General features: G+C 41.3%; 1 protein-coding gene across 1 annotated transcript; it reads left to right on the top strand.

Annotated features, from left to right (window-relative positions):
- Window positions 1-51572: 51572 nt before the first annotated feature.
- On the top strand, window positions 51573-133656 carry LOC124550657 (retinal dehydrogenase 2-like). Its single transcript, XM_047125384.1, has 12 exons — window positions 51573-51686; window positions 66148-66252; window positions 70098-70199; window positions 71547-71712; window positions 88141-88331; window positions 88411-88524; window positions 95644-95746; window positions 120178-120362; window positions 127590-127754; window positions 132867-133024; window positions 133291-133365; window positions 133448-133656. The coding sequence occupies exons 1-12, from the start codon at window positions 51651-51653 to the stop codon at window positions 133515-133517; spliced, it is 1470 nt and encodes a 489-aa protein (XP_046981340.1). The 5' UTR covers window positions 51573-51650; the 3' UTR covers window positions 133518-133656.
- Window positions 133657-144179: the final 10523 nt, after the last annotated feature.

Genomic DNA, 144179 nt, shown 5'->3' with positions numbered 1-144179 from the left:
ATCTTCTTTTATTTCGTCTATCGTCGCAAATCTTCGCCCTTTCAACGGGATTTTCAACTTTGCAAATAAAAAAAATTGTCTGCTTGGGCCAGGCCTGGAGAGTAGGGAGGATGAAACAGCACAGTGATTTCGTTTTTTGTGCAGTAGTCACTCACCAACAGATGGGAATGTGAGGGTGAGTTATCGTGATGCAAGAGCTGCGAATTGTATCGCTACATTTGCGACCGGTTTTTCTCACATTTTCTTGCAGGCGTCGCAACACGTCAAGTTAGTGACATCGATTAACATTTCGTCCCTGTGGCACGGATTAATAATGAGCTAATCCTTCAAAGTAAAAGAAAACTAACAGCATGGCTCTGACGTTTAACATGACCTATCGAGCTTTTTTTGGTCTTGGAGAACCTCTCCCGACACATTGTGAAGATTGAACCTCGGCCTCAACATCATGAGGTATTCCTGACCTTTGTTTAGTTATGGTTGTTCCTCCACATTTTCACTTCACAATCACTACATCAACAGTCGATAAGGGCAGCTTACCAAGAGCTGAAATGTCCCTGATGGAATTGTTACTCAGGTGACTTCCAGTGACTAGTGCACGTTCGGAGTCCCTAAGCTCTCCTCATCGATTCATTCTGTTATTACTCTTCAATGCTGCCAACGCAAAACTACCCACCTCCTTGTATACTGGCGGGCGTGACCCTCGTGACATCTACTGCTCATTTCCGCAATACAAAGCGGCGTCCAGATACTTCTGATCAGACAGTATATACAGGGTGGTCCATTGACAGTCACCGGGCCAAATATCTCACGAAATAAGCATCAAATGAAAAACTACAAAGAACGAAACTCGTATAGCTTGCAGGGGGAAACCAGATGGCGCTATGGTTGGCCCACTAGATGGCGCTACCATAGGTCAAATGGATATCAACTGCGTTTTTTAAAAATAGGAACTCCCATTTTTAATACATATTCGGGTAGTACGTAAAGAAATATGAATGTTTAAGTTGGACCACTTTTTCCGCTTTATGATAGATGGCGCTGTAATAGTCAGAAACGTATAAGTACGTGGTACCACGTAACATTCCGCCAGTGCGGACGGTATTTGCTTCGTGATACATTACCCGTGTTAAAATGGACGGTTTAACAATTGCAGAAAAGGTCACTATCCTGTTGATGCATGGCTATTGTGATCCAAATGCCCAACGGGCGTGTGCTATGTATGCTGCTCGGTAACCTGGACGACATCATCCAAGTGTCCAGACCGTTCGCCGAATAGTTACGTTCTTTAAGAAAACAGGTAGAGTTCAACCACATGTGAAACGTCAACCATGACCTGCAACAAATGATGATGCCCAGGTAGGTGTTTTAGCTGCTGTCCCGGCTAATCCGCACATCAGTAGCAGACAAATTGCGCGAGAATCGGAAATCTCAAAAACGTCGGTGTTGAGAATGCTATATTAACATCAACAGCACCCGTACCTTATTTCTGTGCACCAGGAATTGCATGGCGACGACTTTAAACGTAGTGTACAGTTCTGCCACCGGGATTACGGGACGATGACAGATTTTTTGCACGCGTTCTATTTAGCAACAAGCATCATCCACCAACAGTAGTAACGTAAACCGGCATAACATCTACTATTGGGCAACGGAAAATCCACGATGGCTGCGATAAGTGGAACATCAGCGACCTTGGCGAGTTAATGTATTTTGCGGCATTATGGGAGGAAGGGTAACTGGCCCCCATTTTCTCGATGGCATTCTAAATGGTGCAACGTATGCTGATTTCCTACGTAATGTTCTACCGATGTTACTACAAGATGTTTCACTGCATGACAGAATGGCGATGTACTTCCAACATGATGGATGGCCGGCACATAGTTCGCGTGCGGTTGAAGAGGTATTGAAAAGTATATTTCATGACACATGGATTGGTCTTCGAAGTACCATACCATGAACCGCACGTTCACCGGATCCGACGTCCCCGGATTTCTTTCTGTGGTGAAAGTTGAAGGATATTTCCTATCGTGATCCGCCGACAATGCCTGACAACATGCGTCAGCGCATTTGTCAATGCATGTGCGAACATTACGGAAGGCGAACTACTCGCTGTTGAGAGGAATGTCGTTACACGTATTGCCAAATGCATTGAGGTTGACGGACAAGATTTTGAGTATTTATTACATTAATGTGGTGTTTACAGGTAATCGTGCTGTAACAGCATGCATACTCAGAAATGATAATTTCACAAAGGTACATGTATCACATTGGAACAACCGAAATAAAATATTCAAACGTACCTACGTTCTGTATTTTAATTTAAAAAACCTACCTGCTACCAACTGTTCGTCTAAAATTGTGAGCCATATGTTTGTGACTATTACAGCGCCATCTGTCACAAAAGATAAAAAGTGGTCCATCTAAACCTATGACAGCACCGTCTAGCGGGCCAACCATTGCGCCATCTGGTTTCCCCCTTCAAGCTAGACAAGTATCGTTCCTTGTAGTTTTTTTCGTTTGACGCTTATTTAGTGAGATATTTGGCCCGGTCACGATCAATGGACCACCCTGTATTGCAGATTTGAAAGAGAGTGTCTATTTAGCATTAGTTAAATGCAGGAGCATCCATGGTAAGATCCGAAAATTAGTCTCACTTATTATCATCATAATGCCGACATAAACTATCAACAAACTTTTGCTCAATCTCCGTATGTGCGATAATATGTACGAGTAGATTCCAGGGGAACAGGGAATGAAATGACAAACCTCATGAAAGCAAAAAAGTTTACTTCTACTGCTGATAAACTTTCCGGGGTATAAGGTCGTAGTCCAAGAAACTTCTGTTCCTATCGTTTCGTCCAGAACTGCTCCGGACATCTTCAGAGGCGTTGTTCCGCCGTTGAATTTTGTCGCCTCCCGAAAGATTTATCAGCAGCAATGTCATACGGTCGTGAAAGCCTTCATTCTATCACCAGTTTACTTTTAATTTAAAACAAAATAATTACCAAAATAAACACAGTTTGCTCGAAAACGCACATCTGTGAAGTCAAAATCTACTGTTCGGTAGTATTCAACAGCTTGTGCTCCACCCTGTTTGTTTTAAAATGCTTGGATTCCCATTGATATACTACCCACAAGATGGCTTTGGCAATTGCCCTCTTGGGACGATCAAGAATGTGATGAGGCTTCTTGCTTCGACACATCGCAAGTTTTAGCCGCTCCCAAGCATGTTTAATTAGTTTCATACAAGCAAGTACCACAGGCCATGCCATCTGATTAATTGCTGACTTTGCCGGCCGAAGTGGCCGTGCGGTTAAAGGCGCTGCAGTCTGGAACCGCAAGACCGCTACGGTCGCAGGTTCGAATCCTGCCTTGGTCATGGATGTTTGTGATGTCCTTAGGTTAGTTAGGTTTAACTAGTTCTAAGTTCTAGGGGACTAATGACCTCAGAAGTTGAGTCCCATAGTGCTCAGAGCCATTTGAACCATTTTTGAATTGCTGACTTCTGAGCAAGGTGTTCACTATATATGCACCGTGTGCCCGTGAATTATGGTCTCGAAAGACGAACTCATCGCCTTTATGTTGACTGTAGAGCTGGACAGTATGTTGGTGCATCTGGTACCCACACGGCACAGTCGTCAAATTACCCTCGATCGTGATGAGTGGCGTCTGATATTCGTACATTCTTGACGCCCAAACCATGACTGACTCATCTCCTTTCTGAAAAAAATGGAGCTGCATACCCGAGACGTGGATTGGAATATCTGACAGAAAAAAAATTTGGTGTCATACAGAAATCTAAGTCCGACCATCTGCATCATCTGGCAACATTGTAGAATGTGGAAGTGTCTGGAGGATTGTTGTCCTCCGCGTGAGTTGTTACAGTGCCGTGTCTGCTCGTGGTCTAGTGGTAAACGTCCTACAATGTAAACGCAAACCCCCGAGATCTAGCCCATTTAGTCCTTTATTTTTCAACCGTATTTCAGCTATCTGGTACAGGTACCAGTCTGATCGAACCTCAAAGACAATTCCCTGCACTTTCTAATTCACCAGTAATAGCAAAACCACCTTCGAGAAAGCTCGTGGCTGCGTCAATACTGGGACAGTTTATGCTCGCCCTAGAGCAGCAACCGGTCACCCACCACAGGCCAAGAGAATGTAGCTTGGGCACATTTCTCCTCTAGCATTGGTAAGCATAAAATTGTTTCTTCTTGTAGTTTGATTTTCCACGCGGAATAACGTCAGCAAACCGGGTGAACGCCTTGCAGTTACACAACATGCGTTGTTACTATGACTGTATTTATCAATTGTCGTTTTATAATTTGAAGTTCTAGTACTTGTCTTGCAGTCACGAATACGATTAGGCATATTTGAATGTTATGAACGTTGTTTAAGTATTTTAAAGCAGAGTCTTAAATGGACACTATCTAACATTTGTGCCAAATAGCTTGATTTGGGTTTAACACAAGGGCGAAGGCAGCACAAGCAGCTCGAAATGTTTATGTCGAGTGTGAGGCGAATGCTGTCGGTCAAATAATATGAGAAAAGATTTTGTTCTTTCAAAAAACATTGTTCCGGGAAAAATGATTTTCCCTATTCAGGAAGTCTTGAAAATGGTCATAATCGGTGAACTGTGACCATTTAACCATTGTGTGACATTTGCATCCAATAAGCAAGGTTCAGAAGTCAGGTGTAGAAGTACTGCACGCCTTAATTCAAAGCAACATAATTCAAAGAGGTGATTGTTACTGCATTTTTGTTTGAATGTCATCATTTCACTCATTGGGCATTCCTATGCAATATTGTTAATGGTTGTGCGGACTCCACTAGCGACAGCAGATGCCGCAGAGAGGAAACTTTCTAATTAGCGACAGCAGCCTGGTGTAGAATGTATGAGGAACGATAATTCAGTGTGCCTTATGCCTGCAGGAACTTAGACCTGTACGCACTTTGTCTGTTAAAGAGTGCACTAAGGTGACAAAGGTATGGGATACATCCCAATATCTTGCTGTACCCCCTTTTGCCTGCTGTTGTGCAGCAACTTGACGTGGCATGGACTAAACAAGTCGTCGGAAGTCCCCTGCAGAAACACTGAGCCATGATACCTCCACAGCCGTCTATAATTCCGAAAGTGTTGCCGGTGCAGGATTTTGTGCACGAATTGTCCTCTCGATTAGGTCCCATAAATGTCCGATGGGATTCACGTCGGGTAATCTGCTTGGTCAAATCGTTCACTCACTCAAACTGTCCACAATGTTCTTCTAAGAAGTTGTGAACAGTTGTTGCCCTATGACGTGGTGAATTGCTATCCATAACAATTTCGTCGTTGCTTGGGAAAATGAAGTTCATTAATGATTGCAATGGTCTCTAAGTAACCGAACATAACAATTTCCAGTCAATGGTCGGTTCAGTTGGACCAGAGGACTCAGTCTACACCATGTAAACACAGCCCATTGCTATGGATCCATCACCAGCTTGGTCAGTGCCTTGTTGACAACTTGAGTCTATGGGTTCCTGGGGTCTGCGGCACACTCGAACTCTACCATCAGCTCTTACCACCTGAAATGTGGACTCATCTGGCCAGGCCAGGGTTTTCCACTCGTCCATAGTCCAACTGTTATGTTCATGAGTCCAGGAGAGGCGCTACAGACGATATCGTGCTGTTGACAAAGGCTCTCACTTCGGCTGCCACAGCCCATTAATGTCAAATTTCTCTGTACTGTTCGAACGGATATGTTTGTCGTGCGTTCCACATTGATTTCTGCGGTTATATCATGCAGTATTGCTTCTGTGCTATCACTGACAACTCTACACAAACGCCAATGCATTTGGTCGCTAAGTAAAGGCCGTTGGGCACTGCATTGTCCGAGATGAGAGGTAATGCCTGAAATTTGGTATTCTCGACTCACTCTTGACACCGTGGATCTCGGAATACTGAGTTCCCTAACGAGTTTGGAAATGGAATGTCTAGCTCCAACTATCTTTCAGCGTTCAAAGTCTGTTAATTCCCGTCGTGCGGCCATAATCACATCAGACACATCTTTACATGAATCACCTGAGTACAAATGAGGGCTAGACCAACACACTACCCTTGTAAACCTTATGTACATGATGCTACCACCATAGGTATATGTGCATGTCGGTATCCCATGACTTTTCTCACCTCAGTGGAAAGTGCATGGTATATGTAGCTGTGTCGTTACAACACATTACCATTATCCCATCCAGGGTTGCAATATACATAGGTGGTCCGTGACGACCATGTACAGCTCAGTTCAATGCTTCTATGTTCCCAGCTCAGATACATCACCGTGTCAATGGAGCCACCTTGCAGGTACTGAGCATCGAAATTCCTAAGACAAAACAATTACATTAGTATGGATGTGTTTAGTGCCTTGCTGCGAAATACTTAGCAATTAACGCAGTTCAAGCAGGGAAACAATCACTCTCAGTGCAGTATCACCGGTGTTGACAATGCTATCTACGGTGCAGAACTATGTATCCCTACATACAGTGCATTTGATCATTTCGTTTCAGAATTTACTTTGCATGCATGGCATTCTAACATTATGCACCAGCTTCTTGACATGCAAATTCTCGAATGCTCACTGATCTTGATGTGCCTACTCCACCACATATAACCACGATCAACCTTTTCACACAGCGTCACATCATCCAAGCAGTTGGAAAATTTTCAGACACTGCTACCTAACTCACACCTGCACAGCATATGGGTACTCTCAACACATCTGTAGTGCCTCATGATCGCTTAGTACTTTCTGGCCATCCATGGCCTCTTGGACGACACTGCAAAATTCGTCGCTTTGCTTAAACACCTCGGTGAATATGCTAACACATCCAGAGATATTATTCTGTCTCCCCTGGATAGCAATAAACACGCTGCGAAGTGTACACTACTGCCACCTCTTTCACAAACACCGGAGCAGCAAATAAAACAAATCATTTATGACGAACGTCTGTCAACAGGACACCTTAACAACTTTGGCGCCAATTATATACACTGGTAGACATTAACCTCATCTTAATGGGGAAATGTTGTCGCATGAATGTGAATCAGCAGAAGGGAAATTTATTATTAGCAGACAGGATTTTTTACTGTTTTGCAACACCGACAATGTGTAAACACCACAGATAACAATTCCTCCAACCATGACCCACAACAGCTACACTGTGCTAACCATCTAGGCATGGATGAACCATGTGACACGAACTCCAGCACAGAAGACAATGATCTTCACATGACCACAACAGACATTCACACAATCAGCAGCCACAACTCGTGCACTGACATTGCTCTATGGCGATAGCTCAGCTGTCTCCGTATACAGTTCGATGATTCAGCACACACCGGGTGGCCACTATGTGACTACCCAAAACCAAAGTGTGGTCCACAACAGGCACACTGGATTGTGGCGACACTTCAAGTCACCTCATCTTCTGATATACAGACGAAATGTTTTGCGTGCCACTTCTTCAGCAGACTACAACGAGGCTGTATCTTTGACTAGATACATATAGAACATTTTTTCACAACTCAGTTTCAGATAGGAGAACCCCACCCCAAGGACATTCTCCAGTGATGAGCAACATACCTGCCATCCACCTCAGCATGGCGAATGGCTCCTCTATTGCTGTCTACAAATCAGCATCTTGCACCTTAGATATAGGCTTCAGGGAGTAGTTTTCATCAAAATTTCTTATTGCAGACATCACTGCACAGTAGATCGGGCCCGACTTCCTCCGACACTTTCGTACATCGCCAGATTTAGCATGTGGCACACTATAGCAAGACAGCAGTCGCTCCATTTCTGGTGTCGTTGGTCAAGGGCACCTGTCCCATGGTACCTTCCACTACCTCTCTCTTAGAAGGTATGCAGTATCACAACATAAGTGACGAATGTCAACAATACTGTGTTATATCACTGGCCCAGCTGCAAAGATTCCACCTTCAACACAGGTTACATTCATTACACCTACGGAACGAAACTGAAATGATACGACAAACCATTTGCATGGTGTTGGATGAGATCGCTACCACACAACACCATCTTGCCTCAACTGTGGCGCAATAGTCTCATTTGTCTGCTCCCACAGACTCCAACACAGCATCTTACAAGGAACCCCTTGAGTCGAGGTAGTAATAGTCCAATGATATTTACGGCATTCTACATACTGTCTACCATGCAATCACAATATTGACTGCTAGTGGAAAGAGGGGGCGGGACTGGAGGTGTCCAATGGTGTGCACAGCATGGTGCTATGGAGCGTAGTTGAACTGCCTAACCGACGACTGAATCACAACAGCACTACAGTGTTACTGGTGTTGATACAAAGCGAACATTGTTTTATACATACCACAACAGTTGCCGAAGTTGACTTTTAGTCAGAAAGGAACCCAAGGAAGTTCGCAGAGTGAGAAAGAAGTGTCAGATGAAATATTATCATCTATACAAGATGAGTCAGTGGAATGTGTGGTGTCGTATATGCTCAACTGTACGGACAGTGTACATCGGGAGTGCAATGATGACAATACGTGTTTAACAAATGAAAGTGATACTGAAACAGGTGTCAAGCCAAGTTGTTCATCATACTTGTTGGACAGGGAGCCACAAATCCTATCTCCAGTGAAACGTGGTAAAGAACAATTGTTTTTCGAGGAGTGGGTACTAAACATAATTACATATGTGGAATATCACCCGCAGCACAGTAAAGAAACAATTATGAACATATTTTGAATACGTATGCAGTAATATGACAGTGTAGTGCATAACAAAAACTGCGGATATTCAAGCGAGGACAAGGCACTTGTTACAAAAACTGCATTTCAAAGTTGATCAATGCAATTTACAGGATGTGCATGATAGTGATCCACACTGCAATCAAACTGCCTGCGACTTACATTACAGTGATTTCAAGGGAAGCAGTGGCTGGTTACATAACTACAAACAGTGCTACAGAATTGGAAGACAAAGCATAAATTGACAACGAACAAAAAATTGCGGAATCGGCCGGAAAATTTTTTGATTAGGTAAACAAACTTACCTCATCGTTCAGTGATGAATTGGTTTTCAGCTCTGACCAGTCGAGATATGTAGAAGAAGCGTACATGAAAGGAGTTGTCTCAAGATCAACTAACATCAATGCTTGACGCATCCATCTACAGTATGCCGACTGTTAATCTTCGAGTAGATGGAAAATTGGCCGAAAATTTACTTATTTTGCTGTGGGAAGTTGGAGGCGCTCTGGTTCCTACGATCCTTTCTCACGTGTGCGATCTTGAAAGGCCAAGAGTGGGAAAAGGAACATAAGAGAATTGCAGCCATTATATGAACATTGTTTTGGCCAGTAGCTGGTCAAAATAAGCTTTAGCTTGATTCCTTGTCTGCATTTAAAAATTGTAATCCTTTAGAGCAATCTATCCCCCCTGAAAAGTGTGTGACTTTGCAGTAGTAGTAGGACAAAGAGAGCATCACCACACACTACATTGTTACAAAATTTATTCAAGATGGCGGCCATAGACATGGAAACGTCGCAGTGACGTCATGATGGGAAGTTCAAATTTTGGCGAGAAAATAGGTCAATTGGGCTACCTCCACTAACCTATCCACTCCCCTCGACCACCTCCTCACCCCTCCCTCCTCCTCTCCCACACTCCCCTATGTTGAAATTTACAGGAAAAGGACTCAGTCTGTGGTGAGCTGCCGGCCAGTTCTGATGTAAGTCTTTAATTTGTATGCATTGCTCCCCTCCCCCATCTGGAAAGTGGCAGGAAAAGGAATCAGTCTGTGCTGGGCTGCCAGATAGGATGGACTTAAGTATGCATTGTTTATTTAAATAATTTGAGTTGTCATAGGCCGTAGCCCCATCCAGTGTGTTCACCATGAGATCCAGAGTTCAGCAGCCCTAGTTCACAACACTGCCACCAGACAGCGCTGACGCCCCTCCTGTGACATAATACAAGATTGCGGTCTGGGAAGAAATTGTGGGAAAAAGACCCCGTCTGTGTCTAGCTACTGGACTGTGAGGACAGACATAATTGTGTACTGTGTTCAATGGATGAGATGTCTGTGCTGGAGAAGGAGGAGTATATTACCATCTGAAGGCTGTATCAATAGCATTGATATTTGATGAAGACTAATACGCTTCATGAAATAATGAAGATGGGGCTAAGTTACACTTCACAACTTATGCTGATAAATGCATGTGCTGTAACTGTAAATCATTCGATGAAAGTCCAGTCAAACAGTCTTCCGAAGCACAAGTGGCAAGACGTCCACCCCAGGGTCTCTGCACCTTGCTGGAAGAGAGTCAATGCACCAGCTTATGGCATGGTCGAGGAGCGCGCCGGCCTATGGCACGGTCACATGGTAGCTGCTAAGTACTTTCTCTCGTCTTAGAAATACCTGTGGCCTATCTCCTCCCCATCCCTGGTGCACGGATACCCTTTGTCGTTGAATACGAACTGCTTCAGGAGTTATTACACATGGTTTTCAGAATTTTGTCACTACGTAACTTGAAGATATCACAAGAACTAAATGTACGACTACACATAGAGAGATAGAAAGAGACAGCTTTGCAGATGACACAGCAATATTTAAATAATTACACGTTTTATTCCGTTGAATATCACCACCACCACACTTTAACACAGACTCTAAAAAGATCGCTGCAGACTTGTGAAACCTCCCTGAGACACTTCACGTGCTTTTGTGGGAAACAGTTCCCAAAACCGATACCAGCTGCAATATTTGATTTCACAAACCAAAATTATGATATTTTGAAATTGAAATAAATATATCTGCAACTCTAAACAGGACACTCAACACTTTTCGTGTTTTAGCTGCTTGTTTGAAGGCACTACAGGAGAGAGAGAGAAAAATTTCTAAGTCCTTCAGCTGCTGTGGTGTTCCTCACGTTTCTAAAATGGTGAGCGGGCTTAGTTTTATATTTGCCACTGCTGGAGTCATTGACGTTATTTTTTCATCACTTCTCCAAGCACTGTCTAAGCACAGATGGGAAAATCAGAACAATTACACAAACAGAATTCGAAGCACAGACGAGAAAAAAATGGCTGGAATTTTCGTTGAATTTTCGGTGTCCTACAGCTGCTGGTCTGGAAATGCTCTAAAGCCACAATGGCATATGAGGGACAGCATCCCGCCAGAGGAGGGTGCTTTGCTTGGACACGTCTCTGAAAACTCGAACAAGTCATCACATTACTCTCAGACATCATGGAACATTCAGTAGACACCTTACCCCCAACTTGTTAGAACCTGACTGTAGAGGCTGATATGCCCTGCACAAAGGATGTCCTGTGAATGGAACATTCTGATTGCTTGTTGTTGAAGATACCTGCTGCCAGTGTGGTAGCACTGTCAGCCATTTTCTGTAGATAGGCTTTCAACAGCAAAGCTATTTTGTACAGACCGAAAAAACATACAGGAGTCATATTGAACTGACAGTTAAACCCTGCAAAAATGGTCTACACATCATGAAATACGCAAAGGCACTTCTTCAATTACAGTGCTCTGCTGTAAAACTGATGTCCAATTTGCTGTATCACCACATACCAGATAAATGTGGTAGTAACCACAATTGGTATCCTCTACCATACAAAATAATCAGTTCTGGATCCTGCATATAGTTGACTGACAGAGACCGCCACAGTCGAAGAGGGTCGGCATGTGTAACATGCAGATATCTATCCAGACCATCACACAGGAATTCCAAACTGCATCAGGATCCACTGGAAGTATTACGACAGTTAGGAGGGAGGTGAGAAAACGGATTTCATGGTCGAATGGCTGCTCATAAACCACACATCACGCCGATTAATGCCAAACGACGCATCGCTTCATGTAAGGAGCGTAAACATTGGACGATTGAACAGCGGAAAAACGTTGTGTGGAGTGACAAATCACGGTACACAATGTGGCGATCCGATGGCAGGGTGTGAGTATTGTGAATGCCCGGTGAACGTCATCTGCCAGCACTTGTAGTACCAACAGTAAAATTCAGAGGCCGTGGTTTCATGGTGTTGTCGTGTTTTTCATGGAGGGGGCTTGCATCCCTTGTTGTTTTGCGTGGCACTATCACAGCGCAGGCCTATATTGACGTTTTAAGCACCTTCTTGCTTCCTACTGTTGAAGAGCTATTCGGGGATGGAGACTGCATCTTTCACACGATCGAGCACCTGTTCATAATGCACGGCCTGTGGCGGAGTAGTTAAACGACAACAACAGCCCTGTAATGGACTGGCGTGCACAGAGTCCTGACCTGAAGCCTACAGAACACCTTTGGGATATTTTGGAACGCCGAGATCGTGCCAGGCCTCACCGACCGACATCGATATCTCTCCTCAGTGCAGCACGCCGTGAAAAAAGGGCTGTCATTCGCCAAGAAACCTACCAGCACCTGACTGAACGTATGTTTCCGAGAGTGGAAGCTGTCATTAAGGCTAAGAGTGGGCCAACGCCATATTGAATTCCAGCATACCGATTGAGGGCGCCACAAACTTGTAAGTCTTTTTCAGCCAGGTGTCCAGACACTTTTGATCACATAGTGTATCTTTACCGAGGTGTGTGCAATAATGATTCACTCTGTGTATTATATTTATGACACTGTACGCTATTTTTCATAATTTAATGTGCTGTACACTTTTTGTACACTATTCACAGATCAGATGTCAGTAACCCTGCTTTACCGTAAACGGTCATCGTAAATAACGATTTTATGAAATAACGCGATCCTGATTGAGAAGTTGTCTATCTTCTAGTTGTAGATGGTACTCTTTGTCTCTATGTTAATTACAGTATATAGCTAATGCCAATTTTGCTTAAGGACGACTTATTGTCAACATTATTGTCACCGTTGTGCGTTCCTTATTCTACGTTCTCATGACAACTGCTTCTTGTTTCACGTGAGCACAAGTAGGAATCGATCATGCACTGCACATATCCTCTGGTTCAATTTTCTTCACAGCTTTTGAGCCGCGTTTTCGGTCTTTGAGTGTGGTTTCTTGGTACATCGAACTTTCTTGATTTGTAACTTTACCTTATTCGTAGGTTGCAAAGTCTCTGCAGAATGTACATGTTTTGTAACCAGTGCCCTGTTGTTTCCTGACTTGTGAAACTCTGTTTTGGCGATAGTGGCAATGACAACATTCTCTAGAAAACCATTTTCTACATCCATAATGATCAAGAGACGTGTTCAAAAATGGTTCAAATGGCTCTGAGCACTATGGGATTTAACATCTGAGGTCATCAGTCACCTAGAACTTAGAACTACTTAAACCTCACTAACCTAAGGACATCGCACACATCCATGCCCGAGGCAGGATTCGAACCTGCGACCATAGGGGGAGCGCGGTTCCAGACTGAAGCGCCTAGGACCGCTCGGCCACACCGGCCGGCAAGAGATGTGTTGATTACTCATTACATTTATAGTATAACCACTGGATATGCTCCAAAAATGTGAATCGCATTTGTTTAACGAGCTTTACAGTTTGCAGTACGCTTAAGACCACCACTGGCCTGCCGGTAAGGGGATGGTTTTTCTGGTTCCACAAGCAGTTCGGCGCCACTGCACGGAACCCCCACTACCGTGCGACTACCCAGTCGTGATGTGCAGATTGCAACAAGTGCTCCGGATCGCAAAGGCCATTCAAGTCGCCTCATTTTACATCGCGTCAACGAGGCATCTTCCACACCGTCACCACATGGTAACAGATTCGTCTTCGTCTTGGGGAACTGCGAGGGGCGTTCAATAAGTAATGCAATGCATTTTTTCTCTGCTAGTTTCGGTTGAAAAAATGCAGACTTTGTTGTGGGACATCGTGGAATATTCCCGCTTCAGTCCCTACAGTTTCATGAAGTTCCGATAGGAGGTGGCGCTTTATGTTGCCTTCAGAATGTCGTCGGTAACGGAGGTGCGTTCAGAGCAGGGCGCTGTCACTAATTTTCTTTTGGCGGAAAACAAGAGTATCGCAGATATTCATAGGCGCTTGCAGAATGTCTAGGTAGACCTGGTAGTAAACAAAAGCATGGTGAGTCGTTGGGCGAGGTGTCTGTCATCGTCGCAACAAGGTCGCACAAACTTCAAAGTCCCACTCGCTGGTGGACAACGCACAGCTGTGACTCATGCAATGTTGGAACCTGCGGTCCCTCTCACGGTCTCCTGGGACTTTGAAGTTCTCCCTCGTGGTACAATGATCAACTTTGAAGTGTGTTGTGCCGCCCTCACGAAATTAAAAAAAAAAAAAAAAAAAAAAAAAAAAAAAAAAAAAAAAAAAAAAAAAAAAAAAAAACTTCAGCGCGTTCGTCGGCACACTGCCTCACACAAGTCTGTGCACTTGGGAGGAATTCGCGAATCTTCGTTGGACTGTTCTTCAAAATGTGTGTGAAATCTTATGGGACTTAACTGCTAAGGTCATCAGTCCCTAAGCTTACACACTACTTAACCTAAATTACCCTAAGGACAAACACACACACACACTCATGCCCGAGGGAGGACTCTAACCCCCGCCAGGACCAGCCGCACAGTCCATGACTACGCTTGGCTAATCCCGCGCGGCGGTCTGTTCTTCCTCATCCACTCCACAACCCAGGTCTCGCAGCTTCCGACTTACATCTGTTTGGCTGAATGAAGGGTGCAGTACATGAATGATGGGGAGGTTATTGATCCAACAAGACGTTGGCTCCGGCGTCGACCTGTAGAGTGGTAACATGCGGGCATACGGGTCGTACCAGAAAGACGGCATAAGGCAGTCACATTGAACGGATATTATATTGAGAAACAGGGTTTTGGAGCCAAAAGGGTAGGGAGTAGTGTGGTGTATTGGAATCCTGAATAAAATCAATCTGCTTTCAGAAAAAAAATGTCCTGCATTACTTATTGAACGCCCCACTTGCTGTGTTGCCTGTCTCTTCTTGGAATGTAGGCTCTCGCATTTTTTCTAGTAAAGCCCTCTGTCACGCACAACCTATCTCTTGGTGTTTGATGAACATCTTCATAAACCTCTCGCCCTTATTACTCCTATTTCATTCATGTAAACTACGGGAGATACATAAATCAGACCAACACAGCTAAACAGAGCAATATTTCAGCTACAGACTAACATTTTTCCACACAGTCAGCATTATTTGTTATGCACTTTTGCCAACGATGAAACAGAGCCTGCATGTAGCGCTTGTAAAGATCGGAGGCTAAGCATTTCCTTACAGCTCTGACAACAGCATCCGAATGTTAAAAATGTTTTCTACGTAGTCCATCTTTCAGAGACCCAAGTAGATGGAATCGGGACCATATGGTGGATGCGGTAAGACAGTCCAGCCGAATTTTGCAACGAGTTGCGTGGTCGCAAAACTGGTGTGGGGTCTGGCGACATCGTGTTGCAGTTTAAAGTTGGTCTTCTTCTCTGGCCTTACCCTTGAAATTCGGGCTTTCAGCTTAGCCAGTGTCGTCTTGTAGCATACTGAATTGAAAAATTCTTCAGACTACAGGACATCCAAAAGAACCACGCTCTGGCTGTCCCAGAAGACTGTGCACATCACTTTGCCCGCAGTCAGCTGTATCTCCAGTTTCTTCCTTGAGGAGAATTCGCATGTTGCCATTCCATGGACTGTTTTTTGCATTCCGGCTCGTAGTGCTGACACCGTGTCTCATCTCCGGTGACGATGCTATTCAGAAAACTGTCATCTTCAGCTTCATATCGGTTCAGCAGGTCGCTACAAATTTCCATTCGATGAGTTTTTTGTTCCTCTGTAGGCATCTGTGGGACCCATTTCGTACAGACTTTGTGATAACCAAGATGTTCCAACATTGTTTGCGAGGCATTACAGCCGACATTCAGCTTCGCGCACAATTCTCTGGTCGTTATCCGTCGATCAGCACGGATGAGTTGATGGAGATGCTTTTATTGCGAGGGATAACAGCTGTGCAGGGTCAACCGAGCCGTGGCTTGTCATCCACACCCTTCCCACAATCTTGCATATGCCGTACCCATCGCTTCACATTGCTCATGTCTATTGTACCGTCTCCATACACCTTTAGCAAGCGCCAATGGATTTCAAACGGCGCAATTTCTTCGGCAATGAGGAATTCAGTCACACGTCGCTGGTTTATACGCGTCCATATCAGACTCTGCTGGCGCCAACTACAGTAGAACAACGGAATCATCCGCAAATGAAAGAGAAAGGTTCAAGCATTAGCACTACACCATCAACATCTGACGCGGACATCCAAAGTCACCACACAAAATAGGAGGCGTTACTTTCAGAATGACTCTCGTACATGAACTTAGTCCTCTTACAGTAGCAGTTTATCGAAATTCGGAATCATCCATTGTTGCTTTCATACTAGCACTGCTCTCTTTTGGGTCTTCTCTACCTGCTCAATCGATCCTACCTGATACGAGTTCTGTATTGACAGGCAGCACTCAAGAAACGGCCGATCAAATAAAATAGGGTTCCATTTTCTTAGATCATTTTAACTGTCCTCATCCGCGCGTAAAATTTTCGATGGAAATTGAATAAGATGGCAGTTACCTTTTTGGTTGTTCTAGTACACAAAAAAGAAATTGGTACCTTGGGACATGGCGTATACCATAAACCCGCACATACGGACCGCTATCTTCAGTCTACGAGTTGTCATCCACCACATTAGTGCATGGGAGTTCTACGTTCATTGGTCGAGAGAGCTTATTCCATTTCTGATTCCGAAAATTTGACGCAGGAACTGGATCATCTTAAGACTGTCTTCAAGCTCAACGGATATACCGATCATCAAATTAATCGTGCTTTTCAGTTTGGACCATCAAATGAACCAGCGCCGGACACTAGTAAATGAGTTGCTTTTCTGCCCTTTGCTGGAAGTATTTCTTCAAAAATTTCTAGTATTCTCAGTAAATATGATATTAAAAATGTTCTTTTGCCAAGACTAGAGCCGTGTTTGGATCTTTTAAAGATGATTTGGGATTGAGAAAGCCTGGAGTTTATAAAATTTCGTGTCATTGTGGATAGGCCTATGTTGGACAGACTATTCGCACTGTTCACGATCGATGTGTGAAACATCAGCGTCACATACGTTTGCTCCAGCATGAAAAATCTGCTGTCGCCGAACATTGTCTCATACAAGGGCATAACATGTAGTTTAGAGATACAGGTTTTTCTTTAAGAAAGATATGGAACACTATTTTATCTGATACAAAACAACAACGGTCTGGTTTTCGACCCGCTACACCTTAATTTGCGATTTATCACTTTCGCCAGTTCCTACCGCCGGCGGCGCTTCAATTCTTCCCTTCGCAGGGGGCAGCTCTTCCGCTTCTCGCGCAGGCGCAGTGGCCTGTACCCGGGGTACAAAGCGGACGCCGTTTCTACTGTTAAATCAGTTCCGGCGTGATTGTACACTCAGCGATGGCACCCGAAGACTGCGACCATATGGATCGCCGAAATATCGTGTAGTGAAGACGATCGCAACCAGCAGCATACCCGTGAAGAACGTAAACATGTGAGACGCCGGGAAAATTTACTGAATCACAATAAAGGATCCTTTCTCATATTTCTGAACAGTACATTACATTCACCTATATTGAGTGTCAACTGCCATATTATTGTGTCCCTACTTTTCCATACGCAACAGCGTAGTAAGCGAACAACTTCACGGAGCTTCCTGCGTTATCAACCAGATTATTTATTCGCAGCACCTTCAGGACGTAAATTACACATGTCGTCCAACCGTTGCGCAACAAGAGTGACACATTGCCAAAAAAGAGAACTTGCCTCAGACCTCCAGCGTAGACAGTTCTCCTGCGGTGCAGATAACAGGTGCGCCGCAGTGGGTGAGTGGGATGGCTCGACACCAGAAGCCTGAAGTTCAAGTGCACGGGACAGTACGCTTGTCGTGGGTCAAACGCCTAACAAGGCTCGATGCACACGAGCGAGTAACAGCAGCGCATCAACAGGCATGGCAGTTCAGCGTGTTCGGTCAGAGAGGCGGTGGTCCTCTATAATAAAAAAAACTGAGTAAAGGAATCAACGATCAGCTTGAACGGATGTCTTATGACGTCCGCCCAGACCAAACGCAACGAACAACAACGAACAAAAAAAGCCGGCACGGTAGCTCACGTTGTTCTTCGGTCAGAGGGTTTAGCTACCCTCTGTAATAAAAAACTGAGTGAACGGATCGACGAACAACCTGAACGAGAGTCATCGGAAGTCTGCCACGAACAAAGTCAACGAACAATATAGAAGAAAATGAGATTTTTTTCTTTAAAAAAAAAAAAGGGTCCCGGGTTCGATTCCCGGCTGGGTCGGAGATTTTCTCCGTTCAGGAACTGGGTTTTCTGTTGTCATTATCATCATCATTTCGTCTCCATCGACGCGCAAGTCGCCGAAGTGGCGTCAAATCGAGTTGCACCCGGCGTACGGTTTACCCGACGGGAGGCCCTAGTCACACGAGATTTATTTATCGCAGCGACAATTGCGGAGCAGTACTAGATTGGAAGCCAACCAGTATGCACACAGGCGGAAGGAAGACGGCAGTGTTTGCTTATTTCGTTTATCAGTAGATTGGGAACGCAACATGAGGTTTTGGACTCACCCAGTTGTTAGTACACGGCTACCGAAAGGAGCCCTCCTGACACCGCTTATAGACTTACGAGAAGATGAAAGTAAATCCTTTATTTTCGAATGAATCTACAGTCATTGATGAATTAAGAGTAAAGCAACAGGTGTGATGTCAACTGCTCATCTTTTCCAGATACCTGGTTAGTGGCTGCACTCTAACTGAAATGTATTATCAATTCAGATTCGACATACAACACTGTGTAAAACTGTAATTTTTAAACTTGTGTAGGACGTCTTGCGCAAAGAGTGGATACCCAAATAATCTCAGAAGACAGGTGACTGAAAAATGCCATTGAATTTGAGAATCATGCTTCGTGACCTGCACAATGAAGTTCCACCAACCCAAGGAGGAAGTTCACTTAAGAGTACAAAAGCCGTGGGTTACCTCCCAATATCGTGTCGGGCCTCCTTTTGCCCGGTATAGCGCAGCATCTCGACGTGGCATGGACTCAGCAAGTCGTTGGGAGTCCCCTGCAGAAATATTGAGCTATGCTGCCTCTATACCCGTCCATAATTGCGAAATTGTGGCCAGTGCAGGATTTTGTGCATGAGCTGACCTCTCGATTATGTCTCATAAATGTTCGATGGGATTCATGTCGGGCAATCTGCGTGGCCAAATCATTCGCCTGAATTGTCCAGAATGTTCCTGAAACCAATCTCGAACAACTGTGGCCCGGAGCCATGGCGCATTGTCATCCATAAAGATTTCATCTTTGCTTGGTAACATGAAGTCCATGAATGGCTGAAAATGGTCTCCAGGTAGCCGAACATAACCATTTCCTGTCAATGATGGGTTCAGTTGTACCAGAGGACTCTGTCCATTCCATATAAACACAGGCCACAACCAGTTTCCCATCCGTCTAGGGTCCAGCTGGTATGGTCACCAGCCCAGGAGAGATGTCGCGGGTGTTGTCGTGCTGTTAGTAAAGGCACTCGCGACTGTCGTCTGCTGCCATAGCTCATTAATGCCAAATTTTGCCCCACTGTCCAAACGGATACGTTCGTCGTACGTCCCACATTGATTTCTGCGGTTATTTCACGCAGTTTTGCTCGTCTCTTGGCATTACAACTCTACGCAAACGTCGGTGCTTTATGTCGTTAAGTGAAGTCCGTCGGCCACTGCGTTGTCCATTTCGGAATACTGAATTTCCTAACGATTTCCGAAATGTAATGTCCTATGCTTCTGGCTCTAGCTACCATTCCGCGTTCAAAGTCTATTAATCCCCGTCGTGCGGCCACAATCAGATCAGACGCCTTTACACGTGAATCACCTGAGTACAAATGACAGCTCCGTCCCTTTTATACCTTGTATGCACGGCACGACCGCCATCTGTATATGTGCATATCTCTGTACCATGGCTTATGTCACCTCACTGTATGTCCGTCATGTTATGTAGCGTTCCCCACCCTACTGCCACAGTCGACTTACTGTACACTTTGCTTTGTTGGATGGTTTAACGGAAGAACGTGCATGTACTTCGTGTTTTTGTTATATTTGATTTATGTGAATAGTTCTGCGTAAGTGGGTTTTCATTGTGTTTCATGTGGTTGGATAATGGGGACAAAATAAGGCGTGTCGATGGCCATCACAAATGTGGGATGTAACAGCGTCGTCCCTAGAACTTACAGAAACTACTTATTTATGGAAAGTTTATAAATTGTTAAGGGGAACTTTGATTTTGTCAAAAGATAAGCAGTTGAGTTATTCATTTTCACAGTATTGGTGGAAACGGATCCTTCGTGTAAATGGCTTTGCAATAAATATTTGCGCGAAGCTATCGTTGCAGAGTTAGAGTTACTTATAGTAACAATAACAATGAGCGTATGGCATTGGTGGCCGGGAGATCCCTCGCGGGGCAGTTCGGCCGCCGCCCCACAAGTTCTTTAACTCCACTACGGCGACTTGCGAGTGAATGAGGATGAAATTATGACACACAGAGAAAATCCCTGATCCCGCCGGGAATCGAACCCGGGACCCCTTGCGCGGGAAGCGAGAACGCTACCGTAAGACCACGAGCCGCGGACAGTTACTTGTAGTGATTTGTTTTCAAGTCACTGAGTGTGGTTGTAGATTTGTTCTAATTTTCAACGCCTGTTGAAGCTGATTGAGGTGATTCCCTTTGGAGAAGAGTGAATAAGACTCTCACCATCAGAGAAGTTCACGGACCAATTTTTTTTTGGCACTTCTGCTGGATGTGAGATCTGAAGGCAGATTTTATTAGTAGGAGTTTTTTCTGCCCTGACGCCCTCCCTGCATCTTCCCTGAACACTTTTCCTTCTTCTGCTGAAAACGTTGAACATTTGCCACGTTTAATTAACACCCAGGCCGAGAAACCAAGTCCAAAAAACCACATACGTGGCTCCCTGTGCCTAGGACCACGAGAAGGGTACAAATGTATAGTAAAAGCAGGGAGAAGAGTTCAATAAGTAGAAGAGGGGCTGCGTTAGTGGTATTTTCAATACTAGAAACTGTCCTTGCTTCGGTAGCTGTTTGTACCCCTATCTGCTGCTGCTGCTCCCCTGGCGGCCGTCGAACTTCCCGGTGCCGCCCTGCGCAGCCGCAGCCTCTGACATCTGCGGCGCTGCACGATGCAGCCACTGCCCCAAATCCCATCCCCGCTCCACGCAGTCGCTGCCGTACATGACGACGCAGTTAGCAGCCACATCCGACGATACCGCCGCCACCACGGCGTGTAGCCGAATGCATGCACCAGCAACTACTTACTAATCTGGTGAGCTGCATCCATCTTCAGTGTCAGACATAAACATGACTGAAAAGTGTTAACATAATGTAGTACATGCCACTGTGTGGGAGAAAAGTAGACGTAACAGGGTTAATACAGGGTGACAATTGTTGTCCTGTATGAAATAAAATCGTCATAACTTCTGAACAGTTTGCGTTAGGACGTTAAAACTGCACGTCGGCCGCAGGGCATGTTGGGAATTAGTATGGTTAGTATGGTGTGGTTTAGCGACGAAGCTCGCTTTCATTTGGATGGATTCGTCAATAATCAAAATTGGCGCATTTGGAGGACTGACAATCCGCACTTCGCAATCGAGAAGTCTCTTCACCCTCAATAGGTGTGCTATGTCCAGTCACGGAATAATCAGTGCGATATTCCTTAAGGGCACGATGACTGCTGAACGGTACGCAAAGGCTTTAGAAGATGATTTCATTCCCATTATACAAAGTGACCCTGATTTCCACAAGATGTGGTTCATGCAAGACGGAACTCGACCCTGTCGAAGCAGGAGAGTGTTTGATGTCCTGGAGGAGCACTTTTGGGGCCGCATTCTGGCTCGGAGTACCCAGTGACAGTTGGCATGAGCCTCTATTGGTCGCCATATTCTCTGGATGTGCACATATTCGACTCCTTTTTGTGGGGCTACATTAAAGAAATGGTGTACAGCAATAACCCCAAATCCACTGCTGAGCTGCAAACAGCTATTCAGGAGGCATCGATGTTCCAACCGTTAGCGGATCATGCAGAATTTCGCTATTTGTCTGGGCCACATCATAGCCAAGGGTGGCAGACATACCGAACATGTCATAACCTATCTGTAGTGACGTTTACATGTTGAATAAAGTGTGTGCACGCCGTAGTTTATAAATAATTTACGGTATTTTTCATATAGTTCAATAATCGTCACCTCGTACTAGTATAAACTGAGTTGACAAAAGTTATGGTATACAGATACCGGTAGCATCGCGTACACAGGGTATAACAGGGCGCTGCACTCGCGGGGCTGTCATTTCTACTCAGGCGATTGAACTGAAACAGTTTCCGACGTGATTATCGTCTCATAAATTAACAGACTTTGAAAGCGGAATGGTAGTTGGAGCTAGACGCATGGGGTATTCCATTTCGGAAATCGTTAAAGAATCCAGTGTTGCGAGAGCCACAGTATCAAGAGTGCGCTTATAAAACTAAATTTCAGGTATTGCATGGGGCTTAATTAAATAAATTTGAAAATCATTTAAATTTTTAATTATTAAATTTGAAAATAATTTTTATTCTTTGTAGCTGTATGTCCGATTACGCTATGTCTCGTAAACGGTTGGCCCTGACTAGTATTATTACGCAATCTGACTGCATAGAACAACAACAAAGAATGAAAGAAAATTTTCGTTAACACAAATAATTAATTAAGTCCCCAGCAACTATAAAACCTACAAAACCAAGGCACAAGTATAACTGTTCTGTGTGTGGAAGTATGACTCAACGTACACATCTGGCATGGTTCTTCTTCAATAAGACAAGAAATTTCAAATACCATTTATACTGACGTGATAAAAAAAATTAGAAATACTATAATTGCGCAAGAAACCCAGAATTACCCTCTAATACAAGAACACACGCCAGACGCTTTGTTGACTGAACCTGTAATGACGCATTATTTAGGACACTGAAATAATGAGAGAGGAGAAGAAATTTTTTTTTTTACCTTCGTTTATATTGATGAAAAGCACTCTAAACATTACAATCTCTCCACGCCGACTCGCTACTACCACATCTCAACCAGAACTCTCCAATATCACATCTCAGCAAGCACTGCCTACTAGCACATCTCAACAAACACTTACTACTACGAGTTCTGCCCAAGCACTGACTACTACGAATTCTCCCCCAGCACTCTGCCAGTGGAGGCGGCTGAATAATACTCTTTGGCGCAATCTCTGGCGCTGTGGCTCAGTGTAGCCACCTTTCAGTATCATCTCTCACTATGGAAAACGCAGTGGCCGACAGCCTGAGCTCAACGACCGAGAGCAGCGGCGTTTACGCAGAGTTTTCAGCGCTATCAAACAAACAAGATTGTGTGAAATAACCGCAGAAATCAATGCGGGACATAAGACGAACGTATCCGTTAGGTCAGGGACGCGAAATGTGGCATTAATGGGCTCTGGCAGCAGACTACCGACGGGAATGTCTTTGCTAACAGCACGATATCGCCTGCAGCGCCTCTTCTCCGCTTGTAACCTTGTCGGTAGGACGCTAGACGGCGGGAAAACCTTGGCCTGGTCCGATGAGTACCAATTTCCGTTGGTAAGAGCTAATGGTAGAGTTCGAGTGTGGTGCCGACCCCACGAAGCTATGCAGCCAAGTTGTCAACAAGGCACTGTGCAAGCTGATGGTGACTCCATAATGTTGTGGGCTGCGTTTATATGGACTGCGACCTCTGGTCCAAGTGAACCGATCATTGACTGGAAATCGTTATGTTCGGCTACCTGGAGTCAATCTGCCGTCATTCACGGACTTCACGTTCCCAAGCAACGATGGAATGCTATGAATGACTATGCGCTATACCGTCGGGCCACAATTGTTCGTGATTGGTTTAAAGAACATTCCACACAGTTCGAGGAAATGATTTGGCCACCCTGATGACCCGACATGAACCCCCTAGAGCATTTATGGGACATAATGGAGAGTCTGTTCATGCCCAAAATCCTGCGCCGGCACCATTTCTGCAATTGTGGACGGCTATAGAGGCTGCATTAAATCCTCAAAATCACGAGCTGGTTGGAAGGCCTGGTCCAAAGCGCTCAAAACGTTCTTAGTTGGGGAGAAATCCAGTGATATAGCAGGCCAAGATAGGATTTGGCAAGCACAAAGACAAGCGGTCTGTGGGCGGACATTATTTTACTGAAATGTATGCCCAGGATGGCTTGCCATGAACGGCAACGAAAAGGGGGGTAGAATATGGTCGACGTACCGCTGCGGTGTAAGGATGCGGTAGATGATAGCCTAAGGGGTCTTGCTGTGAACATAAATGGCACCCCAGACCATCTCTCCTGTTGTTTGGCCGTACGGCGGACGAAAGTCAGGTTGGTATCCCTCCGCTGTCCAGGGCGTCTCCAGACACGTCTGAGGCCTGTAATCTTACTGACTGGAGTAGAATTGTCTTCAGTGATGAGTCCCGTTTCGAACTGAGTCCCGATTATCATCGAAGACGTGTCTGGAGACTCCTCAGACAACGGTCGGATACCAACCCGGTTATCGCTCGCTGTACAGCTCGACAATCAATCAGGAGTGATGGAATGGGGTTCTATTTCATTTCATAGCAGGACCCCTTTGGTGTAATCTGGGCGCCCTTACAGCACAGTGGTATGTCGACAATATTCTATGCCCCGTTTTGTTGCCCTTCATTAAAAGCCATCCTGGGTATACACTTCAGCAAGATAATTCTAGTCTTTGTGCTTGCCAAACCGTACCTTGGCCAACTAGGCGACTGGATCTCTCCCCGGCTAAGAACGTTTGGAGTATTATGGGCCAGGCCCTCCAACCTGCTCGGGATTTTGGCGACCTTTCACATTTGCCACAATATCCCACAGGAGGTCACCTGACAACGCTACCACTCAGTGCCAGTCTGAATATCTGTTTGCATATGGACCAGAGGTGGACCGACTCGTTATTTACTCTCCCTCGATTTGTTAAGTTTTTCTCATGAATAATTTCTCCAGTTTTTCTCAAATGATAACACAGGCCAGCAATGGAAAACTTTTTTGCTGAAAATACCTTATTCTTACATTTTTTATGGTGGGAAATCCAAATATGATACTTAAAAAACTGTATCACCCACCATTTCTTCATATTTTACAATTAAATTTATTAAATTAAGCGATTTTTTAAAGAATTTAACAGCTATTATATAGTTAAAATAATTTAAAGAGTAGGTGTAATGAATGTAGATGACTTTGGTAGCACTGCTGAAAACCATTTGCTGGCAAAGAAAGGTCGATTCTATGTTTGTGTTAACAGATAGTGGTTTTTTTTACTGTCAGCCTAACCTCACTTTCCCATTTCCTGTACATGTGCTCAGTGCAATGTACAATTGTGATTGTAAAAACTCTGCTGACAGTTTTTGTTATATTTGTGGTGAACTTGCGATTAAAAAACACCAAAGAAACATTATGGACTTTGTGAAAAAGGTTTATCTGTCATACTTTGGATCTAAGCTTGGTGATCAAGATAAATCTAGGGCACCGCATAAGGTGTGAAAAAGGTTTATCTGTCATACTTCGGATCTAAGCTTGTTGATCAAGATAAATCTAGGGCACCGCGTAAGGTATGTTATGTGTGTGTCGAAGATCTGAGAAAATGGTCCAAAAAGGAGAAAGAAGCCTTTAGATTTGCTGTTCCTATGATATGGAGGGAGCTAAGAGTTCATTCTGATGATTGCTACTTTTGCAGTGTTGATATTACTGGTCATAATTCGAAAAACAAGGAGGTAATAAGATACCCTAACCTTCCATTCGCCATCCGACCAGTAGGGCATGGTGTAGATTTGCCGATTCCTGAACCACCAGACAATTTAGATTCTCTTCCAACAGAAGTATTTTCTGATGTACATGATGGGTGACTACTGTTGGTCACTTCACTGAGAAGTTCAGCGAGCGACTCATCGTGGAAAAAGCTACACAAGAAGCTACAAAGAAAAAAGAGAAAGGAAATACAAACCAATTCCAGCTGATAAGTGAAACCTCAGTTAACACATATCATTGTTTTAAGTAGCTTACTGTAAATACAAACCATGCTTATGTTGTAACAAAGCGTTTCATTAATTTCCCCATTTACTGTATAGCATAGGATTTTTATGCTATATAATAAAAATCATTTTGCTCGAAAATTATGGGTGGTAGAAGAAACTAAGGCTAGATTTGGATTCAGCTCATAAAAATCTATAAAGATCAGCTATCAAAGTAAAAAAATTTTTTCGTTGGCCTGTGTAATCATTTGTTTGTCTCTAGATGTACATGACATTTTATTTTTCTCAGAGTGAATTCCAACAGGAATTGTATGGAGACTGATGCTTGAGTTTACATTACAAGCAACGTAAGGAAACAATATTTCTGTGTGTTTTCGTCTAACCTTCCAAACTACTTTAACGGAAGTGTTTCTAGAGGCTAGGTGATAAAAAAGCGATGGTGCAACATGCGGCCCTATCTGACATGATTTAAGGAGGAAATGAGTGTTTCTCTACAGAAGGAAGCCAGCTCACTGCATTATCAGGTACGTGACACCGGCTGCTGCGGATATGACATAAGGCATGTAAGATGACCGGAGAACAGTACAAAGATCGTATCAACGACGTAGCTGGCAACGTGATTTCCGGTATTTGATTATCGCAGATAATACCAGTCCCACAAAACACCGCTTTAGTGTTACTCTGAGAAAGACTCATTTGAATAATAAATGGATAAATTTGTAGTGCAGTGCTTGAGACGAAACTCCAATATTTGACCGAGAGAAGCAGAACAGTGGTGCATTCACTGAGCTCATGTTCTAGAGGAGTGCTGTTTAAAATTTCATTAAACTGAATGCTATTACAGCTTCTCCATCCTTGTCGTAGGCTAGATAAAGCTCTGTCCACGAGACGTGAAATGCTAGTCTTTCTTTTTTTCGAGCATAAACACTGCAAATGAATTCGCTGGTCAAAACCGTATGGAGATCAGACAAGATGTGCCACAAACTGTCATATAAAATTCATTCTAGTATCATACATGGGAGTACATGTATTCATGAGCAGCTGAGTTAGCAATAGGTCCTTTGCGAGAAATATATCACTCCTGTCATCGCCAGGAATGAAACAGCTCACATTGGTGTTTTGTAAGTGATTTGCTTTACAAATGCACCGTACTGTGCCAGAGGCAATTCATACAACAAAACTAGGTTTTCCATTCACCTTCCCAACTACTGATTTTAAGTGTCAATCACATTTCTTTTCTATTTGCAGTCATCATGATCATCACCTTTGTATCCTTCAAGCGAGCCAGGTAAGGTGTTCGTGAACAGCTTGCCTCCATTTTGCTTTGAGATACTTCTTGTCTCGATTTTGTTTCACAGTTTTTTCCTCCAGTTTTCAAATCTTCTTGAATCTAACGCAGCCGTCTCTTTCTGTGTCGTCCAAATGGTCTTTTCTCCTGAGTGTTTCTGTTCAAGTACTGTTTTGGCAGGCTGTCATCCTTCAGCCTCTTCACACGCCCAAACCGCTTGAGCTGTCCATTACTCCGCCTCTCGATCACTGACAGATCCACCTGTATCTCTCCTCTGATGGCTTCATTCTTAATTTTATCGCGTTTACTCTTCTGCAAGGCTGATCGCAGAAGCTCCATTTCGCATGCTTGTAACTTGCTCAGGTCTGCCTCGTCATTTACGCAGCACTCTTAAGCTGTGTGTCATAATCGACAGGAGATACGTTTTAAACTTGGTCTGTTTGGTTCTCACAGGATATCCTTGGTCCCACATAAAGTTCAGCGCTTGAAAAATTTAGATCCTTTCTTACTCTGTTCCATACTTATAGTTTGCCAGTTCCATTCTTTGATATTGTACTTCCAAGGTAATTGAAAGCTTCCACACATTCAATTTTCTCTCCATCCAGCATCATATTGCCCTGGACTGACGTTCTGCTCATGACTATTGCTACAGTATTTCTCTTGCTTACTGTCAGCTGGTACTCTTTAAACTTGAAGTTCCATTCATCTAATCTTCCCTGTACCTCTAGTTCTATTTCTTCCCAGACAGCTAGCTCATCAGCAAAGACTAAAGCATTCAGATCTTCTTTTCCTGTCTCCTTGGTTTCCTTCATAATCAGATCATAAGAGCGGTAAAATGTAATGGAGAAAGTGCACTGACGTACTGCACTCTTCTCCCCCCCCCCCCCCCCCCTCTCTCTCTCTCTCTCTCTCTCTCTCTCTCTCTCTCTCTGTGATGAAGCAATCCAATATGCCATTACCAACTGAAACTTCTTAATAAAATATTTACTTAAACTGCTGAGTGAAATTAAATACAGGTGACACTTTGCTAGTCTTTATCATTACAACACTGACGTACTGAATTTGCCCTGACAAACAGAACTCAGTTTTTTCCTATTCATTAATTACTCACAATATTCAACGGTAACGCGATCTGACTACTTTCAAATTAACTCAAAAGAATGGCCCTGACTAAGAAGAAATCCTGACAATAACCTATACATTACATAAGTCACTTACCTCACAAAAAATCTTCATTACGGTTCCCGAACTACAGCAATGCCGCAAACACCAATACTGTCAGCGAAATAAAAGATTCTAACTACTGAAGGCTCTGACTACTGACAGGTATGTGGTTAACAAAGGAAAGATTTGCAAAACAAACAAGGTATTTTTACCTTAATAATATGACTTCCAGTGCAAAACAAATATATAATCGTTCGTGACATCCAGTACCAAAAATTACATAATCCTGAACAATATTCAATCTCCAAGTCAGACACGTCAGATCGTCTGCTTTCGCTAACACTTCAAACTTCTAACCTCCATCAGTGGTGACTACTCACAACCAACTTCCATCACTGCTGGCTGTTCACCTCCAACTGCAAGTCCGACCAGCCACAGAGAGTCTCTTGCAGAGCGCACACAGCGCCGTCAGAGATTTAATTCAGAGCGCTACATAGCGCTACCAAAATACAAACACATAAACAGCCTACTTACATAACCCCCCTGCTCCTTTCAAAAAAATCTGCAACTTGTTTTGGGCAGTGGTCAATTCTAATTTGTTAATACTTTTTGAAACTAACAATATCAAATAGATCAAATGCACACTGTTAGTAATATACTGGTGGTCAAAAGCAAAAATTGTCCTTGCAATCCCTAAAGACAGTCCTAACCATTCATTAGAAGAGTAGTCTATGACAGTTTTATGCACAAAGTCTGGGCAGTAAAAGAAAATGCACACACAAGTAGTGGACCTCCATGCAGCCTGGAAGAAGTAGAGTTGTCCTCTCAATGGAAAAACAGTGCTGATTCTTGACATGAAGAATGGTAATGGGCCACAACAGAGCAAACCCACCGCAGAGTCAGTCAAAGTCTTGAAGAATATTGGTAGAATCAGTAGGTCAAAACAGAGCATACCCACAGTATTTCTTGTAAGATTATGGTAGTAATGGGCCACCCAAAGGCGTAGACCCACTGTAGTCCTTTAAGAGATGACCAGCAGCCATCCATAGCGACTGTGCGGGTGCACAATCGCAATTGAAGAGTCTTGCGGATAATATAGCATGTCCATAAACCACCACTTGTGCACTTACTAACTTTTTTGCGATATCCTTAGAACCAGCAGTGCTGTTAACCAGTCCCTTGCTTAATTATCAACACACGTGCAAGCATTAACACAGTCATATAACCTCCAGCATTTTATACATGTAATATGACCAACAGAAATGTGTGCAGTAAAATGAATCCCTACTATTTACTTAACTTGAAGGAATGTTGTCTATACAATTACAATTTTACAGCATGAGAATACAATTACAAAGGTACAGAAAACATCATTACAGTCAAAAACAAGAATATACCGATAACATTTGTAGTAATACAGACTTTACAAAAAGAATAGAAATAAGCGTATACATCAGTAATACAGGAATTGTGACATAAGTAAATAATGAAAAAAATGAGATTAACCTTTGAAACATTAACTTGACACATGAGCATTAAAGGAAAACAGAACAGAATAAATAATGTCTGAATATCTTTTCAAAGTAAAAAACAGATTAGATTTCAAGATAACAGTATTCCTCATTATAGGGAATGCAGCTTAGTATTAGGAAATAACAATTCTACCAAATTTATCTTGACAGGTAAACACACAGAGACAGGAAGAACACAGACACACAACAGTTCACAAAAACATAGCAGAGTAACACGAAAAGGAAAGTACAAGGTATTTCCTTTCCAACCAAACCTTCATTTTTTCTCGGAGGTCTCTCTTACTTTAACATTGTTCCCAAAAAAATGTCCTATCTAAGCATGCTTTCTGGAATTATACTTTCACATATTTCTAACCTCATCATTTGTTTCCAAGAAAGTCCTACCTAAACCTGTTGTCACTATTCCCTACTTATATTTGTTAATTTCCTCTTTCAAAATAATTATGACTCATTGTACAATACTCTTTGGTCAAACCTTTTTCATATAGCTTCTCAATGCATTTCTTCCCAACTCCTAATAACTCATTTTATTATATAGCATACCCCTTCTTAAACTAACTTAAGTCTACTGAGCTCAGGTACAAAAACTAGAGAACGAGGCAATGCAGCAGCACAAAACAATTAACACAAACAGCAATGGCAAAAAATGCAGATTGGCAAAGCAAGCAGCAGTATATCTAAATTAGTAAAGCAAATGCAACATTACAACTAATACAAGGCAATATGCAGCAAACAAGAGAAATAAATCAGTGGTAAAACTGGCTTATCAGAGTAATACCACATAAAATTCAGTAAGACAATGCCTTACAAATAGCAGCAGCAAATGCAATAACTTATCCCTAAACATGAGAAAGCACAAGCAGACAAAATATTACAGTAAAGACAGCAATGCAAATAAGGTACATATCTATTCACATATTAATGTCTATGTCACATCTTATCAGTAAAGTAGTGCACTACAACTTATTCTATCAAAAAAAATTACCAAGTCCTTGAAAAGAAAATTATGTATGTAGTTCCTGTTATTAGTCACTTCTCCTGGTTATGCTCCTTTCCTTTCCTAGTGCTCTTTTTTAAGAATGTGGATCATAAAATTAGTATTTAATGGGTCTGTTGACAGAAAGTGTTCACATTAACATATGTATTAAATTTTATTTTACAAAACCAATGCTACAGCGCAGCTACGTATCAAATAAAATAAGCAAATGTATACAAAGTAAAGCACGGAAACATCATTCAGTATCCATATGGTACTTCAGAAGTCAGTAAAAATTCTTTCAACTCTCATAGAAAGACACTTGCCATAATCAGGTGTGTAGATGTAAAAATATTTCTCATCTATTCGTAAGCATTTCTGTAAGTAGCACAAAGTATATACTCCAAAGTGTAATCATATATTTCCAAGTAATAGTGTGTCACGTTTGTGGTGCGTTCTGCAAAGAAATGTCAATAGCGAGGTCAACGGCCTCTCTTTTCTACAGCTATGCAAGCTCTTGCGGTATTGCGGCAAGCTTCACAGTTACTGAAGCGTCACGAGGAAAGTTTTAAGTCTGCAGTCAGCTGCAAGCTGGTTTCAGTCAGAAGAATGAGTGGATAGCTCAGACGGCTAAAACACTAAAGAGAGATTTCACATGAAAGAATGAATACGTGGTTATCCAACAGAAAAACAATTACTGACTTTTCAGTTGCACAAAAATAAGAAGAACTAATGAATAATTCAGTCAATTGCAAACTATAACAGTGTCGAATGTTTCTGTGTGATTGCTTTCATAGACTGCTTTCACTCGAAAAATAAATAAATGAATGAATGAATAAAAATCCAACCGGCACGTGAAACTACAACTGATTGACTAGACTGTTTTCATTTATTTGCTCTCAGGGACTGGTTTCAAATTCAAATGGCTCTGAGCACTATGGCACTTAACATCTGAGGTCATCAGTCCCCTAGAACTTAGAACTACTTAAACCTAACTAACCTAAGGACATCACCCACTCCATGCCCCAGGCAGGATACGAACCTGCGACCGTAGCTGTCGCGTGGTTCCAGACTGAAGCGCCTAGAGCCGCTCGGTTACAAAGGCCGGCGGACTGGTTTCATTCAGAAGAATGAATCAGTAGTCCTATCAACTGTACGATCGTTTGCATTCGGTTGCATCCACAGATTAGTTTCATGCAAAAGAATGAATGAATAATTCAGCCGATACGTAAAGCTACAAACGAATGAGTCGGTTGTTTTCCAACAACTGAGTGAATCGATTGTTTTCATTCTGTTATTCCCATAACTAAAAAGTATAGAAAAAACTTGTCACTATTGAGGAAGAAAACGGGACACAAATTGTACTGACAAAATTTTTATAAACAGTTGCTTTCGCTGCACCCCAGAAGAAAATGTCAGGTTGTGGAGGCCAAAGTCCCTGTGAAATTATGCGATCATCAAAAAACATCGGCAAGCAGTGACATTGAAACGCGAGCTGTATGCGCGGTTGCACTATCTTGTTGAAAATAACCGTTCAGTATTTCAGTTAACACAAGTTCTCCTATGAATGGGCACAGAATATCACTGCATTATCGTCGTGCGTTTATTGGTTCGTTGAAAAATATGAGACCTACAATCCGACGTCTAGAAACTGCAATCCAAACTTCTATTTTCACAGAATGAAATGGTTCCTCATGAATACACAGTGGATTTGCAGTACTCCACATACGAGTTCATGTACCCGCATAAATGAAACCACGCCTCATCAGTGAAAAACGTTTCCTTAAGAACATACCTTCCATTTTGTTGAACGAAATTTTTGAACCATTAACAATAATGCAGTCTCTTGCCATGATCAGTATTTCTCAGTTCTTGCACGACTGTCACTTTGTATGGGAAAAGTTCTAATTTTTTTCTTACAGCTGTGTGGGTCGTTCCGACACTAACATCGACTTCCTGGGCGAGTTTTCTTACAGACTTGTTCGGACTCATGGAGTTTTATCGGAAATATCGAGTAGTTTATCCTCAGACAAAACGCTAGGGCGACCACTTCTCGGTGCATCTGTCACTGAATCCGTTCTTCGAAATTTGTTAATCAAATCTCGCACAGTATCGCATGTGGGAGTGTTGTCTCCGGGAAAACTGAATTAAATGTTGACGATCTGAAACTGTATATACCGCCAGCTTTGAACACTTGTTCGACTAAAAACACACGTTCTTCAATGGTTAGCATTTTAATAGTGACAAAAACGTAACAAACGAACAAAGAAACTAAACTTAAACGTTCATGTCAACACGTAACAAGACACACCAACGATACTACTGACGCTGGCTGAGATAAACGAAACAGTGGAATGTTGGGAGAGTCCACCTGAAGGGAAGTAACCCAGGCAGGCAAACAATCATACGGCACTGGGGTGACACTTTTTGAACATCCCGTAGTTATTCTGCTGCCCTGTCACCGTAGTTTACACTTTTGTGTGTTTTATTAGGAAGTGCATTTTTGTTTGAACACTCAGGCGATGTTTCTTCATCTTACCATGATTCACAAAGTCATACCTTCCACCATGTCCTATAGCAAAGTTTGATTTGCAATTATACATTTTCTCTGTTGCCAGTGATAAAGGTAAACTCACCTTTTATATTTCGATTAAAAGTGTACCTTCGTGTTGGCATGATAAAACAGTGAAAATGAGTCAATACTACTAACAGTGCAAAACATTAACTGCAAATAAATAAAAATTGTAGTGGAAGTTGCACAACTCGTTCTTCTTGGGATATATTATTCTTGTGCAACGAGCAGTAAATTTCAAATCATGCATCCAGTAGCTTAAATGCTTTAGCCAAGTGTAATCATAAAAAAGCAGGATCTTTGTCTTTTGCCATTTCCCTCAATTCCGCCAAGATCTCGCCAATTATCCTTTCTTCCCCTTTCAACGTCCTCTTCCACGTATCTCTAGGCCTGCCTCTCTTCCTCTAGGCATGCTCCTTTTCCATTGGTCCATATGGCTTTCTTGATTTTTGCCCAAGCCATCTCCACTTTCTCTTACGCGTTCTCCTATAGGTGTCTGATTTGTTTTTCTCCAGAGATCCTCATTACTTATTTTTTCTGACCACCAGACATCGATTATGCGCCGTAGGCACCTACTTATGGAGCTCTGTAACTGTGATGTTATCTTTTTATCTATTTTCCAACTTCCACTAAGGACGTCCTTCACATTTCCATTAGAAGTACGAGAAATAGGAGAAATATCCGGTAGGAAATTGTGAGCGTCTCAAACAAAAAACTTTTGGGATATTTTGGAAAAAAGCTAGACGAATGGAATCAGAGGTCCATTTTCTTTAGCTCTCAACGTACAGGATAATCAGATCCATTTTTCCTATTTACTTACGACAGACTAACGTTTTACAGCTTTGATTAGAAGTACCATATAAATGTTACTACCTTCTTTGAATGGGAGCGCTGACTCCTTTCCCTGTTCGCGAGAGTCATGGATGCTGTTCCCCAGACCTGAGCGTGGATCCTATTTCGTTGACAGTGGGTCGCCCCAGGGCGAAGCATGAGTCCTATTTTTCTGATCCCGGGAAGCGTGGGTCCTGCGCCAATATCTGATTCGTTTTCTTACACTGCTAGCGAGATGGCCAGCGATCCTCTCTCACCTGCGGAACACAGTGGCACGGCTGGGCTTGGCTGCAGGCGAGGTTTGCTGGCGGTCGGCCCGTAGCGAGGCGGCGGAGGCTCGCTCCTATATACGAACCCTGGACCTGCGTCTGGCTGGTGGCTCGGTGCCTGGGTCAGCCTCAGTTCGACGCATGGTCCATAAAGCAACGGCTCCACCCCGTGTCAGGATGACAGTGCAGCGGAGCAGCCTCACGGTGGAAGCCGACACTGTGACGAACGCCAACTCGATCACTTCCCGATTCGACTGACTGTTGCTCCGATTACCTGCCTGGCCAGATGTCCAGTGTTTATCCACGCAAAAGCGGATGGTGTTGTGGCTGTTAAAGTCACGAATGCCGCATGTCGAAGTGCCCCTGACTTCACTAATCTCTCGGCAGGCAGAGAGCGATGTCCGACGATCACTGTAGTGCAAACGATTGATCAGCGCACTGTCGCAAGTGGCCCGCCTTGCAACATCAAGCCCATCTGCCTAGATTTGTGTTTTTACGCAAAACTCTGAGAACGGTTCAAGAAGCCTGTTACTTCCTCCAATGTATGTCTCACGTAATGAGCGTAATGCTAAAATTAAAGAAATTCGATTCCACACAAAGTTCGATTCCCACACACAATATGCAAATGGAGTAGGATTGTGCATTGAGAAGGGGAGGGGGGGGGGGGGACAGTAGGGGACGATGGTGACAACTTTGGTACACTCACTATACTGGGAGATCCTGTGATAATATTACAAACGCTCAGGAATGATGGAGAAATGTAACTGTATCAATCTGAAGTAAGAGACACTGTTCAGCAGAAATCGACCGAATCGGAAACTATACACGAAAATCGTTATGAAATTTCTGCTAGTGGATCTCTTGTTCAGCAGACTTTTGGGAGGGGGTAGGGACCAGACCAAGAAAAAACCTGTCCAGTAAACGTGGGCTGCAAGACGCATACCATGAGACAGGGTTTCGCTTCGCGGGCCGTCCCGTGGCGCGAGTGTCTTAGCGCTCAGCTTCGTGGCACATTTCCCCTACCGTCACACCAAGTTGTCTGACAGTAAGGAGGCGGAAAGAGGGGGAAACTGCGAACGCACCGCATTTAAATGGCTACTCAGTCGCACTGCATACGACTTGGTTTTATATTTAATATTTCTCAACATCAAAGATCTCAAACAAAACCAATTTTCGGTATTATTTAATTATCATTAATTTTCACCTGGAACAAACCGTTGCCACACGGACACACGCAGACAATTTCACAGATTTTTCGCCTCAAGTTTCCACATAATGGTGATTTATTTAATTTCGCAATCGAAGAAAGGTCTTTTACACAAATATGTTGCTCTAAATATTGTAGCACTTTTGCAGCCTTAAGATCGAGACGTAGAAACTCTATCCGAGGGATGCAATGTAGTCGTCCTAGACAGTTTTAGCGTAAAAGGATTTGTCATTAAAACGGGAATTACCTTACAAATCAATCAGTTACATCTGCACAGAAGCAGCAAATGTTCTCGAAAACATCTCGAAAACAGATGTAAGATTGACAGTTTAGGAAACTATCTTTGTTATTCTTTCAAGGCAACAATGAATTCTTCAAATCTCACGTTTTCGTTAACGGCAGTGAGCTTATGGAATTGGAGCGTTTTTGTCAAAATGTATACCTTCTATAAAGCGATTTTCTTCCTAACCCTCTATTGCATGCTGTTGCCATATGGCAACAAACCATAAATTTATGTATAATGTTAAGGAAACCGCTTGTATATGCATGGTGCTGCCGTATAGCAACACACAGTCTGGCTGCGTCAAGCTTGACTGTATTTAGCGTCGTTATGTTGGCAGAAACTGCTGATAATCTATAGTCGTTGCTGGAGGTCCACTATATGTACAGCAGTGGAAAAAGTGAACTATTTCTGCCACTTATATCACACCTAAAGAGATTATATTTTTAAGGTATGTAAAATGATGCTTAATGATAGCTCAGATAATGTTTCGATGTCTTTATAACTGAATGATAAAAAATTACTCAGTATTTTCGGTTTGTTGCCATAAGGCAACACTATGATATTGTCAATGTAAACATAACCCTTTTCAGCATGGGCAGATTCAGTACAATGCTGTTTATTACTTTTATTTTGTAGGCATGGCATCAATTCCAGCTTCACGCTTCTGTGATGGCAGACACTCAACGGCAGTTAGGAATATTCCTGAAGAAAGTGACGAATCGGAATTGGGCAACACCGACAGTGAAGAAGTATTTGCAGATGATTCAGAGGATGAAAGTGCTTGACGTAATATTCCTCATGGAACTTCGGCATAGTTGTTTCTGAGACTGACGATGACAGTGAAGGAAAACAAGATGAAGAGGAAAAGGAATAAGAAGAGGAAGAACATGACGAAAACAATGTGTTACATCAAAATGACGTTGTAGTGGCAGAAGAAAATAGTGCTCCAAAACCAAATAAAAGGCCTAAACATACGTGTAGTTAGAAGAAATGCCGGTAAGCACTAGTGTTCCCAGAATGAACTGGTACACTTGACATCCCTTCTCATGTTGCAGTCCGACTGAATATTTTCATATGTTTCTTGGAAGCGAAATGTTGGACGTTATTGTTGAGGAGTCAAACAGACTATCCATTCAAAAAAATCCTGCGAAAGGGCTGAAATTTGACAGACAAGAATTAGAAATTTGGATAGGAATGGTGTTCTTTACGTCTGTGATCAGGCTCCCTTCTACTAGAGATTACTGGAATCCTGAGACTATAATTCCCATTGTAGCTGATAGAATGCGTATAAATAACTTTGAACAAGTAACAAGTAACATATATTATGCTGATAATTTGAGAACAATACCCAAAGGAGAGCCAGGGCACGATCCTATATACAAATGACCATACACTATAGTGTAAAGTTCTACCGAAGCCGGAAAAATTCAGCCTTCACGAGCAGATTATACCATTCAAAGGGCGTCATTCAGTGAAATAGTGCAATAAAAAAAAAACCAAAGAGATGGGGATACAAAATGTTTGTACTATCTGATGTGAATGGCTTAGTATACAACTTTGAACTGTATGCTGGCAGAACTAACCAAAAAGAACATTTTTTTGGCATAGGAGCCAGTGGAAATGTTGCGCTAAGGCTAGCTAGTGTAATATCTGAGCACAAAAATTGTAAAATATTTTTTGACAACTGGTGCTGTAGTTAAAGTATGCAAATGAAACTGGCAGGAAGAGGAATCTACAGCCTAGGCACTGTTCGTTCCAATCGTCCAAAGGGATGTGTGTTCGTCACTGACAAGAAAATGAAGAGATCTGGAAGAGGTGCAACAGATGAAAGACAGTGTTCCATGGGAAATATGCAGTATTCTGCTGTAAAGTGGCATAACAGATTTGTGACATTACTCAGCAATGTTGCGGGAGAAAATCTTATGACTGAAGTAGAAGGATATGACAAGAAGTTGAAGAAGTCAGTCGAGGTGCCTTGTCCCAGGGCAATAGTAGAGTATAATCAGTTTGTGGGAGGTGTAGATCTTGTGGATTCAGTTCTAGCATTGTATTGGATCCAGATACGTTCCAAAAATGATATCACAGAATGTTTTTTCATATTCTGGACCTGATGGTAGTGAATGCTTGGTTTCTTTACAGAAGAGATGCACTATCAAGTGGAATACATTGGAAAAGCACGCTCGCCTTAGCAGAGTTCAAGAAGGCAATAGGTAGAGGTTTGTTGTTCCACGGGAAAAGTGAGGCAAGAAAGCAAGGAAGACCTAGAAGCAATTCCATTGAGAGAGCCTACACAGTGAAGAAAAGAAAGGACCAACAGCTGCACTGCCTGACAAAGATATGCGGCTAGATGGCATAGGATATTTACCAATTATGGATATCAAAGGAAGGTGAAAACTTCCATCAAGCAATGAAATTGTGAGATTGAAGTGTTTCAAATGCATTTATGTTTCACAGGAAATAAAAGCTGTTTTTTGAAATTTCACCCTGAGTGATGAAATGAGGTATCTAATGTTGAATAATATAACAAAATATTTTTTTGAAAACAGAAAAGTAACAGTTTTCACCTAAAACTATACATAAATGTATGTAGAAGCACATTTGTATGTCTTTCCTATGTCATTTTATACATATCCGTAAATAAAAGTGCTTTGAGTCTTCTGGGAAGTTTTGATGACATACGCATGGTGTTGCCAAACCCAAAATATTGAATAAATCAAAATTACATCAAAATTTCTATGTTTAACCTATTACACCGTATTTTGTGTGTCACACTCTACTCCCAGGCATGTTTTCCTTGAAATTGATTTCCTAAAAAAAAGTCATGGAATAGAGGGCTCCAGCATCCCCATCAAATCAGAAAGAAGTTGTCCCCCACCTTGCAGTGTCTTACTGTGGGGAGTTTGCAGTCAAGTCCATTTAAAATGCGAGGACTGTCATTCATCCTGGATGTTATAGTTTTCGTTCCTTCACTCCGTTTTGATCCATGCATTTAATAATAGCGAGTTTTGAATAGTGAAATCGTTCCAGGCCTTGACTTAGCGAACGTGCTTTGCAGTAACATACAGGATGTTTATAAAAGAATATTCGGGTTTTAACGCTTTATAATATGTATTATATTAAACTTACAGCTATAAATGATATGCCAAATGAAAGAGCAACTCAAACAGTTTTACCAAGAACCTTATAAATCTTCAGTGTGAGCACCATTTGTCACTCGCCACTCATCAAGTCTATAGCCGAGTTCTTCCCAAACATTGACTAGTGTGTCTTCAGTGACTGTAGCAACAGCTGCTTCAATCTGGTTTCTTAATTCAGAGAGGTCTGCTGGTAGCGGAGGCACGTACACACGATCCTCGATGAAGCCCCAAAGGAAAAAATCGCAGGCGTTAGGTCGGGTGAACGTGGAGGCCCCTTGCGACCTATCGAGCCCTTGGGTATAGTGAAGTTCAACCACACGTGTACTTCGTTATGCCAGTAAAGTGGCGCACCATCTTGGTGGAAAATGAAGTTCTCTGGCTCATCTTCTTCCAACTGAGGGAAGAGCCATTGCTCTAGTGTATGAGGTACGAAGTGCCAGTTACAGTACGTTCACCAAAAAAGAAAGGCCCATAAACTTTCCGCCGGGATTGTGGCGGAAACATGCGCACTGGTGCCAAATACAACTGTTTGAGTTGCTCTTTCATTTGACATATAATTTATAACTGTAAGTTTAATGTAATAAATATTATAAAGCGTTAAAACCCCGATATTCATTTATAAACACCCTGTATTAAGTCTTCATACTTTTCACGTCCTCTGAACCAGTAGCAACTGTCAGTGCAATGAGGCGTGCGATATCAGAAATGTTACTGTTCATTCCACCAATATCTTCACGTGCTGCATGCCTGGAAATTTAGCACAAAGTGCTTCTTTTTGTACAGAAAGAATAACGCCGTCTCTCAATTGCAATTTTTTGCTCTTTCATTGTGAACTACATCTTTAAAGTCTCTCTGCGTGGTATTACAATGCTGTTTCGTAGCGAATTTTCAGTATCCATTGCTTATGAGACTGTATAATAAATATCGAGAATTCTCATCCCTCTCCTCTGTCATTCCCATTTAAAGACTTGCGACGGCAGATTCACATACTGCCTCTTTTTGTCCAAACATCCACCGGACCTGTGAACGTCCTTCATATCACAAACAAATAGCGAAGGATAAACAGCGCTCACACCACGATTCTGCCGAAATGAAGAGAGTTGTGCCGAACGAAAAATGCCGCACCGCAATACAAAATCAAATGTCGCGCTGTACCGAGTACATACGGAAAGCAACGAACAAAAGCGATATAGGCGGAACCTTGGCACGCCCGTGGCACGCACACTCGGCCCGCAGGAAGTGTGGCCGGCCCTGCCATAAGAGATATGAACACTTCTTTATCTTTTTTCCATTCGCTTAGTGATAGCCGTACTGTGCGTTGATCGCGTACTGGGCTACAGGAGCATGTACGGTACTGCACCAAACCATTTGCGGGATCAGTCGCTCGTTTGTCCGCGCAAATCAAGCGGGACATTTACTTGCACTGAGGCTTCCGAGCTCCTGATTTTATTAAATCGGGAGCGGAGTTGGGTGAAGATTCTGACACAAGCGGCTGATTTATCGGCAGCTTGTGGGCAAAATTGTCGTTGCGTGTGGCGAGTTGTGGGTAGGCGCGGTTTGGTGAACGTCTTCTCGCTGCGGCGGGCCGCGTTTCTGGCCTCTTCGAGCATCTTAGCTGCCGCGGAGATTATCTCTGCTCCTCCGAGTGTTAGGGTACTCAACACGTCAGGGCCTGGTCACTGGCCAGATACCCGTGCGTGTCAGGCGTTAGGGTTGGTGCGCTGTTGGATACATATAACGGCGCCAACGAAGGCAGCGCCAACACTCCTTTGGCAACCCTTGACTTTGCATCCGTTTCCGCCCCCAAACATGGAAGACACGGTCACACTAGAGGTGACGAGGTCCTCAGGGACAGGGTTCACCATAGGGCGAACTGATAGACGAGGTTTAGCTTCCATACTACGAGATCCGCTCATCCAAAACGTCCTCCCCCGCCTAGATCCGGAAGAGGAACGTAAGCTCATGATGAGGGTCATAAAAACGGAACGATGTAGGGAAAAGGCTAGGAATGAGTTAGCAGAAAAACGTAGACCTGAAAGGAAAACCCTCCTTAACCCTATGGCAGAAAATAGGAAAATGGAGCGAAAAATTCTCCCGAAAACAACAGGAAAAGTAGCAGCCAAAATCCGGACCAAACGACGCGCAAAGTCACCTGCACGCAAAACAAAGGGAGCAGAGGTGCCGACACGCCACCACTGTCCCCCAGTTCAGCATACAGAACAATCCGGAAGCACCCCCCACCACCGACCCCGAAACAGGCCCCAGCGGTGGCGATGGGACAAACGAGACTGCTGGCCCCAAAAGGGAAACCCAACAAGCTCAAAACTACAGATGTAGAAGCAGATTCAGTAACAGAAACCCTCTTTCCACAAAGCCCCGACACCCCAAGCGATGTAGGAACAACACAACCGTCCCCCCCCGTCCCCCCCCCCCCCCCCACACACACAGACACAACACAGGACGAGGACGGTGAATTCCAACTTGCACGCAAAACCGCCCGCCGCACCACACCACCTACACAGACAGGCCTTCAGCCAACACAGAACGGATTTACAGCACTCACCGACGATGCGGAAAATCCACCTGCCCCAACCCCACAACAGACCGCTACACAGTGGCCGTAAAACGTCCGACTCTCACCCATAGTGGCCACCTTCCCCACCACAAACAAAGACCTGTACACTACCATTAAGGCAGCGCTAGGTGGCGATCACTTCCAGGTCAAATAAGCAGGAGAGGACTGGATCAAACTGACACCACGAACCCTAGAGGACTACAACACTGTAAAATCCGTGCTCAACGAAAAAGACGTCCCACACTACACCTATCCCATCAGAGCGCAAAAGCCGCTGAAATCAGTAATCAGAGGATATAAAGTCCGCCATAACCACACAAGATTACGACGTACGATCGGTCAGGCGACATGGCTCCAGACAAGAAAAACCGCTCTACATAGCCACATTAGTGGACACTCCCCAACACAGACAAATTTTGCAAGAACAAAGGCTGATGGCACTGGTTGTAACCCCAGAGCCACTAAAACAACGATCGAGAGCAGCTAGTGTTTTAACTGCCAAATGACAGGGCACGTTAATGCAAAATGCAGCATGCCAACGAAATGTGTACGATGCGCAGGGGACCACGCTTCCCGAGACTGCAAACGGGAGAAAGACGAACCCTTCAAGTGCGCAAACTGCGGCAGAGGACATACCGCCAGCTACTTGGGCTGCCCCGCACAAAAGCGTGCACGCGAGCGCCGACAAGGGGACGCGAAGGCCACGGCCAAGACAAATCCCGCCAAAAAGCAAGGCAGCACAAACGCTGAGACACGCAGGAAAGGCAACAGGCCTGCTGTAGACAACCCACCCGCGACAGCAAACGCACCCACCAACAATGACAACACCCCTCCCACCACATATGCAGTGGCGCTCTCGCCTCAACCACAGACTGCGCCAAAACAAGCACACCAGGCACCAAACAGGAAAACGCACAAACAGACACACACACCCAAACCCGTCGACAACAACACAAATACGCAAGCACACTTCTCCACTGCCCTTACACAAATCATAAAACTTATGGACATGCTCATGAAGTCAATGAACATGAGCTTCGAGAAAATCACGGCCGAAATACGATCGGCAGATAGGCCCACACAGGAAACTGTGACAACCAGCGTCATCAGTCACTACTATGGATAGGCTGGCTATCCAGGGACCCCGAATGTGCACGTTTAACGCTAATGGTCTCGTCCAATAGGCACTCGAATTCAAAGAGCTCTTGGCGGACGAAAACATCGATGTATGCATGGTGTCCGAAACTCACCATAAACAAGGAATCAGGGTAACGGCAGCAAACTACCTCAGCTACAGACGAGACCGACCAACTGCAGGAGGCAGGGTAGCAATCTACATTAAAAGGGGGATTTCACATCACCAAGTAAATGTACCAGACATGACGCAGTAGGAAACAGTAGCAATTGAGGTAACGACAACCACAAGTCTGGTAACTGTGGTTGCGGCATACCGTCCTCCCATACGCACCTTAGACGAAGAAGACGTCGCAAAATTAGGGCAAATTAGAGGCAAGCTCGTAGTTGGGGGGGGGGGGGGGGGGGGGGACCTCAACGCAAAACACATAGACTGGCATTCCAGGTGCGCAAACCTAGTGGGCCGACAATTGAAACGCATCGCGCGCACCCACCACCTACATGTGTGGGGTCCAGACGAGCCCACACACTTCCCCCTGAACGGCAATAGAGCAGACTTTTAGACATAGCTGTTACGAAAGTTCTCGCAGGTTTTGTGGCCGCTAGTTCGCTGAATAGAATTTCATCCGACCACAATCCTGTAATCTTTGAAATCGACGTGTGCGAGTGGCTACCGCCCATCCAACGTCCTAGCATTCATAGGCCCATAAATTGGGAACAATTCAAGGAAACCGTAATAGCAGGAATAGTTAATATCCCGCCCACACTAGACAATGAACATCAAACACTGAAAAGTTTTACCGACGCGATCCTACAAGCAGCAAAGGGCGTTACACCCAGGCCCAATACAGTCCCTCCTCCCACCAAGCGATTGCCACCCCAGCTGCATGCCCAGATCAGACACAAAAACAGGGTCGCGAAGGAATGAAAGCTAACGCGAAACCCGAACACCAGGAGGTTACTCAATAGGTTACAAAGAGAGCTGAAGGCGTCGTTCACTGAGCACATAAACCAGCAATGGTCAAACCGCCTCACGACACTAAAAGTGCAGGACAATAGCCTCTGGCAAGCCACCAAGTAGTTCACTAAAAGACGCGCAGGGATGCCGCCTCTGCACGGCGAGCGAGGACTAGTGTTCAGTGCCCGAGATAGCCAACGCACTCGCCGACGTCTTCGAAAAACAATTCACACCAGCAGAGGCACAAGACCGCGACCATGAAAGAATAGTTAGGCTACAACTAGCAGCATTTGTCGCGGCAGATGACAACGTCACTGACAATGCACATACCTTCTCCCCAGAGAAGGTAGCCAAAGCCATCAGATGACTGCCCACCAAGAAAGCCCCAGGTCACGATCTCCTCACCAATGAACTGCTTAAAAACCTGCCGCAGCTAGCGACAGAAAAACTTACAGAAACCTTTAACGAGATCACACGTTCACAAAACTTCCGTAAAGTGTGGAAACATGCCGAAGTGGTCGCTATCGCTAAGCCAGGAAAAGACCCATCTTCCCCCAGAACCATCGCCCCACAAGCTTACTCCCCACGCTCAATAAGTTACACGAGCGCCTCCTACTGGTTCGTATAGAACAACACATATGCAGAGAAGGAATGCTCCCCCAATTCCAGTTCGAATTCCGTAACGGGCACTCAGCACCGCAACAACGAATGAGAGTAGACGCCGCCGCCACAGAAGCCTTTAACCGGAAAGGCTACTGTGGCCTTGTGCTACTAGAGGTAGGCAAGGCGTTCGATAGTGTATGGCACACCGCATTATTGTGCAAATTGTACACACTAGGGTTCCCTGGCCATATCGCTAACCTACTGTGTAGCTACCTATCCAACAGAACTTTTAGCGTCAAAGTAGACGACGCTAAGTTCACAAAGCGCGGCATACGCGCAGGTGTCCCAAAGGGGTCGTTGCTAGGCCCAGTATTGTACAACCTATACACCGTCGACACACCGACCGCCCCACAGGCACAAACAGCGCAATACGCTGACGATACTGCGTTTTTCGCGAGCAGCAGCAACAGAAGAATCGTCACTAACAGATTACAAAACCTGCTCGATAAAACGGAAACCTGGCCTAAGAAATGGCGGATCACCAAAAATAGCGATAAAACCCAAGCAATAATGCTAACACAGAGAAGGGGAAAGCGCTCCCTCCCACACCGCAGGCGCCAAAACGTCCCACTCCGACTTCACAGAAGAGACATCCCCTGGAAGGCCACAGCAAAGTACTTAGGGGTAACCCTCAACCAGCGCCTCACTTGGAGGCACCATATCGAGGACCTCCGGTGGAAAGCCAGCGCTCGAATGAATATCCGCTATCCCTTCCTAAACATAACCAGCAGCCTCGCTGCAATCACAGAAGTGCGACTCTAATGTACACTAATGCGGCCCATTCTCGAGTACGCCTGCCCTGTCTGGGGTTACGCAGCAAATACTCACATGGTGAGGCTGCTAAGGGTTCAGAACAGGGCACTAAAACGCGCGCTACATGTCCCAACCAGATTCCCAACAGCCGACACATACGTGGCAATGGGAATGAAGTTTCTGAAAGAAAGACTCCGAGAACTCGCGGCCGCGTTCTACGAGACCACGAGCAACTCGGAAAATCCTCTGATAAAAGAACTTGGGAATTACCCCCAAGTACAGGAACCCTACAAAAGACCCAAAGTAATCCTGCAGTAACTGCAGAGTCAAGAAAACAACACAGCATAACCGTTAGGAAACACAGTAAAGTCAGGAGCATTTAACAAACGCTAACACAATCAAAATCCCGTTCATCTGAAGGAAATGGCGCAGATCAGTGAAAGACTTGCTTGCTCTGTGAATGCACAATGCCATTTCGCCATCGCTGGATTTTAGAAACACTCTGAGCGCGAAATTACGGCCCATGTGCAAGGTGTCAGGCAAATCCAACACCTTCCATGAAAACCCTGACATGATAAGCAAATCCAGCAGTATGTCACATAGCTCCGAATAAATCGTGACATTAAATTAACCAAAGTAATACGATTAACGAGTGAGCAAATGGAATACCACAGACTAACACAAGAATGCCTAAATGCATGTCATACCTTCCCACCGTGAAACAGACGCAGTTCCGAGGGGAGAAACGAGAACAGAAGCCGAGAGCAGAACCATGTTAAGCTAGAAGGCCCTACGATATGGGACGGACACCCACGTCGCCAGCCAACCGCCAGGACCACCCCCCCCCAGCCCATGTTAAAAGATAGAGCCCTCCAGAAGAACAGTATAGATCTTACGATAACACTAAAAGGGCCACACCAGCTGCAAGTTTTAGTGTGACACTTTCTCGCATCTCTGTTACGTTGCAAACGTTAAAAATATTGCCCCACCACGAAAAGTATAACGTTTCTCATTGGATAGACAGAATTTTTGTAGGCGGAGCTTAAGGTTAACATTGAGACCCTGATTGGTCAGATGAAAACACAGCCAGATAGTTTTTTTTTAAACGAACTTCGGTAAATTGTAATAAGGAGAAGTTAGGAGGGAGTTGCTTCCGAGACAGCGAGCTGTATGGAGCTGCGCCACCTGCCGCCCCCTGACGCTGCCTAACCAACGACAAGGTAGTGAACGCACGCAATGCCGCATAACAGCGCATAAAGCTTCACTCAGCACTGCAGAAGTCTCATCTGTTACACCCCCTTTTTACGTAATACTAGTATCGATCGTACATTAAATCTCATGATGTTCACATTTGCTACTTGAAGTAAAAATCTGAAATGCGATGATTTTTCTGTAATGTAATTATTGAGAAGCCACATCAGCCACTGTAATTTACGACAAGTTAGGTAAGTAATTAAAGATAATCGAGGGTCACTGTAGACCATTTTGATAGTTTTCTCTTTTGTGAAACTTAATTTAAAACTAGATTATAGGTGTGATATGGCATAGGTCATCCTTCGATCCATTGTAGAACTTGGAAACCTATTCAGGGAATATGAGTTCACATTTTTGTTGAATGCAGTTGGTTTTTATCATCCTGTATTAAAACATTTCCTTTTATCAATAGTGCAATTTATAAACAGTGTTTTGTGAGTAGAATAAAATTTCCAATGGTAAACTTAACTGCTTTTTCGACGTTATTTTACCAGCTAACTAAAAATAGGAAAGCCTTGAACCCCTACCATTAAATTTAGTTAGTATTAAGATTCTTTTGTCCGCCCCTCGTGGTCTCGCGGTAGCGTTCTCGCTTCCCGAGCACGGGGTCCCGGGTGCGATTCCCGGCGGGGTCAGGAATTTTTCCTGCCTCGAGATGACTGGGTGTTGTTGTGTCGTCTTCATCATCATCATTCATTCCCATTACGGTCGGAGGAAGGCAACGGCAAACCACCTCCATTAGGACCTTGCCTAGTAAGGCGGTGCGGGTCTCCCGCATCGTTCCCCTACGCTCTGTAAAGAAGCATGGGACTTCATTTCCATTTCAAGATTCTTTTACAGGGAGTGCAGTGGAGCTAACGCTGAAATCATTATTTGGTTATATCATCGCTAGTCTCACTGAACTCTACATGTCATGTGTGGTCTGGCGTCTCCTTACCAGCAACAGTTCCCAGGTTCAAACTAGTCAATTCCCTAAAAAACATGCTCAGAGCGTCATTGCGTGAAAGTGGTAGGGAGACACGACTTAGAACAAACAGACACCACGCAAAATGTTAGACATGTTTTCATGTGCTTGTAGAGAGAGGGGCAAACCGTTCACTACCTTGAAGGGGTGTGAGGAGAAGTATGATAGAAATGTCACATGGTTTTTAACGGGCCTTCGCAAGTTCAGTGTTATTGTCAATACGTCAATATAATGACTGCCAGAAGATGAGTATTGTCGTATTGTCAATACAAGAGCTACTGAACAGTACTGATGCTGAACAAAATATTCTTGTATTGAGCATTTGTTGTTCACATTTTTCTTATTTGTCTTGTTTAGGCCTACAACATGTACAGGGCTATTACAAATGATTGAAGCGATTTCATAAATTCACTGTAGCTCCATTCATTGACATATGGTCACGACATACTACAGATACGTAGAAAAACTCATAAAGTTTTGTTCGGCTGAAGCCACACTTCAGGTTTCTGCCGCCAGAGCGCTCGAGAGCGCAGTGAGACAAAATGGCGACAGGAGCTGAGAAAGCGTATGTCGTGCTTGAAATGCACTCACATCAGTCAGTCATAACAGTGCAACGACACTTCAGGACGAAGTTCAATAAATATCCACCAACTGCTAACTCCATTCGGCGATGGGACGCGCAGTTTAAAGCTTCTGGATGCCTCTGTAAGGAGAAATCAACGGGTCGGCCTGCAGTGAGCGAAGAAACGGTTGAACGCGTGCGGGCAAGTTTCACGTGTAGCCCGCGGAAGTCGACGAATAAAGCAAGCAGGGAGCTAAACGTACCACAGCCGACGGTTTGGAAAATCTTACGGAAAAGGCTAAAGCAGAAGCCTTGCCGTTTACAATTGCTACAAGCCCTGACACCCGATGACAAAGTCAAACGCTTTGAATTTTCGGCGCGGTTGCAACAGCTCATGGACGAGGATGCATTCAGTGCGAGACTTGTTTTCAGTGATGAAGCAACATTTTCTCTTAATGGTGAAGTGACCAGAAACAATGTGCGAATCTGGGTGGTAGAGAATCCTCACACATTCGTGCAGCAAATTCGCAATTCACCAAAAGTTAACGTGTTTTGTGCAATCTCACGGTTTAAAGTTTATGGCCCCTTTTTCTTCTGCGAAAAAAACGTTACAGGACACGTGTATCTGGACATGCTGGAAAATTGGCTCATGCCACAACTGGAGACCGACAGCGCCGACTTCATCTTTCAACAGGATGGTGCTCCACCGCACTTCCATCATGATGTTCGGCATTTCTTAAACAGGAGATTGGAAAACCGATGGATCGGTCGTGGTGGAGATCATGATCAGCAATTCATGTCATGGCCTCCACGCTCTCCCGTGAGATTTCTTTCTGTGGGGTTATGTGAAAGATTCAGTGTTTAAACCTTCTCTACCAAGAAACGTGCCAGAACTGCGAGCTCGCATCAACGATGCTTTCGAACTCATTGATGGGGACATGTTGCGCCGAGTGTGGGAGGAACTTGATTATCGGCTTGATGTCTGCCGAATCACTAAAGGGGCACATATCGAACATTTGTGAATGCCTAAAAAAACTTTTTGAGTTTTTGTATGTGTGTGCAAAGCATTGTGAAAATATCTCAAATAATAAAGTTATTGTAGAGCTGTGAAATCGCTTCAATCCTTTGTAATAACCCTGTATAATACAGTAGATACATGCTACGTTCAAGCGATTTAGACTTCAAAATTTTTAAAATGAACAAAGAATGATGGCTTAATTTATTTAGTGTTACAGAAATATCCCTTGCCTATGCCACCAGTCATCAAAAGTATTTTTGATCAAGTATTTAAAATTGCTTGCTAGTATTGTTTGAAATTTAATGTGTTAATATCCACAAACACTCGAATGACCTGCCTGTGGCCAAAAATGACAAATTACTTGTCAACTGGTGTTGCCTATTTCATTGCCGTATTTTGTTTTTTCTATTCTTTCTCATATTAGCATTAGTAAATAATTCCTGTCAGGTGTGGACATATTAGAACACAGCATCGTTGGCATTAAAGGTAATTTATAATGAATTAGCTACAATCAATTGCTGTTATACGTGTTTATGTTTCCATGATGACATTTCAGGATGTCTGGTACGCCATCTTCAGATGTTCACGTTTATTTATGTATCGTTTGCTTTGTTTCTTTACTAATGACATTGCAGAATTTTGCAACGAAAGTTTGTAAGATCGCTTTTGTTGTAAATAAAGAAACAATGCTCACTATGTGTATAAGTATAAACATCTAAAGGTGAGGTGAACATAAAATGAATATACTCTCAGAAACGCGAGTTTTGAGGCATAATTTGTTGGTGTGGCGGTCGGGAAATGGGTGCCATTCGTATCGGCGCGTACCCGATGACGTCAACGCTTTACTTTATACGCTAGGAGTGCTGCTGTCGACGCGTGAGGGATCGTCTCTGGACATCTGAAAAATAGGTGACACTTGTGATTTTTTGTTTAAAGTAAAATAAAAGGTAATAGCGTATTAAATCACGATATAGTTATATTCCTTATACTTTTATCTTTAACAAATCATATTTGTGTTCATATCGGACGCTCCCTGTAAACACTATACCGGGTGGAAGGATCCTTGCATTCATAATACCGGTCATCGACGGGAATTTCCGAACCTCTCCTATTAGACTTGTAACAAAGTAATTATGTATAAGTCATTTTGAGTATATTTTCTACCAGCATACTTAGAATAATTACTGGAAATATTAAGTTCTAACAAAATGCTGACACGTTGAACAAAATGTTATTTATTTCGCAGGAAAAAAAGTTTGCACCGAAAATAAACTTCTGAAGATATCGCAAAACCACTTCGTATGATGTCAGAGAACTCAATTTAGAATGCCGGCACTAAAATCTGATCAAGATCGTACATACTACTCTAAAGTTACGTTTCTCGCCAATCGGAAAAACACGGTTTCGAGAAAAATGCGTTTTAAGTTTTGAGTTAAATTTTTTTAAGTTAAGTTAGACATACATCTAATCAGCGATCCACGGACCATACAGAAATCCTTCGACATCCAAAATGAGGACCTCCTCCATCTTCTTCGAGGCCATGGTGGTCCTGTGGGCCATTTTGGTAGTTAAATGCTGCTCTGTTCGTTCGATACGCGGTTCGCCCGTATTTGTGCAGAAGTTGTAACAGGCTGGTCCGATCTCAGGTTCGAGTACTTTCATAATTTCCATAACGCCTGTTAGGCCGACGTTGAAATTAGATACTGCTACAATGGCCGCGATATCGACTGTTTTGACCAGGCGCAACCGTTAAAACTTCCGTCGGTGTTTTGAGTCTAACATCTGAAGCATCGTTCCAACAAGTCAAGTGATAACATGTCGAATTAAATGGGTCACCAGTTTCTTCGGTATCTGACATATCCGTCCGGAGCCGAGGCACTTCACAAATCGCCTTGTAACGCGATAACGGAATTTCTGGAGGACTTTGGATGAACGCTATAATAGACATCCCAGAGAACATCCTAAGCAAAAAAAAAAATCGATTTTTCAAGTTTTTAAAGAGGACTGCCCCCCTCGTCCCTAAATAAGTTTGTGAATTAGGTCCACGGGTCGCCAAAGGTTACCCATACTTGCTGCATGACCTTCGCCATGCACCGTATGGTGACTTGTGGAATTTATATGAAGACGAAAAAAGTCGCAACTGACCTTCATCTGTGACTCATTGTGTCTTATGATTACTTCTCTCTGTAGGCCTATCAGACGTAGAGTTTACTTATCTTTGAACCGACTTTTTATCTTTATGATGCTTGTCACGGGCATTACGTAACTCCAAGTATTTTATAAACTAGGCAAGAAATCTGTCTGCAGTCAGTACGCCTCTCTTGCCAGGTTGTGCCGATTTGTGATATCCTTTGACCCACCTTCCCTCATTATTCGTCATGGCTGACAAAGTTCCAGCACTCAAATACACACAGGTAATGTGCATCATTTGAAATCACTTTAAGTAACAAAAATAACAATATTCGGTCGAGAGCATTTTTAATTCTCTTAGCGTGGCAATGAAATGTTTCTTTTTTAATGAAAGTCAGTATGTGCACTACTATGACTGCACACGCGTGAATGCTTGATGAACACAGGGTAACAAAAACAACAAGGAGCAAACAGAAAACTGCCAATATCAATTTTTAGAACGTAGATAAGTCGACCCTTTTTATTAAACAATACTTACTGCCCTTTGCTTACTGCTTTCCTGACTGAGAGCAAATTCACGGTATGTTTTGAGATGTAAAGAACGTCAGATTATCCTGCTTCTACTGTTCTACAGCATAGGCCAGAAGGAAACATCTAGGGGGCTCTGCTATTAGGCCATCACCTAATACGCTGATCGCTGAGCTTTACGTGGCTTGGTTTATCAAGCTCCTCTCCATCGTCTGTCGTATCAATCGAGGCACAAGAATCTAAATAACACACCTCCCTTTCTTGTGACTTTTAAGGATCATCTGCAAGAAAGGCTTTCTTGTGTTCAGACTGTTTTCTGGTTGCATATCCTTTATCGTTATTTTTTGACGAACATCCTCCTTTTTCACTCCTGCTAGAACAGTATTTTGCAGTAGGTTCTGTTGGTTCCACTTGTACCATTTAATAATGCGTTCTGTATGACTTAGTTTATTGGGATTTAACGCCAATTTCTCATTTCCGTTTCTTTCTTCTGGTTTGACATCTTGTCGCAGTTTTACTTTAATAGAATCTCGGAGGCTACGTGCGCCACTGTTTTCCAGAGCCATATCAGGCTGGTAACAATTCCTATGCGCTCTTCACTCCCGGGAACTCCATTTTCCACTGAGCTATACGTGGCTTGGTATTATGAAGCTTCTCTCCATCATTAGTCGTATGTATCGAGGCACAAGGATCTAAATACCAGACCCCCCCCCCCTCTCTTGAGGCTGTTAAGAAGCTGCTCCAAGAAAGGCTTTCTTGTGTGTTTTCTGGTTACATTTTCTTTATCGTTATTTTTTGACGATCTTCCTCCTTTTTCGCTCTTGCTAGAACAAGGTTTTGCAGTATGGTCCTGTTTGTTGCACTTGTACCATTTAATAATGCGTTCTGTATGACTTACTTTATTGAGAAATAACACCGTTTTTTCATTCTCATTTGTTTCTTCAGGTTTGACATTTTGTAGTAGTTTTACTTTATTAGAATCACCGGTGCTACCTGGGCCACTGTTTTCAAGAGGCATAATCATAGGCTGATAACGATCGGGTTATCCAGCCAGGAGAAAAGTTCCTATGAGCTCTTCAGTCGCCGGTTACTCCATTTCATTTCATTTAAAAGCGGCCGTTATGATTCGACCGCAGTATTCGTCTACCGACTTGCAATGACCTAATTTGGTTGTGCTTAATGTTCTAAGCAAGCTAGACTCTTAAGTGCTCTTTTCCAGGGCCGTTCAAGCTTCTGCTGCCGTATTCGTGTTCCATATACGGGCATAATTTGTCTTGTCCATGAAGAGTACAATCCAGGAATGCGACTTCCTTTTCTTCCAAAGATCGTCCAGTTTCGTCGCAGCCGAGGGAAGGTTCTCTTTAACATCCCACACTTCGTCGTGGACAGGTTACGCCTCCACTTCAGATTTCCACGTCGAATAATTTTCCGAGCAACTTTTCCAATACTGGGAGTTTAGATGAGGTTGTAACACTCATTTTAGGCCTGGACGTTAAAATAAACGGCAGACTGTATGTGCGAGAGATCAACTGACGAAAATAAAGTAAAACATAAAGTCGGCACTCATGTAACTTCACTTACTCTGGATTTCCACGCACTACTTCTATGTGTAACGTTTATGAAACGTCCTGGGCCCATACCTTTGGGCCGGCAGGCGTGGCCGTGTGGTTCTAGGCGCTGCAGTCTAGAACCGAACGACCGCGACGGTCCCAGGTTCGAATCCTGCCTCTGGCATGGATGTGTGTGATGTCCTTAGGTTAGTTAGGTTTAATTAGTTCTAAGTTCTAGGCCACTGATGACCTCAGAAGTTAATTCGCATAGTGCTCAGAGCCATTTGAACCATACCTTTGGTTGAGCATTTTTAGTACCGCATAAGTAACGTGAAAAATCTTTTTGAAAGAAAATTTTATTTAATAAAAATAAGTGCATGCACTATTATAACTACACGCATATGAATGCTTGACAATTACACAATAACAACAACACAAGGAGTAAACAGAAAACTGTCGATGTCCTAAAAAGCATTATAGAGGACACATAGGTGAGAACTGAACTTAAAGGAGTGCATCTATTTCATATCATTCTGTAGGCCCTACTATGTTCGAGATCAGAGCTGCTCAATAAGACATAAGAGCGACCAGCAAGCATTACTAAGTGGGTAGGCTAATGTAACAAATCAAAGCAAATTAAAGAAGAGCAGGCAAATGTCCATTTTATGTTAAATCTTCAAGTATACTAACAAAATACGCCGGAGTTGTTCTGGAAGCGGGAAAAAACACTGTAGCATAAAAATGATCAGAAGGAACAAATGAAAGGGCAGACAGCACAGAATTTTCGCTCGTTTGCTGTAATGACTACTTGAAGTTGTGGCTACAATGTCAGCAAGGCTTGGAACCCGGCATTGAATGTAATTAAGAAGACTCTCAGCAAGAAGTACGAAATGGCGACCAGGGCGGACGTAGCAAGCACATCGACGCTACGACAGATTCCGACACCCACGACCGATGGCGCGCGGGTGCGGGCGCGGACGGCGAAGAGTGTGGCCCGCAGGGGGGGGGGGGGGAGGATTTAAATCGATTGCCCGCCCTCAGGAGCTCAGTTCGTCAGCGCACTTGACGAAGGCGACATGTCTGATCGCCGAAATATTGAGCCGTTGGACACTATGGACCGGCGGTATACCTGTGGACTGTTCAAGCATTTGCTAGACTGTTTCTTTGACCATCTAGGATGCAACATAAGCAGTCACTAAATATAAAGTTTTTTTGATTTACAATGTATTTCGCAGGCTTTGTTCCGTCAGCATGACTGTAAGAACAAAAACTTATATTAACATAATATTAATGCTGATAATCAGTGACATCCCAATTAAACTATTAGTTCTTCACTGAGTAGGAACATCCCCTTCCTAGCTTTTCAAGAAGCTTGTTTTTCAATAGACATGATTTCATATTCAGAATCGTCTTACCTTTTAGCCTGTTCATTACCATACGTTGTAAAATCTGACCACCGAATTTTAATTACCCTGAAATCTTAATATGCAGCATCTGTAGTGCAACTTAAAGGAAATAATTTAAGTAATTTACAAGTAAAACCTGATCTATTACCTTGTGACTATTACTTCCATCAGTCTCCGCTTACCACTTCATAGTCCAACACATCAAATGCACAGCATCGTGTGAAGCCATGCACATTGACTGACAAAAACGTGTGTTCAATTCACAGTTTTTTATACAGAGTGACTACACTAAACTGGCTGAATTCATGAATGGACACAAAAGAACTATCACTCTCGCAGACACCCAGTACCCGGTTGCTGTCAATGCTCTACAGTATAAATCAAGAGACCTTAGTGCCTTTTCCACCACATGGGACATATGGATCATCCTCCCTGAACATATTCCCACTTCTTGCTACTCTCCTGGGCATAACCTCAGTTAATCAATCTCCCTTTTTTTCCATTAGAAGAATTTCATTATTAAGTCAACCGACCTTTTATCCCCCCCCCCCCCCCCCCCCCCCACTCCCTGCTAGAACAATATTTTACAGCATGATTCTATTTGTTGCACCTGGAGCATTTAATAACGCGTTCTGTATGACATAGTTCATTGAGAGAGAACGCCAATTTTTCATTCCCATTTGATTCTTCACGTTTGGGAATTGTGTAGTAGTTTTACTTTGATAGAATCTCCGGAGGTACGTGCGCCACAAGTTTTCAAGTGCCATAATCATAAGTTGATAACGATCGGGTAATCCAGCCAGAAGCAAAATTCCTAACCACTCTTCACTCTCAGGGTCGTTATGATCTGATCGCGGTATTCGTCTACCGACTTAGTTATCTAATTTGGTTGTGCTTAATGTTCTAAGCGAGCCAGAGTCTTCAAGTGCTTTTGCCAAAACTGTTCAAGCTACTGCTGCCGTATTCTTGTCCCGTATGTGGGAATAATTTGTCTTGTCCATGAAGAGTGAAAATCGGGAATGCGATTTTTTGTCTCTTTTCTTCCAAAAATCGTCCACTTTACACTTCGCAACGGACTAAGTTATGCCTTCATGTCAGATTTCCACATCGAATAATTTTCCTCCCCGAGCAACTTTTCAAATACTGGGAGTCTAGATGAGGTTGTAACACTCATTTTTAGGTCTGAACGTTAAAATAAACGGCGACCTGTGCGTGCGATCGATCAACTGACGAAAATAAAGTAAAAAATAAACTCGGCACTCATGTAACTTTACTGACTCTGGATTTCCACGCAGTACTTCTATTTTTAACATTTATGAAACGTCTTGGGCCCATACTTTATTTTGAACATTTTTAATTCGGCATAATTAACGTGAAAACCTTTGTAAAGGGAAGTTTTATTTAATGAAAATAAGTACATGCACTATTATAACTGCATGCATATGAATGCTTGACAACCGCACAATAACAGTAACACAAGGAGTAAACAGAAAACTGTCATTATCAGTCAACGTGTCCCAAAAAGCATTGTAGAGGACGCATCAGTGAGAACAGAACTGAAAGGAGTGGATCTGTTTCTCGTCATTCTGTAGGCCCTACTACATTCGAGAGTAGAGCAGCACAATAAGACATACGAGCGACCAGCAAGCATTAGTAAGTGGGTAAGACAATGTCACAAATCAAAGTAAATTAAAGATGAGAAGGCAAATGTCCAATTTATGTTAAATTTTGAGGTATCCTAACGCACTACGCCGAAATTGTACTGGAAGCGGAAAAAAATGTTTGGAAGGCAACAAATGAAAAGACAGACAACAGAGAATTTTCCCTGGTTTGCTGTAATGATTACTCAGGTTTTGCTAACATTATTTCTTTTCAATTTTTTTAATCTCCTTTAAACGGGACTTTCAGTAGCAAAATCTTCAGAGATGTTAAATCCTTTAAAATCATTTCATTAGATAACTCAGTCTTTTTACAGCTGAATATACTTTTTTACTCTGCAAACTCCATATTGTACCTATGGAGAGAACACTATATACCAGCATAATCAGCTACTTTTCCCATTCCATTCTTGGTGGGAAGCAAGGAAGATTAGGATTTAACATTGTATCTACAACCCATTCAAGGATGGCGAGATAGCAGACTGACCGCCTATTATGCTTCTGCTTCAGTCCAGATTTCCCTTAATTTTGGTGTTTTATAGTACACAGTTTGTAGTAACGGTATGTTACCTGGGTCATCACTGAAGGTGGATTCAAGAAACAGAAAAAATACAGTTTTTAACCTCAACAGCAATGTGTTTGTGTTTGCTGCTATAAACAGAGACGACGAAAGAAAATCACTGCCAGTTACTGAGGGCTTGGCACAACAGCTTGGCGCGTCTACCTCAACCAATCACGTAGCGCGAATTCGCAATTATCTATAGCGACACCTCACTGTTGTTGCAGTTCTACAGAAGACCATCGTTTCGCCTGCAGGTATTTGTGCTTCGAAGCTGAAAGCTATTTCGCCGACTCTACTGTAGCTAATTAAGATTATACTGCTGACTTCATATAAATGTTAGAGTCCAAAATACATTAGTTGAAAATACCTAAGGTCACTGACACTCAGAATGTAACTGTCTTCAGCAACTTGTTTTCGAACCCAGCTAATTTCATTGAATTAGAAGTAAAACAATTGTATATCTATGGTGAAATGTGTTTAACATTAACTATCTAATTTCGTTTATGTTTGAAGGACACAACCACTGGAACATGGTTTTTACTGTGACCACAAGTCTTACATCATATGAAGAACAACGTGCACATGATATCGTGGTTGAATGCATGTTATGTACGCTCTGTTCAGTACTTGCTGCTTAATATGTGGGGCTTTTGAAAATGGCTAGTGTATGACCAAAATTTGTAAGTTAATGCAGATGTGCAGGAAAAACGGATCCATAATGTTCGAATACAATATTAGAAGTGTGCTGCTTGACCAAGGCATGTCGATTAAATATAAAGGCACAACGTTCCAAAGCAATATGAATTGAAATGAGCATGTAAGGACTGTAGCAGAGAAGGCGAATGGTCAACTTAGATTTATTGGTAGAATTTTACGAAAATCGAAGGAATTCATAGGCGGGCTGCCAGATTTGTTACCGGTGGTTTCAAACAAAACTCAAGTATTACGGGGGCATTCCGGCAACTCGAAATGTGAATTACTGGAGGGAAGATGTCGTTATTTTTGAGGACCATTATTGAGAAAATTTAGAGAGCCGACACTTGGGGCTGACTGCAGAACGATTCTACTATCGCCAATGTACATTTCGCATAAGAACTGTGAAAATAATATTAGAAAAAGTAGCAGTGGTACGAATGTAGAGGAAGTGGTGGTAATATGGACACCAGCATATTTTTTAATAAAATATTGTACATTAATACAATAATAGTACCTTAATTGATATAGTTAAACTCTACTGACAGTTAACTAAGACATTGTATTGATTAAATTAATTAAAATGTCAGAATACATTTATTATTATTTTGTTTCGCAAAGATGATAAATTTGACAGCAAATAAGATGTGCACTTAATATGGCGCCCATGGTGTTTGTTAATATGGACTCCCCAGTATATTTTAAGGATTTTTTGCTGCAAGAAAAACGAAGAATTGCTTTTTAATTAAAATACGTATTTATTATGAAATATAAAACCATAAAAGTGCAAAGTAGCACAGCACTAGCGACAGAAGTAACAAACATAGTCCTCTTTCTCTGCCCCCACGCATTCGTTGTGAGTCCGTAAAGAGCACATAAGGCATTGCACCAATAATTCGCCACGAACATCATATGAGAACTTCCCGTCACAGAATAGGCAAAGATTATCTGGCTGGCGTTCACCAACCGGAAGGTCACACGGAGAATGAGCAGAACCAGTTGAGAGCCCCAAGACGTCACCGTCAACACAATCTGAGTCATCACTTTCTATTTTTTCTTGCTTAATCAAAGTTTTCTTTATCTGTCGACTATTGTTAGTTAGTCATCACTGTCCATTTTTTCTTTCTTAATCAAAGTTTTCTTTAACTGTCGACTATTCTTACTAACGCCTCTTGCACGACCATATTCACCAAGCCTTCTACTACGAGTTTGGGTTTGGGTTCCAGAATAAGATGTCTGTGATATATCGTAACTCAAGTTCCTTTTGATAGCTGCTAATTACCGTCGACCCCGTCCAGGGCCACGAAGATTAGCTGCAGTTTTTCTCTTCTGTGTAAGCTTCTAATTCAATTTTGTATGGATATCCTGTTGCAAGACTAGCAACACATGGTTTTCGCCCACGAGACGATGTTTTCATCTTCTCACGTATGGGATGGATATCCCTTGGAGACTCACCAAATGCAATTTTAATACGCCCATGGACATCAATTTCAATAGCATCAAGGTCCTCTTCAGTCTGAACTCTCTTTTTGGGTTGCTGTTGTTTCGGTAGGTCGGCAGACGCAGGAATCGGGACTTCTTCCCCAGCGATGAATTCATCATCTCGAAATTTCTTTCTTTCTAAGGGATAAATTCCTGTTACCCTAAACCCATTTACTGCATTAATGCCGGTTGTACACCTGGAGGTAGGCCTTACCAAACAGAGACGCTATATCACAGGGTCCAACAAGTTAGCCTTCATGGAGCATCCACTGACGAATATTCTCACTGTAGTGAGTCTTAAATGCACCCGTAAAAGTATGATCCAAGGGGTTGCAGTTTGTGTGTTATGTGTGAAGGCAGTGACAAAATGGTGACGAAGTTTTTTTCTTGCCACATCAATCACATCAGTTTTCCTTACATGGGAGAAGTGACCATCAAGGATGAGTAGTATAAGCGATGTCTCTGTTGGCTTTGTTTTTTCAATAAAATGTCCGGCCGCTGTGGCCGAGCGGTTCTAGGCGCTTCAGTTGGGAACCGCGCTGCTGCTACGGTCGCAGGTTCGAATCCTGCCTCGGGCATGGTTGTGTGTGATGCCCTTAGGTTAGTTAGGTTTAAGTAGTTCTAAGTCTAGGCGACTGATGACCTCAGATAAGAACGTCTGCCATATTCGTTCTCAGGAATATGAACATTGGGGGAACATAAGAATCTCCTGCACTATCGAGCAGATGACCATTACTAGAGACCCGCACTCTGCAGCAGTCAGAGAATAAATTTGGCATTTACCTCTGCTTGCAATTACTTGCGGTGTCTTAGTCTGAACTACACTAAGGCCTGTTTCATCATTGTGACATACTCGATCTTCTGGATATTTATGTTTCTGGAATTCAGCTTGCAGCAAGTCGTAGAATGAGTTAATTCTCTCACGGGTAAAGCCTTTTGCTCGAGCATATGACGTTCCGGTTGGCTTTCTAATTGAAAGGCTATCTTGATGACATCGAAGAAAATGGTCAGGCCAAGCCCTTCCAGCAAATTCATTTCTGAAGTTTGTTGCAATTCCATTTCTAACTGCAAGTTGGTAGGCAATTTCTCGAACATCCATATGAGTACAACCATAGAATTTGGCGCCTATATAATGTAAGTAATCCACTAGTTCATTTTCTAGGCATGCTGGTACAGCTGGTTTTCTTCCAAGCTTTTTAGTTTCAACATCTACCACCTGTGGGGTATTAGCCTGATACACATACCAGTGCAGAGTTGTTTTTGGGACAGTGAAATGTTTCGGTGCTTTTTTAACTCCCATCGTTTTGCTTATGGCGGCAAACACAGCCTCTCACATTTTGTTTTTATCCCACACCTCCCTTTTGGGGGTTGGTTTAGGTGCCAGATTAGTCCTAGGCATCTGGAAACAAAAATAAAAACATTTTATGGGCTGCTCATAATATGGACCCCGAGGTTCGCATTACAAGCACCAATGGGGGCCATATTACAGTCACCTTAAACGAAATAATACCACACCTTTTCATCTATTTGAAACTGTTGCCAATACTTTCTGGGTTGTATGCATGGCACTGACATCTAAGTATTAACCAATAATGGTACGTTAATAAAGTGAAATTCACATACCTCTGAAAGTTCTGAACAGGAGCTTGAAACATACTGTCACTCAACCACTGTACTGACCTGCTTCCAGTGCTCCTACAGGCCAGTGAGGATACTAGTAGAATAGTTCCAGCTATCACCACTAGAGTTCAGCTAAATGTTATTAAGATATTAAGGGGGGCCATATTTGTTGCAGGGGCCACATTACCACCATTTCCTCTATATACACAATCGTTTTGCCCCTCACTCAAATTGCGAGTGGAACAGAAAGGGAAATGACTAATAGTGGTGGGTTTCTTCTTCCACACACCATATGGTAACTTGTGGTTGTGTGTATGAGTTGATGTAGAAAACTAGTACCCTACTGATTAAAAATGAGTTACTGTGATTATGCCCCAAAATAACTGTATTTAGATATAAGTTCAGTTATAAACATTGTAGGCCTGTATGGTTCAAAATAATTTGACCAATGTATTGTGTCTAATCATTATCTGTCAATTAGGTTCACATAAAAAAAGAAAAACATTGTGTATGGTAGCATAAATATAACTAATGACTCAGGCGACACAGTAACAGAGAATTTATGGGAAAAACAGAAAGTAATTAAAAATCAGAGCTGGTGAAGAATTTCATAAAATATGTAAAATCATTCAAAACCTACTAGACTTAGACTAAGTTCTTACTTGACAGAGGGGCTGTTAAGTGAAGTATAGTAGTAGCTTCAATAACAACCCAAGCCATCAGTCATCTTGGGCAGTTTTTTATGGTGTGCAAAATAAGTGGAGAACAGCTGGTGACATTTTGGAGCTTAGTTTTGTCTGTGAGATAAGTTTGGGTATTACATTGAAACAGAACTCCCTATGAATAGTAAATGGGTTCATGACAAATCCGGGGACATACTGTTAAACTATCATTAGCTATTAAAAGCTGCTGCCTTTCCTGTGCATTCAGTTGCTTGGCTTTGGTTGTTACTATAGAACTAGAAACAGTCAGAAGCTAGTCAAAGCCAATGCTTAAATGTGAGAAAGGTCATCAACTATCACAAAGTGCAGTAATGTTGTGCAGTGGCTTCTTGAAAAATGTAGATAATACAAGAATTTGTGTGGAAGAAACTATGCATAGTTTGGATAATGAACTGACATTTAGCATGGAGCAGTTCTTCTCTACTCAGTTTGTGCATTTTGTTGTAACAGTTTGGAGTCTATCATAGATGGCCACCATCTTACTTCTGTCAGCTGTAAATAGTTTTGGAAGTCAGTGTTTAACTAACAGACATGTCATTAATTCAAACAATGGAAAATCCAGGATGGAATGTAACAATATTATGAAAAGGAAAGTTACTACTCACCATACAGCAAAGATGCTTAAGTCGCCGATAGGCACGACAAAAAGACTGTCACAAATGAAGGTTTCAGCCAATAAGGCCTTCGACAAAAACAGATGATACACACAAAAACACACACACACACACACACACACACACACACACACTCACGCAAATCCAATTCACATACACAAATGTAGCCTCAGGCAACCAAAATCACACTGCGAGCAGCAGCACCAGTGGATGATGAGAGTGGCGACTGGGTGGGGATAATGACGAGGCTGGGGTGGGGAAGAGGAAGTATAGTAGGGTAGAGATGGTGGACAGTGAAGTGCTGTGGGTTAGACGATGGGCAGGGGAGAGGTGGGGAGGGGAGGGGGGGTAGCGGCAAAGGAGAGAAGTAAAAAGACTGTGTGGTGTGTTGGTGGAATGAGGGCTGTGTAGTGTTGGAATGGGAACAGGGAAGTGGCTGGAGGACAGTGGCTAACAAAGGTTGAGGCCAGGAGGGTTATGGAAACATAAGATGTATTGCAGGGATAGTTCCCACATGCACAATTCAGAAACGCTAGTGTTGGTGGGAAGCATCCAAATGGCACAGGCTGTGAAGCTGTCGTTGAAATGAAAGATGTCTTGTTTGGCAGCGTGCTCAGCAGCAGGGTGGTCCACTTGTTTCTTGGTCACAGTTTTACAGTGGCCATTCCTGTGTACAGACACCTTGTTGGTTGTTATGACCACATGGAATGCATCACATTGTTTGCAGCTCAGCTTGTAGATCACATGACTGGCCTTTACTGGGATAGGTGATGTTTGTGACTGGACTGGAGTAGGTGGTGGTGGGAGGATGTATAGGACAGGTCTTGCATCTAGGTCTATTACAGCAGTATGAGCCATGAGGTAATGGCTTGCCAGCAGGGGTTGTGTAGGGATGGACGAGTATATCATGTAGGTTTGGTGGATGGCGGAATAACAGTGTGGGAGGGGTGGGTAGGATCAGGGAATGATGAGGGGTAGTTGAAACCTTGGTGGAGAATGTAATTCAGTTGCTCCAGTCCTGGGTGGTACTGAGTTACAAGTGGAATGCTCCTCGGTGGCCGGACGGTGAGACTTTGGGAGGTGGTGGGAGACTGGAAAGATAAGGAATGGGAGATATGTTTTTGTACAATGTTGGGAGGATAATTAGGTCTGTGAAGATTTCAGTGAGGGCTACCTGTGAAATCAGTCATGTGATCTATAAGCTGAGCTGCAACCACTCTGCTGCATTCTATGTCAGCATGACAACCAACAAGCTGTCTGTCTGCAAGAATTGCCACCGACAAACGGTGGCCTGTTATTTCATTATCTACACCTAATATCCATTCTCTAACCTATGAGAGGGATTCCTATTACCAGAGAATTAATGGCTAATAAAAATGCAAGAGAGGAAACTACATCTTACAAGGGAATAGCACTATTTATAAACAAAGTTGAGTATGAATTTTGAAGCTTACAGAACTAAAGTAGTTATAAATTTACTTGGACATAGATTGCATATGACTATTAGTTCTTTACAATTCATTCACTCAATGTACTCTGTAGGTAATGTCTAAGTTGGGGGTCTTTAAGGTGTTAAACAATGCAAAACATATCTTAAAACACTGAGAAAAATATTGTTAACAAAATAACTGGCAACTAACTATTATTAATGTTGGACGGTGTATATCAACAATAAATGAGGTCAAAATACTCAGTACCTTGTATACTCAAAATATAACTGAAACTATTAAATCATAATCAGCAAAAAAGTATTGCTTCAAAAAAGAAAATTGTAAAATGACCTAGTTATCTAGTTGTATACATTTTCCTTTGTCTTTACATACTGGGCCAAATAAATTACAATAATCACAACTCAGAGGAACAGGATTGAGAAGGCCAGTTCTATGTAAAGAACAGAAATTTATTCAATTTGTGATGGAGAAAACACAATAAGAGTGGAAATCCCCACTGATATGAACTTATTTTGTTCATACATTACATCAAATATTAGACGCAAACACAATAATAATAATAATAATGATAATAATAATAAATCACAGCGTATGGGAATTCCTCAATGCATAACAAATAACATCAGCCTGATGGACTCAGATGTACATTGAAAGCTTTGTAAGCATTACCATATTTTTCATAAACAACAAATGAGCTGATGTTATGATTGTAGCAATATTCAAAATTCTTTGAAGTACATTGATTCTTATTTCTCAAATAATATTCTAAAACAAATGTAGCCGTTTTAACTGTGAAAATTGTTTCAGATATAGCTCAGAGAGATTTATAGTATTAGCAGTCTACGTATTTCTTTTAATTTTTTGGAAATGTCTGAAGACTCTCAGTTTCCTTTTTAAGAATTGTTGCACCTGATTATAAATTATGTTCTGAGCTCCTGTTAAGATTTATATGGATGAAACAAATAGACCTACAATATACAAAAACGTTCGGTTGACTGTGTTCTTTGATCTGGCTTCTTGTTGGGGGTCAAGGTATTCTGGAGGTAACTAGATCCCATCAGGCATAAAGCAGTAAACTATGAAGCACTACAAATTCCACATCATTTCAAAAACATATATTATTAGCCACTCTTACAAGTTAATATATAGATTCATGGGTGAAGATTCCTATTAAGTGTATGACAAGCAGTAATATATGTTATAAACAGGATTCTGTTTTTACACTGTACATGTAATTGCTAAACTTTGATAAATATCAGTAGGATGGTGTAACTATTAAGCTCACAAGAGCACATTTTTAATTCTTATTTATTGGTGATTGGAATACTTTCTGTTCTGACAGCACTTTATTACACAGGTGGTAAATTTGATGGTTGAAAACAGTATGTAAAGAGATACAGAGTACATAGCAGCTGTCAACAGATTGTTATAACATATCGTAGCAGTTGAAAACAGATAGAAACATAGTAAAGTAGCTGATATTTAGGATAGTCATGAAAGCAGTAACATTGATCAAGTTAGTGGATTTCTTTGTATTTTTACTCCATCAAATTTAAAATCAAAATGAATGAATAGTATATAGTAATATAGTGATGCTTTATTACTAATACAACAAATAGAGTAAGTTTTGAAGTCCTTGTTGAGGTACACCTTGACTCCTACCATATTCCAGATAACTGTCCTTAGTGATGGGGTTCATGGAACATTATGAATAAATAAATTAAGGGAGTTAACTGCATAAAAAAGAAAATTAAATGCAGAAAATGTCATTAAATTCAAATAGGCTTATATGTTGGCTATTACTTACTGTGAGCTGGTGCAATTTCCAGTACAGCTGTTAGAAATGCACAAAAAACAAATAACAAGACACCTAGCTTTGAGAGCCTCAGGTTGCTTCTTCTGGGATGAAGGAGGAAGTGATTTATAAGAGAGTGTTGGACCTCAACACTGTGAATTTATAAGTACAGTGCCAACTACAGTTAAGGGAGTGATAGCAGCACAAAGAAAAGAGAGAAAATATGATAAATCGAGAGGACAGAGGAAATGTCTTTTGGGGAGAATAATGAAAGAAGGTAGAAATCAAGGAAACACCAAGAAGGTAATTAAGTGGTGGTGAGAGGAGGTTAGGCTAGCAGAATCTAAATCCATGACAGTGGAGGGATGGGAGGATATACTGAAGGATAAGAAGTTCAAGAAAACTAGTGTTATGAGGGAGAATTGAAATGGTCAGTGTGCTGTTGCAGACAGTGAGTGTCATGTGTTTTGCTGTACTGTTCATTAATTAGGTACGGGACATACTCAAGATGGACTGTAGGGAAATGAATTTGTCTATAGAAGTTTGAAACCAGTGTAAAATATTCTGTTGTTACCTGCCTAGATCCATAGTCCTTATTTATATAGAATTTCCTGTATGTTTCACACAGTGCACAAAACTTACCTAAATTCTTTTCCTATTGCAGCTTTTTATAAACAATGAATTTGTTGATTCAGCCTCTGGAAAAAAGTTTCCTGTTATAAATCCTGCCACAGGACAGAAGATTGCTGAAGTTTCAGAAGGAGATAAGGTAAGTGGTTACATTCCCTTTCATTAGAATTTACATGGCACCTGAGAGTAATGTGCTCATGATGTCTATCATGCCACATTGTGCTTGGGAAGGAAACAAATTGAGCTGTTTTTTTTCCCAAAGGAAATGAAAAACACTAAGTAAACTGTTTTGGAGACTGAATTATTCTTTCCTTTAAAAACTGTAGAAAAGTAAAAAATAATGAACAAAACATTCTAGGGAGTTTAGACTTTCAGCAGTTCCTCAATGCAGCATTGTTCATCCAGGAATTCACATCACTTGAGCTAGATATGGTGAGGATAATTAGTATTATATATTACTATTAATAAATGTTGTACTTTATAGTCTTCAGTTATCATGCTAGCTGGTGGGTGTTTTAACTGATTGTTACTAGTAATTCAGCCCAAACATCCTTGGTAGCAGAAAACTTGTTTCTGCTATAGTTCATTAAAGTATGGCATATGCTTGCTTGATAGTGTTGCACTAGAATAGAAACATGGCTACAAAATATGAAATAACCTATAACAATTATTAATATTGGGATCACAAAATTTACTTACAAGAGGAGGCCGCCAATTGTGAAATTCAGATTCGATTCATACTGCGCATAATAAAAGCTCATGGCCAGAGATGTAATGTGGCAAAGCACCAAGATGCACTTCTCAGCCGTTGTCGAGAAAATCGACAGTTAAAAGAAACCGTTGCGGTGAAATACTCTCAACGATTAATAATTTTCTACAGCGTCGTGGCGCAGCGGTAAGCGCTCGGGTTTGTAATCCGGAGGTCACCGGATCGAATCTCGCGCCATGCAACCTTTTTGTTTTATTTTAGTATTTGTTTTTTGTAATTATATATATATATATATATATATATATATATATATATATATATATATATATATATATATTTGTTTTTTTGTAATTCAAATATATATAATTCCCAGCAATCAGTTGCAACAATTATGCATACAATAAGTTGTTGAAAGTCGTTTGTCGTGGAAAAACTGGCGACTTCGAACATAATAAAGTTAACCACATATAGTTAACGGAAGACGTAGAGACGATATTCCGAAATGAATACGTATAGCATAAGTCAAACGTTCGAATTAGAATAGAGACCCCACGAACACAAATTTGCTGTGGCGGGTATGAAATATAAACTCCATTACTCGCTCGTTACACTTAAAGGACAGATGTTGAATGGGCCGAAACGAGCCGCCGCATAACAGCGTTGTTACCTGCTAACTTCGAAAGAAGGTAGATGCAGTCCCTAGCGCAACTTATAACATCGTCGAAAATCAGTGCGGACGGGAGAGCTTTGGTACACCCTGTTAAAAAAAACGGAAAAATGGAGGCGGTACATTTGGAGAGCGATCCGCCTTCACCAACATGCATAAGCAATTCATTAATAGTATATATATATATATATATATCAAAGATGAGGTGACTTACCGAACAAAAGCGCTGGCAGGTCGATAGACACACAAACAAACACAAACATACACACAAAATTCAAGCTTTCGCAACAAACTGTTGCCTCATCAGGAAAGAGGGAAGGAGAGGGGAAGACGAAAGGAAGTGGGTTTTAAGGGAGAGGGTAAGGAGTCATTCCATCCCGGGAGCGGAAAGACTTACCTTAGGGGGAAAAAAGGACAGGTATTCTCTCGCACACATGCACATATCCATCCACACATACCCCTAAGGTAAGTCTTTCCGCTCCCGGGATTGGAATGACTCCTTACCCTCTCCCTTAAAACCCACTTCCTTTCGTCTTCCCCTCTCCTTCCCTCTTTCCTGATGAGGCAACAGTTTGTTGCGAAAGCTTGAATTTTGTGTGTATGTTTGTGTTTGTTTGTGTGTCTATCGACCTGCCAGCGCTTTTGTTCGGTAAGTCACCTCATCTTTGTTTTTATATATAATTTTTCCCACGTGGAATGTTTCCTTCCAAAATTCAAGCTTTCGCAACAAACTGTTGCCTCATCAGGAAAGAGGGAAGGAGAGGGAAAGACGAAAGGATGTGGGTTTTAAGGGAGAGGGTAAGGAGTCATTCCAATCCCGGGAGCGGAAAGACTTACCTTCGGGGGAAAAAAGGACGTGTATACACTTGCACACACACACACATATCCATCCACACATATATAGACACAAGCAGACATCTGCTTGTGTCTGTATATTCGTGGATGGATATGTGTGTGTGTGCGAGTGTATACCTGTCCTTTTTTCCCCCTAAGGTAAGTCTTTCCGCTCCCGGGATTGGAATGACTCCTTACCCTCTCCCTTAAAACCCACATCCTTTCGTCTTTCCCTCTCCTTCCTTCTTTCCTGATGAGGCAACAGTTTGTTGCGAAAGCTTGAATTTTGTGTGTATGTTTGTGTTTGTTTGTGTGTCTGTCGACCTGCCAGCACTTTCATTTGGTAAGTCACATCATCTTTGTTTTTAGATATATATTTCCTACGTGGAATGTTTCCCTCTATTATATATATATATATATATATATATATATATATATATATATATATATATGAATTACAAGAAACTAATAATAAAAAAAAAAATTGCATGGCGCGAGATTCGATCCGGCGACCTTCGGATTACGAACCCGACCGCTTACCGCTGCGCCACGACGCTGTAGAAAATTATTAATCACAGAGAGTATTTCACCGCAGCGGTTTCTTTTAACTGTCGATTTTCTCGACAACGGCTGAGAAGTGCATCTTGGTGCTTTGCCACATTACACCTCTGGCCATGAGCTTTTATTATGCGCAGTATGAATCGAATCTGAATTTCACAATTGGCGGCCTCCCCTTGTTAGTAATTTTGTTAACAGTTTGATACATGGCAGCTAATACAGTGAAATCTAATTAACTTGGCTGTCTCTTGGTTGTCTATGATATTGTCAAAGTATTATGCAGACACTCATTCAGCTGTCCTAATTCTCTGTAAACAATGACTGCTAAGTCAGAATGTAGTTTTCAGAATAGAACTCGTAGAAGTGTGTCCTGCAGCATAATTGCAGGAACTGTTCAGAGCTGGCTGCTGTCATCTGACTGCACAATGTCTGCAGCATATTGTCTTCTCTTCCTGTTGGTAGAAGGATACACATTTCTGCTAGTACTAGGTTGAAGCAATGTAGTCCCCAGTTGAGAGCACTCACTATGCCACCTGGCAACACCCTCAGCAGATGAGTATGATATACTGCTGGACGTGGTGTGGAAGCAGAAAGTGGTTCCGATTTATGAGCGCCATCTGGAGGCTGCTGCTCGGAACTGAGTGACTTTACCTTTGTATGGCAGCCTCATTTTCTGTTTGTTGCATACCTCTGAAGCCTAATACACAGTAGTATCAATGAAGACACAAGCTGGATATTTTAAGATTAATAGAAAATATTTCTACTGATTTAAAAATGATAGTATCACGTTATTGATTGTATTCATTCTTTGGACCAGAGATGCTCTTTAAGTGTACTTTCAATGGTCAAACTGGAATGTTTTCTTAATTAATATGTAATTATTTTGTCATGCATTTTGGTCCTGTTATTAACAGATAAAACAGGAAGGTTTGCTGTAGCAACTGTGTGTGTGTGTGTGTGTGTGTGTGTGTGTGTGTGTGTGTGTGTTTGCTGTATGTGTATGTGCATGGCTCTAAGTAATGACTGCAAACACAATAATTCACACAGTCATACAATTGGTTCAAAATATTGATTTAACTCACGTTACATGGGTGGCACACAGATTAATGCACACACACACACACACACACACACACACACACACACACACACACACAGCCTTGCTGTAAGCTCAGCCCACATAGTAAATCTGAAATGAGAATGTTGGCTATTACAGGCTGATGTGGACAAGGCAGTAGCTGCAGCCAAGGCTGCCTTCAAAAGAGGGTCTGTGTGGAGAGAAATGGATGCTTCAGCACGAGCAAAGCTAATGAATAAGGCAAGTTCAAAAAATAAATACAGTTAATCTGTGATGATTGTTAATATAAAATATTTGTTATATGTTATCCTAACTTTATCCATTGCCCAAATTAAAAGTAAACTAAAAGACATTTGCAAATTGGACAGAGAAAAATAAACAAGCTTTAGCTGCAAAGAACAATATACCAGAGTCTTATATGAATTAAGTTGCTATCAAAGTCCACAAAGAAAGTAAGTGAAGATGAAACGTAGCTGATCTTGCTAAAAGTTACACTGTCTGAAAGAGTTCATTATAAAATTTCCAAGGAGAGATTTTCGCCTTTCAAATACCACCAGATTAGTGTAAATCATACATTGATCATATACATTTTAATAGTGCACAGAAATATATATTTGATGCAAAGTTTTTTGTTATTTTGTTTTGCAGTTTGACATTTTTTTGTATAACTATCTACTACTAAAATCATTATAGATTTTTCAGACAAACATCTTTTTGGCTTCAAAAATTAACATTTTTTAAACCATCTTTGGGGGGCAGGGGGCGGGGGGGGGGGGGGGGGGGGGGGGTGTCTGTGTCTGATGCTTTTTAAAGGTTAAAACTGTGATTTTGTCAAGTTATTAAAATTTATTTTTAAATCACAACTGACCAGTTAACAAGAAATATGAAGAAGCAGCCAAACACATGCTCTATGATAATCTTGGAAACAGCCCTCCTTAGCGCCTATCATGTCGCTGCCAAATATCGGCCCTACCAACAGTTACAGTACTGGAGCTCAAGACGCAACACATATTGCAGTACGCATAGTATGTGTTAGTATTGTAGTGATTTATGTAGGCTTATTATACACTGTCTCTGACTGAATAATGATGTCATTGGCAAACCTTAATGATATTATTTCTTCTCCCTTTTCTTCAGTTTCATTTCTAAATTTCTGCTTCCATTACTGCTTACCATGTGCTTGCATTGAGTGACAAGGAGGGATGGGCTACTTTACCATCTCACTTCTCCTCAATTAAGGTCTGTGCTGTGCTTTCTCTACAGTTTGTAAATCATCTTTAGCTTCCTGTATTTTATCTCTCATAACTTCAGAATTTCAAAGGGTGTATATCAGTCATCACTGTTAAAAGCTTCTTTCTAACTTTAGTAATGCTGTGATTCTGAGTTTGCCTTATGTGCTCAATCCCACATTTTCCATTTACAATGGTGAGCCATTTCTAAGGTCAGAGGAAGGCAAGGGTATAGTACTTTCATTTCAACTGCATCTAATAAAGCGTGGTTGTGTTCAAATCTTATTCAGGCAATTGTATTGCTTTTCATTATCAAGTAAATTATTCAGTAGAAAAAACACTAATATTCTCATTTCAGTTGGCTGACTTAATTGAGAGAGATGCAAAACAGATAGCAAATTTGTTAACATTGGAGGGAGGCAAACTCTTTTATGGTTCCTTTTATGAAGCAACTTCTTCAGCTACTACTCTTCGATACTATGCGGGTTGGTGTGACAAGATTACTGGGAAAACAATCCCTACTGGTAAGTACAGTAAAGTAGGGAGACATTATAATGAAATATGAATTAATGCTCATGAGATATTGGCACAAAAATATGTCATCATATTTTATCAGTAGAACTTACAGCACTCAGAGGAACAAGTAGGACACTGTTTTAAAAAGCAAATTGACCTCTACTGATGTAATTTAAATGCAAGATGATAAAGTTATATTTTACACTAAGCCACTAAAATGCTAGGTTTTGATTAAATTACCTTTAGGCTTATTTCAGCTTAACTATTTGTCATTTATGGATCTGAGAAATGTTTTAAATTTTTTTTACATTGTCTAAGATACCAGTAGAGGTACGATGAGAAATACCTATTGTCATGCATTTCACAGTGGTGTTCCAGGTGTGGGTGTAGATATAGATAGCTGATGAGGATTTGTGACAGTGAAATATTCAAACTGATAAGTAAAATAGGTTCGTTCCATAGCTTATGAAATTGCAAACTGTTTTGTAAATACTGTCAACATTTCATATGCAGGGGGAGAAAAATGGCTCTGCATACTTGATACCTACAGGTAATTCCATATGCTCTATGGAGCATATCACTTAAACAGCTCATAATGAAGAGTTCTCTTTGAGAGTGCAGCTTCATGTTACTTTCTGAATTTTCTGTTAATAACATGCCTATCTTTTAAAACTATTCAGTTACTTATTTTTGTAAAATATGTTCTTGTCCAATTTAAATCACACTGTTCAATCAGGTTTAATACTGTGTGATATAGATCTCTTTGTTTTTGCAACTTTCTTTCTACAGTCCAGTTTATCTACAAATATTTGGTAAGCTGTTTCTGTGACTGCCTAAGATATGTATAAGATGCAACATAATCAGTCACTAAATTTAAAGTTTTCTGATTTACAATGTGTTTCAGAGACTTTGTTCCATCAGCATGACAGTGAGAATACAAACTTATAGTAACAGAATATTAATGATAATAATCAGTGACATCCCAATTAAATTATCAGTTCTTCCATTGAGTGGGAACATCCCTTTTCTAGATTATCAGTTAGCTTATTTTTCAATACACATGACTTCATATTCAGAAACATCTTATCTTTTAGCATGTCAAAGATTTTCATACCCATACATTGCATAATCTGAGCACATAATTTTAATTGATTAACAGATAGTGTAAAATTATCTTTATTTCTTGTGATATATCAATGAACAAAATGATTTTCCATGAATTATTTTGGGTTACTAAGTAAAAAGAAAAAAATGGTAACATATATGTGTTTAGAGCGAGGGGACTGATGAAAGTTTGAGGTTTCAAATAATAAACAACATTTTCAGCAAACCTGTTTCTGATCATTTTGTTCTGGAGCTTAAGTATACAAGATACACACATAAAAAAAAAAGGTTTTGCATCACCCTTGTTCCCAGAACTCCTGAAGATAGATGTTGACTGTGGATATAGTATCACAGACACAGTCCCTTTGACTGTTCAGAGATTTGATTAAACCCACCCAAAGATGTAAACAACCATGCATGAGCGGCACCTGTTAGACAGAGGGGGGTCTGACAGCTGATCAGTTCCAGTCATTCCACCAGGAAGGAGGTACATGGCTCATGTTGTCTGTAGTTCAACCATGCCTAGACGGTCAATACCGTGGTTCGATCGTGTCCGCATTGTTACTTTGTGCCAGGAAGGGCTCTCAATGAGGGAAGTGTCCAGGTGTCTTGGAGTGAACCAAAGTGACATTGTTCAGACATGGAGGAGCTACAGACACACAGGAACTGTCAATGACATGCCTCGCTCACACTGCTCAAGGCTACTGCTGCAGTGGATGGCTACTATCTATGGATTATGGCTCGGAGGAACCCTGACAGCAATGCCACCATGTTGAGTAATGCTGTTCATGCAGCCACTGGATGTTGTGTTATATTCAAACATGTACAATAGGCTGCATGATGTGCAACTTCAATCCCAAAGCCCATGTTGAGGTCCATATTTGCAACCACAACACCATGCAGTGGGGTACAGATGGGCCCAAAACCATGCTGAATGGACCGCTCAGGATTGCCATCACGTTCTCTTCACCAGTGACTGTTGCATATGCCTTCAACCACACAATCATTGGAGATGTGTTTGGAGGCTACCTGGTCAGGCTGAACGCCTTAGACACACTGTTCAGTCACTGCAGAATGTGGATGTTCCCTGCTGTTTTGGGGTGGCATTATGTGGGGCCAGCCTATGCCACTGGTGGTCATGGAAGGTGCCATAATGACTGTATGATACATGAATACCATCCTCCAATCGATAGTGCAACCATATCGGCAGCATATTGGCGAGGCATTCGTCTTCATGGATGACACTTTTTTGCCCCATAGTGCACATCTTGTGAACGACTTCCTTCAAAATGACGACATCGCTCGACTAGAGTCACCAGCATGTTCTCCAGACATGAACCCTATCAAACATGCCTGGGATCGATTGGAAATGGCTGTTTGTGGACAACGTGACCCACCAACCTCTCTGAGGTATCTACACTGAATCACCTTTGAGGAGTGGGACAATCTAGGCCAACAGTGCTTTGATGAACTTGTGGATATTATGCCGTGACAAATACAGGCATGCATCAATGCAAGAGGCATGCTACTGGGTATTAGAGGTACTGGTGTGTATAGCAATCTGGACCACCACCTATGAAGGTCTCACTGTATGGTAGTACAACTTGCAATGTGTGGTTTTCACAAACAATAAAAAGGGCAGAAATGATGTTTATGTTGATCTCTATTCCAATTTTCTGACAGCTTCTGGAACTCTCAGAACGGAGGTGATGCAAAACTTTTTGCTAGAACTTCCTCAAAAAACAATGTCATATCTCACTACTGATTCAAAATATCTCTGGTATTCAGTCTTTAAGTGTCCATGTCAGTGGCTTAGGATAATATTTGCAATGCAAATGTAACGCTGCACAACTTAAGTACACATGATGCACATTCCAGTTTAAATTCTTATCTGGATTTAGTCCTACAAATCTGAAGGATTCACTTTCATTATCTTCCTATTTCTGAAGCTTATTTTTATTTCCTGGCATTTTGACTGTTGGATCCTGAATAGTACAAAAAGCACTTCAAAATGTTGAGGGTCAAACCATATAGCTGGAACTATGTTTTAAGTTAGATTAGATTAGATTAGATTAGATTAATACTAGTTCCATGGATCATGAATACGATATTTCGTAATGATGTGGAACGAGTCGAATTTTCCAATACATGACATAATTAGGTTAATTTAACAACATACTTAAGTTAATATAGCAACTTTATTTTTTTGTGTTTTTTTTGTTTTCTTTATTTTTTTATTTTTTAAATTTTTTTTAATATTTTTGTTTTTTTTCTTTTTTTTTCTTAATTTATATCTAAAAATTCCTCTATGGAGTAGAAGGAGTTGTCATTCAGAAATTCTTTTAATTTCTTCTTAAATACTTGTTGGTTATCTGTCAGACTTTTGATACTATTTGGTAAGTGACCAAAGACTTTGGTGCCAGTATAATTCACCCCTTTCTGCGCCAAAGTTAGGTTTAATCTTGAATAGTGAAGATCGTCCTTTTTCCTAGTATTGTAGTTATGCACACTGCTATTACTCTTGAATTGGGTTTGGTTGTTAATAACAAATTTCATAAGTGAGTATATATACTGAGAAGCTACTGTGAATATCCCTAGATCCTTAAATAAATGTCTGCAGGATGATCTTGGGTGGACTCCAGCTATTATTCTGATTACACACTTTTGTGCAATAAATACTTTATTCCTCAGTGATGAATTACCCCAAAATATGATGCCATATGAAAGCAATGAGTGAAAATAGGCGTAGTAAGCTAATTTACTAAGATGTTTATCACCAAAATTTGCAATGACCCTTATTGCATAAGTAGCTGAGCTCAAACGTTTCAGCAGATCATCAATGTGTTTCTTCCAATTTAATCTCTCATCAATGGACATACCTAAAAATTTGGAATATTCTACCTTAGCTATATGCTTCTGATTAAGGTCTATATTTATTAATGGCGTCATACCATTCACTGTACGGAACTGTATGTACTGTGTCTTATCAAAATTCAGTGAGAGTCCGTTTACAAGGAACCACTTAGTAATTTTCTGAAAGACAGTATTGACAATTTCATCAGTTAATTCTTGTTTCTCAGGTGTGATTACTATACTTGTATCATCAGCAAAGAGAACTAACTTTGCCTCTTCATGAATATAGAATGGCAAGTCATTAATATATAATAAGAACAACAAAGGACCCAAGACTGACCCTTGTGGAACCCCATTCTTGATAGTTCCCCAGTTTGAGGAATGTGCTGATCTTTGCATGTTACGAGAACTACTTATTTCAACTTTCTGCACTCTTCCAGTTAGGTACGAATTAAACCATTTGTGCACTGTCCCACTCATGCCACAATACTTGAGCTTGTCTAGCAGAATTTCATGATTTACACAATCAAAAGCCTTTGAGAGATCACAAAAAATCCCAATGGGTGGTGTTCGGTTATTCAGATCATTCAAAATTTGACTGGTGAAAGCATATATGGCATTTTCTGTTGAAAAACCTTTCTGGAAACCAAACTGACATTTTGTTAGTACTTCATTTTTACAGATATGTGAAGCTACTCTTGAATACATTACTTTCTCAAAAATTTTGGATAAAGCTGTTAGAAGGGAGATTGGACGGTAATTGTTGACATCAGATCTATCCCCCTTTTTATGCAAAGGTATAACAATAGCATATTTCAGTCTATCAGGGAAAATGCCCTGTTCCAGAGAGCTATTACACAGGTGGCTGAGAATCTTACTTATCTGTTGAGAACAAGCTTTTAGTATTTTGCTGGAAATGCCATCAATTCCATGTGAGTTTTTGCTTTTAAGCAAGTTTATTATTTTCCTAATTTCAGAGGGAGAAGTGGGTGAGATTTCAATTGTATCAAATTGCATAGGTATGGCCTCTTCCATTAACAGCCTAGCATCTTCTAATGAACACCTGGATCCTACTATATCCACAACATTTAGAAAATGATTATTAAAAATATTTTCAACTTCTGACTTTTTGTTCGTAAAGTTTTCATTCAATTTTATGGTAATACTGTCTTCCGCTGCTCTTGGTTGACCTGTTTCTCTTTTAATAATATTCCAAATTGTTTTAATTTTATTATCAGAGTTGCTGATTTCAGACATGATACACATACTCCTGGATTTTTTAATAACTTTTCTTAATATAACACAGTAGTTTTTATAATTTTTGATAGTTTCTGGGTCACTACTCTTTCTTGCTGTCAGATACATTTCCCTTTTCCGGTTACAAGATATTTTTATACCCTTAGTAAGCCATGGTTTGTTACAAGGTTTCTTACGAGCATATTTAACTATTTTCTTGGGGAAGCAGTTTTCAAATGCATTTACAAAAATGTCACGAAATAAATTATATTTTAAATTGGCATCAGGTTCACGGTACACCTCATCCCAGTCTAACTGCTGTAGGCTTTCCCTGAAATTTGCAATTGTTAAATCGTTGACTGAACGTACTACTTTGGAGGACTGTTTAGTATTGCTGAATGGAGCTATGTCATATATTGTAACTAGCTGTGCACCATGATCAGAAAGACCATTCTCAGCAGGCTGAGCATTTATCTGGTTAAACTTATCTTGGTCTATAAAGAAGTTATCTATCAGCGAGCTGCTATCCTTTACCACCCGAGTAGGAAAATCAATAATGGGTGTCAAATTGAAAGAACCGAGTAATACTTCAAGGTCATTTTTCCTATTACCCTCTTTCAGAGAATCTACATTGAAGTCCCCACAAATAATAATTTGCTTCCCCCTGTCTGACAGATAGCACAACAAGGAGTCCAAATTTTTCAGAAATAGATGAAAATTTCCTGATGGGGACCTATATACAGTTACAATTATAAATGAGCCTTTATTTAATTTAAGCTCACAGGCACATGCTTCTATATGTTTCTCTACACAAAACTTTTTTGTTTCTATACTTTTTGCACAATGATAATTTTTGACATATATGGCAACTCCTCCTTTCTCCATATTTTCTCTCATTACATGTGCAGAGAGCTTATAACCACTTACATTTACCTTATCCATATCAGTAACAATGTGATGCTCAGACAGGCATAGTATATCTATTTCATTCTCAGCTTCTAAATCTTCTAAACAAACCAGAAGCTCATCTACTTTATTCTTTAAACTCCCAATATTTTGATGAAATATACTTACATTATTTTTAATTATACTTTTATGAGAACCTTTCCTTATTCTAACATTTGCAGTACTCTCCTGTCTGAGTTTCTCATTGTGCTTAGGCCTAGTTCCTATACCAGTGGTCACATGGTGTTCAGAGAGGCAGATTATGTCAATTGGGTTGGGTGACTTTAATTCATCAATGCAATTACCTAGGACTGAGATACAACATGGTGGAGATAAAATTTCTGGTGATTGGTGAAAATTTATAATTGATAGCTGTGATTGGTGATCCAATGTGCTAGAATTGTGCTGTTTAATTTCTTTCCTAAACTGAAGATTTGTTTCAATCCTGACCTCTCGTAGAACTTGACATCTTTCTGTCTTACCTATCCTAAAAAAGGTGCTGCTCCAACACCTGTAACCACTGGTATTTTACCATTCATGGCAGTGCCTCCCCCCCTTAAATTTCCTGCTATTACCCCAGCCAGTTTCCCCTTCCCTTTCCTGTTGAGATGTAGGCCGTGCCTGGTATAGTCCCACCTACTGAGATAATCAACAGGAACCACACCAATATGGGTCCCCGCACCCGACCCAAGCAGCCGTTCCAACTCCAAATTAACTCTCCCAACAGAAGAGTTCAAATGAGGCCGGTCATGGCGTCTCAGGACAGATACAAATTCAACATTGGTGTGTCTCGATGCTGACGCAATCTTTACCAGGTCACACTCTATACTGTACCCAGGATCTCTGTCGATGCTGTTCCCTGGCCCTCCCACAATAACCACGGTGTCTTCCCTGGTAAATCCTTTACAGAGTGAACCTAAATCCTCTGTCACCTGATCCAGACTAGCACTTGGTTTGAAAAAATTTGTGACCTGGTATTCTGGTCCTAATTCCTCCTGCAGAAGTTGGCCCATGTGTGTTAGTGCACTCAGGGAATTTTTTTCTGCTTCACAATGTTCAATGAATGCACATGTATTTTGGCAAACAGAACTTATGAAGAGTGTATATTGATGGGAAAATCATGTACTTTATTGTTAAGAACAGTTTACTGCTATTGAAGAAATAATTACTTTTTTCCCTCTTTATTTTATGCTTCAAGTAGGATACAACTTGTAATCTGATACCTAATGTAGCATGTAGATTAGCAAGGTACGGTTTACCTAGTGACAGGCCATTATCATGTCACAAAAGATTTCTGTTACTTTGTTATTCTTGTCTAGTGAGGTACTCATTTTTTCAACAAAGTTCTTTACAGCATCTACAGTATTCTTCCATTCTGTTAGCAAAATAGATTATTTGAAATAATCTCAAGTGTGATAATAAAATTTAATTTTATACATTGTTTTCCAGTGCTTTGTCCGCAACTGTTTTACTTTCGTAAAATGTCGTCTAGCTGCAGCTACTTTCTCAAATCAATAAGAAGAATATTGACTAATGAATCTGTGTGACTGACTATATAGGAAAATGTTTATAAAATTACATAAATTTGCATGTATAACAATTTCATTGTTTCAGTTTAAATTTTGTCCTACACATTCTGAAAGATGTTAATAACGTAAGTGTAATGTTCTCTCTAGATGTCAACCAGATAAGACGAGAAATATTAGTAAGTGTAAGATCTGCTTAGAATTTTGAGGTGTGGACATTTCTTCATTCCACATGTTTATTCTGATAATTTCTTTAAAAAAAAGAAAAAAATAGCCCTGTTTGTATTCTGTAACACATGAAACAAAATCCGATGTCAGATTCAGATTGTGGTACAGTTTATCCTCCAATTGTAATTTCTACTTTAACTCACAACTTTCCATTTAAAGTAACTTAACAATATATAGCTACTCAACTGATTAATTAACTTACTTTTATTGGGGCTCATAAGATTACATTATGCACAGAGTGTATACTTGATATGGGAAACCAGTCAGTAGCTTACCCTTAAATCTTAATATGTAGCCTCTATAGTACAACTTAAAGGAAATAATTTAAGTAATGTACAAGTAAAACCTGCTCTATTATCCTGTGCCTACCACTCATTTCAGCCTCCACTCCCCCCTTAATAGTCCAACACGTCAAATGCAGAACAACATGTGAAGCCATGCATACCGTATTGACTGACAAAAATGTATGTCCAATACAAAGTTTTTTGTACAGAGCGATGGCACTAAACTGCCTGAATGCATGAATGGACACAGAAGAACTATCACTCTTCTAGACACAAAGTACCCAATTGCTGTCAATGCTTTACAGTATAAATGAAGAGACCTGAGTGCCTTTTCCACCACATGGGCCATATGGATCATCCTTCCTGAACATTCCCCCACTTCTTTCTACCCTCCTGGGCATAACCTCAGTGAACAAACCTTTCTTTTTCACACTGGCAGAATTTCTTTATTTAGGCAACTGCCTTTTTATCCCCCCGCTCTGTGCTCCTAAACTCTGTCACTCTCTGGTTTTATGAGTGTGTCACTTTATTTAGTTATATAATCATCTTCACTATAAAATACTTGTAAAAAATATAAACAGTTTTGGAACAGTCTTCTCATTCATAATGTCATGTAGACATTGTATCAGTTGAGCACATAGAGGACCCCCATTAAATAATTCTTAGTCAGTGCGGCTAATTTCTTTACTCATTCTATCATATATGACTTTCCAATGATTTGTTTTTTGTGCTCATTCCACTGTAAGTCATTCTGTACATATACTTGCAGATATTTCATGGATGTGACTACTTCCAGTGATTTTCAGCAATTGTGTAATTGCAAAGCTACAGGGTTTTCTGTCTATTTATGCACAATACATTACATTTTATGATTAAAGTTCTTCTGAGTGTTGTGCTGCATGATTGTGTAAATAACTTGAATATAAACTATTGAGGGAATATGGAATGGTTGTAGGTAAACAACTAGAATTCTCCCAGATACAGATTTATTCACACTTAGCTTCTACACAGATACAAGTCCGGAGGCTAACTGCTGTTAGCGTCCAACATCCTGCTCAAAGCCCTCTCCTCAAAGATAGCACACTTACGCACAGAACAAATATCGATATTTATGGCACTCTACGCCACATAGCCCCCCCCCCCCCCCCCCCCCCGCACAGTATGGAGTATGTCCCTGTGAATGGGGGGGGGGGGGAGAAGTTAGGAAGGTAACGCACAGTTCTTCTGCATCAGGCGGAAGCGGTTGACTGATAGGAGACCGGGGGGTGAAACACGGTACGTCGACGGTGAAGTCAGCAAGCGACACCGGCGGCTGAAGACGACGTCCCGTCCTGGAATGGAGGTGTAGCACTTCATCAGGCGGAGAATCACCTTGCCAGAAGGCCTAACAAAGGCACGCAAATTGCCACACGCAGCACTTCTGCTCAATTTAAAGCGGCGCACCACATGAGATTCTGCACTTCCTCAATTTTGTCACACGCGAGTACCACAAACACCGTATCACCATCTACGACAACAGATAATTTATGTATGTCATCAGGGTGCACATGTATTGTGAATTCTTGGAAGGCACCTGTACAAGCAATGGTAGGGAGGCAGGGAGGTGTGGGAAAGCCATGGCAGGGGGAAGCATCTGCTAAGGGGGGGGTGGCAGGTGCACTGGACTGCGCAGGAGACAAGCTCGGGTGATCAGCTGACAGACGAGGGAGCGTGACCGAAGGCAACGAGGAGCCAGCGTGGATTGAACAGTGTGACAAAGAGCTGTCACATGAAGATGGTAACACAATGGTAGAATCCGAGTGGTCAGCAGTTTGACTGCGAGGGCTGTGAGGAGTGAAGCCCCGAAAAGATTGGCCACTCGAATTAGATGAACGTGGCGAAGGAGCAGTGCTCGGCAGAGAAGCACGCTGTGGAGAATCAATACCCAAATGCATGGTGTGGAAAGATGGATGGCCGCTCGAAGCAGGAGTGGGAGAAATAGGGGCAGAATCAGGTAGGTTCACCTGAGGCTCAATGAAAGCTGGTTTCACTCGGTTGAGTGAGACCGTGGTTACAGAGTCTTTTATGAGGAGATCCATGTTATTTTCAGAGCGTTTGACGACCTTGTAAGGAACTGTGTAGTGCGACTGAAGCGGGGCTTTGACTGAGTTGTCTCTGAGAAACACGTACTCACAAGAGTCTAGCGTGCGTGGTACGTACACGCGTGGAGGTGTATGAGCAGCCGGAGGTGGCGGCTGAATTTTGCTGCAGTGCAAGCGCACCTGCTCGAGAAGTGAAGGGAATTCAGAGGGCCGTGGAAGTGGGGTCGGAGTGACTAATTCTCCAGGCAAAACCAGAGGTTGGCCATACACAAACTCGGCTACGGAACCCTTGACGTCTTCCTTGAAAGTCGCACGAAGGCCAAGAAGCACGGAGGGCAGTGCCTCTGTCCATAGTGAGTCATGGCAATGCAGGGCAGACTTTAAGGTGCGATGCCATTGGTCGACAAGCCCATTGCTTTGGGGGTGGTATGCAGAATTTTGACAATACCACACATTTTACATAAGTCAGAGAAAACTGAAGACTCGAATTGTCGCCCCTGGTCAGTGGTGAGGTAAACAGGTGAGCCAAATCTAGAGATCCACGAATCTAAGAATGCTCGACTTACTGTCTCAGAGGTAATGTTCGGAATAGGCACAGCCTCAGCCCACTGAGTCATCCTGTCAATAGCTGTAAACAAGTAATGGAAACCTTCGGAGGGGGGCAAAGGGCCTACGAGGTCGACATGAACATGGTGAAACCGGCCTGGTGGTTGGGCAAAACAGCCAAGGGGTGGAGAAGTGTGCCTGGAAACTTTGTTCTGTTGACACACCATGCATGCCCTTGCCCAAGACTGACAGTCATGGCGCATGTCTCTCCAGACAAACCGTTCAGCTACCAGACGGGTGGAAGCTTTGACACCGGGGTGTGCTAATGTGTGTAGTTTGTCAAAGACCTGGCGTTGAAGGGGCTTAGGAATGAATGGCCGCAATGTACCAGTCGATTCGTCACACCACACTAAGTCAGATATGCCAGGGAAAGTAGAGCGTACCGGTTGGAGAGAGGAGCTGTGGTCTGAAATTAACTGCATGGTATCGGGGTCTGCCGATTGCAACCGAGGTAGGTCCGTTAAGTCAATTAAGGTTGTGACAGCACCAACACGCGAGAGAAAATCAGCGACCACATTGTCCGCTCTTTGGATGTAGTGAATGTCATTTGTAAATTGCAAGATGTAATCGATGTGACAAAAGCGTCGTGGGGGCGGATCAGCCGCAGGATTTTTTATGGCAGGAACCAACAGCTTGTGATCAGTGAGCACATAGAAATCGCGTCCCTCAACATCAGTTCTGAAGTGTCTTATGGCCTCGTAAACTGCAAGTAATTCTCTGTCGAATGCTGAGTATTTATTCTGCGCGTTGTTTAGCTTTTTTGAGAAAAACTGCAGGGGGGTCGTAACATCGTTGTATGTCTGACTCAGTACTGCGCCGATAGCATTGTCACTAGCGTCAGTAGTGATAAACATTGTGGCATCCGCCCGTGGGTGAGCAATAGTGACAGCGGAGGCCAACAGCTGTTTGAGTTCATTAAATGTCTTGTCCATACCTGGTGTCTGTGGTACCTGGCGGGTGCCAGAAGTTTGTGGGCCAGCGAGAGCATCTGTGAGAGGAGCCTGCACCGCAGAAGCAGCTGGCAAATGTTTCCAGTAATAATTAACTGTTCTGATGAACCTGCGTAATTCCCTATAGGTCTGAGGGCGTAGCATGTCAAGAACAGGCTTGATCTTGTCCTGTGGTGGTGTCAGACCGTCCGATGACACAACATAACTTGGGAATGTGACGGATGACTGGCGCAATTGAGTCTTTTTATTGTTCAGTTCAATACCAGCGGCTGCTAAAATATCTGTCACGACTTGAACATGCTCCTCACTCTGTTCCAAAGTAGAAGCAAAAACCAATATGTCGTTCATGTATACAAAACAAAAGTCTAGATGGGATAAAGTTTGACTGATGAAACGCTGCCACGTTTGGGGGGCGTTTTTCAACCCAAACGGCATAAATTTGTATTGGAACAGCCCGAAGGGAGTGGTTATGGCAGTCTTTTCAATATCCTCCCGAGACATAGGAATCTGATGAAATGCGTGCTTACAGTCCAAAACAGAGAAGTACTTTGCACCTTCGAGCGCATGATTGAAGTCTGCGATGTGTGGGACCGGATATTTATCAGTGATGGTGCGGGCATTTAAACGCCTATAGTCTCCGACCATACGCCAAGTACTGTCTTTCTTTTGGTCAAATAGGATAGGACTAGCCCAGCAACCGGAAGATAGTTCAATTATTTCCTTTTGTAACAGATCGTCCAACTGTTCTTTTGCAATTTTCATAAATTCTGGCTTGAGGCAGTGTGGGTGTTGCAATATGGGCGGCCCATTGGTTAGACGTAACTGATGAACTGTGCCATTAGTGACTACTGCAATACGTGGCACAGCACGACAGTCAGATGTCCGTGAAGCGGAGCAGGCAGTGGCGGACGGGCCAAGCTGTGGCGCTGAGGGCACGGAAGTACAGGTGTGCCACCCGCTCGTAGGTTGCGTAAAGGCCACACATGTGTTAACATGGGCGAGGTTGGTACACTGGTTCTTGGTAGCGGGCCATGCCGCTACGAGCGCTGTAGGCCCGAGTGGGCGTGGCCGAACAGCAGATGGCCGTAGTTCATTGCCACGAGCTTGGCAAGTTAATTGTCCATTCGGAACACAAGGAGCATGAGCACTCGGGCATACCCTATCTTTACAAAAAAGGGTGCTGACACAGTTTACAGAGTTCACAACATTGTCGTTAACGTGCGCGGGCACGGGAACACCTGATTGGCATGGACTGACCTTGTCTGTAGCTGACGCGTCATCTGCTTGTAGTGCCGTGAGGCGTTGTTGTGTGGAGGCCAACTCGTGGTGTATGTCGCGGAGATGCAGCAGCATTTCCATACGTTCCATCTGCAACTTTGAAGACTTGGCGCACTCCACAAGCCACATGTTTGGTGTTAGCAGAACTGTCACTCGGCGAAGCGAAAGGAATATGCTTGTTAAGGAGGGGGTAAAACACAGTATTGAGCACAAAATCTAGTGACAACTGATAGTGCTTGAGGAAATCAATTCTGAGAATAGGTTCTTCAATTGTTGACACTAGAAACGTCCACTCCAGCTTGCACTCAGGCGAAAGTTTCACTGTATACAAAGTGGAACCCGAACACTGTAGGGTAGACAAGTTCACTGCACGAAGTACTGTTTTGTGTGGTTGCACTTTATTGGTTGCTAGGCGAACTGGCAGCAAAGAGATGTCTGCGCCAGTGTCTACCAGAAAACATACACCTGATCATAAATCGCGAACATAGACTCGACCACACTTACTGTTATTGTCCGAAATGGAGTGCAACGTGGGATGGTGCCCGTTGTTTACATCGCAGGAGGTGGCACCATAGCCTACCTGCGGTTGGAGTTTGCGTAAGAACACGGTGACTGGCTTGCTCCCCGAATCTCGCGTGGAAGAAACAGTAAAGTTGGGCAGGCCTGTGCTCCTGTGGGTAGTTGCTAGGTGACAGAGTATGTGCCCCAGAGTCTTCCACAGAGGCCGATGCACTGTCGTTGTGGGGAGTTGAAGGTGCAGGCAGGGCAGCTAGTTTAACAAACTTGTTATTAGCAGCACCAGACAAGGGTGTGGCGTCAGAAAGCGTCTTAATGCAGTCATTTCCAGAATGCAGTGCATGGAGCTCACGTTGCCTGGTGGAGTATGCTCTGTCAGCGGCGCGTAAACGTTCATTTACTGGCCTATCTTCATACGCAGAGATTGCAGTCTGGACAGGCAAAGGCAACTTTTCAGTCCAGATTTCTGTGAGCATGTCATCAGGCATAACTTGCTGATCGACGAGAAAACGGATGCACCCCCACAGCTGGGACAGAGACCTGTCACCGAGACGCTCTTCGTAGATGAGCTGTCGCACATTTTCTCTCCTGGTTTTAGAGACGCGCTCCAGTATCGTCTGTTTCACCACAGCATACTTCCCTGCTAGGGGGGGGTGCTTTGACCAGATAGTAAATTAAATCGACACGGTCGTGAAGATGGTTCATGAAGCAGGTGAAGCCTGCGTCGTCGTCCAAAGCACAGACATTGAATGTTTGCTCAACCAGGTTAAACCAGAACTCCAGGTGAGCAGGTTTGAAGTCTGGTAATTTCGGCAGATTCGGCACTGCAGTCACTGCGGAGGTGCGCCTATTACTTTGGATGGAAGTGGAGCATGCCGAAGATTGCGAGTCCGAATTATTGGCATCCCGTGTGTGTGTGTGTTTGAGGTTTACGGGCGCTAAACAGCGAGGTCATCAGCGCCCATTGGCATCCCGTAATGCGGGAATCGCGAAATTCACTTGACGCCGGGGGGGCGGCTGCGAAGCGACGGACGCTCGAACGGTGTGAGGATCGTCGTCAAGATGTGCATTCTCATTGATGTGGTAGCTCAGAGAGAAGCCACAAGTGCTTAAGTACGCCAGTGAATGTCCGTTATGCACACGGTATTCACTCGACCGTGAGTGGTGGGGCTGGTTGTAGATGTCGGAGTAATTACTGTCTAGCACAGAATTGTTGACTTGATTAGAAGCAACACAAGGATCCCACACACATCCACTAGGATGCACACTCGGTGTGATATTTGCTGTTTGGCGAGCATTGAGCACCTGTTGACTAGCCGGTGCGGAAGGATACACACGTGGTGGGAACTGATTCGAGTTTGAATTTACTACTGGATTTTCCAAAGTAGCAAAACCTCGCTCGACGCCACGAACTGTATTGAATTGTGTGTTCGACACAGGAGTAGGAATGTTCCGACCAACACTCTGTGGAGAACATGTGGGAAGGTCCAGGCTAACAAAGCCAGAGTCCACGACCGTTGGCGGTTGGAAGAAACTGGCGGCACTCGATGAATTCCACTGCATGTTCTGGCTGAAGGATTCCAAAGATTCTTGCGGCATGTCCACTATGATGGCAGGAGTGCTGGAGAGATGTTGCTGGAATCTGGGCGACAGTGAATGCTGAAAGGCCATTGTCTGGAGCTGAACAAAGGCCCTCGCGATCGTGGAGAAACCCGACGCCGTAGGCGCGTAAATAACCTTCGGGCGGTAACTCAGATGCGTATTACACAAAAAACGGGGTCACCAGTGAGGGAATATGGAATATTTGTAGGTAAACAACTAGAATTCTCCCAGATACAGATTTATTCACACTTAGCTTCTACACAGATACAAGTCCGGAGGCTAATTGCCGTTAGCATCCAACATCCTGCTCAAAGCCCTCTCCTCAAAGATAGCACACTTACGCACAGAACAAATATCAATATTTATGGCACTCTACGCCACACTATAAAGCCAAAATTTTGATGGTACAATGTCCTTCCTCAGGGCAAGACTGGTTTTGCTGGAGGAGAGGTGCCCCTATTTATTGCAGATAATCACTGTCATTATGTCATATTTGTAGAATTAAAATACAATAGGCTAGTCTGACAGAAGAGGGTAGGAGAGAAGCTATTCTTGGGCTATCTGGCTTGTCTATGATTGGTGATAGCCTGCAAAGCAGTACCTGGCTTTTGGCAGACGTGTTTTCTTCCTGGTGTGAACATAAAAGCACTGACAGCTCCTCTATAGCTGTTTAGACTAAGTTGCAGACAGGCACAGTTAAAAAGCACTTACACAAAACTTTTGACAACAGCCTTCATCAGCAAAATAGAAACAGAGAAACACACATACAAGCAAGCACACATCATGCACACATGACTGCCAACTTGGCAACTTGGGCCAGAATGTGATGTATTGACACCAACTGATTGCAATAAATAGGGCCACCTTCCCTTCTGCAAAACCAATCTTGCCCCTTAGGAATCCATTGAATTGTGGACAAAACACATTTTTATAGTTGACATTTAAAGTCTTTTATACAATGAAATGATACTGCACCCAGAAAATTTTAATCATCATGACACTGACCATGCACATGTGGTTGTGCCAATACATTACATTTGTTTGTATTGAAAATCAACTGTTAATCCCTACATTATACTTCAGCCCTCTGCAGATTTTTCTGTTTTTCACTGTAAATTTTTAGTCATAAATTTTACATGTGTTAAATATAGAGAATCAGTAAATATAGCTTTACTGTAGATTCAGCCAAGGTTTTTTTTATCATTTTAATTCTTTACACTATTTCAGATGGTCCTTACTTCACATACACAAGGAAGGAACCCATTGGTGTAGTAGGACAAATTATTCCATGGAACTTCCCTCTGGGAATGGCCATGTGGAAGTGGGGCCCAGCACTTGCCACTGGTTGTACAATTGTGTTAAAACCGGCAGAGCAGACTCCTCTTGCAACACTGCATGTGGCTGCCCTCGCTAAAGAGGTAACTTGCTTAGCAAGCTGCCAACACCCTCAACAATCTTTACTGTTGTAGCTGAGTTTGATAAATCATTTCTTCACAGGCAGGGTTTCCTGATGGTGTCATAAATGTCATACCTGGTTACGGTCCAACTGCAGGAGCTGCTATTTCCTCACACCCAGACATTACTAAAGTAGCCTTTACTGGCTCCACAGAGGTAAATATTTGTAATTTTTGTTTTGATACATATTGATTTAAACATTGTAAACATAATGTATACTTACTTGTCAGCAAATTATAATAACAAAGCTAATATATGTTTGGACATAGAAGATACCACATGAAGTACTTCACACAGGGATCAATGAAACTTGAAATGATAAATGATCAAAATCTAACTACTTCTGAAAATGGTTTCTATATTATCATTAAAGACCAAGATAAAAAATAGTGACAAAGTTTTGTCTTCATTCATACTGTCATATTGTACAATTTTTGTCTTGGTAATTACTATTTTTTTGGGATCTGGTTTGTGCATTATGAGGTTTTATGCTTGGATGGATTATGCCTTTCTCAAATATTGCTATGGTCTGTCATACATGTACATAAGTATTTTTGTCTCAACTCATTTCCATAGATGCAGTATTTATTACTGGCCACCCTTTCCTGTACAAGTTTGGTTTATAACATGTACGTAGCAGTAAGAAGAGAAATTAATTTTAGTTAAATACCTTCTAACATGATGTTTGGTATACTCCCCCCCCCCCCACCCACCCATTATTCTTACTTTCTTTTTGTATGATAAATGATATTGAACTTGCTCCACAATTTCCTCAGAAAGTTACCCCATATTTCCATAGTGAGAGAGCATGAAAAGTACATATTTGTGGTATCTAGTTTATATCCAGTGCTACATTGATGGTTGATCATTAACTGCTGTGTCTCCATTAACATACACAACAATTTTAATTGATTTTACTTGTTCCACCTTTATTGTCATATTTGACAATACAATTGCCAGTTGCATACCTTAAATAAAATGTTATTCACAAGCAAACACTCCCATTATCTTACTCGTTAGTATGGCAGTGTCCACCTATTCACAGTGCCCATTTATAACAAAGTTCTGACAGTAAAATAACACAACATTGGTTTCAGTTTACATAGTCAGTAAACACATCAATTTCTTGCTATAAGAGACAGATGCATAGACATCCATCATGTAGCTTAAAATGTATAATGCATAATGCATGCAACAGAAGCTGTTCCCATATTGACTCAAAGAAGTTAATGAAAGATAATATATGTTACTGCATGGACGAAAGTAGATGTTGATCGTACAAATGTTAGTGGTGGACTTCTCAATACATAGATGTTGCTCCTGTATTAGCTTGTGTGGGAGTGGTGATTTTTGGGTGAGGTGGCTTCTGAAAGACTTAGGTATGAATATGTTATCATCTCAGGAAATACATATTTATTTATAAAACTACTAGGTTGGAATTTATTAGAATAGTTGAGTTATGCATTCAAGCAATAACTTGGTTTGCATAATAAATGCTTTGTTAATGAAATATAAAAGGTTACAGGACTATTTTGTGTGTTTACACTGGGAATTACCTACTTATAAGTACATTAGCCATATTTGAAATTATGATAAATTATGCAAATTCTTAACGGTGGCTTAAACGATTAATGAAGAAATATCATTTAGTCCAGAAAATTCAGGGCAACAAAAGTGTAATGTCAAACATGAAAATTAAATGGCAACAGTAATTGTAGTTGGTTGCAAACTTCGACACTAGTAATCTGATTAGTTAATTAGTTTCATAAAAATTGAAATACGTTACTGTAAAGTATGAATTCTGGTCTTTCTAATGGTATATGTCAGTGTTTCTATAATGAATAATTAGCTCAGCTGAAATTCCTCCTTATAGGCTATAAAATATTTTCAATCATTAGTTATTCTTCGTTAACCTGTCATTCAGGAAATATAGATGTACTACTGCAATAAGCATATTGAAAATTGTCACCCGAATGTTGAATTTACATGAAACAATGGTCTGAGTAATATTTAGACAGATTTGGGCATACTCTACATATACTCAGTGTGGACAATTTCATTCAGATGAAATTTGAGGAAAATTATTGTTATTGGTAGGTGTGCAGTCTTCAGATTAAGAAATAAGTTCTCATAGTTCTAAAATGGCAGAATTTAAAGGAACAGTTCTTTAGTTATGCATATTTTCCCTTCTGTTGCTCTGGTTTTCTATATAGCACTTTTTAAGCATTTCATTTACTTTGTATGTTTAGTTATTGTTCAAACCTCCATGGCTGCTCTGTCCACCATTTCATTGATCCAAAATTCCACATACCCTGGTGTCCAGGATAATATTCTCTCCTTTCCTATCATGGCATTAAAATGACTTATGACTTTTGATGGTTATCCACAGGGTGAGTCAACATGAATATGTTGACACAATAAGACGAGTGTGCCACGTCTGTTTTCAGCTCATGCAAAGCCAGCCATCTGCAAAGTATTCTTAAGTGCAAAACATATGACAGTGCTGAAGAGGGTACTTAAATCTTTGAATAACTCCTAAGTATAACAGTGCAGGAAAAGAGAGATTGCTATTTACCACAAAGAAGACACGTAAAGTTGCAGACAGTTAAAAGACACATAAAGCTTTTGGCCACAGCCTTCATCAGTACAAGAGAAACACACATCATTCACACACAAAAGCAAGCAAACCTCATACACATATGACTGACAACTCCACCATCTTGGGCCAGAGATGCTGGAGTTTCCATTTTTTTATTTCTAAGCACTCTTGACTGTTGTGTGAGCTGCATGATTGCGTGGTAGATTTCATTGCTATCCTCTTCCTTAGATTCAGAACTGACGCTGGAGCTGCAAAAATGACCATCTGTTTGTTCCTCCAGCACTCTTTCATGCATCAATATTTATTTGACTACCTTTTTGATGTGATCCACAATTTGAGACCAATACTGTGGAGTAATATTCACAGTAATTTTCACACCACCTTTCCACCTCACTGACAAATAAACTTTTTTTCCTTGGCATTTAACTTTTTACCTGGGCCAAAATAAATTCAATAGGATTGCAATGAACATGGGATGGAAGAAACCTGATTACACTATGCTCTTTTGCTGTAGCCAGTTCATTAGACTGGTATGTTGGGATTTTGGATTGGTTAGCTTTACAAGTTACATTGACTCCATGTTATTAATGTCACCTTTAAATTTTTGCAATGGAAAAATGCTCTGTATCCAGAGGAAAATATCTAATTTCTTCCATCCATTGTGTTTCTGAAGCTTTGTCTGACACAATAAAAAGGTACGGGACATTGCCCATTACTATAATCGAATTTGAGGGAATATTTTGCAACAGCAAACTAGGAACAATTTCTATGAAAAACTTGGCATTTGCTTCTCATGATAATCATCTTGTATTGTGGAATGAAAAATACAAATAAATTGTTTGCAATGATGTCATGCGCTGAAGCAGTATTATGGATGATTATCTTACCTTTTCCTATCAGTGTTTTTGTTCTTTCTTTAGTTGTGTGGTCTATTCATGCTTTTATTAATGTGTGATCCACAGTGACCAAATTCTTATCAAGGCATGTGATGTCAATGAATTAAATTTTCCTCACACCATGCAGATACTGGTATCTCCAGACAACTATGTGGGTTACAACAGATGACTTCCTTCCATCAAACTTTGTGTCTTTGAGGCTAAAAGCAAGCTTGTTTGAGATAAAGTATTTCTCTCATTTGTGATAACTATGGATACGCGTGTGTACTATGTTCTACTAGAATGTGTCCATTGTGGTCATATGTCTGAATAACTCCCCCCCTCCCTGTTGATACTCAACCATAGCTCTCTTCCTTCCTTTCCTGCCCCTTTTCAGTTCTCACATCCTAATGCCCATGACTGTTAAGTCTACCACTCTTGAAAGTGTAAAATCAGACCCCTACTATAGAGCTCTAATTCGAAGTACTCACACACAGTGCTGTCTGTGGATTGCGATTCACCTTCCAACTCTCAAAACCTTTTATGGTCACAAATGTTTTCTCAGACGACCTCTTTTACAACTAAAACAATAGTAACACAAAAACATTAATGCACAACAGCCAACAAACACTAAAGGTGCACAAGGCTCCAGCATGATACGGTAACACAGCATTTATGATTTATCAGCTGTGAATATGTCTGACAATTGGTTCTTAAGGAGATGATCAAGGCAAGCAACACAGCAACAATGGTTGCCCCCTTGCTTACTGCATCAATACAAATTGTCATGTAGCTGTGGTGGCAGTGTAAGAAGTTGAAAATGTTTTGCCTCGCCCCTATCCCACACCTAACCCCATCAGTGTAAATTGTAACGAAATTTTGTTGCACACATAGGATATTTCAAAAATACATTTTGAAGGGGAAATCTGGGGTAGTCTCCTTGTACAAATACTATAAATCTAAATTAATTCTGTGGCTCTTGAGAATCCAGGGTGACAGTCAGATTGTTATTGTCTTACAAGTATAAATACAAAAACATGAGAACATTTTGTACGAATGCATGGTCTGATGGGGGTATATACCAATAAAATGTTCACAAACTTCCAGACTTGTCAAATTGCTTAAGGCCCATAAGCTTTTGGCTGGGTGTTCCTCAACAATTGGCAAACTATTATGTTGTGAACTTCCTGTTGATGCTGGAGGATGAAACGTACTATCCAGAATAATGAGGAAGACATAAGAGCTTCTCAAGTGAACGTCACTGGAAGAGAGTAACATTAAAAATCTCTCCTCTCAGCCATTTGATCACCTACATTTCATGACCAGCCAAAAGCTCATAAGGACACATCCCTACAGCTGGACCATTCTGAGCACCATTGGATCTCTGGTTTACTGACTCAGAAAACATCTGATCAGCCTCATTATCATGCACATGGGTTACCATATCAATAATATGACTGACTTCATCAGCTCAATTAAACATCTGTGCCTTGGAGGATGAAATATCATGGTATGCTTTGATGTAGTCTTATTATTCACATGCCTTCCTGTCAAATACTTTATATACCTCTCTCCAAGTTTTTTGACAACACTGTAGTGGATTTATTTATGCACACACTAACTTCATTTTTTGCTGTACAGTGGAGAATGGTTTAACCAGACAGATGACACAGTGAGGGGAAGGCCATGGTTCCAAATATAGCTAATATACTTATGAAATACTTCGAGGATATTGTCCTGGATGCAGCTGTCACAAAATCTAGATGCTTTTATTGTGATATCGAGCACACATTCATTGTCTAGCCTCATGGACATGAAAATCTGGAAGAGTTCATGAACCTCATCAACAATATCCATGACCACATCAAGTGTCCGCCCCAGTAGCTGAGTGGTCAGCGTGACGGATTGCCGTCCTCTGGGCCCGGGTTCGATTCCCGGCTGGGTCGGAGATTTTCTCCGCTCAGGGACTGGGTGTTGTGTTGTGTTCATCATCATTTCATCCCCATCCGGCGTGCAGGTCGCCCAATGTGGCGCCGAATGTAATAAGACCTGCGATATGGCGGCCGGACCTGCCCCGCGAGGGGCCTCCCGGCCAATGACGCCAAACGCTCATTTCATTTCATTTCATTTCACCACATCAAGTTCATGAAGGAGGTATAGAAGGACGATGTCTTGTTTTTCGTTGATGTTCTTGTCTGCTGAAAAGCAAATGGATGTTTCAGGAACAGTGTTTACCAAAAACCCAGCCAAAAGAACAGTATGTGCACGCAACCAGCTACCAGCACTCAGCACAGAAATTTTGCATTCTAAGAAACTTGAAACATAAAACAGAAGCCATTTCATACAGTTCAAAAAGAACTGACCCTCTTATGAGAAGTGTTCAAACAGAACAACTACAACAACTGACAAATTTTGGAAGTCATTTCATCAAAGCCTTGTAAACAGAAGGTTTCCTCAAGGAGGACATGAAAAAAAATTGTGTTTTGCCATTCTGTTGCTCAGTAATGGAAAAGAAAAGCAGACTCCTAAAGATGCATAAAACTGATTGTCTTCAGGCCACCACCAAAAATTTGACAACTTGTGAGACCAAAGAAAGAGGGTGTAGGCCTTACAACACCAGGAATATACAACATATTGTGTTGGTGTGGAAGTTTCATGTTAGGCAGACATAATGCACTAATGAACAGTGCTGCATAGAGCACCAGGGCCATTTTTGCCCATGTTTTCCTGAGTAATCAGCAGTGGAAAAATGTGGTCTGGGAAATGGCCACTGAATTGTATTCAGTGAAATATCTGTTACTAAATGGACAAATGGTTTCTGGGATCACATTATAAATGAAGCAATGAAGATAAAAATTTCTGACAACACCCCCAAAAAAGACAGCAGTCTGCAGTTAAGCAAAGCTTGGGACCCAGGTATAGGAAGGTTAAAGTGGGTGCAGCTGTCATGCAGTCAAAACATTACTTTATGTTTACTGGACTGGGCACCAGTGACATCAAAGGCATTAGCATGGGTATATAAGGATAACAACAGGAACCACAAGAGCCACATGACAATGGGTACGCCTCCACAGAGGACCCAGGTTCTATTCATGACACTACCAGGGATTTTTCCTTGTTGGGAGAAATGGAACAGTATCCAGTCAGCCTCATGACACCAAATAAGGAGCTTCTTGAATGAGAAGTAGTGGTTCCAAGTTGGGGAAAGCCAAAAGTGGCCAGGAGAGTGGTGTGCTGACCCCATATCCCTCCATACCACATTTACATTATGCCAAATAACAGAGGACCACACAGTAGCCTGTCAGCACTGCACAGTTCTCTGGGCATAGTTACAAAGTTACTTGAGAATGGGTGAGGAGCATTCAGCTAAAAGCTTGTTTGTTTTAAACTACTTGAAGCAGCTGAAAGCTTGAGAGAATTTTATTATGAGAACCTTTGCCTTTTGTGGGATAAGCATAAAATGCATGAGTGCAGAAGATGCTGGTATCTATAATCTATACCATTAAAGGATCTCCTTCTTGAAATTCATAGAATGTTCGATGTGTGCAAGGAATCTGCAGGAATACTATTTTCAATATAACCATGCTGAGAACAGCCTTGTGAAGTTTAAAATAATCTCAATCTTTCTCCTGAAGACTATTTTATTTTTGAATAGTTCTATTTTAAATAATATTTAATAATACTGACAGTATTAAATAGCATTTAAAAAACACGTTATTATATACTTTTAGTTTCAAATGGAGCTATATATTTGAGAACAGAACTTTTCTAATTGTTATGTAATGTATATCTACTTTGTAGGTGGGAAAGATAATTATGGAAGCAGCAGCAAAATCTAATTTGAAGAAAATATCTCTAGAGCTTGGAGGAAAAAGTCCTCTTATTGTTTTGGATGATGTCAATGGTGAGTAAAAAATACATTTGTGCCATTTTTGTTCTATCATTCAGTCACATTGAGCAGACAGTGCTTGAGGCACTGTACTAACATTTTGGAGGAATAGAACTGAAATTCCTGATTGTCCACCCAGATATAGGTTACCCACATTTTCTCTAAACTAATTAAGGTGAAAATAAGAACATGTCTCTTGAAAAGGTTTCTCTTCTACATCCTTATATTACCTGAGCTTCTGCTTCACCAATGATCTCTGCTCCATCTCCAGTGGCCTCATCATTGATGGAACATTGAACTCTAATACTCCTTTCTAACTTAATTCGTATAATATTAAACATAGATGGGAGAACCCCCCATGAACCATGGACCTTGCTGTTGGTGGGGAGGCTTGCGTGCCTCAGCGATACAGATAGCCATACCGTAGGTGCGACCACAACGGAGGGATATCTGTTGAGAGGCCAGACAACTGCGTGGTTCCTGAAGAGGGGCAGCAGCCTTTTCAGTAGTTGCAGGGGCAACAGTCTGGATGATTGACTGATCTGGCCTTGTAACACTAACCAAAACAGCCTTGCTGTGCTGGTACTGCGAACAGTTGAAAGCAAGGGGAAACTACAGCCGTAATTTTTCCCAAGGGCATGCAGCTTTACTGTATGGTTAATGATGATGGCGTCCTGTTGGGTAAAATATTCCAGAGGTAAAATAGTCCCCCATTCGGATCTCCAGGTGGGGACTACTCAAGAGGATGTCATTATCAGGAGAAAGAAAACTGGTGTTCTACGGATCGGAGTGAGGAATGTCAGATCCCTTAATCGGGCAGGTAGGTTAGAAAATTTAAAAAGGGAAATGGATAGGTTAAAGTGAGATATAGTGGGAATTAATGAAGTTCGGTGGCAGGAAGAACAAGACTTTCGGTCAGGTGAATACAGGTTTATAAATACAAAGTCAAATAGGGATAATGCTGGAGTAGGTTTAATAATGAATAAAAAAATAGGAATGCAGGTAAGCTACTACAAACAGCATAGTGAACACATTATTGTGGCCAAGATAGACATGAAGCCCACGCCTACTACAGTAGTACAAGTTTATATGCCAACTAGCTCTGCAGATGATGAAGAAATTGAAGAAATGTATGACGAAATAAAAGAAACTATTCAGATAGTGAAGGGAGGCGAAAATTTAATAGTCATGGGTGACTGGAATTCAGTAGTAGGAAAAGGGAGAGAAGGAAACATAGTAGGTGAATATGGAATGGGGCTAAGAAATGAAAGAGGAAGCCGCCTGATAGAATTTTGCACAGAGCACAACTTAATCATAGCTAACACTTGGTTCAAGAATCATCAAAGAAGGTTGTATACATGGAAGTAGTCTGGAGATGCTGACAGATTTCAGATAGATTATATAATGGTAAGACAGAGATTTAGGAACCAAGTTTTAAATTGTAAGACATTTCCAGGGGCAGATGTGGACTCTGACCACAATCTATTGGTTATGACCTGTAGATTAAAACTGAAGAAACTGCAAAAAGGTGGGAATTTAAGGAGATGGGACCTGGATAAACTGAAAGAACCAGAGGTTGTCCAGAGTTTCAGGGAGAGCGTAAGGGAACAAATGGCAGGAATGGGGGAAATAAATACAGTAGAAGAAGAATGGGTAGCTTTGAGGGATGAAGTAGTGAAGGTAGCAGAGGATCAAGTAGGTAAAAAGATGAGGGCTAGTAGAAATCCTTGGGTAACGGAGGAAATATTGAATTTAATTGATGAAATGAGAAAATATAAAAATGCAGTAAATGAAGCAGGCAAAAAGGAATACAAATGTCTCAAAAATGAGATGGACAGGAAGTGCAAAATGGCTAATCAGGGATGGATAGTGGATAAATGTAAGGATGTAGAGGCTTATCTCACTAGGGGTAAGATAGATACTGCCTACAGGAAAATTAAAGAGACCTTTGGAGAAAAGAGAACCACTTGTATGAATATTAAAAGCTCAGATGGAAGCCCATTTCTAGGCACAGAAGGGAAAGCAGAAAGGTGGAAGGAGTATATAGAGGGTCTATACAAGGATGATGTACTTGAGGACAATATTATGGAAATGGAAGAGGATGTAGATGAAGATGAATTGGGAGATATGATACTGCGTGAAAAGTTTGACAGAGCACTGAAACACCTGAGTCGAAACAAGGCCCCCGGAGTAGACAACATTCCATTAGAACTACTGACGGCCTTGGGAGAGCCAGTCCTGACAAAACTCTACCATCTGGTGAGCAAGATGTATGAGACAGGTGAAATACCCTCAAACTTCAAGAAGAATATAATAATTCCAATCGCAAAGAAAGCAGGTGTTGACAGATGTGAAAATTACCGAACAATCAGTTTAATAAGTCACGGATGCAAAATACTAACGCGAATTCTTTACAGACGAATGGAAAAACTAGTAGAAGCCGACCTAGTGGAAGATCAGTTTGGATTCCGTAGAAATATTGGAACATGTGGGACAATACTGACTGTACGACTTATCTTAAAAGCTAGATTAAGGAAAGGCAAACCTACATTTCTAGCATTTGTGGACTTAGAGAAAGCTTTTGACAATGTTGACAGGAATACTCTCTTTCAGATTCTGAAGGTGGTAGGGGTAAAATATAGGGAGAGAAAGGCTATTTACAATTTGTATAGAAACCAAATGGTAGCTATAAGAGTTGAGGGGCATGAAAGGGAAGCAGTGGTTGGGAAGGGAGTGAGACAGGGTTGTAGCCTCTCCCTGATGTTATTCAATCTGTATATTGAGCAAGCAGTGAAGGAAACAAAAGCAAAATTCGGAGCAGGTATAAAAATACATGGAGAAGAAATAAAAACTTTAAGGTTCGCCGATGACATTGTAATTCTGTCAGAGACAGTAAAGGACTTAGAAGAGCAGTTGAACAGAATGGACAGTGTCTTGAAGGGAGGATATAAGATGAACATCAACAAAAGCAAAACAAGAATAATGGAATGTAGTCGAATTAAGTCGGGCGATGCTGAGGGAATTAGATTAGGAAATGAGACACGTAAAGTAGTAAATGAGTTTTGCTATTTAGGGAGAAAAGTAACTGATGATGGTCGAAGTAGAGAGGATATAAAATGTAGACAGGCAATGGCAAGGAAAGTGTTTCTGAAGAAGAGAAATTTGTTAACATCGAGTATAGATTTAAATGTCAGGAAGTCGTTTCTGAAAGTATTTGTATGGAGTGTAGCCATGTATGGAAGTGAAACATTTACGATATATAGTTTGGACAAGAAGAGAATAGAAGCCTTTGAAATGTGGTGCTACAGAAGAATGCTGAAGATTAGATGGGTAGATCACGTAACTAATGAGGAAGTATTGAACAGAGTTGGGGAGAAGAGGAGTGTGTGGCACAACTTGACAAGGAGAAGGGTTCGGTCGGTAGGACATTTTCTCATGCATCAAGGGATCACCAATTTAGTATAGGAGGGCAGCGTGGAGTGTAAAAATCATAAAGGGCGACCAAGAGATGAATACACCAAGCAGATTCAGAAGGATGTAGGTTGCAGTAGGTACTGGGAGATGAAGAAGCTTGCACAGGATAGAGTAGCATGGAGAGCTGCATCAAACCAGTCTCAGGACTGAAGACCTTAACAACAACAACAGATGGGAGAACTTTTCATGGCTACGCTCCTGATAACAATTCCTATTGGTGTCTTCCCTTATCAGTTACCTCCAACAGTTCTTCATTTTGTATCTAATCAATATTTCTGATCCTAACTATCTTAACTGTTATATAATGTTGCCCACAAACTATAAAAATTTATGATAACATTTGTTGCCCTATGTCAACATTTATCGTCAGCACATGTGCTTAATTATCTGTCTTGTGTGACTTCTCACCAGTGTAATTCTGGTTACTAAATGGAAAATCTTTGTGGCATTTCTACAGTACACTATAATGTAGTCATTTGACCCTTGAAGTTCTGGATACATGCAGTTGCAAGCCAGCCTGATAAGTATTGTACATTAGTTTCAGGACATACTTACTAGGTAGTTATTATATTGCTACCATTGACACAACCATAATTTGTAGTTCTTATTCCAACTTATTCTTGACATATAAATTATGTAAAATGTGTGCAGGATAACATGGCTGGTAGATACACAGCCAGCAGGATGAGCATGGGGAGAGTGATATTTGTGGGCCTTCCGAGCAGATGCTGTAGGAGAAATGCCCCCACTGCATGATGACCATCAAAAAAGATCACCTCTCCTTCAGCTAGTATCTAAAAAGGATTCTCCTAAAAATGCAACAAAAGCAGCAATTATTTTCACCTGAATTGTTAACCATATCTAACTTACAGAGAAACAAGCAATGGAAACTCTAGGTTGGAATATCAACAATATTAGGAAAAGGATAGATTTAATGTAATTGGATGGATAAAAAAATCTACTGAACAAGTGGCAGTAGAAAAAAACACATATAAAAGGTATTCAAGTTTGCAAGCTTCCAGGGCCAGTGGCTCCTTCTTCTGGCAGAAGGGTTGAAGTGGAAGAAAGAGCAGCAAAGGAAAAGTACTGGTGAGGTTTAGGTAAAAGGGGTGGAATTCAGAAAAGTCACCCAGAACCCCAGGTCAGGAGAGACTTACCAGGCAGGATGAGAAGGAAAGACTATTTGTTGCGGACTGCACCAGACTACATTTGAAAACCTGAGAGAGAGCTTAATGGTGGAAGATGCTGTAGTACTCAAGAAAGAGGTTACTTGCAAAACATTCTACATGAATTAATGAGAACCTCACTGTATGTGATAGTGATGGGAGGGGGCGACAAAAAATAAACAGATCATAAAATCAAAGATGTAGAAAACTAACAAAGAGTGAAGAAATGAATAGTTACTGTGAATAAATGCTGAGACTAAAGAAATAAATGTAAGTTAAGGCCAGTTGGGTGGCAAGAATCAAGGACATGTTGTAGCACCAGTTCCCACCTACAGAGTTCTGAGAAATTGGTGTCTTGGGGAATAATCCAAATGGCAAGTGTGGTAAAACAGGTACAGAGGTCATGACTGTCATGTTGTAGAACATGTTCTGCAACAGGATGTTGTGTGTTGCCAGTATATACCCTCTGCCTATGCCCATTCATCCTAATTGATAACATGGTGATGGTAGCGCTGCTGTAAAAGACCGATCAGTGTTTACATAACAGCTGATATATATAGCAAGTGTCATTTCACAGGTGGCTCTCCCTTTGATAGTATATGTTTTGTCAGCTACTGGTCTGGTATAGGTGGTAGCAGGAGGGTGCATAAGATAAGTCCTACAGTGGAGATGTTCACAGGGGTAGGAGCCATACGGTAGGGGGATGGGTGCAGAAGGGTCTGACAAGGATATTGTGGGGATTGGGAGGGCAATGAAAAGGTATTCTAGGGTTAGCAGGCAAAATGTCAGATGAAATGCACCTCATTCATCGCCATGATTTTAGGGAGTCATAGCCTTGTTAAAGCAGCTGATTAATACATTCAAGGCCAGTCCAAGAAATTTGTTTTTGAACTAGGCTGGTGGGGTAATTATGTCCATTGAAGGCTGAGATGAGAATTGTGGTGTATTTCTGTAAAGAGTCTGCATCTGAACATATATGTTTACCTCAAGTTGCAAGGATGTATGGGAGGGAACATCTGATGTGGAAAGGATGGAAACCATCAAAATGTAGGTACCATTGTTTGTTAATAGGTTTAATGTGGACAGAAGTGTGTAGCTGAACTTTGGTGAGGAAGATATGATTGAAAGGAAAGTAGCATAGGATTTGGATAGGATCATGTGAAATTTAATTGGGAGAATGTATTTAGAGATTCCAACAATTTTAAAATGTCAGCCTCACAATGAGTTCATTTGGCAAAGAAGTCATCAATGTATCTAAACCAAACCAGGGGCTGAAGGCTTATGGATCCCAGTGAAGCCCAACCAAGCATCCCATAAAAAGGCTGACATAGGAAGGAACCATCCTGGTTCCCATGGCTGTGCCACTGATTTAAGGACAGACATGCATAAAGAACAGGGGCACAGCCTTGGGAACCAGGATGGTTCCTTTCTATGTCAGCCTTTTTACAGGATGCTTGGTTGGGGCTTCCCTGGGATCCATAAGCCTTCAGCCCCTGGTTTGGTTTAGATACATTGATGACATCTTTGCCAAATGAACTCATTGTGAGGCTCACATTTTAAAATTCTTGGAATCTCTAAATACATTATCACAATTAAATTTCACATGATCCTATCCCAAATAACTTGCCACTTCCCTTGACATTCCTCATTGAAGGTCAACTAAATGCTTCTGTTCACATTAAAACTACTAACAAACAACAGTTCCTGCATTTTGACAGCGGCCATCCTTTCCATGTCAAATGTTCCCTGCCATCCAGCTTTGGTTATAGAAGGAAATGTATTTGTTCAGATGCAGACTCTATACAGCAATACATCACCATTCTCACCTCAGCCTTCACTGGACATAATTACCCCACCATCCTAGTTTGAAAGCAGATTTCACAGGTCAACATATCCAATCCTGGCACTGTTGATCCTCCAAAAATCAGTTTAGGAATACATCACTTTTTACTTAGTATTATTCTGGCCCTGAATGCATTAATCAGCAACTCCGACAAGGCTATGACTGCCTAAAACCATGCCCTCAAATGAGGGCCATTTTATCTGACATTCTGTCTAAGACACCTATAATAGCTTTTCGTTCCCTCCCAATGTCTGCAAAATGCTTGTCAGACCGTGTGCTCCTTCTACACCCATCCCCCACCCACTCTTTGGCTCCTACCCCAGTGAACATCTTCACTGTAATACATGCCCTATGCACTCTCCTGCTACAACCTATACCAGCCCAGTAACTGACAAAATATATACTATCAAAGGGAAAGCCACCTGTGGAACAACACATGCTATGTATACCATCTGTTGCATAAGCATTGTTAGACCTTTTGCAGTGGCGTGATCAACACCAAGTTATCAGTTACGATGAATGGGCATAGGCAGAGTGTGTACGCTGGCAACTCACAGTATCCTGTTGCAGGACATGCTCTAAAACATGACAGTAGTGATCTCAGTGCCTCTTTGACCACATATGCCATCTGGATTCTTTCCCCAGACTCCAGTTTTTCATATACCCACAGGTAGGATCTGGAGCTACAACATGTCCTTGAATTTCACCATCCCACTGGCCTTAATTTATATTAATTTCTTGGGTCTCAACATTCTTTACAGCAACTTTTACTTTCTTCACTACCTTTTAGTTTTCTATTTTTTATTAACTCTTGCATGATGTTTTGGCAGTAATCTCTTTTTCGCATATTACCCTATATTCCACCTTTAAGCTCTCAGGTTTTCAAAGCTCATCCCCAACAATCAATCTTTCCCTCTCATCCTGTCCAGTAAGTCTCCCCTGACCTGAGGTTCTGGGTGACTTTTCATAAATCTCACCTGTCCTTCTCCTTCAACCCTTCTGTCAGAAGAAGGAGCCATTTACTCCAAAAGCTTGCAAACTTTAATACCTTCTGTATATATGTTCTCCAGCCACCACTTGGTGAATACATTTTTTTATCTGTCCAATTAAATTATATTTTCAAAAATTGATTACGTTTATTGAAAAAGATAGGTTGCTACCTATCCTAAAGATGACCCATTAAGTTGCAGACAGGCACAACGCTAAGACTATTACACTTTAAAGCTTTCAGCCAAAGCCTCCTTCAGCAATGAAAACCCACCCATTGACACAAGCAAGCACACCACACGTGCACACATGACCGCTATCACTGGACTAGTAGCGATCATGTGTGCATGAGATTTGCTTGCTTGTGTTAAAATGTGTGTGTTTTCTTTGTTGAAGAAGGCTTTGGCTGAAAGCTTTAATTTGTAAAAGTCTTTTCATTGTGCCTGTCTAAATGTCAGCAGGTCATCTTAATGGTGGTTAACAATCTATATTTTTCCTAATATTGTTAACTTTCAGAGGAGTGTCATAGTGGTGAAGTTATATTAGAACATACATTTTTCTTGTTGTCATGGTGAAGGATGCTTCTTTTGCCAAAACACAGCAGAGTGCACACATTGTCATATTGCTAACACATTGTGCAGACGCAGCTGTGAGAGAATTCTGAAACAGTGATTTATTTAGTTTAGTAAGTGAGGAACTGAGGACAAGTAAAATCTATAGCTTACAAAAAAGCACATTCTCAAAATGAAAATAAATGTGTAATGTCATCATTTACGTTTTTCTAAGACCCATAGCATTTCTCGTTTCACCTGGTATTGATGGCCCTTAAAAACTATGTTCTTTCATTGAAAATGTCTGTAGTTAGTGGAATAACATGGTAGATACTGAAGTTTCGCATAATAACCATACGGCACAATACTCTGCTCTGTGCATACAATCATTTGCCAAAATCTCATTTCAATATCTCAAACCATTTATGAAACATGAGGAATTTTATGGATATTTCATTCTGGTTTTATCATTGCACTTCACAATCACAAGATAGTGTGCTATATAAGATGAATTTTCTCGACATTGGAGACTGACAGAGCTAAATTTCATATGCAGTAACATGTTATGTAACATGTAGCAAATGCAAAATCATAGGAACCCCAATTTTTCAGGGACCAATGACCGTAGCAGTCTGGTCCCTTTAATCCCACAAACCAACCAAACCAATTTTTCACTGAAAACTTTTTGAATTTAATCCAGTGTGTTACTTAGTTGTAAATATCACAATAAATATGACCGTTAACAAAATGATGGGGACATACTCATGAAGCTAACTCATAAAACTGAAATAATACCCTAAAATCTTGCCCTGAAATGAGATCCATTCTGTCTGAGATTTTGCCCACCACACCTAGAATAGCTTTTCCTTGCCCTCCCAATCTCTGTAATATCCTTGTCAGGCCCTACACTCCTTCTGCACACATATCCCTACCCTACGGCTCCTACCCTGTGACCGTCCCCATTGCAAGACTTGCCCTATGCACCCTCCTACCACCACCTATTCCAGCCCTGTAACTGGCAAAACATATACTATCAAAGGGAGAGCCGCCTGTGAAACGACACATATTATATACTAGCTGCTGTGTAAACAATGTTTAGCTTTTTACATTGGCATGACTACCACCCAGTTATCAGAAGGATGAATGAGCATAGGCAGAGGATGTATACAGGCAATACACAATATCCTGTTGCGGAGCATGCTGCACAACATGAGCCATGACCTCAGTGCCTGTTTCACCACACATACCATCTGAATTCTTCCCCCAGACAACAGTTTCTCAGAACTCTGCAGATGGGAACTAGCACTACAACATGTCCTTGGTTCTTGCCACCCACCTAGCCTTAATTTATGAGGGCTACTCAAAAAAGTAAGCTGAATTTTCAAATTGTGTGGGCAATGTACATTCGATTATCAGTCTTTTTTTTTTTTTTTGTTATGTTGGTACACATTTCCTGGACATATGTTCACAGTTTCAAGTGTACAGCATACTTTGTATGTTTTTGACAGATAGAAAGGTTAGACATGTGTTAGTGTGTTTGGTGATTTTCAATTATTGTAAAAAATGGTGCAAAGAATTTGTGTCAAATGTTGTGTGAAAAATGGAACCAAGTGCTCTAAAACACTTGAAATGTTGACAGTGTCATACAGTGAGTCTGCTCTAAGTAAAAAAATATGTTTGCAAGTGGTACAAGCTCTTCCAAGGTGGCAGAGAAGATGCCAATGACAAACCTTGCTCTGGACACCCCAGCGCATCAATAACAGATGATAACATTGAAGCTGTGAAGGAAATTGTTTTGAAAAATCATTGAAATACTGTAAGAGAAGTTGCTGAGGATGTTGACATATTGGTCAGCTCATGTCATGCAATTATTTTGGATGTTTTGGTTATGAGGCATGTGTCAGTGAAGTTTGTTCCAAAACTTCTTAATTTTGATCACAAGAACTGTCGCATGAGCATTGCTCAGGAGCTCTTGAATGACATCAATGATGATTCCGATTTGGTCTAAAGTGGTGGTAACTGGTGACAAAACATGGGTTTATGGTTATGAGGTTGAAACCAAAGCCGTATCTTCCCAATGGAAGCATCCCAGAAGGCCAAGACTGAAAAAATCACGCGAAGTTCATTCAAATGTTGAAGTTTTGCTCACGGTTTTTTTCAATTTTAGTAGCATAGTGCATCATGAATTTTTGCCTCAAGGTCATACGCTCAATAAGAAGTATTACCTTGAAGTTATGCACAATTTGCAAGAAGCAATACGCAAAAAAAGCCTGGAATTGTGGAAAAACAATTCATGGCTTTTGGATCATGACAATGCACCTGCTCATTCATCATTGCTTGTGAGAGATTTTTTGGCCAAAAACGACATGACAATCATGCCTCAGCCACCATATTCACCAGATTTGGCCCCCTGTGACTTTTTCCTGTTGCCAAAACTGAAGGGACTTACGAAAGGATGAAGGTTTTCAATGATTGAGGAAATAAAAACTGCATTGTTGGAAATACTCAAGGGTGTACCAAAAAGTGCTTATGAGAAATGCTTCAAGGATTGGAAGAAGTGTTGGCACAAGTGTATTGTATCTGAAGGGGTTACTTTGAAGGGAACAACATGAATATTGATGAATAAATAAATATTATTTTTATAAAAATATAAAGTCGCCTTACTTTCTGAACACATCTTGTATATTAACTCCTTTTGTCTCAGCATTTATTCACAGTAACTACTCCTTTCTTCACCCCATTTTAGTTTCCTACATCTTTCATTTTCTGATTAGTGTTTTCTGCCTTCTCCCCTCCCACCTCTGTTACATACCATGCACTTAGCTTTTCACTTTTATTAACTCATCCACAATGTTTTAGTAGTAATCTCTGTCTTGCATATTACCTGTCTTCCACCTTTAAGCTTTCGGGTTTTCAAATCTTGTCTGGTGCTGTCCCCAACAATCAGTCTTTCCTTCTCATCCTGTCCAGTAAATATCCCCTGATCCGGGGTTCTGGGTGACTTTTCTGAACTGTACCCCCTATCCCTAAATATCTCCAGTCCTTTTCCTTCACCCCTCTTCCTTCCCCTTCAGATCTTCTGCCAGAAGAAGGAGCCACTGGCTCTGAAAGCTTGTAAAAGTTAAATCCTTTTGTGTGTTCCACTACCATCACTTGGTCAGTAGATTTTTTATCTATCCATTTACATTATATTTTCAATAATTGATTAACTTCATTGTTACATAAATCTATAAGTGACACAAAATGATTTTTTTTTTTTTTTACTGTATAGTTTGTGTAAATTCATTTGAGAAAAATTGTAGGGCATGCACCTAAATTCTGTCACCACAGTGCATCACCAACCAGCCGAAAGTGGGCAAACAGTGTTGGCCTATCCTTCTGAACAAGGGAATCATCTTGTCCAGCACATCTGATGAATATGGGTCACTGTGCATCAGCCACCACATCCTGCATGGACATTTCCAAGGGACAATAAAGGTTTTTTTTTTCTTCAGATTGAGAAAAGAAAATCACTGAAACGTCCTGTAATTTATTTGCTTCTCTTCCAAAATCACATTCTGTGCAGTTTCCAAACACTGACTTCTAGATCTCAAAAATAAAGATCAGTGGCACATACCATTAAAATTCATTATAATTGGGATTGAAGGCAGGGAAGTGATACCAATGTATAGTGCAAGGGTCTTCAAAAATCTCTCATCTGACATAAAGCAAGGAATTGAGAATGATTACAAATTTGAAATGGCACATACCTAAATACTATGTCATAAGAAATCTCAGTGTGATCACTAGATATTAACCTAGCAATGAAGACAAGAAATAGTTATTTAATAATTTAATGTATCCGAGGAAGCAGCAGCTCCTTTTAAAGTAATGGCATTCCTGTTTATTACTTTCCACATAGAATGTGCCTCCTTGTATAGTGTTTGAAGTGTGATTTTGTTTACTGGTGAAAAGGTCTTAACGCTGCTTATAGCAAATCCACAATTTGGAAGTATTTCTTACAATAAGATGAACCATGGACCTTGCCGTTGGTGGGGAGGCTTGCGTGCCTCAGCGATACAGATAGCCGTACCGTAGGTGCAACCACAATGGAGGGGTATCTGTTGAGAGGCCAGACAAACATGTGGTTCCTTAAGAGGGGCAGCAGCCTTTTCAGTAGTTGCTGGGGCAACAGTCTGGATGATTGACTGATCTGGCCTTGTAACAATAACCAAAATGGCCTTGCTGTGCTGGTACTGCGAACGGCTGAAAGCAAGGGGAAACTACAGCCGTAATTTTTCCCGAGGGCATGCAACTTTACTGTATGATTAAATGATGATGGCGTCCCCTTGGGTAAAATATTCCGGAGGTAAAATAGCCCCCCCATTTAGATCTCCGGGCAGGGACTACTCAAGAGGATGTTGTTATCAGGAGAAAGAAAACTGGCATTCTACGGATCGGAGCGTGGAATATCAGATCCCTTAATTGGGCAGGTAGGTTAGAAAATTTAAAAAGGGAAATGGATAGGTTGAAGTTAGATAGAGTGGGAATTGGTGAAGTTCGGTGGCAGGAGGAACAAGACTTCTGGTCAGGTGACTACAGAGTTATAAACACAAAATCAAATAGGGGAAATGCAGGAGTAAGTTTGATAATGAATAGGAATGCGGGTAAGCTACCACAAACAGCATAGTGAACGCATTATTGTGGCCAAGATAGATACGAAGTCCACACCTACTACAGTAGTACAAGTTTATATGCCAGCTAACTCTGCAGATGGCGAAGAAATGTATGATGAAATAATAGAAATTATTCAGATTGTGAAGGGAGACGAAAATTTAATAGTCATGGGTGACTGGAATTCGAGTGTAGGAAAAGGGAGAGAAGGAAACATAGTAGGTGAATATGGATTGGGGCTAAGAAATGAAACAGGAAGCCGCCTGGTAGAATTTTGCACAGAGCACAACATAATCATAGCTAACACTTGGTTTAAGAATCATGAAAGAAGGTTGTATACATGGAAGAACCCTGGAGATACTAAAAGGTATCAGATAGATTATATAATGGTAAGACAGAGATTTAGGAACCAGGTTTTAAATTGTAAGACATTTCCAGGGGCAGATGTGGACTCTGACCACAATCTATTGGTTATGACCTGTAGATTAAAACTGAAGAAATTGCAAAAAGGTGGGAATTTAAGGAGATGGGACCTGGATAAACTGAAAGAACCAGAGGTTGTACAGAGTTTCAGGGAGAGCATAAGGGAACAATTGACAGGAATGGGGGAAAGAAATACAGTAGAAGAAGAATGGGTAGCTTTGAGGGATGAAGTAGCGAAGGCAGCAGAGGATCAAGTAGGTAAAAAGACAAGGGCTAGTAGAAATCCTTGGGTAACAGAAGAAATATTGAATTTAATTGATGAAATGAGAAAATATAAAAATGCAGTAAATGAAGCAGGCAAAAAGGAATACAAACGTCTCAAAAATGAGATCGACAGGAAGTGCAAAATGGCTAAGCAGGGATGGCTAGAGGACAAATGTAAGGATATAGAGGCCTATCTCACTAGGGGTAAGATAGATACTGCCTACAGGAAAATTAAAGAGACCTTTGGAGCTAAGAGAACGACTTGTATGAATATCAAGAGCTCAGATGGAAACCCAGTTCTAAGCAAAGAAGGAAAGGCAGAAAGGTGGAAGGAGTATATAGAGGGTCTATACAAGTGCGATGTACTTGAGGACAATATTATGGAAATGGAAGAGGATGTAGATGAAGATGAAATGGGAGATATGATACTGTGTGAAGAGTTTGACAGAGCACTGAAAGACCTGAGTCGAAACAAAGCCCCCGGAGTAGACAACATTCCATTGGAACTACTGACAGCCTTGGGAGAGCCAGTCCTGACAAAACTCTACCATCTGGTGAGCAAGATGTATGAAACAGGCGAAATACCCTCAGACTTCAAGAAGAATATAATAATTCCAATCCCAAAGAAAGCAGGTGTTGACAGATGTGAAAATTACCGAACTATCAGTTTAATAAGTCACAGCTGCAAAATACTAACACGAATTCTTTACAGACGAATGGAAAAACTAGTAGAAGCCAACCTTGGGGAAGATCAGTATGGATTCCATAGAAACACTGGAACACGTGAGGCAATACTGACCTTACGACTTATCTTAGAAGAAAGATTAAGGAAAGGCAAACCTACGTTTCTAGCATTTGTAGACTTAGAGAAAGCTTTTGACAATGTTGACTGGAATACTCTCTTATAAATTCTAAAGGTGGCAAGGGTAAAATACAGGGAGCAAATGGCTATTTACAATTTGTATAGAAACCAGATGGCATTTATAAGAGTCAAGGGACATGAAAGGGAAGCAGTGGTTGGTAAGGGAGTAAGACAGGGTTGTAGCCTCTCCCCGATGTTGTTCAATCTGTATATTGAGCAAGCAGTAAAGGAAACAAAAGAAAAATTCGGAGTAGGTATTAAAATTCATGGAGAAGAAATAAAAACTTTGAGGTTCGCCGATGACATTGTAATTCTGTCAGAGACAGCAAAGGACTTGGAAGAGCAGTTGAATGGAATGGACAGTGTCTGGAAAGGAGGATATAAGATGAACATCAAAAAAAGCAAAACAAGGATAATGGAATCCAGTCTAATTAAGTTGGGTGATGCTAAGGGAATTAGATTAGGAAATGAGACACTTAAAGTAGAAAATGAGTTTTGCTATTTGGGGAGAAAAATAACTGATGATGGTCGAAGTAGAGAGGATATAAAATGTAGACAGGCAATGGCAAGGAAAGCGTTTCTGAAGAAGAGAAATTTGTTAACATCGAGTATAGATTTAAGTGTCAGGAAGTCGTTTCTGAAAGTATTTGTATGGAGTGTAGCCATGTATGGAAGTGAAACATTTACGATAAATAGTTTGGACAAGAAGAGAATAGAAGCCTTTGAAATGTGGTGCTACAGAAGAATGCTGAAGATTACATGGGTAGATCACGTAACTAATGAGGAAGTATTGAATAGGATTGGGGAGAAGAGAAGTTTGTGGCACAACTTGACCGGAAGAAGGGATCGGTTGGTAGGACATGTTCTGAGGCATCAAGGGATCACCAATTTAGTATTGGAGGGCAGCGTTGAGGGTAAAATTCATAGAGGGAGACCAAGAGATGAATACACTAAGCAGATTAAGAAGGATATAGGTTGCAGTAGGTACTGGGGGATGGGGAAAAGCGTGCACAGGATAGACTAGCATGGAGAGCTGCATAAACCAGTCTCAGGACTGAAGACCACAACAACAACAAAAAGATACAGAGGCAAATGTGAATTGAATGTGAGACCCATTACATCAAAAAATCATATATATCAAAATCTACATTGAATTTGATTTCTTGTTTGTGTGTTTATATTCTGATACATAAATCTTTTCAAATGATTTACTTTCATGTAGCCCACAACCATAAAATATGAAGCTGCGATTTATGAAGCTGTGATTTCTCAGGAAGTCACTAATGAATTGTAGGTTAGTTACTGTGTGTTTTATAAATAATTTGCACAACATACAGCAGTGATGTGAATCTGTCTTTGTACAGACTAGTTTGTCTTCTTTTTCTCTCTGCTATAAACTAGCTAATTATTTTGATCATTGGAGCCCATGGATTTAATTCAACTTGTAAATGAATTTCTCCAGTGTTAACCCTAGGATGCCCAAGCCTTTTTTTCTAACTTGGATGCCTAAGGGGGAGGGGGGGGGGGGGGTCGGCGAGCCCACAGGTATTAAATAAGTTTATTGACAAAAAATTACAACTTTCAAAATGGTTTATGTATTTTAACTAAGGCATCGGTTTATAAATGTTGTTAATTGTTATAAATATTGGATTGAGTGAATAAAAAATTGACATATTACAATACAAAATACAGGCGTGTTCATATACAATAGACTACTCTGAGTCCTCAACTTCAGGGCAAGAGACACACTTCACAATCTTTTCTGAATGTGTGTGACACACATGTTTATGACACTGTCCACAATGCTGTTTTGGTTTACTTAGATTGTAGTGCTTCTGCTTCTTTGTTTTAGCTTCTTTTACACAAATATGGCACTGACCTTTCCCTGCAGGAGGCTGACGTGCTTCTGTTGTCACTTCTTTGATTTACTTTTGTAGAATAGTCTCGATTGATTGAACAATTTTGTTAGATAACCCTCTTGCATTGGCACTTCTTTCTTCTACCTGCAATTTCACTAGTTTCATCCCAGCTTGCAGAAGATGGAGTTTCCATTTGTTGTGTTTCTTTTCATTCCATCTTGGATGTTGCTGGATGATGGTGGTTGCATTGATAGCACAAATGTCGATGAGAGAGTAAAATACAGATAGATGCCATCTCTTTGTTCCCCTCTTGCAGGTGTACACATGCACCATTTGATTAATGGTATCAGTTCCACCTTTAGTGGAATTATAATATGCATTTATCTCGGTTTTATTCTTCTCTTTTCCAATAGTGCCTTTATCTTGGTGCATTGTTGACAACATCAGTAAGTTTTTGCTTGGTTTAATTTTTGCTATGTAGGACACCAAAGTTACTGCAGGCCTACCTGTTGATGGGTCTGTGAACAAGAACATTGATGAATATAGCTCTCGATTTGACGTGTTCTTCATTATGTCTGGAATATGCGTCCTGTTTGAGTGGAGAGTTCCTACTGTAGTAACTTTGTAGTCTTGGTATAACTCTTCCACCAAATACACCAATGTGTAGTATCAGTCTGTAGTAATATTTCGACCAGTATTTTTCACAGGTGCTACCAGACATTTGACGACAGCTGCTGAACCCCGTTCTTCTTACGACAGATTCTGAACATTACCTATGTAGGGTTCCATATTCAAGACGTATCTGTCAACTGCATCAAACATCATGCTATAAGGATGCCATACTTGCCCGGTTTATCCTTCATAGATACTTTGAAGGGGCAGCGCCCTCTAAACAAGCTGAGCATCTCATCAATGGTGAGGTGGACCCCTGGTTTATACAATAGTGGAAACCTGTCATTCACTTTGTTGAAAACATCACGGATTGCTGTGAACTTGTCTGCTTCCCTTCTTAGCTGGCGGGTACTTTTGTCATCAAACCTTATGATTGCAATAAGTTCCTTGAAAAGTTCTCTTGCCATAATACCCTTGTAAACTGGCCGAACCATTAGGTCTGACCAAAAATCGTGTACATTGACAGAATTGTCCTTAGTTTCCCCATAAGTATCAGGATTACTATAAAGGCATACAATTCTTTCTCATTAGTCAGAGTAACATTTCGCCTAACTGCCTCTTCATTTGAAGGTTTTACTATAACATCCATGATGTCAGGCATAAGAAGTAACTTCAAGGCTTCTCCAGGTGAACGGCATACACCAGCTGGAGTTACTCCTGCCTGCTCTCTTACTATATTAGCCACAGACCTCTGAGGAATTCTAGGCTGTGTGGTTACGTACCTTCTTCCAGACTTGGCCACAATAACATCCTGATGGTCACTGCCTGACGCTGCGCTATCTTCATCTTCTCTAACATCCACATCACTTTCTCGATCTGAATCATACTCCATAACACCATCCTCATATTCACTTTCGCTCCCCGAGTCAGAATCTTCATCTAAAATTTCATTCAGAACTCTTTCTAAAGACGAGCCTTGTATTCTTTTAGTCATTTCTAAGTCTGGGTGTGAACAGTAGGGAACTGCACTAACTCACTGCAAGTTTACAAGATAAATAACAGTTGACTGACATCAACAATCACTTCCTCTGAAAGTAAACCGATTGTTGTGAATATCAAGAATACCAACCAACAAGAAACTAACTTGCATTGTTGTAGAGATGAGAAATATGAAATCTTACTAAGGGGGAAATTTTCTATAGCATGGAAGCCTAAGGGGGGCGGGGGGTTGCTGGACCCATAATAAGTTTATTTATTTTTTCTTTCAAAGCAGGAATTTTCTATAAAATATATTGGCATTAACGTTTCATAAAATAGCCAACAAACAATAACTCAAAGGGAATATGTAGTATGAAAGTTACTTGAGCAAAAGCAGAGGACATAAAAAAATTGTGGGTTCAGTGAACCCCCCCCCTTAGGCGTCCTAGGGTTAAGTGGAACAACACTTTCGTGAATTGGAGCATTACATGAAGACTTCTGAAAGTACATAGGCTTCACTCTGTATCAGTCTCAATGAGGTAAATGCATCATTCTCACGTAAATATATCAAGTTCACTATGTAAATGTATCAGTCTATGACAAATGCATCAGTCTCACATAGGCCAATTGAAAGATTTTAGGAGGGGTAAAGAATTTCTATCAAGTCCCTGGAATGAGAGACAGGCAGCAGACAGCAGTGTTGCATGGAACTTGTGAAGTGATCAAGCTCAAGGAAACATAGGGGAACTCTCCTGTGTCTGACAGACTAATAAAGATTCTATTCTATTCAATACTGAAGTCCTGAACAAAAACAGAGCATCACCACACAGGCTCCTAGCACATGATACTTAGTTTCTTTGTGGGACTGACTTCAGGGAGAGGATGTCTTGATTTAGTACCATAGATCACCTCAAGTTTTTTGGTCTATACATCAATAAAGTTCTGTGTCACTTGACAGTCAGCCTCACTTCGAAATTGTAAATCTTTCCAAATTTCTATTTAAATCATATGAAACTGTGTCAGGCAAGGTAAAGATTCAAAAGTCAAGACTACCCAGTAGATCTTGACATCTGAATCCTTATCTTGCTTGATTCTTGATACAATTTTATGGGAACTCAATAGAAGTGTGAATAAATTTTCAAAAAGAGGCTCATTGTCAAGTGATGCAGAATTTTATTGATTAATTTCCTCAAGTCTTTGTCTAGTTATGAGTAAAAGTGTATGTACTCCAGTTGTGTACTCTTGTCTAGTTCATGTGCATTTTCTTTTCCATGTCTTTTGTTTTAAGTTCATTTTTACTACTGTAAACACCTTACAGAACTGTGAAAGATCCTTTACCTCATTTTACAGTAGTTACTAATTTCTCTAATTATTAAATCTTCTTTCCACTTCCCCATTATTGTGCTCTGAATGTGCAACAGTCATCCAATTTTACATGTATTTATATTTCACACATTTTCTGCTCATCATATTGTGCCAATGACAAATAAACCACTAAAGTAATGGTTAGTGTTGGCTTTGTGGGCACACTGAGAAGAGTTAAGACCATGTTACAGTACCTACAACAACTTGTTCTTTGAATCACTCTTTTGTTGTTATTGTTGTTGTGTTCTTCATTCCAGAGACTGGTGTGATGCAGTTGTCCATGCTACTCTGTCCTGTACAAGCATCTTCATCTCTGAATAACTACTGCAACTTACATCCTTCTGAATCTGCTTACTGTATTCATCTCTTGGTCTCCTTCTACAATTTTTGCCCTCCATGCTTCCCTCCAGTACTAAATTGCTGATTCCTTGATGCCTCAGAACTTGGCCTGCTAACCAATCCATTCTTCTAGTCAAGTTGTGCCACAAGTTCCTCTTCTCCCCAATTCTATTCAGTATCTCCTCATTACTTACGTGATCTACCCATCTAATCTTAAGCGGCATTCTCCTGTAGCACCAGATTTCAAAAGCTTCTATTCTCTTCTTGTCCATGTTTCACTTCCATACATGGCTACACTCCATACAAATACTTTTAGAAAAGACTTCCTGACACTTCAATCTATACTCAGTGTTAACAAATTACTCTTCTTCAGAAATGCTTTCCTTGCCAAAGCCAGTCCACATTTTATATTCTCTCTACTTTGACCATCATCAGTTATTTTACTCCCTAAATAGCAAAACTCATTTAGTATTTTAAGTGTCTCTTTTTCTAATCTTATACACTCAGCAACACCTGATTTAATTTGACTACATTCCATTATCCTTGTTTTGCTTTTGTTGACATTCATCTCGTATTCTCCTTTCAAGACACAGTCCATTCTGTTCAGCTGCTCTTACAGGCCCTTTGCTGTCTCTGACAGAATTATGATGTCACTGGCAAAACCTCTAAGATTTTATTTCTTCTCTATGGATTTTAATTCCTTTCTTATAGACTGGGAGTGTGACTCATTTTCAGACATTTGGGAAACACACCTTCATCAGGAATATGATTTGTGAGCTATGTTAGTGGCATCACGATTGCAGAGGTTATGCATTTAATCCTCTGTTTTTGAGTTTTTAATTTTACTTATAGTTTTGATGTGATTTTTGACCAAGAGAAGGTTTTTGGTTGCTGGTTTCATATTTGTATTAAATGAAGAATGGGAGATGGCACAGTGTGTAAAGTATTCATTAATTATAAAGTGTTCATTAAGGGTATTGCAATCTATTAGGACTGTGGTTCACCCTTTCTCTCACGGGAGAAAAACAGTGTACATCAATGAATCAAACATACATTTTTGTGAAATATGACCTAACCAAATATAGAATATATGTAATTGTCATAATAAGGTCAGAAAATTTAAAATGGGAAATAGATATGTTGAAGTTATATACAGTGGAAATCAGTGTAGTTCAGTGACAGGAGGAACAGGACTTCTGGTCATGTGAATACAGGGTTAAAAATACAAAATAAAATAGGGGTAATGCAGGTAGGTTTAATAATGAATAAGAAAATATGAATCAGGGAAAGCTACTATGAACAGCATAATGAATGCAACAACATAGCCAAGATAGACATGAAGTCCTTGCCTACCACAGAAGTACAAGTTTACATGCCAAATAGCTCTGCAGATGATAAAGGCATTGAATAAATATACAATGAGATAAAAGAAATTATTCAGATAGTTAAAAGAAATGAAAATTTAATTGTGAATTCGATAGTAGGAAAAGGAAGAAGAGGAAAAATAGTAGGTAAATAGGAAAGAAAGACAAAGGCATCTGGTAGAATTTGCACAGAGCATAATTTAATCATGGCCAACACTTGGTTTAAGAATCATAAAAGAGCGTTGTATACGTGGAACAGTTCTAGAGACACCAGATGGTTTCGGATTGATTACAGTTAGAGATTTAGGAACCAGATTTTAAATTGTAAGACATTTCCAGAGGCAGATTTGGACTCTGTCCACAATTTATTAGTTATGAACTGTATTAAAACTCAAGAAATTGCAAAAAGGTAGAAAATTAAGGAGATGGGGTCTGGATAAGTTGAAAGAATAAGAGGTTGTTCAGAGTTTCAGAGTGAGCATTAGGCAGTGGCTGACTAGAACAGGGGAAAGGAATACAGTAGAACACCAATTGATAGCTTTAGAAGATGAAATAGTGAAGGCTGCAGAGAATGAAATAGGTAAAAAGACAAGGCCTAGTAGAAATCCTTGGGTAACACAAGAGAGATTGAATTTAAATGACAAAAGGAGAAAATTTAAAAATGCAGCAAATGAAGCAGGCAAAAGGGAATACAAACATTTAAAAAAGGAGACTGGCAGGACGTGAATGATAGATACCACCTACAGGAAAATTAAAGACACCTTTGGGGAAAAGAGAAGCAGATATATGACTATCAAGGGCTCAGACCGTAGACCAGTCCTCAGCAAAGAAGGCAAGTTGATAGGTCAAAGGAGTGTATAGAGTTACTGTGAAAAGAATTTGATAAAGCTCAGGAAAGATCTAAGAAAAACAAGGGGCAGATGATATTCTGTCAGAACTACTGATTGCTGTGGGAGAGCTAGCCAAGGCATAACTACACTATATGATGTGCAAAATGTATGAGACAGGTAAATACCCTCATAATTCAAGAAGAACGTAGTAATTCCAATCGAAACAAAGCTGTTGCTGCTAGGTGTGAAAATTACCAAATTCTCAGTTTAATAAGTCATGGTTACAAAATACTAACGCAAATTCCTTACAGAGGAATGGAAAATCTGGTAGGAGCCGAACTCAGAGAAGATCAGTTTTGACTCTGGAGAAATGTAGGAACACAAAAGGCAATACTGACCCTATTACTTACCTTAGAAGATTAGGTTAAGGAAAGGCAAACCTACATTTATACCACTTGTAGACTTAGAGAAAGCTTTTGACAAAGTTCACTGGAATACTCTCTTTCAAATTCTGAAGGTAAGAGAGGTAAAATACAGGAATCAAAAGGCTATTTACAATTTGTAGAGAAACTTGACAGCAGTTATATCACTTGAGGGTTATGAAAGAGAGGCAGTGGTTGAAAAGAAAGTGAGACAGAGTTATAGCCTATCCCCGATGTTATTAAGTATGTACATTGAACAAGCAGTAAAGGTAACCAAAGAAAAATTTGCATATGCATCATCTTCACCTGAAGATGATGGAATGAAATCCATTGAAATGTTGCGACTAGAAGACGATGCCACTCGGCTGATAACCCGTGAAGATTTCATAGAGGATATAAAATGTAGACTGCCAGTGGCAAGAAAAGCATTTCTAAAGAAGAGAAATTTGTTAACATTGAGTATAGATTTAAGTTTTAGAAAGTTTTTTCACAAGTTATTTGTCTGGAGTGTAACTATGTATGGAAGTGAAATATGGACGATAAACAGTTTAGATAAAAAGAGAATAGATACTTCCAAAATGGGGTGCTACTGAAAAATACTGAAGTTTAGATGGGTTGATGATGTAATTAATGAAGAAGCATTGAACAGAATTGGAGAGACAAGAAATTTGTGGCACAATTTGACCAAAAGAAGGAATCGGTTGATAGGACACATTCTGAGACACCAAGGGATCACCAATGTAGCATTGGGGGAAGTCTGGGATGTAAAGTTGTAAAGGGGCACCAAGAGATGGATACAGTAAGCAGATTCAGGAAGATGTGGGTTGCAGTAGTTTTTGGGGGTGAAGAGGCTTGCACAGAATAGAGTATCATGGAGAGCTACGTCAAACCAGTCTTTGGACTGAAGACCGCAACAAAAACAACAACAGTATTGTAATTGTGCCAGGGCACAGCACATTGATATGGACTGTTGAGACAGGTTGCTGTTATAATTATACAGTGTGTTTCAAAAAGGACTTTAAAATTTTGAAAATCCATATAAATTAATCCATAGTACCTACAGAGGTGACTGTAGTGTCAGTTTGTAAGGAAATACATAAAGTTTTGCCTTTCGTAGCTTGCTAGTGCTGAATTACACCGTAATGAGTGCTAGTGGCAGTAGCATTAAAGATGGCTGCCTTTACTGATCTGAGGAAGGTAGCTGTGTGTTTTGATTTGCAGAATCAAAGTTGGTGACAACAGTTCAGCATAATTTCCATACCAAGTATGCTAAAGATCCTCCTAGTAGGGCTACAATTTATGAGTGACATAAATGTTTTGTAGAAACAGGGTATTGGTAAGACATGGGAAATCATCAGGTTCTCCAAGCACATCTGGCAATATTGAGTGAGTGAGACAATGTTTTGTCAACATGACAGTGTAAATTCTTGCTCTAAGTTCAGGTAGAGAAGCCAGCACAGAAGGTAAAACACAGTATCCTCGATGAAACCCCATTTTAAAAAATCAAGTGGTGTCTTGTCTGTGGAACTTGGGGGCCATGCAATTGGCGCATTATGGCCAATCCATTGACCTGGAAAGCGGTCACTGATAAAATCCTGGATGTCAGCCAGGTAGCGGGGTGGTGCACCATCTTGCTTGAAGTAAACATTTCATTCTTGGTCATCCTCATCGATTTCATCACTGAGCAAGTTACACCTGCAATGTTACAGCAAGTTTGGGAAGAAATTGACTTCTGCTGGCATGTGTGCAGGATAACCAATGGAAACCAAACCCAACATCTTTAGTTTAAGGCAAAAAGCATGTGTTTCCCTGCAAAATAACACTAAACCCAGCTCTATATCTTCTTTCCATAAATTTATATGAATTTTTGAATTTGTAAAGTCGCTTTTGAAACACCCTGTATATGTTCTACATTTGGTTGTGTCATGTTTGACAGAAATGTATGTTTGATCCAGTGACGCACACTGTTTTCCTCCTGCAAATATGATTACAATAATCAAAACTGATAGAGAATAAACATACAATTGTACAACTGATTGCACAAAAATGCTTACTTCAAATTATGTAACATCTGTAGATAGTCACCTGTGAGAAGCTCTTTTTTCATTTTGCACAATTTATTGTGCATCATGATGAGTATTAGTCATTTGTATTGTATTGTTTGATTGGTGAGTCCCAGTCTTTTACATCATGATGCCCAGAGGCCTTATTGGCTGCGTAAATATCGTTACTTGCTGCCTGTTGACATAACCCTCCCAGGTGTCTCCAAAAAGGGATCATACAGTTCTGATGCACTCTGTTTTGGGTACCTATGAGCCATAATTTGTAGGTAACTGTATATTTTGAGGTATGTGAGTTGGTGAGATATTTGATGTACTGGTTTAGAATTTACAGATTTTTGTATTACTTGTAAATTAAATATAATAAAACAAATGTAAAAATTCATTGTTGCAGTTGATGAAGCTGTGCAAATAGCACATGACGCTATATTTGTAAATCAAGGGCAAGTATGCTGTGCAGGAACAAGAACTTTTGTGCATGAGAGCATATATGATGAGTTTGTACAGAAGTCAAAAGCTAAGGCAGAAGCAAGAAAGATTGGAGACCCATTTGATGTCACTGTTCAACATGGGCCTCAGGTGAGAACTTACCTCAGTGCAACATTTTTATTAGTCTCCGTGTACATTAATGCATGAATCCCATCTTGAAAATCAGATTCCTCAATACCCATCAGCTTTGACTGTTAGTTCTTCATTTTAAGATAATTTTGAGCTTGGGAAATAGAAGTAATTCTCAAAGAGCCAAATCAGATGAAACAGACAGGTATGGTGACAATATGTCTCCTGAAACTTCCTGGCAGATAAAAGCTGAGTAACAAGGGGAATGTTCCTCTGAGGTCAGATGGTGGGACTTTGGGGTGTTGGGTGACTGGAAATGTAAGACATGGGAGATCCGTTTTTCTACAAGGTTGGACGGTAATTACAGGCCATAAAGGCCTAAGTGAGACCCGCGGCATATTTCAAGAGGGATGGTTCATCACTACAGATGCAAGGGCCACAGGCGGCTAGGCTGTATGGAAGGGACTTCTTGGTATGGATGGGTGGCAGCTGTCGAAGTGGAGGTATTGCTGGTGGTTGGTAGGTTTGATATGGACAGGGGCACTGATGTAGCCATCTTTGAGATGGAGGTCAAAATCAGGGAAGGTGGCTTGATGGGTTGAGTAGAACCAAGTGAAGCAAATGGGGGAGGTTCTGGAGGAATGTGGATAGGATGTCCTCACCCTTGATCCAGATCATGGAAATGTCATCAATAATTTGAACCAGGTGAATGGTTTGGGATTCTGGGTGCTTCAGAAGGATTCCTCTAGATGGCCCTAGCTGTACCCAGATTTGTTTGTAGTTAATTCCTTCAAAGGAGAAGGAATTGTGGTTGAGGACATAGCTGATCATGATGACTAGGAAGGAGGTGATTGGTTTGGAATCCATCAGGTGTTGGGAAATGCAGTATTCAATAGTGTTAAGGCATTGGGCATTAGGGATGTTAGTGTAAAGGGAGGTGGCATCAATAATGACTGTATGCTAAAGAAACAGGAACTGTTGAGAGTCAGTGGAGGAAATGGTTGGTATCTTTTATATAGATGGCTAGGTTGAGGGTAATAGGCTAAGGTGTTGGTCTACAGGAGCAGAGATTCTCTCAGAGGTGGCACAGTACCAGCCAAAATAGGGCGTATGGGGTGGTTGGGTTTATGGACTTTATAAAATGTGTAGAAGGTAGGAGTGTGGGGAATGGTAGGTGTGAGAAGAGAGATGGACTGTGTGGAGATGTTCTGGGATGGGCCTAAGGATTTGAGGAGAGGCTGTAGATCCTGCTGGATTTCTGGAATGGATTCACTGTGGAAGGGTTTGTGGGTGGATGAACAGCTGGTGGAGTCCTTCCACCAGGTATGCCTTGTAGTTCAAAACAACGGTAGTGGAGCCTTTGTCAGAAGTTGTGATCACACGGCTGGTTTCAGTTTTTAGGTGGGGGATTGCAGATCTTCCTGTGAATGTGAGGTTAGCTTGCATGTTGAGAGATTTAGGCAATGATGCTGAGACAAGGTTCAAGCTTAAGAAATTCTGGAAAGTTAACAGTGGGGATGGGTCATGGTTGGAAGGAGGAGTGAACTGATTCAGTCAGCTTTTAACAATGGTCTTTTGTTCTGTGTGGTGGCTGCCACCCATTCCATACCAAGACATCCCTTCCATACAGCCTAGCTGCACATGGCTGTCACATCTGTAGTGAAGAGCTGCCCCCCTTGAAATACACCGAGGATCTCACTGAGGCCTTTACAGATTGTAATTACCCTCCCAACCTTGTACAAAAACAGATTTCGCATGCCTTATCTTTCCAGTCACCAAACACCTCCCAAAGTCCCACCATTTGGCCTCAGAGGAACATTCCCATTGTGACTCAGTACCACCCAGAGTTGGAGCAACTCGCCAGGGTTTTGACTACCTGTCATCATGACCTAAAATGAGAAATGTCTGACCTGCTATTCTTGCTACCCCTCCCACAGTCCTATGCCACTGCCCCCTGATCCTACAAAATATCCTTGTCCATCCCTACACAACTCCTGCTCCAAACCCCATGCCTCATGGCTCATATCCCTGTAATTGACCTAGAAGCAAGACCTGTCCCATATTTGTGCCCACCACCACCTACTCCAGTCCAGTCACAAACATCACCTGTCGCATCAAAGGCAGGGCTACCTGTAGAACCAGTCATGTGATCTACAACCTAAACCGGACTACCCTTATGGTGAGCACGATGCCCAACATGATGTCCTTCATTTAATGACTGCTTCACAACCTGTGCCATCAGGATCCTTCCTGCCAACACCAGCTTGTCTAAATAGTGCAGATGGGAACTCTCCCTGCAATATATCCTAAATTACCTAAACCCTCCTGGCTTCAACCTTTGTTAGTCATTGTTCATACCCTTATAGCCCCTCCCCTGCATGGTCTCAACCTTTGTTAGTCATTGTCCTTACCCTTTTAGCCCCTCCCCTGTTCCCTTTCCAGCACTACACAGTCGTCTGTTCCACCAACGTTGCCAGTTTTGTTACTTCTTTCCTTTTCTGCTACCCTCCCCCCCCCCCCTCCTCCATTCACCGTCTAACCTCCTGAATACACCTAGCTGCCCTACTCTCCACCTCATCTCTACACACTTCCAGCAGCACTTTACCACTCTGCTATCCCTTCCCCTCCCCGCGACTGTGTCCTCCTTACCCCCAGCTGGTTGCCTCTCCCATAATTCTCCTGCTGCCAGAGGTTGTGGTTATGTGTGCTGTGTGAGTTGTGTTTGTGTGTATGTCTGTGTGTGAGTGTGTGTTTGTATGTGTGTGGGTGTTTTGTCTATTTCTGTCAAAGGCCTTGTAGGGCGAAAGCTAACTTTCCAACAATTTTTTTATTGTGCCTTTCTGCAACTCAACATCTCTGTCATATGATGAGTAGCAACTACCCTTTTCATTATATTATTACATTCCATCCTGGATTTCCCTTTGTTTGATTGTGCCTGACAGCTTTTCTTCCATCCTTATCCAGTGCTGTTTTCCTTTGTTACTATTTTCTAATGCATTACTGCACTCAGTGTCTGCCCTTCTTTCTCTCCTTTCATGTGTTTCTTTTGTCGCCTTACAAACTGCACTGCATGGTCTACTTATGAGCCATGCTGTATCGACCATCCTGGCTGTGCACAACAGACGGCTACAAGACCACACTGATTGTTGGTGCAGCATCTCAAGTCCCACGTTACTCTCACCAATATCGTTAATGCAATACCTTAATTTATATCACTCTCCCCACATCACCCTCACGTATTTTGGCGTGTTATTTCCTGCACCTTTCCTGTGCCACATGAACTTGTATTTCGTCCTACCAACCCCCCCCCCTCCCCCCCTCCCCACTGCTTCCTCTCTGTATTCCAAGTTTGCACCTACTAATTTCACCTAATCTAGTCATATCTGCCATCCTCCTTCTTCAAATTTATCCAACCATAGATCTGCAATTCACATTACAAATATTGTTTTTTTCTTTGATCTCATTATGACTTCACGCCAATTTCAGTTCGTTTTCGTCTTTCACTATCGGCTATTCACTCAGATTTCGCCTTATTTTCCCTCATTCCATCCGTTTCGTGATTTTTCCCAAGTGTTTGTGTGTATTTTTGCAAATTTTTTTGGACGTAATTCTATGTAATTTACGTATTTTTACGCATATTTTCTACTACCATGAATCCTTGGTCCTCCCACCTGCGTCAATACAGAAAAGTTTCCTTATTCCTAACCAAAACCCAGGTCCCACACACTGTTCAAGCGTTGTTGCTTGGCACATGAAATCCCCCCAAATGGCCTAACCATCAAATTACCCATCTCTGGTTGCCACTTTTCCTTGCACAATGACCTCAATCTGTGCAGATTCCACCAATGCTTAGCCCTCACTTACATAGTCCTGCAAAGCCATGTCAATCAGGTCAAAACCTCCTTCCAATACCTTTTTTCCATCCATAAAATTCTCCTGCTATGCAATCCCAAATTCCTGGATCCCATAACACACACTGAAACTCTTGCCCTCCGGGAACCAGAGTTACATGCAGAACACCACCTCAAAAAACTCTCCAACCTGCTCACTTCCTACTCCTGCCTTGGACTATCACTGACCACTACCTCTAAAACAACCACCAAGCCTCCCCCACGTTCTCTCATAGCTGATGAAGACTGTCTTGCAAAACTACTATATTTACCCCACACTCCAAAACTCCCTCCCACCACCACATGAATCCAGGAGATAAATAGGCCTGAAACACTGTCATGAACCTTTCTTCCAAAAGGCTTACACCAGCAGATCTATCAGTCCTTTCCAAAAGCCTCACTTCTTGCCCTACCCCCAAATTCAGTCATGCAGGACGTGCTTAAGACTTTCTCCCCTTCTCCCAGTCCCTACAGTGGAAACATTTTTTCGCCACCAAACCTACCAGCCATATCAACAAAATACCAATGTTGAAACCTGACTGACTTATTTCACTACTCCTTCCAACCATGATCAATCCCCCCACCTACCCTCAATCAGCCCCTGTTAACTTCCCAGAATTTCTTAACCTTGAACCTTGCTCACCATCATTCCCCAAATCCCTCAACATGCAAACTAACCTCACATCCACAGAAAGGTCTGCAATCCCCCACCTAGAAACTGAAACCAAACTTAGAATAACACCTGCTGACAAAGGCTCCATTACTTTTGTTTTGAACTGCAAGGATTACCAGGCAGAAGGACTCCACCAGCTGTCAGAGTCATCCACCCACAGACCCTGCCTCAGTGACCCCATTCCAGAAATCCAGCAGAATTTACAGTCTCTCCTCAAATCCTTTGGGCCATCCCAGAGCCTCTCCACAGAGCCTATCTCTCTCCTCAACCCTACCATTCCCCACACTCCTGCCTTTTACATGTTTCCAAAAGTCCATAAACCCAACCACTCTGGATGCCTCATTGAAGCCAGTTGCTGTGAAACCACTGAGAGAATCTCTGCTCTCATAGACCTACACCTTCAGCCTATTACCTGCAACCTACGCACCTATATAAACGATACCAACCATTTCCTCCATCGACTCTTGACAGTTCCTGTTCCTTTACCATACAGTGCCCTGCTCCCTCTACACCAATGTCCATCTTGCCAATGGTCTTACCACTATTGAATGCTACCTTTCCCAACACCTGATGGATTCCAAACCAGGCATCTCCTTTCTCGTCGCCGTGACCAACTACATCCTCATCCACAATTACTTCTTTGAAGACTTACCCACAAATATATATGGGGCAGAGCTATGGGCCATCTAGAGGAATCCTTCCGAAGCAACCAGAATCCCAAACTGCTCACATGGTTCAGATTCATTGATGACATCTCCATGATCTGGATCAAGGGTGAGGACATCCCATCCACATTCCTCCAGAATCTCAATGCCTACTCCCCCATTTGCTTTGCTTGGTTCTACTCAACTCATCAAGCCACCAGCCATGATTTAGAACCCCATCTCAAATGAGCTATGTCAGTACCCCTGTCCAAATCAAATCTACCAACCACCAGCAAAACGTCCACTTTGACACCTGCCACCCATCCACACCAAGAAGACCCTGCCATACAGCCTAGCCTCCCACTGCCATCGCATCTGTAGTGACGAACTGCCCCTCTCAAAATATACCAGAGGTCTCACTGAGGCCTTTACAGATTGTAATTACCCTCCACCATTGTACAAAAACAGAACTCCCATGCCGTACATTTCCAGTCACCCAACACCTTCCAAAGTCCCACTGTCTGGCAACAGAGCAGCATTCCCTTCATGACACAGCAACACACAGGACTGGAGCAACTGAATTACATTCTTGCATGGTTCTGACTATCTCTTGTTGTGCCCTGAAATCTGTCCTACCCACTATCCTTCCAACCCCTCCCACTTTGGTATTTTGATGCCCACCAAACCTACACAATATCCTAATTCATCCCTAAACAACCCCTGCTCCCAACCCCTTGCCTCATGGCTCATATCCCTGTAATAGACCTGGATGCAAGACTTGTCCCATACTTCCTCCCACCACCAACACCTACTCCAGTCCAGACACATACATCACCTATCCCACCAAAGGCAGGGCTACCTGTGAAACCAGTCATGTGATCTACAAGGTAAGCTGCAGCCACTGTGCTGCATTCTACATGGTCATGGGAACTAACAAGCTGTCTGTCCACATGAATGGCTATCGACAAACTGTGGCCAAGAAACATCTGGACCATCCTGTTCCTTAGTATGCCGCCCAACGTTATGTCCTTCATTTCAATGACTGCTTCACAGCCTATACCATCTGGATCCTTCCCATCAACACCAGCTTTTCTAAATTGCAAAGGTGGGAACTCTCCTTGCAAGATATCCTATATTACCGTTATCCTCCTGGCCTCATCCTTCATTAGTCATTGCCCTTATCAGTCTAGCCCCTATCCTGTTCTCATTTGAGCACTACACAGTCCTCTATTCCACCAACACACTTAGTCTTTTTACATCTTTCCTTTTCCACTATCCCCATTCTCTTCCCCGTCCTCTGTCTAACCTCCCAACTGCACCTATCTGCCCTACTCTCCACCTCAGCCTTGCACACTCCCGGCAGCACTTCACCTTCACCTTACCTACCCTGCTATTTTTTCCCCTCCCCACCATAGCCTTCTTCTTACCTTGATCCGGTTGCCTCTGCCATAATGCACTGTTGCTGGCAGTTTGGCTGCTGCTGCCAGAGACTGTGGTCATATGTGTGTGTGTGCTGTCTTTCCGAAAGTCTTTTTGTTGTACCTTTCTGTGACTCAGCATCTCAGCCATATGGTGAGTAGCAATTATCCTCTTCATTATATTGTTACATTCTATCCTGGATTTGACATTGCTTGAATGTGAGAGTAAGATAGTTAAGCATTTCCTGACAGGATGTTTGGCGATGTGTACCACATACTAGTCTTCATCTATGTTTATGCATATATGCTGTAACCCGCTGTATGTTGTGTGTGACAGAGTGTACATTACATCAATATTTTCTGTCCTACTTTATTCACAAGCAGCTCAGTGGAAAATGACTCTTTACACATCTCAATCTCTTTTATCTTATTTTCGTATTCCTTTCACAAGATATAAGGTAGTGGTATTAGACTTCCACATAGTGTTCATATATAGTAAATGAACATGTTATGATACAAGCAGTTCACCTATAAATTAGTTCAATGAACCTTACCACATTAATTTTGTATTATAAACATGTATATTGTCTTTATTGGTTTGATGTCATTTGTATTACTTTCAGATTGATGATGAAATCTTTGAGAGAGTAATGAGCTACATTAAATCTGGTAAGGAACAAGGGGCCCGTGTGGAATGTGGTGGTGAGCGTTATGGCGATAAAGGATATTTCGTAAAACCGACTGTTTTTTCAAATGTGACAGATGAGATGAAAATTGCACGTGAGGAGGTAAGTGAGCAGAGTAGAATTTATGTTATTATTTAACATTTTATGGAGTAAACACTCAAGATTGATGTTATGTAAGCAGTATTATTATTAATGTTGGTTAACAGTTAATGTAACATACTGAAGTTTATTCTTATCACTTTTGTCTGCTGGTATAGTTACAGATGTTTTTGTTTTCAAGGTTGTCAGCTTGACGTGGAAAATTTGAAAAATCAAAATATTTAAAAGAAATTTATTACTTTTCTGAAAATAATTTATTATTTTGTCTAATAGAGTGATGGGGTAGGACCAGTGTGGACCATCCTCAGATCATAAAATAAGACTGTGGTTCAGTCTCACCAAGAAGAAACCACATTGTCAATTTCATGGTGTTTCATATGGTGGGATTTAACCATGGCCTGTATTTTATGATCTGAGGATGGACAGTGCTGGCTGAAACCTATTATTTTATTACAGATAAATATGACTGTGCTGGATAATAAATTATTTTCAAAAGAATCCAACTCTATGCCCTCCAGCTTGACAGAAATATTATTCTTTCACATTTCTGGTGGTGATTTTTTACAAGTTACAAATGTCCACATTTGTGGTAGTGACACCCATGAGAACACACAAAAAATGTCTCATTCCAACACAAAAAACTATCACATTCAAAAAGCCATAGCAGAGAGAAAGCAACTATAAATGACCAAGCTCATATGAGCAACAATTCACTACTAAACAAAACAGACAACTATCAGTTGAAGTCAGTCGTGAAATACAGTATACATTTATGCCACTCAGTAATACAAAACATTACACGTGTACTTTGAGGTTTTTGTTCTTACTTTCCATAAATGATTTAAATTATCTACCCCATTCAAATTTGTATTAAGTTTGTAGATGAAAGAATCTACAAAATAGAAGGAAGGCTGCTAATGAGCTATGAATGAAATGGGTGTATCACAGACTACAGAGGGACTCTCCAAAAATAGGCTTATAATAAATGCAGATAAAACAGTTACAATGCATTTATGTGCCTTAAAAAAGGAAACGCTCAGAAATTTAAAAAAAAAATAACTCTGTCGAGGAAGAAACTAGAAACTGTCACACCTTTAAAATTCTTTTTGTTGCAGATACAACAATCAAAAATGTATACTGTGCATAGGTGAAATCACTGTCAAGATGTACAATTATATGTTGGGGAAGGTGCTTTATGACACACACACACACACACACACACACACACACACACACACACACACACAAAATACTCATTCTAGAACCTCATCCAAATCACTTACACAGTTGCAGCTTCTTACACTGCCTTGCTAACACTTAATATATCTTGGAGATCATAAATTCACGTAGAAAGCTGCCAAAATCAACTAGTTTGTACAAACACTAACTGCATACAATAAGAGGTAAAAGCTGCAACTGCATACAGTACGTCCTAATATAAAAATGACACCAAACAGACCATTGCAAGCAGGAATAAAGATTTATAACAAATTACCTGACTATATGCAAGCAACATAAGATATTACACACTTTGAAATAATTCTTAACAGGTACCTTCGAAACTAGTGCTATTGCAGTATTGATGAATTTTTTAATGGCATAAGATATTGTGTGCTGGTGACTTTCCAGTACATGTTTATCATGTTATTTTAAATTGTTTGTAAATATTTCTTGTTTTTTTGATAGCAAAAGTACAGTTTTATCCTATGAATGTAAACTATAAAGTGATAACCAGAACAAATTTTTGCTCTTCAGTGGAGTGTGAGCTGATCTGAAACTTACTGGCAGATAAACGTACATGCTGGATGGGGACTTAAACTCAGAACCTTTTTCCTTTCATGGACAATTAATTTACTGACTGAGTTATCCAGGCCTGACTTACTTACATGAGCTCAGGTCATGAGTTGCACCTGGACAGCTCAGTCAGCAGACCAATTGCCCAAAAGGTTCTGGATTTGGGTCCTGGTCCAGGACACAGTTATAATCTGCAAGGAAGTTTGTAAAGTGGTAGCATGCAAGAACCTATCCAATTAACAAAATATAGTTTTAATACTACCTGTTAAACTGTTTGATTTTCAATATTCACTGTTGCACAAATATGTTCATCAAGTTAATTGTACCCATAATATGATATGACTTGATTTGTCCTATATCTCAATGTGTCTATGTATATAATACGATGGAAATGGACCAGTACATTACTGCACTATACTGTAACAAATATGATCTCCAGATGAACTACACTCCTGGAAATTGAAATAAGAACACCGTGAATTCATTGTCCCAGGAAGGGGAAACTTTATTGACACATTCCTGGGGTCAGATACATCACATGATCACACTGACAGAACCACAGGCACATAGACACAGGCAACAGAGCATGCACAATGTCGGCACTAATACAGTATATATCCACCTTTCGCAGCAATGCAGGCTGCTATTCTCCCATGGAGACGATCGTAGAGATGCTGGATGTAGTCCTGTGGAACGGCTTGCCATGCCATTTCCACCTGGCGCCTCAGTTGGACCAGCGTTCGTGCTGGACGTGCAGACCGCGTGAGACGACGCTTCATCCAGTCCCAAACATGCTCAATGGGGGACAGATCCGGAGATCTTGCTGGCCAGGGTAGTTGACTTACACCTTCTAGAGCACGTTGGGTGGCACGGGATACATGCGGACGTGCATTGTCCTGTTGGAACAGCAAGTTCCCTTGCCGGTCTAGGAATGGTAGAACGATGGGTTCGATGACGGTTTGGATGTACCGTGCACTATTCAGTGTCCCCTCGACGATCACCAGTGGTGTACGGCCAGTGTAGGAGATCGCTCCCCACACCATGATGCCGGGTGTTGGCCCTGTGTGCCTCGGTCGTATGCAGTCCTGATTGTGGCGCTCACCTGCACGGCGCCAAACATGCATACGACCATCATTGGCACCAAGGCAGAAGCGACTCTCATCGCTGAAGACGACACGTCTCCATTCGTCCCTCCATTCACGCCTGTCGCGACACCACTGGAGGCGGGCTGCACGATGTTGGGGCGTGAGCGGAAGACGGCCTAACAGTGTGCGGGACCGTAGCCCAGCTTCATGGAGACGGTTGCGAATGGTCCTCGCCGACACCCCAGGAGCAACAGTGTCCCTAATTTGCTGGGAAGTGGCGGTGCGGTCCCCTACGGCACTGCGTAGGATCCTACGGTCTTGGCGTGCATCCGTGCATCGCTGCGGTCCGGTCCCAGGTCGACGGGCACGTGCACCTTCCGCCGACCACTGGCGACAACATCGATGTACTGTGGAGACCTCACGCCCCACGTGTTGAGCAATTCGGCGGTACGTCCACCCGGCATCCCGCATGCCCACTATACGCCCACGCTCAAAGTCCGTCAACTGCACATACGGTTCACGTCCACGCTGTCGCGGCATGCTACCAGTGTTAAAGACTGTGATGGAGCTCCGTATGCCACGGCAAACTGGCTGACACTGACGGCGGCGGTGCACAAATGCTGCGCAGCTAGCGCCATTCGACGGCCAACACCGCGGTTCCTGGTGTGTCCGCTGTGCCGTGCGTGTGATCATTGCTTGTGCAGCCCTCTCGCAGTGTCCGGAGCAAGTATGGTGGGTCTGACACACCGGTGTCAATGTGTTCTTTTTTCCATTTCCAGGAGTGTATAATTCACAGTAGCACAATACAAAAAATATATAGATTTCACCTTCTTTTATAGGATATAGAATGTTGTCTCTTCATGGTTCCAAGGGCTTCAAAGAAATATGCATCACACATAAATAAAGTAATTCAGAATCAAAAGGAAATGAAAACATGCCTAATTAACTATCCTTTCTGGAAAGTATACGATCAGAAAATTCCTGCTTGCGTAATGACAAGTAGTAACATTTATTACGAACAATGCATTATTGTTATGAATATAGATAATGGTTGTCTAGTCATTAATATTAATGTGATCATGCATATATTATTCAATAATGAACAGATATTTAGTATAACAAACAATGCAACTGCTTTCTTCAAAGTTGTGGCATTCCTACTAAAATCACTATGTTACAATTAATTTGATTAAGAACAAATGATTTACAAAACAATACTTAATTGTTAATGTCATTGGTTTGTTTGACATCTGTAAAGGGTATCCTTAGACTTTTATTTGATTTGGTAAATTTAAGCTCAATCAAGCTGTTTAGCTATTGCCCATATTATACTCAGTGTAATATAAGAGAAAGGGAACCATCCATCTGTAGATGACTGATTTGTGGAGCATAGAGGTACATAACAAGAAACAGTATGCATGCTAGTTTTCAAGCTCTTGCTCTTTTCCTACAAAAAGTACAAACATTCACACACACAACCGCACCAACACCCAAACACACACTCCTATAGTCACAGTCTTGCCTTGGCCATAGGAGTGTGTGTGTGTGTTTGTGTGTGTGTGTGTGTGTGTGTGTGTGTGTGTGTGTGCACCCCTGTGGTTGTGTGTGTGTGTGTGTGCACCCCTGTGGTTGTGTGTGTGAATGAGTGCACTTTTACTAGAAAAAGATCAGGCCCTTGAAACTAGTGTGAATACTGCTTACTGTTATGTACTTCTATGCTCCACACATCAGTCAGCTGTAGGAGAATGGTTGCTTTTCCCTTATTTTATGTATTGTTCCATACAGGAATTTCCATTATTGTTATTCATATTACAATTGCTAATTCTTTCTCTGCAACTTCTATGTCAGCTCAAAGTTATAGCATCAGATGCTGCCTATTAAAAAATTGTTTAATAACAGTCACATATTCTCCAAAAGACATTACTAAAGACAAGCTACATAAGTGTAATACTATTCACACTTTCCAAGCTGTCTTCAGGCTAGGAACATTTCCTTTTGACTCTTCAAGTTTCTATATTTCATTATTTCTGTCTAAATAACTATTCTTTCATAAATAATTTGATTTATCTTAACTTTTTAACAGAATATATTATTTATGATGCAATGTGGTTTATAAAGGCTGCTGCAGAGTCAGTTGTGAAATTGATGACATTCATTGCATCATTATTAGCAGGCATACATACAAGTTGTAATGTGATGTTAATCATGAGTGTGAGTTCTTTAAAAACTGTTTTAGATTTTTGGTCCAGTGCAAAGTATAATCAAGTTCAAAACACTTGAAGAAGTAATTGAAAGAGCCAATAACACAACTTATGGACTAGCCTCTGGGATCCTCACAAATGATATTAACAGTGCTCTGACAGTTGCTAATGCTCTTGAAGCTGGCTCTGTGTGGTAAGTAAAAATTTTGCATAACTATCTAAGGAAATTATTGATTATCTTTTGACTCATCACAAATGTCTCTTAACTTATTCATTCTTCACATAATATTTTGTTAGCATGTACTCAATTTTGTAAAATAAGGTGACCAAAATGAAACGGTTCAAGTAGTTCACTTGCAAAGTATAAAATGTTGTTTAATAAAAACAGTATACAGTAACAGCCTAAATTTTGTCAGGTTTTTTAAAATATAATTCAGGCAATTTCTTTATATTTTGCAGGATAAACTGCTACAATGCACTTCAGTCTTCAACACCATTTGGTGGATACAAAATGTCAGGAATCGGCAGAGACTGGTAAATAGATCACACTTAAAAAATTATGATCACACATAACTATAAACTGTAAGATAATAAACATATTTTTTTCTGTTTTCAGTGGAGAAGAGTCACTGGAAGAATATCTAGAAGTGAAAACAGTTTCAGTCAAACTACCAATGAAATCCTGAATGATAAAAATACCAGTTGCTATCTAATTAAGAAATGAGGGCTTTGTATTTGCACTGGTTTAAGTATTAATACAAGAACTACTTCTGATATTTATAAAAATAATAACAGCAATAACAATAAAATATTTATGTATGGTTTCTTTGCAGTTTCCTACCATTACCTTGAAATTCATGAAGAATTAGAGGCGTTACCACATGCAAGCAGTACTCAATAATAATATGAAGTTTTTTCAATGAATTTAATAAAATGAGCATTTTTATTTATTTTATAACAAAATACAGAATTAACTAATTCATTCCTTTTAGACAGCATTTTATGCTTTCTTTATTTCCTTCTTTCTGTTCCTACATTTTGATTATAGGTCTGTTGCAGTTGTGGAAAATCTGTCTATTGCACTAACGTATTGGTCCTTTGTCTTCCAGCCATTCTCGAAGTGAGCCAAGCAGATTAATAACATTGTGCCAAGAGTGGCCTTATATGATCTGCTATGACTGCACTATGCACGTGAGTTTGCACCACAGATGCTGATCAAACTTGTACAGGGAATCACATCTGCGAGATATGTGATCAACCAACAATTGCACTGCCACCACAGTGGAGCATATAAGGCTCTGCTTGCCACTGTATTATTAGTCTCCTAGGTTAGTCTAACAATAGCTGAGGGATATGGGGTTAAATATCAGAGGGTGAGATGGAATTTCCATAACTTTGTGTCCATAATTTAAACAGCAATAAGCCTGGTTGGGAGAGAAGTCAAGATTGGGGTATTAGGAACTTGTGACTTCACAAGTTTCAGTTCTCTTCTGCTGCTATAATTTCATTGTTATTTTCCCTCTCATTGTGGTCTGAATAGCTTTCCTAACTGGACATTGACTAGTAATGGCCAGTTTTAATGATTTACAGTGTGATACCAACTCCATCACTGTAATAAAAATGAATCACAGATATCTTAAGCTAGTATAACCTCCAGACTATAGAAAGATTAGCACTAGCGGACAGATACATGTACCAGCAGAATAGATTATGCAGTAATAAACAAATGTGTTAAAAACTGCTTTTACTTACACTGTTGAACAGTGTTATTAAGATTGACACCTGTCAAAATAAAGTACCAGAAGAGAGATGAGAGAATTATTACCCAATGAAAGCATGTGATGACAAATGAAGAGGCTCTACATGTCTTTGTTTGTACATTAAGATTATTGCTTCCCTCATAGAGAAATTCTGAAATATTATAAAACAGGTAATAATAACAGATTGGAACTTTCATACATCCAGGTAAGTAAGCTGAACACCCTTACAAAATGACACAAATTCATTTATAAGAAAAACACTGTGGGGATTCCTGATCAGAAAGCTCATAGTGAAATGCAGAGAGCAGGTTAATGGAATCCAAACATGCTTTATTGCTTGGAGATAAAACAAGATGTGTACACGTGATACAATAGCAAACAGCAGATTGTCAATGTCAAAGTCACTCTCCTCACGGGAGCTCAACCACTGACCGAAGAATCTTATTATATTGCACTTGCATTATTGATAGTGAGGTCTTTTGACCAACTCTGCTAAGTCTAGCTGCTATTGCTCTCCAAGAGAGAAGAAAATGAAATGGTGTTTTGATCCTGGCCCCATCTTGATACAGATGATATTGGTGAATGTAGGGTGAAGGTTAGCATGCTTGGCCGCAATGTAATTAGTGGTCTGCACTGAGATCGCCAAGTTGTGTTGGGAGAATTTTGGATGGTGGAGGTCATGGGTTGTGAATGCAGTGACATCTGACTCTGCTTACATGCTTGGAAGCAATTGTTGTGTCCAAGGATTCATGGCATTTAGGAGCCTGTTAGCTGACAGTCTTGGTGTAACCATGACCAGTTTGACATCACTGGGTGGTCTGTAGCCATGAGGGAACTGTTTGGAAAGAAAACCTTTGTCAACCTGTCTTTCATGCTGTCCCTCAACCACACAGTGTGGTCTAATATTGATTTTATGCACAGTTTCATGTTGAATGCTTCTATGTTGAAATGTCATGAGAGGCAGTGAGGTCACACGTGGAGGACACCTGCACACTACGAGAAAAGTTCATCATATTTGCCTATGGCTAGGGCATTGCATTCTTTTTCGGCTGTATGTGTGTGTCTGCTACTAATACCATGATGGTTGCTGCCTCATTCATGTGGTCTAGTGTCCTCTGAACGCTACTGTGTATAAAGTGGTGAACTACTAGTGATGTCAGGTACAGATTCTCTGCTACTGTTATGCATCAGGATTCCTCACTCAAATCTGGGAAGAGATGAAAGTGACAGATGAAATCCATTCCCAAGATCAGTTCTCAAACATTGGTGATCAAAAACTGCCATAGTAATTTTTCATGTAGGCTGAGATCTGTGGTGTGCATGATCAGTCTGTGAAGTTTGATTAGAAAATCATTTATGGTGTGTAGTTTGATGGCTGGTGTGATAAGTTCCATTGGTGGGTTCTCCCTGGGGATGATGGTCACTTCCAAGCTGGTGTCAAGTAGAAAGAACTGATATGTTAAGTGAGCTAGATTGTAGAACTTCCACTGTTGCTAGAGCTGGGGCAAAACTATATTGGTCCATGTGTCTGAGCTGAGGGAGGCATCATTGTGCGCTGCGATCTGGATCACATTTTGCATTTGGGTGGTTGCACGGTATGGAGCAGTTGCTTACCCAGTCACCGAAGCCAACTGTGGAACCAACACAGCCATGGTGAATGTATGGAACTGCTCAGAATGTGTCAGATGCTAGTAGCTGTGGGCGGTTTGCACAGTAGGAATGTAATGAAAGTGGTCATTATTGTCTAGTACATCCACATATTGATGTAGCTGCAGGAGTGCTAAAAGTCTGTCAGCCAGGACAAATTTGTGTTCCATTATTTGATATTCATGCAAGACCATGGTCATATGTATCCATGGCAGATGTCTGCAGAGCCACAGCATCTGAAGTGTGATGTCTGGTATCACTGACATGATGATAACTTATTCCAACTGTTGTTCCAGTGTTTTTGTGAGCTGGTGGAGCAACACCTCTTTGGTGGCATTGAATTTGCTGTTAGCTGGTGGGGCTAGTATGATGTCCCTGATAAAGTGGGTGCATTCTCCTGCGTTCCTCAGTAGGGTGACGAACTTAGAACTCTGTAGAACGATGTCAGTCATAGCAAACCATGTTGCCGCATGTTCCAGTTGGCACGGTGGTAGCTTAGGATGATAACGTTGTTGTATATATACTCCACAAAAATATTGTTGTTGATGTTCTGTGGTCTGAGGGAGGTGTCAATGAGATTTCTGGGACCAGGCATGGCACAGAAGAACCCAGGAATCTTGTCATGTGATTCAGCTGGCTGTGCCCCACTTGATTTATGAACAAGTTCAGCTGGACTGCACCTAATATCTTCAGAATCCACGCTGGTTGGCATGGACGAGGTCATTCTGTTCAAGATCCCCCATTATGACTGAGCTCAGAATATGTTATAAGATTCTACAACAAATCAATGTCAAAAAAATTTGATGGTAGTTTTGTGGATCACTTCTACTTCCCTTCTTGTAGATGGCTGTGACCTGTACTTTCTTCCACAGACACAGTTTTTTGTTCGAAGAATCTGTGATAGATTGTAGTTAGAAGAGAAGTTAACTCAGCTGCAGATTCAATATAGAATCTGATAGGGATTCCTTCAGACCTGGAACTTCGTTCAGTTTCAATGACTTCAGCTGTTTCTTAACACCACTGACACTAATACTGATTTCACTCATATTTTCAGGGTTAAATTGGGGCAATTATTTTGAGCTTTTCCTTTGTAAAAAAACATTTGAAAACAGAGTTAAGCATTTCAACTTTTGCTTTGCTACCCTCAGTTTCAGTTCCTGTCCCATTCGTTATGGATCGGGCACTAACTATGGTGCCACTAACAACCTTAATGTATGAGCAAAACTTCTTTTGATTTTGCAAAAGATCATTTGACAATATTCTGCAACAGTAGTCACTGCAGGCTTCACGCATTATTCTTTTAACAGACAAGCATGTTTTATCCAGCATCTCTCTATCTAAAAGCCTACACTTTGTTTTACAACTACTATGCAATAGTCTTTGTTTCTCTGGAAGTTTCTTTACAGTTACTGTTGTAATCTTACCCTCCCACACAACACCATTAAAACTCTCATTCTTTGCACAAATTTTCAAAAACTTCGAGAGGAGTATAATTAAAAAAGAAGAAAATTTGTTTACTCATGTTGATTATCTCATTGTTGTTGTTGCTGGCTCAAAATCTTGTTATGTCTAGCAGTACATTCTTGCTGCTGAAAATTTTAATTTAATGTTGCAGGTTTTTGAAGAAAAATAACTGATGAAGAGTTGCCTGTTGCTATGTATATCTTTTCATTTTATCCCATTCTTCTAAATCACACTGAATTTATAATTTCCACATTCAAAAAACCAATAATTACATTGTTGCTCGAACAGTCCAGGGGTATACTGCAGGTTCATAGTGTGCAACGGGCACAATATTTCGGCCATCAGACATGTCGCCATTGTTAGGTGCGCTGATGAACTGAGCTCCAGAGGGCAGGCGGCCGATTTAAATCCCCTCCCCCCGCGAGCCGCTCTCTCCGCCGTCCGCGCCCGCACGCCGGCGGTCGCGAAGACGTGGGCGTCGAAATCTGTCGTAGCGTCGATGTGCTTGCTAGTCCGCCCTGGTCGCCAGTTCATACTTCTTGCTGAGTCTTCTTAATTACATTCAATGCCGGGTCCCAAGCCTTGCTGAAATTGTAGCCGCAATCTCGGTTGATAAGATCTTCCCAGGTGCGAATTTTGATAGCCTCCCTTATAACACTGTCCCAATATTTAGAGGTCAGAGCCAGAATCTTGGTACGCTTATAATCCATCTCGTGTTTCTCGGACAAACAGTGCTCTGCTACCGCCGACTTATTTGGATATTTCAGTCGAGTGTGCCTTTGATGTCCTCGGCAACGATCTTTGATGGTGCGTACTGTCTGTCCGATATAAGTCTTCCCACACTCACAGGGAATTTGGTATATGCTGGCCTTCCTCAAACCGAGGTCATCTTTCACACTTCCCAGTAATGCCCGTGTTTTATTGGGCGGGAAAAAGACGGTTTTAACTCGGTGTTTCTTTAATATATGGCCGATTTTCCCCGATAGTGTGCAGAATAAAGGCAGTGGCTAGTTCTTCTTCTGTGACTTCATCCGTCTCCACAGGTTGTGCTGTGGTGGTGGGACGGAGAGCGCGTCTAATCTGCCATTCCGAGTACCCGTTTTTTCGGAACACGGTTTTGAGGTGTTCCAATTCCTGGGGCATATTCTCTGCATCTGAGATGTTGCGCGCCCTGTGTACTAGTGTTTTTAGTACTCCATTCCTCTGAGGAGGGTGGTGACAGCTGTCTGCACGCAGGTACAGGTCAGTGTGCGTTTTCTTCCTGTACATACCGTGGCTCAGGGTACCATCAGTTCTTCTCTTGACCATGATGTCCAGGAATGGTAATCCTCCTTCTGCTTCGGTCTCCATAGTGAATTTGATGTTTGGATGTATGGAGATTAGGTGTGTAAGGAAGTCCAGGAGCTTGTCCCTACCATGGGGCCAGATGACGAACGTGTCATCAACATAACGGAAGAAAGAAGTAGGTTTCCAATTGGATGATGCCAAGGCTTCCTCCTCAAAGTACTCCATGTACAAATTCGTGACCACTGGCGAGAGTGGGCTGCCCATTGCGACTCCCTCCCTTTGCTCTTAGTATTCCCCATTAAACAGAAAATATGTGGAGGTCAAGAGATGCCTAAAAAGTTCGGTGGTCTTCCCGAGAAAATTCTGCGAAATAAGTGGGGGGAGGGGATTTGAATCGGCTGCCCACGCTTAGGAGGTCGTTTGGCACCACGGACTACTTTGGAAACTCCACACACTTCGACTGCCAGGAGTGTATGTAAAACTGATAGCGTCTTACCTCGAGCATCGGACGTTTGTGGTACGACTCGACAATGAAGTCTCTCGTGCGCGCAACATCAAAGCCGGCGTGCCCCAAGGATCAGTCCTTGGACCGGTTCTGTACATAATGTACACCTCAGACATGCCAACGGTACCCAGAGTGGAGAAGGCTATTTACGCTGATGACGCCATGCTATACTCCAGCAGCCGATGGAAAGAAGTACTCGTACCAAGACTGCAGAGCGCCCTCAACAGATTGGAAGACTGGGCGGCTCGCTGGAGGATCAGCTTCAACCCGACGAAGACGCAGACAATCATCTTTACGTGGAAATGGACCATGCCACAACGACAACTACGACTTTATGGGACGCAACTACCCTGGCTGTCATCAGTAAGATACTTGGGGGTTATCATGGATAAGAAGCTTACGTGGCACCAGCACATCACAGACCTTCGAAAGAAGATTCACCAGCGCCTAGGGGCTTTATACCCTAATCTCAACGAGCGGTCTGAACTATCTATCTCGAACAGCCTCCTCATTTACTGGATGTATCTCCGCCCTTTGTTCGACTACGCTTGCGAAGTCTGGGGCGTTGCGTTGCTGCTAAGACGCATATTCAACGACTACAGTCGTTACAAAATAAAATTTTACGCAGAGTGTATCATGTAAACTGCCAGTTTCCACATCAATACCTCCACGAAGCTGCAGAAGAATTGGAAGTCGTCGACAGACATAAGAAGATTGCAAGACATTTCTACAAGAAGACGCGGACATCGACAAATCATCTCATCCGGGACCTTGGAGCACCACCACGACCATGAGAACGACACAGACGACCAGTTGCAATTCTAGATAGATGAAGCACTGCAACCTTAGGCAAACAACGCGATAAAGTAAGGAGAAAACAAAATAAATTAAGATCCTAACTCAGCCCACGCCCTTCCCGCAAAACACACAAAAATAAAGATAACAAATTTCCCCCAAACCTCAGGATGAAGGCAATGCCTACCGGTAAATCCTTCGTAAATAGCTGCCATCAGCCTTCAGATGTGGAACTAGCTTAGGAGGTCAGTTCGTCAGCGCACCTGACAATGGCGACATGTCTCATCGCCGAAATATTGTGCCTGTTGGACTCTATGAGCCGGCAGTATACCCGTGGACTGTTCGAGCAACAAATACGCCGGGAGAAACTGTAGAATCACAATTAAATTGTTGTTGACAAACTTATAAAAAACATCTACTTCCAACTGAGGCCATGCCCACTACTACTTACATTCTGCAGTACTCACTATTTACAAAGCAAAAGGGTTTACAAACTTTCTCAATAGGAGAAGAATCTTTACCAAATTATATTATTATTTCATAAATAAATCCAGAAACAAGTTTAGTAATAAGCGTTAGATTGCACAAGTAATAATGTGAATTTTAAGAATCCCAGAAATTTTGTAATTTCAATTATTCTTAAAAGAAGAGTAATTTTAGCTATTAGTACATATTGATTCTTTCTTTCTTTCTTTTGGTACCGCCTTTATCCTGTATTGTGCGCAGGGTCAGCAGGGTTAAGTATGGATTTGGCATGGTCAAGTAAGGGGTGGATGGATGCCCTTCCTGTTGCCACCTCTAATAACCCTACCACAACAAAGGTCAGCATTTAATAACGATTGTGGTGTTGCTCACGCTGCTAAATACTGCATTTTCGGGCAACAACAGTCATATTATGTGGCAGGTGTCATTAGAGCACAGTTAAGAAAGTCATTTCATGTAGTAATAAAAAAACTAGGCACTCATCTTTTCGTGTTTCCCACGCTAGTCTCGTCATAAAATAATGGCTCAATCGTTGAAAATCTAGGTGGTTATGATTCCAAGCTCGGATGCAAAGAGGCCTAGCTTTTATTCTGCTATATTCAAAAGTTATGTAGATGCGCTTCACAAACCATTCTTGAAGATTACACTTTTGTTGAAAACATCTTCCTCACAGTCACTGTTAAAGTTCACATTTTATAAGCTGACTACGTTATGCGTCTTTCCAACATGACGTTCAAGACTTGACTTTCTCAAGGTCCGACTCTCTAACAACTCAACAACTAACTAATAATCGCTTACGTGCCCAAAAATCAGAGTTACAAGTACGTCAAAGATCATAGTGACAAAAGAAAGAATACACATAAGAATAATATCATTGCAATATAAACATATCGATGTATCACAAATGAAATCAAATCTGAATGTTGTTTCAGAAATATGTCAACTACTTTACAGAAATACAGTAGAATATTGCTGGTATCAAGAGGTTCAGGTGAGGTGCCGTAATGGTTGCGTAATTCAAGTACCATTATACATCCCATACCCCCGGGATGGAATTCGTGTACCCCAGCTGTCTGCATCTAGTGTAAATCATGAAATAGTGTGAATGTGTTTCAAATGTCTGCGAGTTGTGTAACTGAGGCGGAACGTGGGGACCAGCCTGTTATTCACCTAGTAGGATATGGGAAACCGCCTAAAAACCGCATCCAGGCTGGCCAGCACACAGGCCGTCGTCGTTAATCCGCCGGGCGGATTCGATCCAGGGCCGACACGCCTACCCGAGTCCAGGAAGCAGTGCGTTAGTGCTCTCGGTTATCCTGGCTGGTCATTCGTACTTATTGATTATAACACATTAATTTCTGCTTTTATACATTTTAGCCTGAAATATGGTACATCGTATACAAAATCATATGAATTCTTTTAGTGAAACAACTGAGATAATTTTAACCTATGCAAGAATCAATAGTATACATGGTATGGGTTATCTCTATAAAAAAGAGTAATGTTAGAGGAGGATGATTCATATACTGTATACCATGGAGGTTCCTCTCCATTATGAACTGTTCTACTGGGTACATATCTGTCAAGTGCATGGTCAACTATTCTTTTAAATTTGAGCCATAGTTCCTCTACATGCTCCTGCCCTGTGTTAATAGCTTCAAGTTCCTCAATGAAATATGGTACCATTGATTTTTCATCTAGTTTACTGAGCATATATATTTTTCTGCTTGTTTTAGTTGTCCTTTGTACTTTGATAGCCATTGTTTCTAAAACTGTGTCATGATCACTGACACAAGTTTCGAAGTGGATATTCTGAGAGTCATAAGGTCTATTTGTTGCCATTAGATCCAATATATTTCCATCATGATTGGGGTTCCAGACTATCTGTTCTAGGTAGTTTTAAGAGAAGGGATTTACTAATGTTTCACAGTACGTCTTATCATGTCCACCACTAACAAAACTATAATTTTCCCAATTGCTTGTTAAATGATTATAGTTTCCACCAATGATTACAATATAATTGGAGAACTTACGTAAAAGTGAACTGAGATTAAAGTTTTCAGTTAAATCAGGATTTGGATCTGGTAGGTGAGAGAAGGACACAATTACCATATTATGCCCACCACTGATTCTCACTCTCAGCATGCAACTTTGAACTTTCAGAAGTGCAGAGTGAAGTATTTATTCTAAAAAATTTTATGTTTAAATGTGTGAAATATTTAATGCTGCTGCTATTTCTATAGGTGCTGTTCAAACTACATTCTGCATGTTGTAGTTATCAGGTTGTTTTAAATTCTCTGCGCATGAAGTATTCTTATTCACTGAAATTGAAGGTTAATTCCTTCCACTTGTATTAATTAATATAAATTGTTCATTCATTACTGTAAAAACTGAGTAAGTTTGCGGAATAAAAGGGATGATGACTAACAATTTGGCATCTTGTTCATTTTTTGCTTTTTGTTAATTACCGGTATTTTACTTTATTTGGGAGTTAGAGTAAGAAGTAGCGACAATTATGTCACACTTTTCCGCAAATTTTAAAACTATTGACATCACCAACTACCAGACATAATTTTACTTTTTGTATGATGCATACTTTGTATACAGATTTTCAATCCCTCCAGTCTGTTCTAATTTGTCTTATATTTCCAGAGGTATGGTGCTGTTGGCAGCCAAAAAACACAAACATAGCTCATCATTTATTTCTAAAACACATTCTAACAATGTTCTCAGCAACGCAAAAAATGTAACTTGTAATTTTTCTTCTTCTGATTCCAAACTGATCTTCCTTCATCACACCTTCTATCTTACTTTCCAAATTGACTGAAATTTCACCTGGAGCCATTATGAATAATCATTATTTCTCTACTTCTTAATCAAATTGTATGGAAGTAGCCTATCCTCCGGTCACTTCTACTTATTGTTTAATGACATATTCTGCTGGTGGCAACAGGCAGACTCTATCAATAGGCCCATTTGTGGGCACCCATAGGTAAAGCTTCATCTGACCACCACTTCAGTGCACAAGAAAAACAACAGTCGACATGCTTCTGTATGAGGTCAAATTGCTCTGATTTTCTTGTCATGGTGCAGTGGCACTGAGGTCTGGCTATTAGAACTTCACACACTTACTGCAGTGAGTTTATTAACAACCTGGAAATGCTATTTAAAAACACAGGATGCACTATATTTGTCAGCACTGTGCATAAAACGTTCTGTTTCCAGCACAAAGAAGGTACTTGACAATGGATGATTGAAGGTACCGAATAACACAAGTTCTCTGAAATATCTGTGCTCCATTGCCCTTTTAAGATGATCCCAAGATGTTAATAGCTGTGATGGATCTTCACTCTTCTGGTGTATGGCATAGGAACTGCATATGCATCTCTTGCATCATACTGATATCC

Source organism: Schistocerca americana, chromosome 1 (assembly GCF_021461395.2).
Source record: "Schistocerca americana isolate TAMUIC-IGC-003095 chromosome 1, iqSchAmer2.1, whole genome shotgun sequence".
NCBI lineage: Eukaryota > Metazoa > Arthropoda > Insecta > Orthoptera > Acrididae > Schistocerca > Schistocerca americana.
Note: the sequence above shows the minus strand (reverse complement) of the source record. Positions and strands in the feature narration are given on the sequence as shown.

Bases quoted from the DNA above. Each gene is read 5' to 3' on its own strand.
- LOC124550657 (XM_047125384.1), top strand. From the start codon at position 51,651: ATGGCTGACAAAGTTCCAGCACTCAAATACACACAG. The intron at 51,687-66,147 runs GTAATGTGCATC...TTCCTATTGCAG, and splicing joins CAGCACTCAAATACACACAG to CTTTTTATAAACAATGAATT. The intron at 88,525-95,643 runs GTAAATATTTGT...TCTACTTTGTAG, and splicing joins CCTTTACTGGCTCCACAGAG to GTGGGAAAGATAATTATGGA.